Source organism: Mytilus galloprovincialis, chromosome 5, assembly GCF_965363235.1.
Source record: "Mytilus galloprovincialis chromosome 5, xbMytGall1.hap1.1, whole genome shotgun sequence".
NCBI lineage: Eukaryota > Metazoa > Mollusca > Bivalvia > Mytilida > Mytilidae > Mytilus > Mytilus galloprovincialis.
This window is the reverse complement of record NC_134842.1, coordinates 22,111,269-22,255,447: the sequence shown is the minus strand read 5'-3', so window position 1 is coordinate 22,255,447 and position 144,179 is coordinate 22,111,269. Positions and strand designations below refer to the sequence as shown.

General features: G+C 32.5%; 7 protein-coding genes across 10 annotated transcripts in view; 5 read left to right on the top strand and 2 right to left on the bottom strand.

Moving 5' to 3' along the window:
* The window catches only part of LOC143075407 (all-trans-retinol 13,14-reductase-like), a 22,893-nt gene extending 11,134 nt beyond the window's left edge, over positions 1-11,759 (top strand). Inside the window, exons 6-12 of one of the 2 annotated variants that reach the window (XM_076250800.1) lie at positions 967-1,164; positions 5,617-5,736; positions 6,118-6,238; positions 7,337-7,467; positions 9,380-9,546; positions 10,275-10,434; positions 11,394-11,759. In XM_076250800.1, the coding sequence (XP_076106915.1) occupies positions 967-1,164; positions 5,617-5,736; positions 6,118-6,238; positions 7,337-7,467; positions 9,380-9,546; positions 10,275-10,434; positions 11,394-11,539 (1,043 nt within the window). In that variant the 3' untranslated portion in view covers positions 11,540-11,759. Of the gene's footprint in view, positions 1-723; positions 922-966; positions 1,165-5,616; positions 5,737-6,117; positions 6,239-7,336; positions 7,468-9,379; positions 9,547-10,274; positions 10,435-11,393 lie in introns of both variants that reach the window. The other variant, XM_076250802.1, reaches the window with a different exon arrangement.
* A 7,859-nt stretch (positions 11,760-19,618) lies between these two features.
* Positions 19,619-26,260, bottom strand: LOC143075406 (BTB/POZ domain-containing protein KCTD7-like). The gene is made up of 2 exons (XM_076250799.1): positions 25,953-26,260; positions 19,619-25,052 (listed from the first exon to the last, which is right to left on the bottom strand). Exons 1-2 carry the CDS (start codon positions 26,160-26,162, stop codon positions 24,342-24,344), a joined length of 921 nt encoding a protein of 306 aa, XP_076106914.1. The 5' UTR covers positions 26,163-26,260; the 3' UTR covers positions 19,619-24,341.
* A 97-nt stretch (positions 26,261-26,357) lies between these two features.
* On the top strand, positions 26,358-31,910 carry LOC143075405 (triple specificity protein phosphatase PtpB-like). 2 transcript variants are annotated; one of them, XM_076250798.1, is made up of 4 exons: positions 26,358-26,551; positions 28,483-28,631; positions 29,482-29,606; positions 30,169-31,910. In XM_076250798.1, exons 1-4 carry the CDS (start codon positions 26,395-26,397, stop codon positions 30,257-30,259), a joined length of 522 nt encoding a protein of 173 aa, XP_076106913.1. In that variant the 5' UTR covers positions 26,358-26,394; the 3' UTR covers positions 30,260-31,910. The 2 variants fall into 2 exon arrangements, with proteins under 2 accessions (XP_076106913.1, XP_076106912.1); XM_076250797.1 differs by having other exon boundaries at positions 26,365-26,986.
* Positions 31,911-37,164: 5,254 nt separating this feature from the next.
* On the bottom strand, positions 37,165-59,896 carry LOC143075403 (uncharacterized). The gene is made up of 17 exons (XM_076250796.1): positions 59,768-59,896; positions 57,201-57,384; positions 55,871-56,376; positions 54,908-55,019; positions 54,035-54,209; positions 52,335-52,395; positions 51,277-51,412; positions 50,334-50,522; positions 49,621-49,749; positions 49,065-49,138; positions 48,212-48,305; positions 44,050-44,111; positions 41,637-41,763; positions 39,964-40,097; positions 38,814-38,984; positions 38,117-38,239; positions 37,165-37,536 (listed from the first exon to the last, which is right to left on the bottom strand). The coding sequence occupies exons 2-17, from the start codon at positions 57,370-57,372 to the stop codon at positions 37,384-37,386; spliced, it is 2,418 nt and encodes an 805-aa protein (XP_076106911.1). The 5' UTR covers positions 57,373-57,384; positions 59,768-59,896; the 3' UTR covers positions 37,165-37,383.
* A 5,113-nt stretch (positions 59,897-65,009) lies between these two features.
* Positions 65,010-97,888, top strand: LOC143075399 (uncharacterized). 2 transcript variants are annotated; one of them, XM_076250792.1, is made up of 16 exons: positions 65,010-65,174; positions 67,919-68,106; positions 69,446-69,526; positions 70,283-70,405; positions 71,649-71,815; positions 72,639-73,382; positions 73,766-73,897; positions 74,292-75,737; positions 77,231-78,345; positions 78,912-79,233; positions 80,225-80,378; positions 80,849-82,170; positions 92,961-94,409; positions 95,138-96,191; positions 97,070-97,188; positions 97,486-97,888. In XM_076250792.1, the coding sequence occupies exons 1-15, from the start codon at positions 65,170-65,172 to the stop codon at positions 97,162-97,164; spliced, it is 8,397 nt and encodes a 2,798-aa protein (XP_076106907.1). In that variant the 5' UTR covers positions 65,010-65,169; the 3' UTR covers positions 97,165-97,188; positions 97,486-97,888. The 2 variants fall into 2 exon arrangements, with proteins under 2 accessions (XP_076106907.1, XP_076106906.1); XM_076250791.1 differs by lacking the exons at positions 92,961-94,409; positions 95,138-96,191; positions 97,070-97,188; positions 97,486-97,888 and adding exons at positions 83,171-84,625; positions 86,705-87,755; positions 88,846-88,950; positions 89,455-89,556 and having other exon boundaries at positions 65,016-65,174.
* Positions 97,889-102,481: 4,593 nt separating this feature from the next.
* Positions 102,482-111,656, top strand: LOC143075401 (G-protein coupled receptor family C group 5 member C-like). Its single transcript, XM_076250794.1, has 2 exons — positions 102,482-103,190; positions 111,542-111,656. The coding sequence occupies exons 1-2, from the start codon at positions 102,494-102,496 to the stop codon at positions 111,634-111,636; spliced, it is 792 nt and encodes a 263-aa protein (XP_076106909.1). The 5' UTR covers positions 102,482-102,493; the 3' UTR covers positions 111,637-111,656.
* Positions 111,657-120,920: 9,264 nt separating this feature from the next.
* Positions 120,921-131,684, top strand: LOC143075402 (uncharacterized). The gene is made up of 2 exons (XM_076250795.1): positions 120,921-121,057; positions 130,325-131,684. The coding sequence occupies exons 1-2, from the start codon at positions 121,024-121,026 to the stop codon at positions 131,602-131,604; spliced, it is 1,314 nt and encodes a 437-aa protein (XP_076106910.1). The 5' UTR covers positions 120,921-121,023; the 3' UTR covers positions 131,605-131,684.
* The last annotated feature ends 12,495 nt before the right edge of the window (positions 131,685-144,179 follow it).

Here is a 144,179-nt window from a genome sequence, read left to right as displayed (position 1 = left end):
TTAAAAACCTGCATTCCTGGCATAAAACTATAGTTCTGAAAATGTCATTTCTACCCCTCAAAGATTTAAAAAAAAAATTAGACACAAAATCCTGAATTCTGGCCATGGCATAAAATTATTATTGTTCTTAAAATGTCACTTTTACAGTACTACTGTTAATGTAGGCAACCTAAAGTTTTTCTAAGTCAATGAATGAATTATTATCTAACATCACCAAGTCAGAAAGTATAATATTGAAATATTTTCATTTTTATCACTTTAATAAGAGATTAATTATTATAATGATTGATGGATACAATTCAATGACACTTATCATTACACCTGATCAACTAACAATAGAGTTATGTACAAGTACATATTTTTCAACTGCAAAAGAAGAAAATATATTAATAGTCTAGTGCATTATGTAAGGTTCTCAGATGTTTATTCAGGATAGAGAAAGTACATGTTATATAAACATCTAGAGAATTGCTATAAACACTTACCCTAGCTAACATTATTTATAATTAATCTTACTGAATAATTATCAAAGACCAACTTTTACCCTAGCTTTATTATAATCAATATATTCATGAAAAAACATTAACATATCATTGTACCATATAATCAGGTCTTATACATTTTATGAAAAACTAACCAATTTGCACTTGCTGTAACATTCAATCCTTAACCTGATTAATAACCTTTTAACAGGAAATCATGCATGCTGTTTATATATTCCAGGTACTTATCCTTCCAACACATCCTCAATTATGCATTCTGCACTCCTCAACCTTTTCATATCAGGAGGTTATTACATCAGAGGAGGACCAAGTGAAGTGGTCTTCCAGACAATTTTAACCTTAGAAAAATTTGGAGGTCGAATCTTTATGCAAGCACCGATCCAGAAAATTTTGATTGCTGATTCAGGTCGTGCTCATGGTGAGTTTTATATATAGATTTTACAAATGTAGACTTTGTTTCCAGGAGTGGTTCCATCTGAGTCGTCTCTGCTCTTACATGCAGCATTATTTAACCACTATGAGGAGGGTGCTTACTATATCCGTGGGGGATCAAGTGAAATACCTTACCAAATTGTACAAAGATTAGAAGCATTAGGAGGCAAAGTTCTGGTTAAAGCCCCTGTACAGAAAATTCTGACTAATGACCAAGGGCAGGCTGTAGGTAAGTAATGTTTGTCAGTATGCATGTGCCTATCAAGAGCTTATCTAGTAAAATGTGCTAGTGAAAAATGTATTCTCTCTCCTTATAATCAGTGATGTTTGTGTAATAGTCATTCTAATTTAAAAAAAAAAAGATGATTTGTTATATGTTATTGTACAATAATGTCTACTGTGGATTCTGTTATATAAGTGGGTACCAATTTTCATGGATTAAGGAAAGTTGTAATTAAGTTATGGGATTTCATTGTTTTACAAAAGTCTGCAAAAACACCTTTAGAAAATTTGTATTTCTTTAACATTTTTAAAATGAACCTATGAAATCAACGAAAATTGGAATCCCAATAATAAAAATGAATCGACAGTATTCATATAAATGTACATGTATCCTTATCCCTTGGTTTGGGTCTTCTGCTTTACTTATATCAGTAGCATTTTATAAGGGATACTGTTAACCAATTTAGAATTTTCACAACTGTTCAGTTAAAATTTACTAAGAATATAATGATAAAAATTTAGCGAATAAGTTAGACTTGGATTATTTCATTTATGAATACATAAACAAATTTAGAAAATCACAATACATAAAAGTTAGCTTACAAGAGCTTAAGATATATGCTGGTATAAATCATTTTTTTTATACGACCGCAAAATTTGAAAATTTTTTCGTCGTATATTGCTATCACGTTGGCGTCGTCGTCTGCGTCGTCGTCTGCGTCGTCGTCTGCGTCCGAAAATACTTTTAGTTTTCGCACTCTAACTTTAGTAAAAGTGAATGGAAATCTATGAAATTTTAACACAAGGTTTATGACCACAAAAGGAAGGTTGGTATTGATTTTGGGAGTTTTGGTCCCAACATTTTAGGAATTAGGGGCCAAAAAGGGCCCAAATAAGCATTTTCTTGGTTTTCGCACTATAACTTTAGTTTAAGTTAATAGAAATCTATGAAATTTTGACACAAGGTTTATGACCACAAAAGAACGGTTGGGATTGATTTTGGGAGTTTTGGTTTCAACTGTTTAGGAATTAGGGGCCAAAAAAGGGCCCAAATAAGCATTATTCTTGGTTTTCGCACAATAACTTTAGTTTAAGTAAACAGAAATCAATGAAATTTAAACACAATGTTAATGACTACAAAAGGAAGGTTGGTATTGATTTTGGGAGTTTAGGTCCCAACAGTTTAGGAATTAGGGGCCAAAAAGGGACCCAAATTAGCATTTTTCTTGGTTTTCGCACCATAACGTTAGTATAAGTAAATAGAAATCTATGAAATTTAAACACAAGGTTTATGACCATAAAAGGAAGGTTGGTATTGATTTTGGGAGTTTTGGTCCCAACAGAATAAGGGGCCCAAAGGGTCCAAAATTAAACTTTGTTTGATTTCATCAATATTGAATAATTGGGGTTCTTTGATATGCCGAATCTAACTGTCATGACTGTGTATGTAGATTCTTAACTTTTGGTCCCGTTTTCAAATTGGTCTACATTAAGGTCCAAAGGGTCCAAAATTAAACTTAGTTTGATTTTGACAAAAAATGAAAGTTTGATTTTGACAAAAAATGAATCAGTTAGGTTCTTTGATATGCTGAATCTAAAAATGTACTTAGATTCTTGATTATTGGCCCAGTTTTCAAGTTGGTCCAAATCGGGGTCCACAATTAAACTTTGTTTGATTTCATCAAAAATTGAATAAATGGGGTTCTTTGATATACCAAATCTAACTGTGTATGTAGATTCTTCATTTTTGGTCCTGTTTTCAAATTGGTCTACACTAAAGTCCAAATGGTCCAAAATTAAACTTAGTCTGATTTTAACAAGAATTGAAATCTTGGGGTTCTTTGATATGCTGAATCCAAAAATGTACTTAGATTTTTTATTATGGGCCCAGTTTTCAAGTTGGTCCAAATCAGGATCTAAAATTATTATATTAAGTATTGTGCAATAGCAAGTCTTTTCAATTGCACAGTATTGCGCAATGGCAAGAAATATCTAATTGCACAATATTGTGAAATAGCAAATTTTTTTTTGATTAGAGTTATCTTTCTTTGTCCAGAATAGTAAGCAAGAAATATCTAATTGCAAAATATTGTGCAATAGCAAGATTTTTTTTTAATTGGAGTTATCTTTCTTTGTCCAGAATCAACTTAAATCTTTGTTATATACAATATACAATGTATATTCACTTTTTACTACCAACTGATAAATTAAAATAATCTTTACCATTCAGTGATAACAAGCAGTTTTTTACATCTTAATATTTTATGATGTATTTAAATGAGTAGTTATTGTTGCAAACTCAATTAGAAATTTTAATTGAGATTAGTTTTGGAATAAGGGAAAGGGGGATGTGATTAAAAAAATTGGGTTCAATTTTTCTCATTTGAAATTTCATAAATAAAAAAGAAAATTTCTTCAAACATTTTTTTGAGAGGATTAATATTCAACAGCATAGTGAATTGCTCTAAGAGAAAACAAAAATTTTAAGTTCATTAGAACACATTCATTCTGTGTCCGAAAACTATGCTGTGTCAACTATTTAATCACAATCCAAATTTAGAGCTGAATCCAGCTTGAATGTTGTGTCCATACTTGCCCCAACCGTTCAGGGTTCAACCTCTGCGGTCGTATAAAGCTACGCCCTGCGGAGCATCTGGTTTTATATAGGATTTCGCTATAATTTTCTATAAATGAACTTTATCATATGCTTAATAGAAAAATAAAACCTTTGTTTATAAAATTCAAATAGGGAACATACTTTATATAATTGTATCAATTATTCATACAATAATAGAAAAATAAAATTAAAAAAATGGGGTTTCCGTTCATATAAGCTCACAATCTGCATTGGAAAGAAGCATACATTTTTGTAAAGGTACTTTTTTTTCTGTTGAACTAATAGGAGAAAAAGGTAATATGGAAATTAAAAAAGAACTAAATTACAGAAATCGTTCAAATTTCACAATAGTTTAGTTTAAGTACCGCTTATTTGAAAATATTAAATAATAAAAAATATAGGTCACCGATGAGTTTAAATATTTCAATTTTAATGGCAAATAATGTCATTTTTTCACCAAAGGGAGATAACTTGGAGCTTTTTCAATGATATATACATTTTAAAAGTCATCTGGGGCAAAACAAATTGATTATTCTGAATGATTTTTGTACCATATGATAAAGTAACAACTAATAAAGTAATAAATTAAATTTGTAAAGAAAAAAAAAATGTTTAATTTTTTTCTGACATTTTTATACCCTTGAGCCTCCTTAAAACCAAAAAGGATCCACATTAATAAGTTGGTTTACAGTAACCTTTAGAATGTATGTACAACTACTGTGAAAGTTTATTAAACTCTTGGGTAGGTATCAATATTCAGAGATGCTGAGAGATTATTTATATACTTATACTATGTACTATGAGCTGAAATAATGATTTGAAAAGTTCCATTGACTTTACATCAATTCAGGTCATCTGAATAATAATGAATTAATAGTAATTTATGTTACACAAAATATTACACTGACTTTTCAACAAAGGAAGACTAACTATAAAAATCTGATGAAGGTTAAAGCATGATTAAATTCAAATTCAAACAGTCGTCTGCTAGATTAAATTCAAATTTAACCAGTCAGATGGAAGGGTGAAGGCAAAAGGATTACACATTTATGTCTTGTTCTTTTAATCCTTTAATATGTTAAAGAGCTAGAGTGGGGTGCTCATTTTCGCCACATCTTTCCATGTTTTCTACAGTTTATGTTCAGGTCTAAATGTTTTTGAAGTATACTGATATTTCTATATGAAGATAACTTCAAATGCAAAATATACTTAAGCTTGAAAACCGGTTTGTTTTAAGAAAATCATCTGAAAAGTTAGATTAAAGGGTGTTTGAAATTTCCGGATGTTTTGTCAATGGGGGACACATATTCGCCGTTTTTACACATCTATTTAAAACCAAATAACCGCAGCTTTTAACAATTTTTATTAAATCAATTGCATTATAGATGAATAGCAGACATTTCAAAGGTATAAAGAATTCAAAATTAGGGCATTCAGTCAAATATTTACTTAGAAATACTTCTTTGAAATCGTGTTATTTTTCAGGAAATTGTCCGAAATCGTTGTCCGTTTTTCGGTCATTTTTGGTAGGAGCCGCAATTTTGTCTCAGTTTAAAAAAATATTAAATTTGTTATAAAAATATAATTTATGGGTACATTTCTTCCATTTCAGCCATCCTTTGAAGTTTTTACACCTCAAAATCCTTAAACGGCGAAATTGTGTCCCCAGCGAAAATGAGCACCCCACTCTAGTGATTATATTTGACTAAAACTAAGTGTTTTAAGGAAGTAGTTTATTAAGTGAATGCTTTGTGTTTTAAATGTTTTCTTTTGTTTTGTTCTGTATCTTTCTTGTTTCATGTTTTTTTCTGCATACTTTAATATTCAAAGATATAATTTTAGGTGTGTTAGTTGGTAAGGGAACTAACTCCTGTGAATTGTTTGCTAAGAACATTATATCGGACGCAGGAGTATCCAATACATTCCTAAGACTTCTACCCAAGGAGGTTGCTGTTAAATCAAGTAAGTGCTATTAAATAGTCAGTTTTCTCTGGAGATAATACATCAAAGATTAGTGAATAAAAATATAAAGATTCAAGGATAAAAGTCAAACTACTGGGTAGTATATTGTTAGTGTACCATTTGTAAGCACAGGACTTATTTGAAGAAATAATTCCAAATCTTCTTTTGGTCCAATCTTAAGTATAAAAGACATTTACTAATATTTATTTCATCTGCATAAGACTTATCAATGGCGCTAGTTAATTCAGGAACAAAATAATTGTAAATAGATTACTTTTCATTAATTATTCTTTAAAACTTCTGAACTGAAAATACCGGTATGATGGCAAAAAGTAGTAAAAGTGCAAATTCCAAATGACATCGTTTTTATTTAACTTGTAGGTATTTATCCAATGATAAAGAAAGTAGGAGAAAGTTTTTCATTTATCTCAATGTTTGTTGGTTTAGAAGGAACTACAAAGGAATTAGGACTTAAAGCTCAAAACATCTGGGCATTTACCAGGTAAAGTATCCTCTCAAAACATCTGGGCATTTACCGGCAATATATGCTCTCAAAACAATTGAGCCTTTACCAGGTAAATTATCCTCCCAAAACATCTGGCCATTTACCAGGTAAAATATCCCCTCTAAACATCTGGGCATTTACTATACTCTCAAAACAGCTGGGCATTTACCAGGTAAAATACCCTCTCTAAACATCTGGGCATTTACCAGGTAAAATATACTCTCAAAACAGCTGGGCCTTTACCAGGTAAAATACCCTCTCAATACATCTGGGCATTTATCAGGTAAAATACTCTCTCAAAACATCTGGGCATTTACCAGGTAAAATATACTCTCAAAACATCTGAGCTTTTACCTGGTAGCGGGTAAAATATTGTCAAATCATCATGACATTTAGCTGGTAAAATATCTTCTCAAAACATCTGGGCCAGCAGGCCATTCATTAGGAGGTGGTACCCGGTACTTTTACCCTCCTATGCTATTGACAAGTACCGCCTATATGTAGGAATTTTTATATAAGATATTTATGGAATATATTGAAAAGTACCACCTAGAAACGTGGAAAGTACCAGTCAACATGAAAGATAATGAAACCCCTGACTGGGCATTGACTAAGTAAAATATCCTGACTTATTCATTTAGTAAATGTCACCTCAGTGTTTAACCTTTGTAATAAAATTAAAAAAGACTTGCAAATTAGAAAAATTTCCATTTTGATCTGTCATTAGCCATGTTAACATTTGGGGGAAAATTCAAATGTTTACAAATACTTGTATGTAAAAAACTTAATTTCAGTAAACCAATTATATATCACTTTTCCCATTTATTTATGCTTACAATTGTTTCTAAGTTACGCTGCATTATGATGGTTTGATTAACAGGAAAGTAATTTTACAGTTAGATCTACTACACCTTCAATTACAGATTGACTTGCCCTAATTCTTGATACTTTTCAATGTGATCTTTAATACTTCTTCTATTTCCCACTTAATTTATAAATGTAATTTTAATTTGACCTTATGTTGTTGTCAATATTTAATTGTCTGGTATTGTTATCATGTGATTTGTCTGTATATATTAAGCATCTTTCTTGCAGACCTGATGTTGAAGAACTCACTAAAGAATATATAAACTTATCAGTGGAAGATGCTGCTGAAGCAGAAGTCCCTCTCTTGTTTGTGTCCTTCCCTTCAGCCAAAGACCCCTCATGGTCTGAGAGATTTCCAGGTAAGTTTTTATGCCTCTCCCCTTATGATAGTAGAGGGGCTTTATGTTTTCTGGTCTGTGCGTCAGTTCGTTCGTCCATCTGTCTGCTCATTCGTCAGTCCGTCCATCTGCTGTCCCCCTTCAAGTTAAAGTTTTGGTTCAAGTTTATGGTCAAGGTAGTTGTTGATGAAGTTGAAGTTCAATCAACCTGAAACTTAGTACACATGTTCCCAATGATATGACCTTTCTAATTTTAATGTCAAATTAGACTTTTTACCTCAATTTTAGGGTCCACTGAACATAGAAAATGATAGTGCCAGTGGGGCATCCATGTACTGGGGACAAAAACTTGTTCATGTTTGTGTTCATTTTATGACATTGTGAGCTTGAAAAAACTTACTAAATTTCAAATATAAAAAGAACTTATATCAAGTAGATGTTTTATAGTACATGATTCATAAATCTAGAAAATACCAGAAGAGAGCTGATATCTGTAAGTTATATTTCAATGCTGTTCTATGGGCCTCTGTGGCTGAGTTTTCTTAGTGGTTTATTGTCGAGCCTGCAACTTTTGTTGCAGAAAGCTCGACATACGGATAGTAATCCGGCGGCGGCGTTAGCTAACTTCTTAAAAGGTTTATATTTTAGAAGGTGAAAGACCTGGATGCTTCATACTTTGTATATAGATGCCTCATGTTACGAAGTTTCCGTCAATCACATGTCCAATGTCCTTGACCTCATTTTCATGGTTCAGTGACCACTTGAAAAAAAAGTTCAGAATTTTTGTAATGTTGAATTCTCTATTATTATAAGTAATAGGATAACTATATTTGGTATGTGCGTACCTTGCACGGTCCTCATGCCCATCCAGCATTTTTCACTTGACCTTGACCTCATTTCATGGATCAGTGAACAAGGTTAAGTTTTGGTGGTCAAGTCCATATCTCAGATACTATAAGCAATAGGGCTAGTATATTTGGTGTATGGAAGGACTGGAAGGTGTACATGTCCAACTGGCAGATGTCATCTGACCTTGATCTCATTTTCATGGTTCAGTGGTTATAGTTAAGTTTTTGTGTTTTGGTCTGTTTTTCTCATACTTTATGCAATAGGTCTACTATATTTGTTGTATGGAATAATTGTAAGGTGTACATGTCTAGTGGGCAGATGTCATCTGACCTTGACCTCATTTTCATGGTTCAGTGGTCAAAGTTAAGTATTTAAGTTTTGGTCTTTTTATCTAATATTATATGCCAAAGGTCAACTATATTTGGTGTATGGAAATATATTATGATCTATATGTCAGTCCCGCAGGTTTATTTGACCATGACCTCAATTGCACGGTTCATTGCACAGTGTTAAGTTTTTGTGTTTTGGTCTATTTTTCTTAAACTATAAGTAATAGGTCAACTATATTTGTTGTATGGAAGCTTTGTTAGCTGTACATGTCTGCCTGGCATGGTTCATCTGACCTTGACCTCATTTTCATGGTTCATTGGTCTTTGTTTAGCTATCTTGGTTAATGTTAAGTTTATGTGACAGTTGTAATCAAGCTTTATACTTAGGACTTTCAACATAATATCAATGATTAGTAAAGAAGGCGAGACATTTCAGTGTGTGCACTCTTGTTTATTGAAATCACAAGCTTGTAAACTCTTAGGTTGTAAATTGAAACCTTACATTTTTTTAGGAACATTTGCATTGCTATCTGAATTGACAAAGATTTTCAATTTTTTTTACTGAAGGTTGGGGCTCTCTCGGGGTAATCTAGCTTTTACAAACAATAAAAAAACTAGTGATTGCCAACCAAGTATTATGATAAAATGGTATTGGAACTGAATGTGGCATAAAAAAAATACCTAACAAATAAGTTAAGGTACAAACATTGCTGTTTTTCATGTCAACTTCACTATGTGTTTTTCTTTGATTATAGGAAAGTCTAATCTGCTGATCATCACCATATGTCCCTATAAATGGTTTGATAGATGGGAAGATGAGAAGGTAAAGAAAAGAGGAGGTGAATATGATGGACTGAAGAATGCTATCGGCAGACAAATGTTAAATCAAGTTATACAGATGTTTCCTCAGATAGAAGATAAGGTTTGTTATTTTAAAAAAGGTTTTACACTATTGTTTCAGGTAAGGGTGAAGGTTGGTACCTATTAAAATGTTGAATCCTGCTGCATTTGTTTATTGAAAGAAGATAAGATTTCTTATTTAATAAAGGTTTGAAGTATTTTTAGATTTTACCTCATTGTTATTAAAATAACATACTGCTTATAAATAATACACCTTATCCATTTGTTATCAGTTTGGAAATAAGAAATTAGTTGCTTTGATATAGTTGTCAATTTGAAGATTAACAGGAAATACATTTGACAAATCATACTGATCTACTACCAAATAATCACCAAATACTGAAATTGATTGATGGTGATTGCTATGCAGCATCAGCACAAAATGGCTATAACATGGCGAGGTCAAATACTGAAATGGTCCATTTATAGCACAAATGAAACTTTATCCATAATGTTAATTATAAAATATTGCCATGAAACAAACTATTTATTTATCATATAAACCAAAGGAAATATATGTTGAAAATCATAAGACAATTTTCAATAAACCAAACTCAAGTTGAGTTACACTGGTTGACCTGAGGTCAATTGGTATAAACAATGTCATCATACAATTGGTCCTTTCTGTGACTTAAAAACATAAGCAATGTGAATACCAATTTGACACAAATATACAGGAAAGTGCACTTATTTGAAAGATGTCTTATTAATAGTGGCATTCACATATAAGATTTGATGTATATTTAATAGATTGCCTATACAGATGTGGGTTCACCTTTGAGTAACAAGTATTACCTGGGTTTTGACAAAGGTGAGATGTATGGACTTGACCACACGATGCAGAGGTTTTCACCTGAAGTATCTTCAGAACTACGAGCACAGACTGACATTCCAGGCTTGTTTCTTACGGGTAAGTACAATTATGTTATTATTAACTATTTTTCCTAATTATATCAATTTTAATTGAGTCCATATGTACATAACACACAAGTTCCAGGAAGTTTTACACTCCTTCCTAGGAGTCTACTCCGGTATTTGGAAGAAGGGGAAGAATTTGTGTATTGATTTTATTTTTTTCACAGTAGGTATTTAAAAGCCAGAATGTAAATGGATTGTCCTTTCCTAAGAGTCTTTTGACAGTCATTGAATTCACCACAAATTATTAAAATCCTGTGAACAATGTTCATTCAATTTGTCCTTGATGTATAAAAAGCTGATAATTATTTATACAAGTTAATTTTTAAAACATTTAAAAAATTTCTGGGATATGGGATTTAATTTTTTTCTTAAAATCGGTAAACCGCAAAAGTAAAGATTTTTTTCAAATGGACAAATTTTCTACAGGTCCTACGATAAGATTAGTACAACTATTGAATATCTTAACTTATGTGGTTTTATGCAGCTCAGGTTCATAAAATAAAATTACTTAATCTAAGATTAAAGTCAGTTGTGGAAGATTCACCTAACTAAAAAGCACACTGAATAACATTGTCTTAAATATTTTTATTTATCCGAGTGTAAAAAGTACAATTAAATCCAGTTGACTTGTATTTAGATGAGTCACTCTATCAATATTAACTTTTTTCCAATTTGTAGAAATGATAACAGTTTTCATTTTAGCCTATCAAATCATGTGTCATTTATCAAAACCATAGCAATTGTCATTTTAGCCAACCAAATCATACAACATATATTAAAAGCAGTTTAACTAGTATGTTTCTTTATTTACAATAGCAACTGAGGAGATCAAAGTTCTATAATCTAAATAATGGAAATTCAGAAACTATTGCACAGGCTACTTCTATATTCAAATTACATATTCAAATCATTCAACTGTGAATGTTTTCTTTAAACCTTATTTTTCTACAGGTCAGGATATATCGACCTGTGGTTTTACTGGTGCTATGTTTGGTGGAATGTTCTGTGCTGGTGCTGTATTGAATAGAAAACTCCACAATGACCTGGAAACTCTTGTTAAAGAGATCAGAAAGAGCAATGACACCAAGAAAGAGTAACTTTGTAAACCAACACAAAAATCAAATCTGTGATTTAACTTATATATAGGGTATTTTATATTTTGTTTACTTAGTTAATGTAATAGTTTTTTTTATACAATATGACTATGTAGAAAAATTATGAATTTTAATTTAGTTTAAACATAGTCAAACCTGCTTAAGAGACCACCTGTATTACACAAAACCTGTGTTAAAAGACCACCAATTTAAGATCCCTCTGAAGTACATTTCATATAAATTGAACCTGTATTAAAAGACCACCTCTCTTAAGAGACCACTTTTTTGTTCTCCCTTAAGGAGATAGACCTAGGTTAAGGGAAATAACTCTTAAAATCATCAGTACGTTTGTGTCAACCATTTTCAAAAATATATTCTAAGCTTCTAGGTTACATAGATTATTTTCAATCTGTTTCAGGTAAATGCTTAAAATACATTGATGAAACTTGACTTTTACAAACGCATTACTAATTTATTGAGTTATCTCCCTGAACCAAGGTCTACCCCTTAAGTGGTCTCTTATTAAAACAGGTTTGACTGTATTTGTTAATAGTGGATTGGGAAACAAGTTATTGCAATTTGTATTATTCCCTTTCCACTTTGCTGGTGTGAGTTGGTAGAGATTCATTTTATAAAATATGACTATGTAGAAAAATATGAATGTAAATTTAAATACTGCTATTTATAATGATTAAGTTTATGTATGTTTTTAATATATTGATTATTGCCAGTGTGATTTTAACATATCTTTCTATGTTGTTCTATGTAATCTGTTATTTGAATATGATTTCAGATATTCAGTTATAAATCAATAATAAGTTAAGTTTCATTTACCAACTTTTTGTTCCCTTTTCAAAGAAATTTGAAAGAAGATTTTGTTTTAAAAGAAGTCAATTGTTTTTGTTTTAAATTATTATGAAGAAGTATTGAAATAATTACTTAAAGTGGTTATTTTAAATTTTTGGGAATTTTAATTTGTTGAGATTACCATGAATGGTTTTAGTATAACAATTTTAATAGACTGGTGTTAATTTTGTTTTTGGTTAGTATTTTGTCAAATTAAAGGGAGGTAACTTACTAACACATTCTTATGAACAAAACAATGTTATATTCTCTGTATCAGATTGTGTAATCAAATTACTATATATAAAGTACTTTTAATATACTACACCAACCAAGAATCTGCATTATGTACTGTATATTTAATCCTTATGTAAGGTTGTACTTATTCTTAAACTGATTTAGTAATGTCAAGTTGCAAAGTCTAAATTTAACCAAGGATTTACGACTTAAGTCAGTCTATTCTTGCCATAAATATGAAATATTTCTAAACATTGTATTACACATTGAATATTGTCTCCATGATTTAAGAATACATAATTTTTGCTGAGGTTAATTATTCCTTAGTTGGATAGTGATTCTTTTTGTCATGTTTTAATATCCTTAGAAGAAAAATTGTTAAAGTTGACATACTCATATCTGGTATTTGATCAGTGGTTCTTGTCACAATAAAACGTCTGAGAAAAATACATGTCATAAACATGTTGGTACAATTTTAACAATCAATTCTAGTCTTAAAATTTTTCATGCATAGTGTCTGTGGTCGAACCTTGGATTTTCTCGAGACCAGCTTTTGACCATAAAATAAACAGATGTAGACATTTTAATTTCATGTTTAAACTAAATTTCTTTTATTTATTTACTACCTTTTTTCATGATTTGAAATTAAACATCCTTGATTTTTAATATTCCTAAAAAAATTATTATTATGATTTTATAGTTCTCTAATTGTTTCTTATATATACATCAACTGAAACGTTGAGCAAGGTTCATCACTTAATGGAGAATTGAAGTTCAAGTTATTTCTCCTTTCATTTCATTACAAAAAAACATTTGTTTTTCGGATTTTCATATGGTGCAAATACTTAGATTTTTAACATGATAAGTATATATATTATTTGAGTCAGTTTTATTGTGAAAGTCCTTCTTATCCATGGAATTTATTGATCAATACATTGTTATACACTTTTCCACAATAAGAGGGTTTTTCCAAAATATTTAATAATTGTTTATATCTCATTTACAAAAACTATGTAAATTAAGTGCAATTGTATCAAATGTGCTATTTTGTGTGCGAAAGTGAAGTTTTAACTTCCGTGATTTTTATTTTACAGCAAGTTTTCTGTTAAACCTTCTCTTAAGTGACATGCTAGAATATAGGAAATATGAAAAATGAACAAAGCATAAATCATTTCTTCGATCCATAGAAATTAAAATCCTCCTATAAATATTCTTTAAGTGGATCCCTACAGATGGAGCAATTTCTTTTACCCATTGATTTTTTTTTTATTTTATAGATGTGCTTTGCATTGTGTTAACTTACTGTTAATTTTGAAAACCTCAGAGTAAATGACAAGAATAAGTGCATCAATACAAGTGCCCTTTTGACATATTAATTTTTCCAAAGTATTTTATTTAGATTTTTGTCTTGTAGAAACCCACCTCTAACCAATCCAGGAAAAATTCTCATTGTATTAAATTCTCTTCAATTTTAATACTGAAAAAAAGAACTACATTTAAATAGGAAACATATTATTAGTATTATATCTTAATTAATAATGATAGGCCAGGAATTCCAAAAGCTGTAATTTATTGCTGTGTAAAATGCAACTGCACATGCTCTCTATGAAAACATTAAAACAATACAAAGAAAAACAAACACAAGGCTTGTTTAAAGTTAGAATTGTATGATTGTGACATTTTTTAAGGAAATTGAAAATTTGCAATTGTAATTTGAGATGTCAGAGCTTTTATTATTATGTTTTGCTATCATCATGTTACTATTTACCTCAATGGAAATTTTTGTACTGTAAATTTGGAAATTATTGCAAGATTATTATTAATGCGACTGAGTGAGTATTGCAACAATAAGAAGTCATGTTTTTATATCTGATACATATATCTGTATGCAGATTTTCCTGACATCGCAATAATTAATCTTGCATTTATGTTTATTTTTAAACAATCACAATAATAAATGTACGCAATAATTTCGTAATTTACAGTATTAAGTCCTTTAGATAGTTACCAAAGAAGACCATGACATGTGAATACAAATATTGATTTATTTGAATTGCGTTTTCAGGTAAAAAACCATTTTTGTTTAGCCAAGTGATTTCATGTGTTCCTACTATTATTTGCTCAGTTATATAAAGTTTCAGTGGGCATTAAATTAAAATGTGATTCAAAACTTACAAATAAATATGATTTGCACAAATGTTTTTTTATTTCTTTTTAATGTGTTATAATTACTTAGAACCATATCTGTCCTTCTTTTGCTTCTTTCATAGACATGAAAGAGGAGCCTCTTATTAATTCAAGTGGTCTGACATTGTAAGTTAAAACCCTGCTTGTGGTAAGGTTAGATAACTCTGATCTAAATTACTAGGATTGCCAATGATTAAGCAATAGTGGTGTTGAAACAAACATCCACAACCAGCAAAATTAAAAGGCAATCCGAAAATCCACAGAACAAACCATACAGAACAATAGTTAATGGGATAGGTACTGCCACTGAAAAAATTGCAGAAATAGCAGAAAAGGAACTAGACAACTATGTTATCAACTCACCAAGTTATATAAGAGATACTACCGATTTTTTAGATAAACTATCAAAAGTAAAACAGCCAATACCAAAAAACAGCATATTGTTTTGTTTCGATGTAGTAAAATTATACCCATCTTTTCCTAGAGAAGAAGGAATAAAAGCATGTAAAAAAGCTCTTGACACCAGAAAAAGTAAAGAAATACCAACCAATGATACATGTATCCTAGAAATGATAAAATTAGTTTTAGAGGGGAATAACTTCCGATTGATTGACAGAGATTTTCTGCAAAATGAAGGTGTGGCTATAGGGTCAAAACTAGGAAAAATTTTTGCATGTACTTATATGCGACAATGGGACAAAGCACTGGAAAAATTCAAAGAGAAACCATTGTTTTATAAACGCTTCATTGATGATGGTTTTGGAATTTGGACTCATGGCGAACAAAAACTCGAAAGAATTTATGGACTTTGCAAACTCAATAAATGACAAAATAAAGGTGGAACTTAGGTACAACAGCAATCAGATTGAATTCTTAGATACACTTGTGAAAATAAAAAATGGTAAATTAACGACAGACCTTTATACAAAGCCAACTGATAAACATATACATGTTCACAGCAAATCATGCCATCCAAAAAATGTAAAAAGGGCAATTCCGTATGGTTTAGCATTACGATTGAGAAGAATTTGTGAAAATGAAGATGACTATCAAAAACATAGACAAGAACTAAAATTAAAACTGCGAAAAAGAGGCTACAATGGAAAATTTATTGAAAACCAACTGAAAAGAGCAGACAACTTAAATAGAAAAGAGTTATTACAGAGAAAAAATAAAATTAAGAAAACATCAGAACGCATACCTCTTGTTGTAACCTTTACCGATTTACTACCTGATATTCATAACATTGTGAAAAAAAGAATTAATATTTTACATAACTGTAACTTGATGAAAGAAATATTTCCAGAACCACCACTGGTAGCTTATCGAAGAGATAGAAACTTAGCAGACATAATTGTACATGGAAAACTAAATAAAATCACCAAAAAATGTACCAACTACAGCAGCAACAAAACATGTAAAGAAGAATGTGAAGTTTGCGATATTGAAAGAAATGAAGAAAAAATTATACTCGGAGATAAAACATTCAACCTCAAAAAGAACATTCATGGATGTCAACTAGTGAACCTTATTTATGGACTTCAATGATTGAAAACAAAATGTCAGCCATGTAGTTGAGAGGAAAAATAAAGAACTGAAGAAGGCCAATGGCTGAAACGTCTTGAAAAATTGGTTTATTTATATGCCCTTGAATTTTTACTAGATAACATTTTTGTTCGCTTTGGGGATTCCGTATATCGTCAGATTATCGGAATTCCAATGGGGACTAACTGTGCACCACTTATTGCGGACCTGTTTTTGTATTGTTATGAGTTACAATTTATGACAAAAATAAGCAAAGACCCATCGAAACAACATCTGATAAACAAATTTAATACTTTTAGATATTTGGAGGATATTTTGGCTCTCAATAATGACGACTTCAGTATGTATATTAATGAAATTTATCCTGTTGAACTTACTTTAAATAAAGCTAATACTAACAATGACCACTGTCCTTTTCTCGATCTTGATATCTATATCACTAATGGAAAGCTGAATACTAAAATTTATGATAAAAGGGATGATTTTTCATTTTCTATCGTTAATTATCCGTTTTTAGATGGTAACGTTCCCTTGTCACCATATCTTACGGTGTTTATATATCTCAACTTGTACGATTCGCTCGTGTATGTAATAATGTTTTAGATTTTAACGAGAGAAATTTATGTATTACTGAAAAATTATTACACCAGGGTTTTCGATATCACAAACTAGTCAAAACATTTACTAAATTTTATCATCGGTATAAAGACATCATTCGTAAATATAGCTCAACATGCAGACTTCTAATACGTTCAGGTATTTCACATCCAATTTTTAATGGAAATATTCTTTATAAAGCACAAAGGTGTCAGTATTCACCTCAGAAACTTACAAAACCTTTGAATAGACTTATTAAGAAGGGATATAATTACGATACTGTTGTCAAGTCATTAAAGATTGCATATTTTGGCGTTAATATTGAGTCACTGATAAGGTCTTTGCATCAGAACTAAACACATTTATTCTAAAAACAGTTGTTGGCATGACACGAGTTATGTTCTTCTCATATATGTTATGATGGTATGATACTAAACCCCTAACGGGAAGGATTGTGCCTGATGTTCATATGATGAAATCATAATCTTTCAGTCAGTTTAATTGAAGTCTGGAGCTGGCATGTCAGTTAACTGCTAGTAGTCTGTTGTTATTTATGTATTATTGTTATTTTGTTTATTTTCTTTGGTTACATCTTCTGACATCAGACTCGGACTTCTCTTGAACTGAATTTTAATGTGCGTATTGTTATGCGTTTACTTTTCTACATTGGTTAGAGGTATAGGGGGAGGGTTGAGATCTCACAAACATGTTTAACCGCGCCGCATTTTTGCGCCTGTCCCAAGTCAGGAGCCTCTGGCCTTTGTTAGTCTTGTATTATTTTAATTTTAGTTTCTTGTGTACAATTTGGAAATTAGTATGGCGTTCATTATCACTGGACTAGTATATATTTGTTTAGGGGCCAGCTGAAGGACGCCTCCGGGTGCGGGAATTTCTCGCTACATTGAAGACCTGTTGGTGACCCTCTGCTGTTGTTTTTTATTTGGTCAGGTTGTTGTCTCTTTGACACATTCCCCATTTCCATTCTCAATTTTATTATTTATACAATTACAATACTAACAATCAATCAATTTCACTGAACTAGTACACATTTTTGTTTAGGGGTCAGATGAAACCAGCCTCAGGGTGCAGGATTTTCTTGCTGTGTCATCATTGGTCATCTTGGTTTGTTTACTGCTTCTTGGTTGGATTGTTATCTTGTTTACACATTTCCCATTTCCATTCTCAATTTTACTCCATTTGAAATTTTTATATTTTAGTATTCTCCTCTGAAATCACTGGTCCAGTCAAAACTGGACTTGTCAATGAGATCAAATGATCCCGATATTCAATTGATCAGTCATCCTCAATATTCATCTAAATTGCTTCTAATCAATTTGTTTTGAAAAGTTATTCTTTCAAAATTTGACTGTAATCCAAGTTGACCATCCAACCGTATATATGTAATGAATTGCAACAATTTCATTTCTTCTTCAAAATATTCTCTAGTAAATGATCCTAAAATAGGAACAAATAATTCTACTATGATGTCCTCCTTGGTTCATATCTGTATAGTATAGATTTGTTTTATATAGATTAGACCGTTGGCTTCCATGTTTGAATGGGTTTACACTAGTAATTTTTTAGAGCCCTTTATAGCTTGCTGTTCGGTGTGAGCCAAGGCTCTGTTTGAAGGCGGTACCTTGACCTATAATGGTTTACTTATAATAAATTGTTACTTCGATGGAGAGTTGTCTCATTGGCACTCATACCACATGTTCTTTTATCTAATTAAAGCCAGGATGTCATTAAGACAGGTTATATGATGTCAAAAGGCTGACTTGAAATGGTCAAACTTCAATCTGAATCTAAATCTTAAGTAAGTTTTGTTTTCAGGGGACTGGTTGTTCAAACCATGGATTTGACAATCAAAAATCATGACAAGGTGGTTAATCCAAGCCACCAATTTCTCCTCTTTCATAAGTTTTCTGAAAAAATTAGTTCTTTACATTTACCAAGTTTTGAAAAATAAATGTTCCATAATAACAGGTGCCGTCTTCAACATATGTGCAGTCTTCCTTTCAGTTGAAATTTGTAAAAGGTGTTTTCACAAATAGATAACCACCTTTTCCCAACTGCCTACCCACCCGACATTGTCATACTATAAGATGGTGTTGCAAAAACTCAAAATCTTAATGAAGCTTTCTTGCACCAAATTCAATATTCCATACAAATATCATTAAATAAAACAATCCCATAATACATGTAGCAGGTGCCATCTTCCTCATATGACATTCTATAGTCCTGTGAAGTTTCAGTGATCTGGATTGAAAATTGTAAAGCTGTGAACACAAATAAGTACCCTCCCTATCCCTAACTGCCCACTAATCCAAACACTATTACCTTTCTATGATGTTTGGACAGATGAACACAGGTATACCATACATAGTACATCTGGTGTTTGAAAGGCATACAAAAATGTCTATGTCCCAAGTACAAATGAAGAAGGAAGCTTCTAGGAAATGGTCTTATTAAGTTTCAGACAGATGAAGGGATAGACAAGACATAATGATTGATTGATTGTTGTTTGCTTTACGCTACATTAGCACAGAAAGCTATATTGCGACAAGAGCTCATTTAAATATATATTTAAACAAAACAGAAATCACAACTAGAAAGTTGGGAACAAAACATAACTTTACATTATATTTGCAAAAACAAAAAAATCAAAAAATCTTTTAAGTTTTTCTTTTTAATTCAACATGAATGGTATTGTTATTAACAATAACCTGATATGAAATTCAAAACAAACAAACAAAAACAAGAAACATACAAAGTTTTCACAAAATTTAAAAATAAGACAATATTAAATCATAACATCACAGATAAGTCTTATATTATTGAACAGGAATAAAATAAAAGCCACAGCAACTTAATCCAGCATAACATGCATAAGCTTTATAATCAAAATGATTGAATGATTGTTAAAAAAAAAGATTGTTCATTAATAGTTTAACATGTAACATTCCTAAAAATTCAGCATTAATTTTGTCAAGTCAGTACTTAATAAACTTGGGATGTTTCCTTAAAATTAATTTCTCAGAAGTCAATTATTTACAATGATTTCTGAAAATATAAATTAAGTATTCTTTGAATACTGTAACCTTATATCGGAATAATATACCTAAAAATTATCACTGATATTTGTTTTGTTATTTTTATATCGTAAGAACCTTTGTGCAACTCGGGTAAAACAGAGGCGGATCTAGCCATTTTGGAAAGGTAGGACCAACTTCGGAGAAAGGAGGGATTCCAAATATATGTCCTTATTCAAATGCACCGATCTTCAAAAATAAAAGGGGGTTCCAACCCCTGGATAATCCCCCCTTTGGATCCACCACTGTAAAATGTTTAATTTTTTGTATTTTTAAAAAGAAAGGTAAACTTCATTAATGTTTGACATGCACTTTATCAAGATTTATCAAGAAATAACCAACATGAATTTTAAGATGATTATATAATAGAAACGTTATTTTAGCTATTAGTGCTGTGCTACCAATTATCCCTAATGTCACACTGGTCATGCTGGTCAGCTGTCTGACCACTATTGAATACAGCTAGTATTAAAACCAAATGACCATAATCACATGATAATTGAGATTCTTACATAATGAGTAGAGAACTTTGGCTATATAAGTATGGATTTCCTAACATTAGCTAACTAATTTAAATGGATTTCTACATTATCATACACAAAATGTACCCTGACCAACAATATACAAAGGAATGACCAACAATCAATAACAAATTATAGGACAATTAATAAATAAAAATTGCCATAAGTAGTTCTATAATATAAATCAACGATAAAATAAACAATGGGTAAAATAATTGTCTTTAGAACATACATGTACATGAACATGTAACATATTTATGCAGAGTAAAGAACTGTTGGTTCAATAACTTTTGTTGGTACTAAATTTATTTGTGGATTGAGGAAAATTGTATTTTCGTATAATTCCTGGTTTTGCAAATTTAAACAGTTAAATCTACCTCAGGCATAGATTACCTTAGCTGTATTTGGAAAAACTTTTAGGAATTTTGGTCCTCTATGCTCTTCAACTTCATACTTTATTTGGCCTTTTTAACTTTTTTGGATTTGAGCGTCACTGATGAGTCTATTGTAGACGAAACGTGCGTCTGGCATTTATACTAAATTTAGTCCTGGTATCTATGATGAGTTTATTTACATATTATAATCCAATAGGAAAATATTTTGTTGTACATTTGATTTTCTAGTTAACCTTGATCCACAAAATCCAAGAAATTTAGTACCCCACTATAAATAATGAATACACAGTATTCAATACGAAACATACCAAAAGTAAACGTGAAAGACATATATTAAAAAAACTAGCCTATAACAATAATGCATGTTTAACAAATTTAACAGTTTTATCAACATGATTTAGGTAATGCCCAAATAACATCAAAAGTTCATCAGCATATTTTTTACCATGACATTTTTTATTCAGCAGTGTAATTCAGACAGTTTGCCTAAATACAATACTAGTACCTTTTAATACATGTGTTAAAAGATTGAGAATTATTCAATTGTGAAATTGTTTAACCTCTGGAGTTCACATGTTTAAACTTTCTACAGCTTTCCAAAATTCACAAAGATAAAACAAACATAACAAAATTTAAAAGGCTATAACAATTATATTATAACACCTCGTGGGAAAACCCAATTAAAAAATGTATCTGTGTCTTTTTAAAGTTTCTATTGTACATTGTACTTCAGTATGCTAGAGAGTATTGTGACACAAAAACTAATTATTGAATTACTCTATATTTTATTTATGCAATCTTAAAAACAAATCCGTGAAATGCATGTACCTTAGGCATGTTAGGAGCCAAAAGTAATTTTAATCCTTAATATTGTAAATTTAACATCAAAAACATGTATACCAGTACATGTAGTTATGTATAACATGCATGCAAAACTCTTCCATGTGAAGAATACAAGTACAATCAATCATAATAAAACAAGCACTTAGGAATTAAAGTTATCAAACTATATCAAATACATTAATGCATACATTTGTAACTTTGCTGTTTATATACTTTTTAGGTGTCCATATAGCATAATTTGTGTTTTGCAAACCATGCAAATAACATATCAAATGCTTTTTTCAAAGTAAGGGTCTGGATTAGGCCAACAGAATAGACCAGAAGGGTAAACATATAGAGTATAAAAAAATTAACATAACTTCTGCTTTTAAAGAATAGAGAATACTGACATGACGTGAATGTGGTGCATAAAATTAAGATAAGAGAATAATTTGGTGTTTAAATCTTTAGAAAGATCTAGAGAATATTGGGCAACAAGTAAAGAATAGACATAAATTACCAACCAAATATATGTAATTACAGAAATGAAAACCTTCCAATCAATACCCTCATGCATGTGTGTATACTTAATTGTTATGCTATTTATCTGATTCCCATTATAGTATTTAAACATAAAACATGTCATGCATGTAAAATGTCACGAATTTTATCAAAAAAAAAAATATTGAAAAAAATGAAAATGTGAGTTTTTAACAATGATTTGGCAGTAGTTTTTTTTTTATACATTTCTTTTAATTTATTAGCATCATAATCAAAAGTTAACTGAAAATTCATCATTTTCACATTTCACAGCTTCAAATACCCAATATATTCTGAATTTAGTATTAAAAGGAACAAGACAACAAAGACCATAGTCTACTTAACCTCCAGTGGCAAATACATATAATACATGTATATTCTGAACACTGAGAACTTTACACAATCTTTTACATTTATTTGTTTACAATTGCTGCCAAGTAAACAAATTTAAATACTTTAAGGGGAATTTTAAACTGTATGTTAATTTCAACCAAGGTCATACTAAAACAGCTTACATGTATTTCATTTACTTAATTATTTAAGATCAATCCAAGGTCAATGAATCAATAAACAAGTAAATATACAGCTGTATCTGATATAATATTACCAGTAAGTGACCTTTAAACTTGAATGACCAGGTCATTATATGAAATAAAGGAGATTTCAGGTTAAATTAACAGATGTATAACAATAAGGTTCTTGAGACATGGGAGACGAATAAAATTGGGCTAATAAAAATAAAAAAAAAGTCATAAAATGGAGTTGATGTGGATCATGAATTAAGCAAGAAATCTTTAAAATGGATTGATTTAAAAAAACTATATATTAAGACCTATTGTCAAATTCTACTTGGCATTATACTGAATTTACAACCTACTAGCTATAGCCTACAACATTTTGTAGAAAGTTTATTATTATGATTATCTAAACTTTAAACACTGTCAAATATATACATGTATATAAATTGTCAACTGACACTGGAAAATATTTCTATGAGAAAATTTCAACTGAACTTCAAAAGGTTGAAGAAATTAGTTCTGTTAGCATTTCATTGTGAAAGAAAACTTAACAATATGTTGTAATATATGTACAATACTTTTGAGGGGGAATTTTAACTTTTGGTTGTGAAAAATATTTCTGCAAGCATATTCAAAATTTGACAGGTTATAAGCTTGTATTTCCTTTTAAATTAAATCCCTGACTTGCACTGACTTGGGACTCATTAACCATGTTAACCTTGTTAGGTCTAACATCATTGGAGAGACAAGATCATCTTGAGAAGAAAGCAAAGCAATTGTATTAAAAAAGCCCTTGCCATAAAATTATGTTGAGGATTGAACACAAGAAAGATTGCCTTAAGGATGTACTTAGGTGAAAATTAAGAAATTAACTTAATTTAAGAAACTCAAATAGATACTTTAAGTCGGTAGAGCATCCTTTAAGGATAAAAATAAGCTAGAATTATTGATAGGTCATGGACCTCCTTTCCGAGATATTGGAGATTTAAAATATGGCGGGAAAAGGCTGACTCAGACTTTTACCTTATATTTGCATTGGTATTATTTGGGTCTCAAAACAAAACAAAGAAAATCAAGAATCTTCTAAAATTTTGGTAAATGACATTTCATGAGCTATAAAGTCTGATATGAAAAAAAAAATGGGTGTTATGGGGCAAAATATTTTACCTGGTATTGTATGGAAAAACACTAAGGAGTCCGAATATTTGACACAAATTCCAAAACCTCACCTAAGTACTAAGTACATCCTTAAGTTTAGATATGGCATAATTGCCAATGAAACAACTCTCTACCATGCAGATACCAAATAACATAGAAATTAACAACTATAGGTAAATGAATGACCTTCAACAATGAGCAAAACCCCATATCTATGTCTATGGTACATCCATAACATTCCATACATGTATCTATTTAGTAAAATAACTACATTATATCTAATCCAATTAATTTCTTTAAGAATCATCAAAATACAAATGTGTATATAAATAAAAGAACTAACTATTAAATCAAAATATAAAAGACAGTTTGTATGTAAATTTTGGACATGTTTGTCCATGATAATAACGACATTTTCTTTTTGTTTCATGTGGTTTTAAGTTAAATCCTTCTTCTAAATAATCATTCTCTAGACATCTTATGAACATTTCTTCATCTGTATCACCCTCCCAAGGTCCAACTTTAATATGAGCTAGTTCCGCAACACATCCATGTTTTGGATTAAAGTTTGGAGCTTTTGCCACAAATTCAGTTTTGAACATATTAATTATTATCTCCCCTGTTCTAGAAGTAATAGCATGATCCATTGCTATTTTCACAATATTTTGTTTTACAGCAAAATAATTTGGAAAGAGTTGTCTGTGAGCTTCTTTAACATGCATGGAGGCAATGTCAGGCTTAAATTGTAACTGCTCTACTAGTTCGTGTAAGCCAAAGTAGTTGGCATCTTTGAAAACACTTACAGCAACTTCATTAGGTGGGATTGTTCCATTTCTTAAGAAATCTAAAATATTAGCAAATATATGTCCATTGCTATCTAGAAAATAATTCCCATATTCATCTTTGTCAACAATATGTCTTCCACTAAACATAGCTGCCAGCATTGAATCTTCATATTTTCGCAATGTTGACAATCTAGTTATGTATTTAATGCCACCAACATTTAATGGAATCACGGGGGGAAACGTCCTATCTCCATGGTCATGGTTCATTTGAACATTCTGAAAAAAAGTGTATGAAAATCAATGTTCAGCTGTATTGAGTATAAAAATCCAGGACAATATGATAAAGCTCAGGTGCATACCCAGGTGGTTGGTATGGCAGTGGCGGATCCAGGACTTTTCATAAGGGGGTGCCCGCTCCAGTTATGCTTCAGTGATTCCCTATATAATCAACCAAATTTTTCCAACGAAAGGGGGGCCCGGGTCCCCTGGATCCGCCTATGGATGGTTGGCAAAATGGTTGGAACCTACATGTATCCTTTTTATGACGATCAATGAATGGGGACATATGATTTGAACCCCATTTGTAAAATTACTGGATCCTCTCATGAAGATAGGGTTTGAAAAAAATGAATACATTTTTTTTACTTGAGACAATAATTAAAATTTCATCTTTCACTTATTTTAACTCAATGTTCAATCACATTGTCTACATTTACAAATGATTTACAAAATACATTTGTTTTTACATTTTATAATCTTAATATTCAAGGTACATGTTTTTTGTATACATGTACATGTATTTAGATGCAATAAATTCATGAAAATATATCATTTCAACATGTAAGAATACCCATATTAGATTTCAATTACTATTGAAATTCTTTTTATAAAGCACAATGTAACAACGCTGTCTGTTACTAAAAAAGTGATGAAAAGTATCATAAAAATGAAATTCATTAAAAAAAAAATGACATTATACTGAGTATGAGGGATAAATTATCAGATTTCTATATTACCTGAAATTCTTAAACATTTACCTAGTCCAAATAATTTTGATGTCTTGAAAGGCTAATAATTTGGACTAACATTTACCATGAATGTACTTTATAAAAATAATTCACAAATACGAGACGAGCATTCACAGCTGTAGTTTTATATTCAACTGTATTAACATACCACATTATTTTCATTCATATAATTATTCCTGGTTAAGCTTAATTCAGAAATTTGTCTTGGAATTTCATGTCCCTGTGTGACAGATACATTTCTTCGAACATCTGTGTTGACGATTCTAGAGGGATGAGGCTTAGGTTGAATAGGTTTAAGTTGTATGTCTTCCATCGAGTCAGAAGACTCACAATCACTAATGTTCGCCACACTACTCATTGTAAGACATGACACCCACTTCACGTTCAAGAAAGTGAATGTTTGTTATTCCGGAATTCAATAAACAAGCACCTGTTATTTACTGGTTTCTTATAAAATCACTCGGTAACTCCAAATCGTACCAGTTTATTGACGTTCGAAGATCTCGTAGTTTTTCATTAAAATATATATGCCCAAGGAAATAAGTTATCATTTTATAGGAGTTCTCTAGCTTTTACATAAGGATTTGATTATGGCGTCTGCAAACTCAGATAGGGTGTGTATTCATAATTGGAGAGTTCTATGTCACGGTAAATCAAAACAGGGAAATGGAAGACACGGCTCAATTTACAGGTCATCTAGGCCTGATCTTATGGACCCTCTCGACTTGGAAGAATTCAAGAAACATGGTATTAAATGCATTATTGATTTGAGATCGGATAAAGATTATGAAATAGCGTCTGGATCCAAAGTCCTCGACAACTATTATAAGCTATACAAAGTGGTTCTACCGAAATCCGACTGTTACAAGCAACAGGAACCTGTAATTTGCCAAGCCATTGAAGGAAAACAGAAGAAAAAGGCAACGGTACCAGCAACCAAAATTTTGGAAAAGAAACATTTTCTTATAAATTTCTTTACTAGTGCATACACATCAACATTATTCAAAAGAGCGCCGTGGTATATTCAACTTATATCTCTTTTTATTGCAATATTTGACTTCATATTTAGAACGGGCTTTAAAAATTTCGTGCGTTTATTTGCAGTAACTGTTATAAATCGTGCAGGGATAGCAGCTTCTTATTTAGATATTGCTGAAATGAGCAAAGGAGGAATATGTGCTGGTAAGTAATGTGTATATCGTTATCGTCCTCCTCATCCTCCTCATCATCATCCTCATAGTCCTCATCATTGTCATCATCTTCATCATTATCGTCATCATCGTTGTCGTCATCATCATCATCATCTTTGTCGTAATCGTCATCATTATCGTCATCAATCATCGTGTTTATCACCATTATCATTGTAGTCGTTGTCATCATTATCGCCATCTTCACCTTCATGGTCACCGTCATAATTTTCAGCATCATCGCTGACATCGTCGTCATCATATCAGTATTAACTTATACGACCAGTTTCTAATGTTTTTTTTCTTTTTCTATTTTACTTGTATTTGGAATCAGTGTACACTAAACCATAGAGATATTATACATCTTGTCTGAGGGAGATATGAAGATTTGTTTACCCAAGAAAAATTATATTTCACTATTGGTACCAAAGTTGTCACACGAGAATAAGTACCATACATGACTTGGGGACATTTCTTTGTTTAATGTAGTTTTAGATGGTTTAGAGGTTCTCCAGTTCGCTTCAATGTTGAAATACTCCCATTTTGCAGCATAGTGAGTATTCTGCAAATTGTGGTCCAGTTGGTATACTAAGTCAACAACTCTGGATACAGGTACATGTATCTCACAATAAACGTTTCTGACATAACAAATAAAATTTGATTTTAATTGGTCCATTTTTGAGTTTGCTGCAGTGGATAAATAAGCCCCTGCCTAGGGAACGTTCATACTAACTTTGTGTTTGTATCAGATCTAATATGACTTTTTGTATAAGCACTTTTCCTGTGGATGCAATTCATTAAGCTGTTAATCTTAGAATTTTGTGCCAAGGAACACTGCCAATGCACTATTTTCGAGTCACTAAGAAGCTAATTTTGCTTCAGTTGTTGTGGAGAAGTTCAAAATGTTATAGCAAATGGGACAAAGATTGCATGCAGAAGTTCAATATAGCTATAAGAATATGTGGTATGCCTATGGTATGATTATCAATGATCAACTCTCCAACAGAAACCAAATACGTTTGTTATTAAACTAATCGGGCCGGATTAACAGGGGAGGGCTGTTTTGGGAACAAAAACATAGTCACTGCCACATGTTCATTCAAATGCTTGACTGAACTTGTGAACCACGTTGGTCGTTGTCTTTTGCTGATATATTGTAGCCTGATTGTAATTTAAATTAAATATTCTGCTTTGAACACGACAAGTCAAATTTTACCGTGCCGTCTCTCTCAAGATAACAGTCTGCATGAAGACATGACACCCTCTGATATACCAGCTGACCTAACACATTATTTTGACTCCGTGATTTTGCTCTAAGAGTTTCATGTTCAGTGGGGAAGCTTAGGCCCGGCAAGGGATCGAACTCGCATGGTTTACTAGGTTGCTGTTTGTTGCAGTACTATTGATGCATGCACACCTCACATATATTTTTTTAATCTCAGTCGTGTCATTCAAACTGAAAATGAGGTGTTGTTTTTTTCAATATTTCAGGACTTAAACTTTTAACGGATAAAAACAACATGCCTGCGATGATCAACTGTGCGCATGGCAAAGACAGAACGGGTATTTTGTCAGCAATGGTTTTATCTGTGTTAGGAGAAACAGAAGAAAATATCATAACAGATTATGCTCTATCACAGGTACATCCTTATGACTATATATTAGTAATTAAACGTGCATGGTTCATTAACAAGCAGACTCGACATGAAGATGTAAAAATTGGCATTTTTGCAATAGAAACTTGTGCAATTTGTAAGTAAGTAATTCATACCTTGAATCGAGGTTTAAGTTCATTCCAGGCAAAATTATTGTGTAAACTATCATTGTTTGATTGCATGTTGGTTGCTTAACATCTGCGGCAAATATTTCAAGCAATGATACATGTTTACTTAGGAAGATTAAAATTATGAATTTCAGTCGATCTTGGCCAACACAGAGACAACTACTTCTTGAGGAACGATGATAGTTCATCAGAAGGGGGGGACGATAAATGGCTGACCCGTGTAAAGAGAGAGCCATCCATATCTCTTGCACGTAAAAGACTACCTTGTAGATTTCGAAAAAGTGCAGGCTAAGGTAGCACTCGCACCTGCAAAATGGAACTTTAGGGATTGATATAAGTTGCAATAACTTGTTTCCCAATCCACTATAAATAAATGTTTAAACTAACTTAGTAACTACTGTACAATAAATCTTTCATATATTTCTCAAATAGTATTTATAAAAGTCCAACATCAATGAATGCAAAATTCCATTATAGTATTTTGCATTTTGACGTGTACCCAATATTTAAATTATCTGACCACACCTTAAATTATTAAGGCATCATTTATCATCCAAAGAAGTATATGCAGCGAAGAACTATTTATCCCAAATTGTTGGTAACGAAATAAGGGTATACATATCGTGCATAAAACGTTGTCCCCTCATCATTTCAATTGATTGATATATTTTATGATTACTTTCTAATTTTGCATTCTGAATCTTTAGGAAGGACTTCTACCAATCAGAGATCGAGTATTTAAAGAGGTTGTAGAAAGATATTACTGGGATAAATCGTTCTGTGATGCAAACCCAGAGAACATGAGAATGTTGTTAAATTACTTAAATAAAACGTAAGTTTGAATATATATGTCTCTGTTTTTTGTAATTTTAAATTGGTTTCTTCTCATCAAATTGATGATGCAGTAGAATAAGATGACACAATGACATTAGTTTCTTGACTTGTGTAGCAATGTTATTACATCAATTACAATGTAAAAATGTAATAACAGCAATAACAATGTAAAAATATAATAACATCAATGACAATGTAGACAATTTGATTGAAATTCATCATATGACATTAAATATTACATTGAAATTTAAAATATATAACATTGTCTTAATAAATTTACTTTAGAGAAAGAAATATTATCATAGAGAATTGCTGTTTTTACAAGGGAATTTTGTACCCTAGGAATCAAAACTTTTGGTTAAAAATATGTTAATGCGCTTGGATCTTTCCAAATATCTAAGCATGACCATATCCCGTTTGAAATTTCAGAGGTATTTGTGTACTCAAAGTTGTTTGAAGATATTGAATATTATAAAATAGTATATATGTAAATATTTTAATGATACTGAATATTAGATACCTCCTTCAAGTTTTGTTATTGTTGAGTTGAACAATTTCAGGTATGGTTCAGTAAAAGATTATTTAGTATCCATCGGATTTAGTGAAGAAGAACAAGAAATACTAAGAAAAAACTTACTAGAACATGAATAGTAATGTATACTGTATGTTTGCTGGAATATTTCTAGTCATTGTATATATTAGTAATATTGTAATTTGACAAAACATGTTATTACCTCCATACATGTAGTATGTAAATTTTTCACTTTTTGTCACATGATCTCAGAGGAGGGGCAACCCAGGACAGGGAAATACATGCCTGCTTTTATTCTTTTGTCATATTCATACTCTGACAATATTCAAGTTTAATTGTATTATATCAGAGGCAGATTTAAAGGGAGCATTAGGTATTAAATTTGTTTGAGAGAAATAAAGCTGAACTCTGTACTTAAAAAGAGAATGTGAAATTTTATTTTTATTAAACATTACGACAATAGGTGAAAACATCTTGATCAGCAGACAAATTACTTTATCCTTTCTGCAACTTTCTTTAGATTGCTCAATTCATACTTTTCTGAGCAGCATATTATCATTTAAAAAAAAAAAAAATTGGATTAACCTATTTAAATTTAAAATTTTCTTTTATTTTATCCAAATATAAAAGTGTAATCAAGAAGACAACGAAGTGAGACAGACAAACAGATGGGTCAAAACATTTATACCTGCCATCAGTGGCGGATCCAGCCATTTTAAAAAGGGGGGGTTCCCAACCCAGAGTAAAGGGGGGGTTCCAACTATATGCTCCCATTCAAATGCATTGATCGTCCAAAAAAAGGGGGGTTCCAACCCCCGGAACCCCCCTGGATCCGCCACTGTGCCATGACGATGCTTTGTTACAATAATAACATACTTATTAAAACTTACTTGTTTATGGTTAATAAACTTAATATAAATCCTGGTGCATGATCATGATTTTGTACTTGTATCTACTCTTAGCTAGTAGATTGTATGATGATACCTGGTACATAAAAAGGTTGGAAAATAAAATTCTACAAAATCGACTAGAACGAGCTACTGATTCTAAGGCTATTGAAATATATCTTATATTTTTTATTGAAATATTTGTACATTTCATTATTAGATCATATATCAGAATAGAGTCTTAAACTTTTTTCACTGTTCATGGTGTTTTGTTATACATGTATATACCAAATTAATATGCTGTGATATTTTTTATGTTTATTGTTATTTGTTTTGGGATTTTTATTGAACATAACAAGACAAAGATTAAAACTACTTATGGTCAATAAGGTTTATTTCCCCCACTTTTATATTATGCCTTTATTCAAGAGAAGTTAATCTCTATAATACACGTAGTAGCTTTGTTATCTACCCTTAATTTGGCCTTTATTACATTGCATTATATTTATTATAATTTATACAAATTACATGTATTCTTTGTTGGCAACTATCCACCAAGTCCATATCATGTACATGTAAGCAACTATATGTCTCTGTATTACCTTTAACAATGAGCAAAACCATGACTCTATAGTCAGCTATATGAAGGTCCCGACATGACAAAATGATTGGACTATCAATTAGTGTGTGTGTGTATAATCTATCTGTGTTATTTTGTATTGATGTTGTTTTATACTATATATTTAGAGCTATTTAATTGTTATGAAATAATATACTTTAATAATGAACCAAATTTATCCTAGATTTTAATATATTTCTATTTACAATATGTTGTTGTTTTGTTTTGATTATAATTGTTATATGATTAAAAAGTATCAAGAAACTTGTCTTCTTTTTCTGAATGTTAGCAAAAAGTAAGATCACAAAAATACTGAACTTAGAGGAAAATCAATTCGGAAAGTTAAATGACATGGCAAAATCAAATAACAAAACGCATCAAAAACGAATGGACAAGAACTGTCATATTCCTGACTTGGTACAGGCATTTTCAAATGTAGAAAATGGTGGATTAAACCTGGTTTTATAGCGTTAATGATTAAAATCAAGTATACCAGTTTTTTGTATCCAACTAAGAAGTATCAAATTATTAAATGTCAAATATAGGAAAGTTGAGTATGATCATCTGTAAGAAATTCAAAACAAATACCTTAGTGTCAATGACTTGTATCAACTACATGACAAAGAAAAATATTACATGAAAAGAGAGGCGAAAAATACCTAAGGGACCATCAACTTCATAAGTCGACAACAAACTGACAATACTTGGTCAAAAAACAAAAAAATACCAAAAGAGATACAGTAGTTTACAAAACATGTTGTTAAAGATGAGCAACACAGACCTCACCAAAAACTATTTCCTTGCAGTGAGAAATTAAAGAGCAGACTGATGAACTTGGAGTCGGATTTATATATAAATGTACAGTGGACAATTATCATAACTTCTGAGATATTATTGTATTATACTTTCTTATAACCGAGCACTTCGACTGGGCATGGAAGTTCAATACAAAGAATGTCATTTTAATTTCGACGTTTACATGATAGCAACAGCTAAATGTGTGTTATACTTGACACCTGATATAATATTTTTAAACTTCAAACTATCTTACTGTGAAAGTACTTTTATTCATGGGGAACTAATTTTCATGGTTTTCGTTGATGACTTCATCCACAATTTTAAGTGTCCAACCAAATTAAACAACCGTCGTCCAAATCAAGACATGAAAAGATCCCAAAGTTGGTCTAACTACTGATATGATCTAGAGAATATATTGAATATCGCCAAATCTGAAAATACTATAATTGTAGTCATAGAACAAACGCATTAAGAATTACAACAGACAGGATATGTAATCTTTAAAAACCTAAACTGTACAACTTTTGATCTTTTATTTCTCATAAAAAAATATTTTTATCGATAAAAGTCAGATTTCCTCTATTGATCAGCTATAATAAAGTGTTCATTTTATATCCTTATATTTCTTGTGCTTATGGGAAATAATAATTTCATGCTGGGCTTGCTTTTGATAAGAATTATTTTACAATGCCAGATACGTTTATAGCATTTGTTTATGTAACTGTTTTTTTTTAGGTAACATGTTTATGACCTAATTAATACCTTTGATGGTCTTTAATCTGTAACAGTTGCTCACTCTATCTTGCGTTAATTAGTGTGATCACTACGATTTACACGGGTCAATGTTTACTTTGCAATTTCCTTCAATCCAGACAATTTGTAACCTTCGTTTCAAATGGCTTCAACTTTTTTAATTTTTTTTTTAAAACAAAAATTCACTAATTTAAAACCCCATAAACATGTAAATGTTTCTCAACCCACGAAAATTGATACCCAAGAATTAAAGTACTTTCACAGTAATTAATAATTTGGAATTATCTTTAAATTTAAATTTTTTTTTAAATTGAAATACACACTCAAGAAAAAGTGTTAAATTCTTTTATATTTGACAGTCTTTGAAATTTGTTTATTATGACTCAAGTTGTTCTGGTTTATTGCTTCTCTTGATGCATCCAAGGACACGACAAAAGTTGCTTTAAAGAAGATATTTTTGAAATTAAAAAAGCTCTCCACACAACTCTGATAGCATAAAGCAATACAAAGTCTTGTGATGTATCCATTTTAATATTTTACAATAAAACTTAAAACAAAACATATTATCACAGAATTTAGATACTGAAGTAGTACATGTAAGAATCATGCAAAATGGAAATTTTGTGAAACACAACTAAATGATTATTTTGGCCACACTTGCAAGACGGATGCTGATTAAAGGAATTAGGTATTATATTCCATTTACTGCCTTAGATGGACTGATAGTTAATACCATAGATCATATAGGATATAATTGGGAGTTCTCTCCCTTAGCATGAGTTTTATAAGGCATTCTATAGAAATTTCACCAGGTAAAAGAGCCTTTAAAAACCATATACATAAAATAAATTGTGGTACAAATGCAAACAAGGCATTAATCACATGAGAGTTCAATGACATGGATTTAATAAATTATATGTCACCTTATAGCCTTCAACTATGACCAAAACCCATACATGAATTTCAACATACTTTCATATATCCTAAATAAAATACATGCACAAAAAAATCCTATGTAGGCTTTTCAACCATTAATTACCTTTTGCATGATTCTTATATAGAATATAAATTTATAAACAATGCCCGTGTAAAAAAACTAGATTGTCTAATGTAAACAACATTCCTTCACAACATTAAAAGGAGGATATGTGCACATAAGAGATCACAAAATATAATCTTTCCTGAAACAATGAACAAAAATTAATTTGATCTTTTTTACAGAACAAAATGAATGTGTTGCACAAAACACCTTGAATACACAACAAATTGGACAGCAGTATGTTAAAGTAAGAGTCAACAATTTACATTGGATGCAAGTTAACCTTTGCAACCATTGATGCACTTGGGAAATTCAAATAATTATCTGTACTACAATCAATTATGTCTAATATAATGCCTTCTTCTTAAGAGGGTATTCCTATAATTTGTTAAACTTTAAAAGTGTTCAAAATAGCAGGGTTTCCTAAAATCCAAACAAACGACTAGAAATTCTCCTGCTTCAAAGCGAAAGGTCAAGGACAATTTTCTTCACTAGAACTTTTCTCTAGTGAAGTGGTGACCTTATAAAAGGGAGTTTGTTATAACAGTGTATAAGCAAAATCAAAAGGAAAGAAACATGCTCTTTTAGATACCTTCACCTTTAAAAGTGTGTATACTATATATGTGTTTTGGGGCGTATTGCATTTCCGCTAATTATTCAAAGTCCTAATACTACGTTTCCGCAAATTTAAAGTATACGTTTCCGCAATTTGCATTTATTACTTTTCCGCAAATTTACCTGGTAAATTATAAAGATTTGAATGTACATATGTGATAATTTTTTATTTTTTTTTATTTTTAATAAAACAAATGTTCTGATCTCAGTATAGCTACAATTTTCTAGATATAACTAGTTGACTCGGGTAAGGATGAGTTAAACTTCATTGAGAAATCTTTGGTTTGGCTTACTTGCCAACTGAAATGATTAAAGAATGCTTTGTTGAATTAATTGTCGATGCTCCATCTGGTGATAAATGCATGAGGTCTACCGATTATATATTGGAATTTCATATGGGTGGCAATTGAGATTTCCACCAAGCATTTGGGCATCACCCCTGACCCCGAGGAAAAGAGAACAACGAATGCCAGAACTGACTTATGAACTAATATCAAGATATGTTTGAACATATGTTTTCATACATTTTAATGATGTTTTTACTTACTTGTTATGATGACCTTTAACTTAATGCATATTTATTTTTTATTATAGCTTTGGTTTCGATCAATAGGTATTCCTTAATTATTTGCAGAAAAGTAATAATTTATTATTTCCGGAATAGTTACTTTTTTTCCGGAAAAGTAAGATATTTATTTGCGGAAACGTAAACTTTTTTTTCCGGAAACGTCATCTTTTTTTCGCGGAAAAGTAATGCCAATTTGCGGAAACGTAAAACGCCGGTGTTTTGAATATCTAGAACAATGTGTAGCTTATTATGTCATTACAAGAAATATTGTGCATAATTTTACACTCAAAATAAATATAATTCACTACTTAACACACAGTTATTAATAAATATATTAAAATGCATTCTAGTTTAAAAGTTCATAAATTAAATGAGTTATGATTTTTAAAACCTGTGATGAATGCTTTGTTCATTTTAAAACAATCGACAGCACAATTACTGATAACACATAATCGTAAATAAAGATATTTTCAAATAAATAATAAATTATAAAAATCTATATTTAAAAAATATCACTTTCAACCTCAAAATTATGCTACATGCAGGGCTCACACTACTTCAGAATTATAGGGAGAAGTGACTTCTCTTTTTGAAACTGATAGGGAGAAGTGGTGAGATTTGAAAGAGAAGTGCTCATTCGAGCGGTGCGCTACAATATTTGGATTTTACAATAGTATAAAGGGCTATATGTAAATAATGTTCTTTTTATATTGTTCAATTCATATCTGATTCAAAAAAATACAATTTAAGTAACATTTGAAATTAAAAGTTGTTTAAGTTTTACTAAGGTTCTTGTGAGAAACTTATTCCAACTAAATATCTAGCACTAAAAAAAAAATTTATTTTAAAAAATGTAAAGAAATTATAATATATCATTATTACAATTTCATTAAAAATTATCTTGTGTATGAAATTCAGTGTTTCTCTTAAAAAAATATAAAAGTTATTAAGCTGGGCCATAATATATTGAAATTATTATAATAGTCTCAGAGTTAAGCAACTTTAATCAATAGTTTGAAACAATCCATAAAAAATATAGGGAATTATATACACCAATCAATTAGATGTAACCAAAAGTTTCTTAATGTGTGTGGAATGCATAATTTTTCCCTTTGGGATCAATATTCTTCTGTCAGCTGTTCTGTCCGTGCGTCTGTAGTAATTATTGTAAAAGTACGGATTTCGTTCATAGCTGGTCCGGTTCAGATCCGTAGTTTAGAAATCGGTCAATGGCGGATGAATGCAAGAAAATTTACAAAAATAAACGATGTTTGACAAGTTATTTGAAAAGGAACATGACGTTTTTAATGCAATAAATGGATTAGACATTTACTGGAGGCAACTTTTATCACGTTTAAATGAAGTAACAAACTTTTTTTGCCGCCGAAATTTAGGTTGATGTACGTTTTCGAGTAACAAGCACCGGAACTTGCGAAAATGCATGAAGTGATAAAAAGTTGTATTTTTATCAAATAACCTGCTACACACTGGGAAGACAATGCTTCAACCTCTTTTCTAAAGATAATGAATCGTTTATGTCTGAACTTCTTTAATTATCAATAAAAAATTGATGTTTCATCAACTTGGTAAAAATTGAAAATGTCCGATGACGGAAGCGACTGAAAGCGAGTATCGTCAAGAACAGGGCGACTTGATTTCGCTTTTGGGGGTCGGGGAAAGCGAAGTGACGGTCGGGAAGGCGACTTCTTCGCCCAAGTCGCCTGGTAGCGTGAGCCCTGTACATGTATTAGTTAACTCAAATCATATTCAAATAAAGATAGCATGGCTGCATAGTGCACACAATATTTGTTCTAAGCATAATAAGGTGATGTAAATTAAATTTTCTTATGGTCATGATATGATTTAAAACTGTTATTCGCTCAATTAAGTCTTTCCTGGCACACTACAACTTCAAAAACACATGTTAATTAAAAACAAATGACAATCCTAGGACTATTTGTTCATCAACTGCTGTCTTCATTTGTGTCATTGATTGGCTCTGACCTATTACCAGCTGTCAACTGTCGTAAGACAAGCTTCTTATAGACACCACCTTTAGCGATCAGTTCATCGTGTGTACCATTCTCTGCTATACTGCCTTTGTCTATAACTATTACCTAAAAAGTATATAAAGAAATATAATGTGAACTAATGTTGTGTGAAACTAAGTATATATTTAATAAAGGTAAATTAAGCATGTCCTAAAATTAAAAATAAAATTGTGTCAAATTTCTTCTTATCAAATATTCATGATATCAGTGTGTTTAAAAAGGGGCTGATAAATAAGAGAATTGCATGTAGCAAACAGGAGTAAATGAAAAGACCAAGAAGGTTTTGATTCAGAATAATATACACATATATGAGGAGTGATTTCTTCATTACAACCCTTGTATGTTAACATATAAAAAAATATAATTGCAATGCATAGCTCATAGTCATATTGCATTTTTCAAATATGTTTTTTTTTATGCTGACTAAACTAAGAAGATTGCCACCTGAACATTAAACATCCATTAATTTTTCCAATTCTCTGTATGATTTAGAAATAAAATTAGTCACATTGGAAACTTAAAAAACTGAAATCAAAATAGCAGTGACATTGCAAATTGTTCTAAAGACCAAAAATGATCTTCGATAAAAAAGTAGGGGCTGGAAACCCCCCCCCCCCCTTTTTAAAACTGTTTATAGTTGCTTTACCTTAGAAGCATTCCTGACGGTAGATAATCTATGTGCTATAACAATAACAGTTCTACTCTTCATAGCTCTGTCTATAGCTTCTTGTACTAAATGTTCACTTTCAGCATCTAATGCACTGGTAGCCTAAGATATAAACAGAATCATGTATGCTATAAGAATGGTATACATATCTCCAAATTTGAGTAAAATATTTCCTAATCATTTTAATAAATGTAATGAAATTAGAAAAAAAATAAATTCAAATGCTCCCATGAGTAAGGCCCTTATGATGAAAACTGTATGTATGTGTCTGTCCCAAGTCAGAAGTCTGTAATTCAGCTGTTGTCATTTGTTGCTGTGTTACATATTAGCCTTTCCTTCCATTTTTTGGTACATTAATTAGGCCCTTGGTTTTCTTGTATGAAATGTTTTACATTTGTCATTTCGGGGCATTTATAACTGACTATCCAGTATTGGCTTTGTCCATTGTTGGAGGCTGTACAGTAACCTATAGTTGTTAATTTCTATGTCATATTTTTCTCTTGTGAAGAGTTATCTCACTGGCAATCATACCACATCTTCTTATTTATATATTACTTGTTAAATAAATAAACAACATTTCTAATAACACTTTTAATTTTTTACTGTTATAGGGTTTAAACTATATACTATTAATGTCCTTAGTCCTTAGTCAACTGTTATATTTCCTATTCCATACCTCATCTAACAGAAGAAGTTTAGGATTCATTATAAGTGCTCTAGCTATGGCAATTCTTTGTTTCTGTCCTCCTGACAACCTCACACCTCTCTCTCCTACCAAGGTGTCATAGCCTTTCTCAAATGTCTGTATAAACTCATGGGCATTAGCCTGCTTGGCAGCTGCCTCTACCTAAATAATAAATATCTCTCTATATATAATATACATGTACAAATATTCATATTGAATTCATACATAAATACAGACAACTACTATAAATGAGATATTTATCTCCATTATTTTTATACATTTTCGACTGTTAGAATATATATTTGTCTAGCATTAAAGCAATAAATGTGAAAAAATAATAATAATCTTAATAATCTTTATTGCAAAATTACACCCATGAGGGTCAAGCAATACAATCAAACAATAATTTTATACTATACAATGCAATACAATGCAATACAATGAAATACAATGTAATACAATGAAATACAAAATAATACAATACAATATATAGAATAATAGAACATTAGAGTTCAATTATAAATGTATGTAAAAAACACAATCATAACCTTGCCTGACACGGGTCTGACTCCCTCAGTTCTACAGACTGTTTTATGAAGACTCCAATATGACAAACAAGTTCAGGGATGGGGTTTATAATGTGTTTAAGTTTATTGAATGCATCAAGATGTCTAAATAATAGTACATAGTATTTTAGATAAGCAAAAAGATTAGAACGCAAAGATAATCATATACTAACAATTTTCAAAGATAATAATGGCAACAAAACAAATGGGGTTGTAGGCACCATCTTATATTGTGTGAGTTCAAATTTCAACTTTTTGCATACCAATTAAGAATGAACTTTAAAATAGAGAAAAGGATTTAAAAGTGGCAGATTCAGGAGGTGTACTGAGGGCTTATGACATGCCCCCATCTCCTTTTTTTTAATCAGAAAGACTTAATTTTATTGCATAAAATCATCAAATGTTTTTTTTTCCCATTAATGACAATTACACTACCCTTTCTTTAAACCTTGGATTTCCCCTGATCGATCCTATATGCTGAGCAAAATGGTCTATACATATTACTATATAGAAGTATCATAGCACTCTGTCAGTGAGATTTCCCCTGGCAAATTATCAAAATGTATTCCACATACCTCACTGATATCTGCGTTGACACCAAAGGCAATGTTTTCTTTAATAGAACAGGCAAACAATGTTGGTTCCTGGCTGACCATAGATATCTTCTTTCTAAACCACTGAGGATCTAATTCTTTCAGGTCATAGTCATCTAAAATAATAGTATTGCATATTTTTATGCCCCATTTATTTTGGCATTATTTTGCTTTCTGCTCTGTTTGTCTGTCTGTCCATTTGTTTGTCCATCCGTTTGTCCGTTGTCTGTCTGTCTGTCCCACTTCAGATTAAAGTTTTTGGTTAAGGTAGGTTAAAGTTTTTGGTCGAGGTAGTTTTTAATGATATGATCTTTCTAATTTTATTGCCAAATTAGATTTAACCCCATTTTCATGCTCCACTGAACAAAGAAAATGATAGTGCCGATGGGGCATCCGTGTACTTAGGACACATTCTTGTTGATTATGTTTTACTAATCTCAAAGGATCAGATCAATACCCTTATCACAAGTATCAATAAAATAAAATATATACATAAGTTGTGATCTTATAAACTTTTGTTATTCATTGTCCTTGGATGTGAACAAAATAAAATAAATGGAGAATGTGTCCATGGGACACAGATGATCCCCCCGCTTGTATATAACGATATGAAGAAACATAAATCCAGAATGGTAAAAATTCTCCACCAAATTCAAACTTGATCTGTGTTTTGTGGTTATAAGCATTGTGTATAAGATTCGTAACATTTGATGGAGGCAAACTAAAGTTAGAGAATGAAAACTAATTTAGGGTTAGAAACAATGTACAGATAGCCAAAACAGTTGAACAAGGGTAAAACTTAAGGCCTCCTCTGCTACGCTGGGGGCATAAAAATATATTTTGCATATAAAGAAGAAGTAAAATGGTTTGGTTATTCAGGATCTTCACAAAAGATAAAGCTTATATTCCCTATCAGTTTTCTATATTTCTCAAGTCGTCATTTAATTTTTTTTTAATTTGTACTTGATCTGAGTTTTGTGTCATAAGTATTGTGTATAAGTTTCATAAAATTTTGTTGATGCAAACCTAATTTAAAGAACAGAACTGATAAATTCAGCAATTTTCCATTTGTAAAGGGGTACAACGCTAGAAAATTTTGTGACAACCCCAAAATTCAAACTTGATCTTTATTTTGTGGTAATAAGCATTTGGTTGAGGCAATCAAAAGTTGAAGAAGGGAAACGATAAATTCAGAAATTTTTCCATATGTGAAGGGGCATAACTCTAGAACAGTAAGTGACGCCCCAAAAAATCAAACTTGATCTGTATTTTATGGTAATATGCATTGTGTATAAGTTTCATTGCAATTTGTTGAGGCAAACTAAAGTTAGAGAATGGAAACAAGAAATTCAGCAATTTTTTCGTTCATAAAGGGGAATAACTCTAGAACGATTATAGTGACGCCACCAAAATTCAAACTTGGTCTTAGTTTTGTGGTAATGAATATTGTGTATAAGTTTCATAATATTTGGTGTAGGCAAACTGAAGTTTGAGATGGAAACCAACTTTGGGATGTACGTATTGACGGACATACAGACGGACAAGGGTAAAACTTAATACCCCATCCACTTCAGCAGGGACAAACAAATGTGAATATGTTGGAAAACTTCATTGATATTTTCACTGTATGTAAAGTTAATGTCGTTTCTACATACCTAAGTATATTGTTCCTTCACTGGGATCATAGAATCTCTCTATCATGTTGACGATGGTAGATTTACCTCCCCCTGATGGGCCGACTAAAGCTACCATTTCTCCTGGTTCTACTGTGAAGCATATACTCTATGAAAAGATAGTAAAATGTAAGGGGTAATAGAAATACAGAATCTACTAAACCAGACAGTTGATTACAAAATGTAACCAAACAAATAGTTTGGATGTTTTTTAGAGAGGATAAATATTGTGATCAAATTTGGTAATAACTGTTGAACCCGTTTCTCTATTGATTTAAAGCATGTCACGTACAATGTTTTCAATAAATATGGTAGGAAAGTAAACACAACAAATTTAATCAAAGTGTAGTGAATCAAAATTTATCGAAGCTGGTCAGAACTAGTTTAAATGCATACAGAATAAGGGCTATTCCATTAAAATGTATCTGGGAGGGTAGGAAGGGAAGTTTAATTGTTAAATGTGGGTCATGGTTTTTTTTCTTCAGTATGCGTCTATTACTATTATGCAAAATTATCTAAACAAGAATGTGTCCAAAGTACATGGATGCCCAACTCGCACTATCCTTTTCCATGTTCCATGGACCGTGAAATTGGGTAATAATCTAATTTGGTATTAAAATTAGGAAGATTATACTATAGGGAACATATGTACTAAGTTTCAAGTTGATTGGACTTCAATTTTATCAAAAACTACCTTGACCATAAACTTTAACCTAAAACTCCCACTTTCATTTTCTATGTTTAGTGGACCGCGAAATTGGGGTCAAAAGTCTAATTTGGCTTCAAAAGTCTAATTTGGCTTCAAAATTAAAAAGATTATATCATAAGCAACAAGTTTACTAAGTTTCAAGTTGATTGGACTTCAGCTTCACCAAAAACTACCTTGACTAAAAACTTTAACCTGAAACTCCCACTTTCATTTTCTATGTTCAGTGGACCGTGAAATTGGGGTCAAAAGTCTAATTTGGCTTTAAAATCAGAAAGATCATATCATAAGCAACCAGTCTCCTAAGTTTCAAGTTGATTGGACTTCAGCTTCATCAAAAACTACCTTGACCAAAAACTTTAACCTGAACGGACGGTCGCACAGACGGACACACAGACGAACGGAGCCACAGACCAGAAAACATAATGCCCCTCTACTATCGTAGGTAGGGCATAAAAATGGTTCTTGGTTTTAGGGATATTTTCAAAGTCCCTTCCAAACCTCACACATATATTTTAATGGAATAGCCCTTATAGAAAGTAGTGTAAAATTTAATCTTAAAAACTTTTGGAATTCCTATGTTATGTGGAAGTTACATTCAATTCTAATATGACGTGCTTCTTTGGCTTTGTAAACAACACTGTGATAAAATTCTCGATAAAATATACTTAGCGCAGACTCAGATATATACAGATACATAATAATGGCTGTTACAATATACTTCCCGCGTAAATCTACATATATTGGAACCTATTTGCAGACCCATTGCCGATTGTATTGTTTTAAAAAGTGCAATTAAAAAAAGACAAAATAACTTTTATTCTTATTCGTATTCATAATAAAAAGAAGAAATGCACAAGAGCTTGGAGAAATCAACAAAATAAAAATAAAATAAAATTCCGCGAAAGTCTATTAATCTTTTTGGCGCATTTAAGTCATTCCAAAACATGACGTCATACAAATGAAACCACTAAAGTTGAAAGTTTTCTGTTACGTGAACCATCAGAATTGGTATGATATTGTATTAAAACTGATTTTTGAGGTAGGTTTTGTTTTATTTTCTATTCTATTGCATTATTCGCATATTTACTCATTTCAGCAAGTCAACATGGCGGCTCCTTAGTTACAAAATGTCAGCTGTGGATTTGACGGAAGCTTATGAGAAAAACATGTAAATTAAAAATGGCAAATGTTGGGTTTGAGAATTTAAAGAATTAAAAAGTTTATTTCTAGCGGTTATTCACGAAATAACCTACGCAAGCTACATATTTATAAAGATATTTGAGATTTATCTAACAGGGAGTAAAAAAGAACAGCCACACACACAGCATACCTACCCTCGCTTCAGTTTTTTAATGACCGTATTTATCCTATTAGAATCGTAATAATTCATGGAAGCCATAGATTGCTAACGCTCAGGATAAAATTCGAATATCACGGCCCAGGTCATGTGTAAATTTCCAACAATCTATGGCTTTCATGAATTATTTCTTAAATATAAATCAGTCAAAATTTTAAATCTGTAAACATTTATAATCCAATTATTTGATCATGGTTGAGTAGACAACTCAATGCTTTACTCTGTAAATTTATTACAACAATGTTCACATGATTTATCTGAATTTGAGAGAACATGAAACTGGGATGATCCATGTACATGTCTTCTGCTGAATATTAAAAAATGTTTACCTTTAGAACCTCTGATTCTGGTCTGGAAGGATATGTAAAACAAACATTCTTGAACTGGACTCCTAAAAAACATATACATATATATTTTTATGAACTGAATGTCTAAATGCCGGGATTCGAACCCATGCTACTGTGATATCGTGACACCAAACCGCTAGACCACACGACCACCTGGGCTCTAAAACTAGAGGCTCTCAAGAGCCTGTATCGCTCACCTGATTCTACTTGGGTTTTTGAAATCATATAAAAAAATATAAAATTTGGCTAAAAGTGACAACACAACCTCATTTATAAGGAAAGGAACATGTTTAATTTCATTCAAAAGTCCCCCACTGGCGGCCATCTTGGATGACGGATCGGCTACAAAGTAACAACACTTGGTCAGCACCTCATAAGGAACATTCATGCCATGTTTGGTTTTATTCCATTCAGTGGTTCTCTAAAAGAAGTCATTTGTATGCATTTCCCATAGGGTCCTATGTTAAACTAAGTCCCCTGCTGGCGGCCATCTTGGATGATGGATCGGCTACAAAGTAACAACACTTGGTCAGCACCTCATAAGGAACATTCATGCAATGTTTGGTTTTATTCCATTCAGTGGTTCTCTAAAAGAAGTCATTTGTATGCATTTCCAATAGGGTCCTATGTTAAACTAAGTCCCCCGCTGGCGGCAATCTTGGATAATGGATCGGCTACAAAGTAACAACACTTGGTCAGCACCACATTAGGAACATTCATGCCATGTTTGATTTCATTCCATTCAGTGGTTCTCTAAAAGAAGTCATTTGTATGCATTTCCCATAGGGTCCTATGTTAAACTGAGTCCCACGCTGGCGGCCATCTTGGATGATGGATCAGCTACAAAGTAACAACACTTGGTCAGCACCACATAAGGAACATTCATGCCATGTTTGGTTTCATTCCATTCAGTGGTTCACTAGAAGAAGTGATTTGTATGCATTTCCAATAGGGTCCTATGTTAAACTAAGTCCCCCGCTGGCAGCCTTCTTGGATAATGGATCAGCTTCAAAGTAACAACACTTGGTCAGCACTCCATAAGGAACATTCATGCTATGTTTGGTTTCATTCCATTTAGTGGTTCTCTAGAAGAAGTCATTTGTATGCATTTCCCATAGGGTCCTATGTTAAACTAAGTCCCCCACTGGCGGCCATCTTGGATGACGGATCGGCTACAAAGTAACAACACTTGGTCAGCACCTCATAAGGAACATTCATGCCATGTTTGGTTTTATTCCATTCAGTGGTTCTCTAAAAGAAGTCATTTGTATGCATTTCCCATAGGGTCCTATGTTAAACTAAGTCCCCTGCTGGCGGCCATCTTGGATGATGGATCGGCTACAAAGTAACAACACTTGGTCAGCACCTCATAAGGAACATTCATGCAATGTTTGGTTTTATTCCATTCAGTGGTTCTCTAAAAGAAGTCATTTGTATGCATTTCCAATAGGGTCCTATGTTAAACTAAGTCCCCCGCTGGCGGCAATCTTGGATAATGGATCGGCTACAAAGTAACAACACTTGGTCAGCACCACATTAGGAACATTCATGCCATGTTTGATTTCATTCCATTCAGTGGTTCTCTAAAAGAAGTCATTTGTATGCATTTCCCATAGGGTCCTATGTTAAACTGAGTCCCACGCTGGCGGCCATCTTGGATGATGGATCAGCTACAAAGTAACAACACTTGGTCAGCACCACATAAGGAACATTCATGCCATGTTTGGTTTCATTCCATTCAGTGGTTCACTAGAAGAAGTGATTTGTATGCATTTCCAATAGGGTCCTATGTTAAACTAAGTCCCCCGCTGGCAGCCTTCTTGGATAATGGATCAGCTTCAAAGTAACAACACTTGGTCAGCACTCCATAAGGAACATTCATGCTATGTTTGGTTTCATTCCATTTAGTGTATCTCTAGAAGAAGTCATTTGTATGCATTTCCCATAGGGTCCTATGTTAAACTAAGTCCCCCGCTGGCGGCCATCTTGGATGATGGATCGGCTACAAAGTAACAACACTTGGTCAGCATCCCATAAGGAACATTCATGCTATGTTTGGTTTTATTCCATTCAGTGGTTCTCTAAGAGAAGTCATTTGTATGCATTTCCCATAGGGTCCTATGTTAAACTAAGTCCCCGGCTGGCGGCCATCTTGGATGATGGATCAGCAACAAAGTAACAACACTTGGTCAGCACCTCATAAGGAACATTCATGCCATGTTTGGTTTCATTCCATTCAGTGGTTCTCTAAAAGAAGTCATTTGTATGCATTTCCCATAGGGTCCTATGTTAAACTAAGTCCCCCGCTGGCGGCCATCTTGGATGATGGATCAGCTACAAAGTAACAACACTTGGTCAGCACCCCATAAGGAACATTCATGCTATGTTTGGTTTTATTCCATTCAGTGGTTCTCTAAAAGAAGTCATTTGTATGCATTTCCATTAGGGTCCTATGTTAAACTAAGTCCCCTGCTGGCGGCCATCTTTGATGATGGATCAGCTACAAAGTAACAACACTTGGTCAGCACCACATAAGGAACATTCATGCCATGTTTGGTTTCATTCTATTCAGTGGTTCACTAGAAGAAGTCATTTGTATGCATTTCCAATAGGGTCCTATGTTAAACTAAGTCCCCGTTGGTGGCCATCTTGGATAATGGATCGGCTACAAAGTAACAACACTTGGTCAGCACTCCATAAGGAACATTCATGCTATGTTTGGTTTCATTCCATTTAATGGTTTTCTAGAAGAAGTCATTTGTATGCATTTCCCATAGGGTCCTATGTTAAACTAAGTCCCCCGCTGGCGGCCATCTTGGATGATGGATCGGCTACAAAGTAACAACACTTGGTCAGCACCCCATAAGGATAATTCATGCTATGTTTGGTTTTATTCCATTCAGTGGTTCTCTAAAAGAAGTCATTTGTATGCATTTCCCATAGGGTCCTATGTTAAACTAAGTCCCCGGCTGGCGGCCATCTTGGATGATGGATCGGCAACAAAGTAACAACACTTGGTCAGCACCTCATAAGGAACATTCATGCCATGTTTGGTTTCATTCCATTCAATGGTTCTCTAAAAGAAGTCATTTGTATGCATTTCCCATAGCGTCCTATGTTAAACTAAGTCCCCCGCTGGCGGCCATCTTGGATGATGGATCGGCTACAAAGTAACAACACTTGGTCAGCACCTCATAAGGAACATTCATGCCATGTTTGGTTCCATTCCATTCAGTGGTTCTCTAGAAGAAGTTCAAAATGTAAATTGTTAACGACGACGACGACGGACGACGCCGGACGACGACGACGACGGACGACGGACGCCAAGTGGTGAGAAAAGCTCACTTGGCCCTTCGGGCCAGGTGAGCTAAAAAAGAGCTTTAGCTGGCCGTGTGTTACTGACTCAGACGTACTTATAAATTATATATATATATATAGACGTTTTAAAAGCCATAAGGCTCTATGACTATTTTAACCGTTAAGAAAAAGAGAATGGAAACCAACTTTGGAATGTACAGATGTAAGTATGTATGTACAGACAGACAAGGGTAAAACTTATACTGCCTCTTCTGCTACAACTGGGGCATAAAAACTTGAGTTTTGGACTGGCTATGCTCACTTAAAAACATTTCTAAAAGCAATTTATCTACCATTACCTGACAGAGCTAGTTTAACTGATATTATGTGAAGAAAATAGTAGAAATTGATCCATATCTTACACCTGTAAATGGTCAAATCAGAATAACTGTATAATATGGTCAACTTAACATGATAGGGACCTATTATTTTTAATTTCTAATTCATTTGGTCTCTTGTAAAGAGTTGACTCATTGGCGATCATATCACATATTCTTATCTTTATAAATACTGTGAGTACATTGCACTAAGTTAATCATAAATAATTACTGATGATTCATTTATTTTTGTTGGTACCAATTTTTGTGGATTATGGAAAACTTGCATGTTGGTGGAAATTTAATTTTGTGGTTTTGAAGAAGTCTGCATACAAGCCTTAAGAAAATTTGTCAGTCCTTGAACATTTAATTTACATTGTTCATTTGTACAATACCCACAAAATCCATGAAAATTGGAATCCAACGATTAATAATAAATCCACAGTAAGTCAGAATATCAAATGACTTACGTCCAGTAAGTTGTGCTGGTACCATTCCATTTTCATTTAGAATACCAGGTGTCCTTTCTAACAAACCAAATATTCTTGTTGATGCTCCTAAAGCCTGCAAGACAATAGAAAGTCCTATGAACCAACCATAGCACTTTATGGAATACATTTTGCCAACTTTTTTGGAAACATAAACATTTTATTTTGTCTCCAATTCTCTTGTGGTTTTTATTAATTGGTCCTTTTCCCTTATACAGAGAATGCAATATTTTAGCAAGGGCAAGCAATTTAAAAATTCCAAACCAGATCAGTAATTTGATTGAATGATCTATTTTTAGAACTAAAGCAGATTTCCTAAAATTGCAAAAATGGATAAATCAAGTGGCAACAATTTATGATTAGGGTAAATAACACACTCAATAGTGATTAGAAGGTTTGCAAATGCACAGTTTTGACATATAATTGTATTAATTAATGAATTTGGTTTTTAAATGCTGAAATTGTCCAATGGGTTGAGTTTTTGATTGTTTTTTTTAGTAATCATGCAGATGCAGCTATTCTGGAAATCTGTATTAGATTTCAGGCCTTTTATGGTTCACTATACTGTATTGGCTTTGCTCATTATTGAAGGTTGTATGGTGACATGCAGTTGGATAAATCCTTGTTGTCTCACTGGCAATAATAACACAACTCTTCATTTTAGTATCTTATATGAATGAAGTGTGTTGTAAATTTTTGAATACTGCACACATAATTTTGATAATAACCTTAACGCTTTGTATTCCTTAAAATCATTTCCATAATTTTATATATGTCTTTTTTCATTTATTGTCCCTAAATGTCTTAAAATATCTGTCTATACAACAATACTTACTGACATGAAATCACCATACAATGAGGACATCAGAGCAAAGGCCATGGCTACTTGTAATGTGTACAAAAGAAATGCTGAAAAGTTAAAAAGAGCATCTAGTCAAAGGTTGAATGATATTGGATGCTACTGGTGTAAAAAAGAGTTGTTAGACTAATATGAACTTTATCTTTTTATCCATAAATGTTTGAATACATAAAACTGGAACTTGGTGTTCAATCTTTAAAAATTAAGTAAATGAAATGATCTTTTCCAACTACTTTACTTATCAGTACATCAGTAGTCATTTATTCATGTTTATGAATTGATGAAAAATGTGTAAACAATACCCTTTCCATATAATTGACAGGTTAGTTCAGCAGAAGTCAATTGTGTATGTAATATTAAGTAAGAATTATTTTTTTCATCTAACTTACACATAAGTAATCTAAGAGTTTTTTAAAGTATTTTTGAGTAGAGTAACACCTTCCTACCTGATATACATGTTGACACACAAGGAGTTGGAGTAAGAAATACCTATTGAACATACAAGTACTAAGGAGTAATTGTAAGAACTTACATGTTAGTACACCAGGAGTTAGTCCTGTATGTTTACCATGTGCCTCATCATAGACCAGTTTACCCCCATACCACAAACATAAAGCTATAGCACCCTGGGCCAATAATCCAATCAGACCTTGGAAACCACCTGTAAAAATATAACATAAAAAATATTCTGATAAATTAATATTAGATCATATGAATTTGTGTCTACAAGAATGTATTTTTTTTTATCCCATAATAATATACTTTGTAGCTATTTGGGATTCTGTAAAACTTGAACTATTGATGTTATACAACAATCACTTTTTGTTTGTGGCATCAGATATTTTCTATTATTACACCAACATTATAAGGTAACATTTGTGATGTTCAGTAATGGCAGCCAATTTGTGATAAGGTTAATAGTACTAAAAACATATAAAGGGAAAATTTATAATGAGATGTGTGTAAACCATAAAGATCAATTTATAAACATGAATATGTATGATTAAGATTCATTTAGAACAAAAGATTGGTAAATAAACAAAAACCATCATAAGACATTTCCCCCTCCGAACAGAAGACCATTGTGACCTTCAGTTTTAGACATCAACTGATCAATTACAGACAGAAATAAATCCTTATCTCCTACTATAAAATATATTTCATTTTTATAGATCTGTTTCTCTTCAGTATGAAGTCATGAAAAAAAAATCCTTGAGTAGATTTCAGAAAACATATCAATCCTACCTGAAGCTAATGCAAGTTTTTTGCCAATATCGTAACTTTCATTAATTTCTTTTCCATAGTTGTTTACAGTTTTTGCTTCTCCAGAGAATGACCTTACTGTCCTAACACTTGACAATGTCTCCTCAGCAACGGTTCCTGCATCTCCTAACTTATCCTGAAATTTCTTCTGCATTTTCTGTACAAATTTTCCTGAAAGAAACATACATTCATATTGTTTCTCTAATTGTTGTGCTATTTTCACATTTCCTGACCGGTGTGAGAAAAATATTTCTCCTCATTAGTGAAAAATCTGTTCTCGGCAAATGATTGGTTGAAATTTAATTGTGACGTTAAATTTTCTTGTTTTCTTCTGAATTTTCTTATTGTAACGTCATGAAATAAGGGGACCATGTCTGATGACATCACATCAAAAGTACACAACTTTCCTCAAATCTTTGAAAAGGAAGGATAAAAATCATAAGAGAAACATATTCCACAACTGTAACTCGTGTATTACAATATTTCTCCACCCTCAACAGTGAAATTTTCATTATTTAAAAAGCTCGGCAAGCCTCACGCTTTAAATATTAAAATTTAACTGTCTCTTGAGTGGAGAAATATCGTAATACACTTGTTGCAGTTGTTGAATATATATTTCTACAACTGCATCAAACGTGATATGATATTTCTCCACTTAAGTTTAAAAGGTGAGGCTTGCCAAGCTTTTTAAATATTGAAAATTTAACCATCCATAGTGGAGAAAGTGTATTGCACAAACTATGTAGGTGTATTATGTTGCTCTTATAATTATTAAGGCTTGTTTGCAGAATATGCTTATTAGCCATGCAATCAAATATCCACTAAAAATACTATTTTTTCATGATGCACAAAAAATAAATCCATTTCCATTAAAGAGGGATAAATACATTTTTTATACACAACAACTTTAAAATATAGATCTTACCATATCTCACTGCTGATATGGAAACAAACGGGACAACAGCTAACAATACACCAGTCAAGGCAGCATTCAGGTAAAACATAAAACCTAAAGAACCAACCAGCTGGAAAATATATCTCACCAACATTGATATGTTAACCTGAAAGAAAGTAAAATGCAAATCTGACTTCACTTTGTGTATGACTATTTGATCTGACTATAAGCTTAAATACTGTAAATTCAGAAATTATTGCATGCATTTATTATTGCTTTTTTGAAAAATTGGCAAAATTTGATATTCGTTATTGTGATTTCTGGAAAATATGTATACAAGTATAAGAATGCAGGTTCTTATTATTGCAAAACTTGTCCAGTGGCATTATTCGCATTAATAAAAACCTGTTAATATTAAATTTCAGTACATATTTTAAGCACTTATTTTGGAACTTGTTGTAAAATGAGTTTGATTATCTCTTTTGCTAATCAGCTTAAGCTTATTTGATTGGTTTTTACCATGAAACATTTTTTAAGTAACATTTATCATATTGTCTATTAAATAACAGGTATTATTGGTCTGACATCCTACTGTCTATATCAAAATTGGATTTTAAAACCAACAAGAAATCTACCAATGGAAGAATTGGAAGCATATTATAGTAAATAAAATTGTTGATGTGATGTATTTATGTTTTCCTTCTAAGTAGTAAAATTCCACTTGACAGTATGTCTGCTAGATATCAAATATTTTGCACACATTTAGCAGACCAGTCTCAACTCTTTACACCACAAGCTGCATGTTCAGCAAATAGGCAGAAAATACCAGATTTAAAATCAGGTTACCAGCAATCAAGAATAGAATGTTATCAATAGACAAACATGGTGCTTTATGAAGCTGTTTAAACGTTTTAAAGAAATTGATATTATACATGATCAACGCCATGTATACTTCACTGTATAAAAATATATTGTATGCCAATACACACAATTTACAGTGCCTGGTGATGTTTAATAGCCTTTCGTATATCGCCTATCTGATTTTTCACATACAACTTTCCTATATTGCCATACTTCATTGTACTTACAGTTGCTGCATTCTGTAAAACTTGTGTGTCAGAGGCCAATCTGTTACACAATTCTCCTGTTCTACAATCAAATAATGATAAATATATAATAAGGCTTTCATTTTAAATGTCCACTAAATCAATATGAAATCTATTACATTGTATAATACCTAATTTCAATTTGGGATTAAGACAATATGCCAGCAAATAAGAACTAGAGGCTCTCAAGAGCCTGTGTCGCTCATCTGTATTTACTGATGCTTTGGAAATCATGTAAAATAAGGTTAAAATCATAATTAACAGTATAGATATTATAATGATATCTAAGATAACAAAAAAACTGCAAAATTTCTGTAAAATTACTAACTCAGGGGCAGTAACCACGGGTTGTCGGATTCATCTGAAAATTTCAGGGCAGATAAATCTAAATCTGATGAACATTTTTGCAATCTGTCAGGCTTGCTCTAAATGCTTTAGTTTCAGAGATATAAACCAAAAACTGCATTTTACCCCTATGTTCTATTTTTTACCATGTCGGCCATGATGGTTGGAAGGCGGGGTCATCAGACAATTTTTTTAAACAAGATACCCTTATATTGATTATGGTCCAGTATGGTTAAATTTGTCTCTGCAGTTTCAGAGAAGAAGATTTTTGTAAAAGATCACAAAAATTTACAAAAAATTGTTAAAAATAACTCCTAAAGGGGTCGACTGACAATTTTGATCATGACGACTTATTTGTCGATCTTACTTTATTGAACATTATTGCTGTTTACAGTTTATCTCTATCTATAATAATATTCAAGATAATAATCAAAAACTGCAAAATTTCCTTTACATTACCAATTCAGGGGCAGCAACCCAACAACGGGTTGTCAGATTTGTATGAACATTTCAGAGCAGATAGATCTATTCCTGATGAGCAATTTTTTGTCAGATTTGCTCTCAATGCTTTGGTTTCAGAGATATAAGCCAAAATCTGCATTTTACCCCTATGTTCTATTTTTAGCCATGACAGCCATCTTGGATGGTGGGCAGGGTCATCAGACTCATTTTTTAACTAGATACTCTAATGATGATTGTGGCCAAGTATGGTTAAATTTGGCCCAGGAGTTTCAGAGGAGAAGATTTTTGTAAAAGTTAACAGACAATGATGGACGACGGATGACGGAAGCCAAGTGATGAGAAAAGCTCAATTGGCCCATCAGGCCAGTTGAGCTAATAAAAGGAGATTTTGGATATAGACTAAAGTGTACTATCCCCATCAATATCTTTTTACACTACCGTAGATTCATATATTTTTGTGGGTACCAATTTTCGTGGATAAGGGACAACTTGAGAATTCCTGGATATTTAATTTCATGGTTTTGCAGAAGTTTGCATACAAGCCTTTAGAAAATTTGTTATTCTTTGAACATTTAATTTTGTGGTTCACCTGTACCCACGAAATCCACAAAAATTGGTATTCAACGAATAATAATAAATTCACAGTATCCTTGATAGACATTCAAATATTTTGTATAAGACATTTGTCAATTGTTGCCCTCTGGATATCTTTTAGTTATTTTTGCCTTTGGATGTCTGCTTGCCATCCTAAATCCTTTTAGTTTTCAAACCTTTGTTCTTCAATTTCAATAATTTGGTACATTTTTTTATCATTGATTAAACATTTTTTAAATTTAATATATATATATAAAGCTATACAAATGAGTTTTACTAACCTATTCTCATCAAAGAAAGCTACTTCTTGCTCTATGATCTGTGCAAACAATTTCTTTCTCAACCTGGACACAAAACTTTGTCCCGCCAATGTAAACAACCATGATCTAAAGAAGGCAAAGATCGAGCCAACTACATATATAATCACAAGAATAATCACAAGTCGGGTCAGCTCCGCTGCAAAAAAGAAAGTAAAATAAAAACAAACAGTTGACTATGGGGTATGGGCTTTGCTCATTGTTGAAGGCCATACCGTGATTAATTTCTGTGTCATTTTGATCTCTTGTGGAGAGATGTCTCATTGGCAAACATACCACATCTTCTTTTTTATAGTAAATACTGTAAAAGCAGAAATTTTCGTGGAGGATTTAATTTCGTTTATTTCGTGGAAAGAATATATCTAATTCCTGGTAAACATACAAAATCCAATTAATGCAATTGTAAACATTTTGTGAAGGAAAGTCACTACTGAAATTATGAATGCAAGTTTTTTTTATATTTAGAAAATGGTCATGTCACATTTTTCGAATTAACAAATAAAGTTGCAATAATTTCTGAATTGTTGTGACAACTTTCATGTAAAAACACTTTTTTCTCTATATAAATGTACACAATTTAAAAAAAAAAGAGAGTAAACATTCCCGTTTGAATGGTTTTACACTAGTAATTTTTGGGACTCGTTATAGCTTGCTATTCGGTGTGAGCCAAGGCGCTGTGTAGAAGGCCCTACCTTGACCTTTAATGATTTACTTTTATAAATTTTTACTTGGATGGAGAGTTGTCTCATTGGCACTTATACCACATTTTCCTATATCTATATATTTTTTGTCTGGTAGTGGTATTGAAGTAAAATCCTATGACCGTTTAATACTTACCCATATCTGTCTGTGCAGCATCTACGACCTTACCAAAGAACAACGGTGCTGCCATCTGGCTGCCACTTGATCCTACTAATGCTATAGTGCCACCTGCTATAAATCCCCATTCCTAGAGAAAAAAACTTTGACATATAATTCTATAACAAAGCCTTACTTTTTACACAAAGATGTTTAGACAAAATTTAACATAAGCAGTGAAAGATGCCAATTATAATTTCATGTAAGTATTAAATGGAGTGTGTACATGTACATATTGTAGGTAAATTTTTATTGTCTAATTGTCTTTAGATTAATAATTATAAATGTACATCAGTATATATATAATAATAACAAGAATGTGTCCAAAGTACACGGATGCCCCACTCGCACTATCCTTTTCCATGTTCCATGGACCGTGAAATTGGGTAATAATCTAATTTGGCATTAAAATTAGAAAGATTATACTATAGCGAACATATGTACTAACTTTCAAGTTGATTGGACTTCAATTTCATCAAAAACTACCTTGACCAAAAACTTTAACCTGAAACTCCCATTTTCATTTTCTATGTTTAGTGGACCGTGAAATTGGGGTCAAAAGTCTAATTTGGCTTTAAAATTAGAAAGATCATACCATAAGCAACAAGTGTACTAAGTTTCAAGTTGATTGGACTTCAGCTTCATCAAAAACTACCTTGACCAAAAACGGACTGACGAACAGAGGCACAGACCAGAAAACATAATGCCCCTCTACTATCGTAGGTGGGGCATAAAAATAACTTAAATTGTGATACAGAGACTACTTTACATAAATATGATATATTAAGTTGAAAATTATTCAGATGATAGAGATTTGATGTATTTTAGACTAAATTGTTTCCCTTTGTACAGTTATTGAAATTAAGTTTGGAAATTATTTTAACTCTTATAAATTACTATCTAGTGATTTAAGTTATGCCATTACAAATTACAATGACTTACTGGTTTAGCTAACAAGAAGAGTCTTTGAAGGCTAACTTTCTTCAGAATGGTTTTCCCTTCTTCATCAATCTCGACACCCTGATCATTAAATCGGCGGGTAATCCGAATCACCTTCAGCGTTCTCATTGCTCCAAAACTAAGCACTGACGCAATGAATTCTATCAAACTAAAACACACAGCTGATATAACCAATGCATTGTACTCAGCATGCATTTTCCTATAAGAGGAGTCATTTATAAATTTGTAAAGTACAAATCCACCTTTAGTCACCGTGAATCCAAAAACTAATAGACTGAAGACGATCAGTGTCACATGTAAAACTTTTATTTTCTGAATTAAGGCAAAGTCATATGGTTTATCTATCTGTCTGAATGAAAAAGTTTCCAGAAATGCCAGCACTGTTACGTAAAATATCATTTTACTCGCTGCAACTAATGCTAAGTCAAAAACTGATTCTGTTAGATGGAAATCTGTTATGTTGTCGACGAAATACTTGGTATTGCCTCCTGGAAAATGAAAGTTCTCAATGTTATTCATGATAATCAATTATTTTAAAATTATGTCATTCAAGGTAATCCTTTTCATCTGTTAGTTCGTTGCGATGGTCTATGTTTAACAAACCAAATCATTAATTTAGACACAGTATATATGGAGACTAAATTGTAAGAAACATAAACTAGTTTAATCCAACCACATTAAGTGCCTATACCTTGACTAGGTGTTTTTTGTTGTTTATATTTGTCTTTATTAACATGTGTGTTTTGCTTAAGATTTAGAAGTTATTGGTTTGCTAGGTTTGTTCTGCTACTATTTATTGTTGGTTATTCCTGTTAATTTTTCTATTGCTTATTTAATGATCGATCAAAACACAAAAACAATCGCTTACAGAAAATGTATGCTACATGTACTTTAATTTTTTTGTTGGTTGATCACTGCAGATACCAATTACCTTCATATAGTTCACTATTAATACCTAATAAACTGATGGTCCATTTCCTAACACAGTAGACGAGGCTACACTTAGAAATATTTTGATTTGCCCGAACCCTTACCAAGTCAGAGACAGTGGATAGTTAGGTAAATGTAGGTAGGCATTATTCTTTTTTCGGTAAAGAGAAATTATAGTGCCAGATGTTTTATATAAATTAAAGTCTTTGTGCATATACATGTACATGTGTATCTGATGAAAAAAACTTTTTCACAGGACAATTTAACAAAAGATTTTTAGTAGGCAGCTATTTTCTGGGTAATAAAGGTTAGGGCACACAAACATTATTTTTTCTGGACTGAGGATAAATAACTAGTGTCATACTTAACAATTAATGTTTACCTGTTACCCATAATGCAATAGAAACAATGGTGTCAACAGTAACTATTAGGATTACAATATTGCTGTACCGCATGGTTGGCAGTTCATACAATTTCTTATATTCTGTATCGTCCTCATTGATTGGCATGGCCTCCTCTCCAGGGACGACTCCATTGGATTTTTTTGACGACATGACACTTTTATTCTAAAATAAAATAAAATATTTGCAAAAAAGATAAATCTAGATTCTCTAATTTTTGTGCTATTTTCACATTTCCTGACCACTCCAGTGTGAGAAAAATATTTCTCCTCACTAGTGAAAAATCTGTTCTCAGCAAATGATTGGTTAAAATTTAATTATGACGTTAAATTTTCTTGTTTTCTTCTGAATTTTCTTATTGTGACGTCATGAAAAAAGGAGACCATGTCTGATGACGTCACATCAAAAGTACACAACTTTCATCAAATCTTTGAAAAGGAAGGATAAAAATCATAAGAGAAACGGATTTCACCACTGTAACTCGTTTATTACGATATTTCACCACTCTCAACAGTTAAATTTTAATTATTTAAAAAGCTCAGCAAGCCTCAAATATTAAAATTTAACTGTCTCAAGTGGAGAAATATCGTAATACACTTGTTACAGTTGTGGAATCTATATTTCTAGCAACATGGATAGCTGTCATCTGGGGTTAACAATGTTATTATATCCTCTTCTTTTCTGATGAGAGTCTGTTATAATTGGTTAGGCAAGGGACCATTCATGCAAATGAAACAAAATACCACTTTTCACAAAAGTCTTTTAGTAATCTAGCATCCTGTCCATTGTAGATTCAATGACTTTGCAAAATAAATTAAGAGTAAATAAGGTTTAAAGTTAACCATTTTTTAAAAGGCAAACTATAGATCACAAATTGGTTTCTAAAGTTCTCCACTGAACGAATTTTATTTCTCATTAACTACAAATTACATAGTTACAGAGAATATATATGTAGAGTGGGGCGCTCATATTCGCCGTGGACACAATTTCGCCGTTTTATGATTTTGAGGTGTAAAAACTTCAAAGGATGGCTGAAATGGCAGAAATATGCCGATAAATTATACTTTTATAACAATTTTATGATTATTTTGGAAATTGAGACCAAATTTCTGCACTTACCTGCAAAGGACCGAAAAACGGACTACGATTTTCAGCCAATTTCCTGAATGAAAAAAAAAGATTTCAAAGAAGTATTTCTTATGAATTCTTTGACTGAGTGCCCTAAATTTCAGTTTTTTACACCTTTCAAATGTCTGCTATTCATCTATTTTATTTGATAAATATTGTTTAAAGCTGCAGTTATTTTGTTTTAAATAGATGTGTAAAAACGGCGAATATGTGTCCCCCGTTGACAAAAAATCATGAAATTTCAAACACCCTTTAATCCAACTTTTCACATGATTTTTCTCAAAACAAACACGTTTTCAAGCTAAGAATATTTTGCATTTGAAGTTATCTTCATACAGAAATATCAGTATACTTCAAAAACATAATGACCTGCGATGCAAGACGTAACGGCCATACTACCATGACGGCCATAGGATGAAACGGCCATACCCCGAAAAGATGAAACGGCCATAGTACAAAAACGGCCATACTTTGTAAAGACGTATCGTCCATGGTTTTTTTTTTTTTTTTAAATGTTACAGATGAATTATTTTGATACTTATAGATGGTTATTATAACTTTTAAATAAATTATACCGTTTTTACATTATTTTTCATCTTAATTTTTGTTATATCATTTGTTTACTCATTATATATTTACGTAAATGAATGTGTTTAATCTAATAAAATATTAAAATATCATATTGTTGTCTAAATGATTGTTTGATATATAAATTTTAGTAACGTTTTTCCGATATGCTATTTCTGTAACTCGGAAAATGAAACCCTAAATCATTTACTGCTACATTGTAAAAAATTGAGGACAAGCAATGATGTAGAAGGTATTAATTCTTAGTAATATATTTTATAGTTAATAATAAAATCAAAATAAGAAGATAATAAAAAATAAGAAAATGAGACAACAATTCCCGTAACTTTCAACCAGCACCAATGAGAAATCAAAACCATATTTCGCTTTTATTTAAATTTTTGTTATTATTATGAACAAATACTTATTTTTTGTATTAAATTTATGTAATAAACTCAATAAAAAAAAAATTAAAAGTGTGGACGATACGTCTCATAATGTGTGGCCGATATGTCCCATGGACGATATGACGGTATGGCCGACACATCCTAGGGCCGTCATGGAAGTATGGCCGTCGCGTCTCGAAAGCATGACCTGAACATAAACTGAAGAAAACATGGAAAGATATGGCGAAAATGAGCACCCCACTCTATAAACAATTACATAAAATATTAAAGCACATGTAAACAATATAAACATAGACATTAAATTGCAAACTAACCAGGAGGACATTTATAGAAATGCCAACTACTTGAACTAGTACAATTTGTTTGACGACCTAAAAAATGACCCGAGACAAAAAAAAGGATTAGACTCTCAATCAATCGGTAAATGCTTCTGATCTCGTACTTACTTTTTATTACGTATTAGTCGTTATTGACTGTGGTTCTTTTGAATAAACAAAATAGTTACACACACTCAGTTTCAGATATAGTCTGAGTAAAAAGCATACCGGTGTTTGGTAATGACAAAAAATAGAATATCAATAATATAATCACCATTCCAACTTCCGATCAAGGTTAATTTTCCGGAAATTCATGCAACTTACATACTTTTTGTGCTTTCAGATTATCTCTATTAAAGTCATATGAAACCTCAAATTAAAAAAAAATATACATCTGTTTTTTATAACTAAATGGATAGTTTTCATTATAAAACTTTTGTAAAATTGAGAATGGAAATGGGGAATGTGTCAAAGAGACAACAACCCGCCCAAATAAAAAACAACAGCAGAGGGTCACCAACAGGTCTTCAATGTAGCGAGAAATACCCGCACCCGGAGGCGTCCTTCAGCTGGCCCCTAAACAAATATATACTAGTCCAGTGATAATGAACACCATACTAATTTCCAAATTGTACACAAGAAACTAAAATTAAAATAATACAAGACTAACAAAGGCCAGAGGCTCCTGACTTGGGACAGGCGCAAAAATGCGGCGGGGTTAAACATGTTTGTGAGATCTCAACCCTCCCCCTATACCTCTAGCCAATGTAGTAAGGTAAACGCATAACAATACGCACATTAAAATTCAGTTCAAGAGAAATCCGAGTCTGATGTCAAAAGATGTAACCAAAGAAAATAAACAAAATGACAATAATACATAAATAACAACAGACTACTAGCAGTTATGACATGCCAGCTCCAGACTTCAACTAAACTGACTGAAAGATTATGATTTCATCATATGAACATCAGGCACAATCCTTCCCGTTAGGGGTTTAGTATCATACCATCATAACATATATGAGAAGAACATAACCCGTGTCATGCCAACAACTGTTTTTAGAATAAATGTGTTTAGTTCCGATGCAAAGACCTTATCAGTGACTCAATATTAACGCCAAAATATGCAATCTTTAATGACTTGACAACAGTATCGTAATTATATCCCTTCTTAATAAGTCTATTCAAAGGTTTTGTAAGTTTCTGAGGTGAATACTGTACATATACTTTTTTCTGAGGAAAATTCTTTAATTTGTCCACATTTAGAAGAAGTTTACTTATTTTTAATTGCTTGCTTCCAGGAAGCAATTCGCCGACATATTTTCCGTATGCATAGTGACCTGAGCGTAACCCTCCTCGTAAAAATCCGGTGATCGCAATACGCATGAATATGTCATTAAAATAAACAATTATCTGATTTTATCCTGCAATTGGGTGTCCTACTATACAGATACAGCCCTACAGATATCGCTATGCTGTATCTGTATACTATACAGATATCGCTTTAAAGCTCCGCCCACTGCCGGACTGAGTATTGTTTGAACCTGTGTGACCTCAGAATGTGTATTCCAGTTGCATTCCAATGACGATGACAATTGTCGATTTCAAAACTTGAATGTGTATGATTGTGTTACAAAATCAACCATGTCAATTTCAGCATGCGTGTTTAGTGAATGTCAAGTCTGAAGCGTAGGACAACTCGTACACTTCTGTTTCAAATTTGACAATGTTTTGTTATTTGTTTTTACTGTTGAAATTAGTTTTTATGTTAAAATAGATAATTATTCACCTTGAGCGATGTATTATTGTTGACCATTCGAGATTCTTTTTTGCGAATCCATCTTCAGCGTAATGTGTGATTTTGATATTACTACGCGGGCCTCAAGGGATTACAAATCGAAAATAAATGCTAAATATGTTAGTTTTTGTGTCTTTCAAAACACAAACAATTTACAGAATTAATTGCAGGATAAAGACAATAACTGTTTAGTGTCTTTAAATATCAGCTGTATTTGTACTCGGCTCGAAACAAGTGTAGTAGCTCGCTAAAAGCTCGCATACACCTTGTTTCCTAGCCTCGTACAAATACAGCTGATATTTAAAGACACTAAACAGTTATTGTCTATGTACATGTTAAGCACGTGCTCAATACCCATGCTTTTTGTTATTTATTTACTATAAGGTGACAATCGGTAAACTTCGGCTTCAAAACACGGCATTTAATGAGCAGCCATATTTGTTAAATCTTAAACAGACAGAGAGAAAAAAAATTGACGATTATACGATATATTTGCGTAAATAATGATAAAATCGTGCACAGAGGACTTAGTTTGTGATATATACATGCATTGGTTCAAGAATTGGAAAAACATTATTTTTCACCACTCACTCGTTTCATATGACTTTAATTATGTTTTAAAATTCATCATGTGGACAATTATTTGCATTCTACCCTAAACTATGACTAATTTAAGATGCTATGGTGGATATTTGAAAAGGATCCACGAAACAACTAATTAACAAGACTTTCTATACTAAGATCCTCGAGCTGATCGAGGTCATGAGGTTTCTGAATAAGTATAAATTACTTGTCCGTTTTAAAATGATTATTTGACTGATGTTGAAAGTCGTACGGTGACCAATAATTTCTGTGCCATTGTGTCACTTGTGGAGAGTAGGCAATCGTACTAACGTGGTTACGCTTTCTTATTTTTATATTAATACAGGAAGAAAATAGGAAAATTATCACTCTTAGTATAATAAATCTCAAAACTCATGCAAGAAAAACGTCAGTGAACTGAAGGTTTTCTAAATTTTAAGATTAAACCATCGTTTCGTCGAAAAGCCAGCAAGACATGTCGATATATTATCATATATATATATGAACAGGGACTTTCTATACTAAGTTAATATAGAAAGTCCATGATATGAATGACAATTAAATAGATATGGGAAATTACATACGGCGCCTCGGTGTGAGACAGTACCAATTTTGCCAATTGGGCTGGTTGAAGATGACATCCATGTATTTACCACGGTGACTGCGGCCTTAAAACTAGGGAAAATTTCCAATCTTACTCAAGAACACTTAACAGATGAATTTTTTAAGCAGGATAATGACAACATTGCATATGGTTGATAATGATACAATGAGTGAAACCCAAGGCATACCGCCATAGTCAGCTATAAAAGATGCCCGACATTGCAATACTCATTCAGTCGCATTATTCGCATACATAAAAACCTTGAAAAATATTTTTTTTAATTTACACTGATTGATTTGTTGGAATAAATGAAACGATAGAAGATTCTTCTAAACGTACCTTTCTAATCCAACATTATCAAAGGTAATACGGGTCATTTAAAAAAAATGTCGAATTTTCAGTACACCCATGGTATTTTTTTTAAATTTCTCATGGAAGTTGCAGCTGCAAGGGTTTAAATGAAAGTTTGTAGGATTTACGAGTCAGGACATTAATAATAAACACGATTTAGATTTATTTTGATAAGATTAAAATATATTTAAGTCCGATTTTTGCGTAATTCATGTGCGTACAGTGTCAGAGTAATACATTTCAAATGATTTTTTCTTGCTACTTTATGATCGCCTTGATATCGACAAAGGGACTTTCTGACTTAGAACGATAATAATAACTCTAACGAAAAATCGTACCTTCTTTATTATTATATGTAACATTTTTTCTACAAACTACATTCAATCAGCGTACATGAAGTTCATGTCCATCCTGTTACCGCTACTACATCAGCCTTAAACCAAAATCGCAACAGAAAAACATTATCACTTCATCAAAGGGAGTAGTTATTTCATAAAAGAATTAAAAAATGAAGAAATTTGTCTATCCTGTTATGTCTATCCTGTTTGCTATGTTTACAGTAACATGGTAGACAATATAGACAGAAACGTCTTACAAAGGTTTATAATAACATATAGTTGCACACATAACTGAAATATTTCGTTGTTTGAACTCGTCTCAAGGTTTTAAAGTCTTAATCTTCACAATTTAGCATTTACAGGTGCAATACTGCTAACGGTAACAGGATAGACAAAAGGGGTACCAGGAAAGCACTTAAAATAGTTATATATATATAATTAACGTACGTTCCTGTTACCAACAAAACAAAAACAAAAGTAAACCAACATGCGAGGAATTTACTTGATGATGGGTTTATTTGAAAGAAAGAGAAAATGCGGAACATTATATATTGCTATCTTAGACTTAATCTCAATAACCCAAGATTTCGTTTGAACATGGTAACAGGAGAGACAAAATATTGAACCCCTATCAAAAAAATGTTCAAAATATTCTTGTATGACATTATCAAGATTGCATCTTTTTATATGTTGTTCAATAAGTATTGTTTGTTTTTCAACGTATTTGCTAGTGATGAGGGTTGTATGAATAAGTAACCTTAAATCAATTTTGCAATTTCAAAATTCGACTTTTTTTTTAAATGACACATATCCTTTTGAAGACTAGTCTCAGTAAAAGAGTAGCTGTGACATTTCTGTAAAGACTAGCACCATGTTTTTAAAACTCACTCGGATTATACCGACAATGAATCTGAGACTACTATAACCATGATAACAGGACTACATTGATCTGACGAGTTAAGCCCTTTTCAACCTCAAATTTTAGTTTGTTCTTTTGTTGTAAAAACACTATTCCTGGTTAGGTAGGGTTAAGCGCTCACAACCATGTTTAACCCCGCCAAATTGTTCAAGTACCTGTCCTAAGTCAGGAGCCTGTAGTATGGTGGTTGTCGTTGGTTCATGTCTGTCATAATTATTTGTTTTTCGTAAATCGTTTAAGTTGTTTTGTTGTAATTTATGCCGTTTGTTTTCTCAATTGAATTGTTTCAAATTATTTATGTCGGGGCCTCTTATAACGGTATGAGATTTCCTCATTGTAGAATGCCGTACGGTTGCCTCTAATTGCTTACATTTACTTCTTTTAAACATTATTAGATAGTTGTCTCATTTGCAAGAATATCACATTTCCTTTCTTTCATATGTCACTTACATTTATGTTAGCCGAAGTGACAATTGACTTAGGTATGAAAAAATATCAAAGAACAATGTACAGGTGGTTATGGTGGCATTCACGTTTAACTTTATCATACAGAAATAATTTTAGTGAGAAATTAAAAATCTAAATCAAATCGATACCAAATTTGAAAATAAAGATTTTTACTTTAAATGCAAATAGAGTTATCGCTCGTTGTACATATCATTTAACAATTATGTTAGCCACGCCTTCTGCAGGTAAATCTCAGGTAAAACTAGCAGAACCAGTTTTTTAATATTTGAAAGACTTCCCATTTAAGCTATTGATTGAATTCTAAAAATAAAATGTGAATTTAGCATACGGTTGACTTGGAATAAACTGAATAATTTCAATACACAGGGTAGGGCAACCCCTTAACTGTATTATCATATAGGGGTCGGGATCTTCAGCTGAGGGATTATTACTTCGTATGAAGAAGGGCCATTAGAAGGCACCTTAATCAAAATGAGGTAAGTTATAAGATCTGATTATATCATTCGATTTATACATGAATACGCTTTTACTTGTCCCACGATGTCAATGTTTACACCGGGTGTAGTCATTCATTTTTGATTATTTTTCACTTTTTTACAAGTTTTGTGTGAAATTTTAAAAATACGAATTATCTATTACTGATCCGATTGATGCATATCGTTATATCCACAGCTTTATAAATGTTGTGACCACACTGTCGAATGGGAAATAAATATACATTTAAAAACTATATGGGATTATGGGGGAACGATTACAAAGTACACATAATTAGAATTATAAATGAAATGCTAAATAACAATTTGGTATGCAACTTTTCTATGTACACGTTTTTTAATCGGAGAATCGAGATAGAGGGGTCAATATAGGACCTTTAAGGCTTATTCGTTTTATGATCAATCATAAGACAACGTTTAAACACATAAAAAATAACAAAGAATACCCCTTTTAAAATTCTAAATTGAAAAAATACATAATTGGCAGATAAAAGTGCAAACCAAAGATATTCATCATTAACAAATAATTAAAGGCATATAGTATTTTAGGCACTTTTTTTCAAACATCTGACTACAGAGTGTATAATGTACTTATCTTCACAGCTGACAAAAAAAAAACCCAAAATAAACAGATAAACTGAAAAAAGTTGATCAATTTGTCCCAAAGCCATTTTGACAATAACTGAAATGATATGTATATAATGAAAGTAACTAGATTTTGTGACCCTTAAACCATTTTGACACTTTAAGTTGAAGCACAATAGTTGTTCTGATATTTTCTATGCTATATAGTTAAGTCCTGCATCGATGCAACAATTGCAACTACTCGTATATAAAGGTCTGGCCAGCGGGTCCTTGCAATGTATTTTTTTTTATATTTGAAGGAAATTTGTCTCTATGTTTAAATAAAACTTTTATTGTTTATCTTTTCTGTAATTAGACGATTTCTTTATTCTGTACACCGTATTTCTGTAATCAGTATTGCATTACTCGATTCTTTTTTCTCTCTAGTTATACTTTGTACTTTTGGATCACACTATTCTCTATTCTTTATGTATTTTTCTAACTTTTCTCTATTCAGTTTTCTTTTGGCCATAACATTATGGTTAAGAGATCCAAAGTATCCCAGTAGTGACATTTTCTAAAAAAAATCCTCTGACCATAATATTTAACAAAACTGTTGTAGCGGTTTAAAATATCTTATAAATATTCTTTCCCTTCAATTTCCAATCTGCCTTTAGCAATAATGCTTATCTTATTCATGATTTCATATTATATTCATAAGGATCAAATATTACAATGAATCAATAAAATTGAGAAAGGAAATGGGGAATGTGTCAAAGCGACAACAACCCGACCAGAGCAGACAACAGCCGAAGGCCACCAATGGGTCTTCAATGTATAGCGAGAAACTCCCGCACCCGCACAATACATATATTAAAAGTAAAAAACACTTTTTTTTCGGGGAAATAACGAAACAGGGGATACCAAACCAACTTACGTTTTACACAATGCCCGACCAAGAATTTCAAGGCAAGAGCAAGAAAGCTTTACTATCAGTGGACACAAAAAAAGTCAAAGTTTTGGCTCCAATAGTTAGACCTTGCTGACCATATTTGGTTTTGGATTTACTGTTGGTGTTTAATGCCACTTTCAACAAAATTGGCTATGTTTAGGCGGTCAGTCTTTTTTTTTATACGTGAGGGAAGTCGGAATGCCCAGGTAGAACCGCCGATCTTCGCAGGAAAACTGGCAATCCTAGTGAAATAAGATCGAAGTCAAACCCGATACAAGCAGGGTTCGAACTTTCAACCATTGGTTTAAATAATATTTGGTCAACATCTTAATTGTTTAAGGCAATCAATCAGGCGCTGTTATATTATCAAAACACCACTCGACAACTGAGGTTCTTAGATGGCTTTGGCTATTGATTTGATAGGCCCATTTCGTCACATAGCTCTTCAAGTATTTGTATATCTCTGGTTTCCGTTTTTTTAAATTGAGATTTATTCCTGTTTATATTTAATACAGAAAAGGGCTTAAAAAATTGAGTTATTCTCATTTTGGACAATATATGCTATTAATCCATACAAGATTAAAGTCACATTTATTGGTTGTCCACTTGATCATGAATTTCACTGATCTTCTCTATTTCTTCTTCTTCTTATACATTTCAAAACCATCTTGAAATAACCTATGTGCATGATGCTGTTATATTATCAATGTCGACACTTTTGGTGGCAGCAGTCTGTCTGCCCAGAGACAAACTTGTTCCGACACACGTTATTCTGTTGATGTACACATCGTATTACCTATGGATACCTATGGATCTTCAGAACGCTGGCACTGTTGCACCAATATATTCTGCTCTACTTCATCGTTATATTTAATTGTTCGTTTCTCACTTCCGGATGGAATTTCGTATTCTGCTTCGAAAGCATACATTAATGGTTGGTTGGCCCAAAATTTATCTAATCTGTTTTTGAAAGTGTTTAAAGTTTTTGCTGAAATAACTTCTTCAGGGAGGCTGTTCCATATATCTACTACTCTGTTGGTGAAAAAGTACTTCCTGAGATCCAGACGACTTCGTTGTTTCATAAGTTTCATTGAGTGGCCTCTTGTTGTGTTTGTTGTGTTGTGCATCTCTCGTATTCCCCTACAAACAAATGAAAGTCATCCTTAATTTTTGTACATCCTTTATATCGATGATAATAATTGAACTTCAGGGTATATATATTGTCGACACTGTTGGTGGCAGCAATCTGTTCTGCTCAGACACTGGTGAGACAGACTTGTTCCGACACACGATCTTCTGTGGATGTTCAAATGACCGGGGCGAATGCTGTGATTGGTGGATTATTTGAGATGAGAACGTCAATTCTTGGTGGATATGCATGTGGAGAACCCCACAAAGGTATTTATGTAGAAAACAATTATTAATTTACAATAACATGCGCACTTTAATATTTCTTTTAAATGTTTTTGAATCTCTTGTTATAGAAGATAAAATTACAATAAGTTTACTGTTTTTCTACATCTTGTTGTGACTTTGTTTTATTAAACATATTTCATTTGAAAGAATAACAAATGATTTGACACAAATTGTAAAATCCAAGGGGCATCATATTAGAAAATTCCTCCACAAAAACATTACATGATAATGACTATTACATGCTAGGAATGTATGTTATATAAAACTATATAAGGAAATAAAATATAATATATAAAAGAAGACTGAATTTGAGTGAGAGTGAACTAAGGTTTTAGTTGTATGGTCTGAATCTTTGTGTACTACTGATAAACTATTACGGTACACATAGAATAAAAAAAAACTTCTTTATTTCGCTCAAATGTAAGGTCTTCGTCACCAAACAAAAACGCTCAATTGATATAACATATATTTCCAAAATTTCTCTTACTTCTTTTTGTGTGAAAAGTAGTTTGATATACTGAACACGGCGCAGATCTGCATTTAAACAGGAAATATTTCTAAACTATATATGAATAATATTTATTAATTTTCGATCACCACAACTACACTACGAGGGTGGCTGTATTAAATCAATTTGGATTGCTTCTTCCATTTGAAAATATTTATTTTATAAGAAGTCCGTTTGTTGGGTGTCATGCGATTCCACTCCACTCAGTCTAACACTCGTACAAGGGAAAACGTTTCTTTGGCTATGCCCAATCTATATAAGGGTTCTTCATTATTATTACTGATTTGCAAACTATAATCCTATTTATTTCATATTGATAGAAATTTAGTAAGGGTTTACCAACGAGTGTGGACTTTAAATCACAAAGGTAACTAGGGGCAATCCAATTTTACTAGGAATATAAAACATTGCATTCCACATTACTGGAGCATACCACTTATATCCAGCAATGCAGCTGCATATCAATCATAATGATAAAATATAACACTGGTAATCTCCTAGCTTACAATTTGTTGAAATAAAATGTTTTCACTTCTATAAAATAACCACTTGATGAGGTCGATGAGATTAAATAATTTGAAGAAAAATTTATTCATTATCACACATATTTTACTGTTATAACGAATACGTTTTCAAATATTTCTTTTTCTTTTAAATTTGTTTTTACTTAAACAAATAAATTAGATCTAACATCTGTAACAAAAGTTACCAATCAAAGTTGGTATGATTTAAAAAAAAAAAGTGCATAGGCATCAAATAAACTAATATAGATACTGTTTACAACAAAATATTACATTTTGATAATATTTACAGAGCTGATTCAAGTTTACGAAGCAGCTAGATGGGCGTTACAGAAAGTAAACACCAACGCTATGGTACCTGGTGTCAAATTAGGTAAGTCAAAAATATAATCATAGGCTGTTTGCGATGCTTTAAGATGTTGATGCAGTTTTATGATCTTTGAAAAAGAAATTTGATATGGAAAATAAAATTATAAATTCGCGATTTCTTTGTTTCACGAATTTTTGTATACTTCACCATTGTACAGATATTGAATTGGCGCACCGTTGTTGTTTTGTTTGCCCGAATGTTTACCAGAAGCCAAATACTTAGTCTGAGTGTAAATATAAACAGATTCTTTTCAACAAAAACCCATTCCAGTAACGAACCATTGCACACTTGTCTTTAATTAAGAACGTGAGCGTGTAACCGCTATAAATTACAAACAACATCAGATATTGGCATGAACAGCAACTGATCACTTTATATGTTGCTCTAGAAAATGTCATGTTGAAACTATATTAAACATAGGAAAAATGTATAAGGAAAACACAAATATATACAATGTATATTAAATGTGTGGAAACATCTTGCATGGTACGTCCGATTAAAGCAATGCAATTGATAATGGACACTACTATTAACTTAAAATGGTTTAACTGTGAAGAAACTCAGTACCTTCCAATATTTTGTACTTCCTTCAATCTTTATATGTAGATAACATGTTTAAGTTGTAATTAATCATACATTTGTATAACACGTTTTACATTAATAGCAGGTAGGTTAGAACTATGGAAATGTTAATTTTCTAATATAGAAATATACTTCTGCGTAACGTGATTTCAATAAAATATTTTTTTTTGTTCACAGGGATGAAAGCCTATGACACATGTTCATCAGAAGTATTAGCTTTGAAGTATGCCCAAGATTTCTACTCTCGTCTGACTACTGGTCAGAACTCATGTACTACACAGACTAACCAACTGTACCTTGGTAAGTTTAACTCATTATCATTAGACGGAACGTTAACATTATCGTTAGAAGGGACGTTAACATTATCAGTTAACATTATCGTTAGAAGGAACGTTAACATTATCATTAGACGGAACGTTAACATTATCATTAGAAGGAACGTTAACATTATCATTAGAAGGAGCGTTAACATTATCGTTAGAAGGAACGTTAACATTATCATTAGAAGGAACGTTAACATTATCATTAGAAGGAGCGTTAACATTATCATTAGAAGAGTGACGGGATTGCTTCCCTAAGAAAACTTAGTAGATACTTAGTCAGCCGTAAGCGGTTGAGCTAAGGAAATACTTCTTTAGCTCAGTCGGTTAACGCGCTGCCTGGCAACACAGAGGTCCCGGTGGAGAAAAAGATGATTTTGTTAGATGAATCATGCTCTCCGGTTACAGTAGAAACGTTAACATTATCATTTGCAGGAGTGTTAACATTGTCATTAGAATGAACGTTAAATTTACCATAAGTAGAAATGTTAACATTATCATGAGTAGAAATGTTAACAGTTGTAGTATAAGATAAGATAAGATAAGAAAAGATATTTTTTTTTATTTTCCAAATTAGGTCCCTAGGGGGGAATATACACATATCATATATAATTGATACAACATATATATACAGTATTTTACATAACATTCATAAAATAAACATTTGAAATAAAGTCATACAGGTATTATTTGTTAAATAAAAAAGTGTTTAAGAGTTGCTACTCCAGAGATGTGGCAAACTTATTTTTTATTGATTATATATTCACTCCTTTATATTAAATATACCATTTCATAATCAATTAACTGTCTTTCATCTAATCTGTGTAGTTAATTTAAAGTGACTACTTGCAGTACAAAGTCGTGAGTTTCCCAGCTCGGTCGACTCCTATCGTTATTGACAAGGCCGTATCGTAATTTCTCCTGCTAATTTTCAACGGTTCTCTCCGTGTAATCCTGCTCCCTCCACAAATTATCACTTAGATATATATAAAAATTTTGCTGAAAGTTCCATTAAATCAACAAACAAACTTTAACACTTATTTAATTTGTTAAAACAACATGTCATATAATTTCTTGTTTCTCTTTTGAATTCGAATCTTTTGATGGTAGTACTGGATTCTTTATATGTATAAAAAAATATGTCGTGCTTTAGCTATTGTATATTCACACTTAATGCATTAAAAAAAAACAAAATTACACTTTAATAATTCTTCATTTTCAAGGTTTCCTCGGACCACTGTCAAGCTGGACAACAACTGCAGTTGCTGAAATGGCGGGAAAATTACCAGCATCTGTTTTATCACCAAGAGCAATGTCCACTGCGCTCAGTGACAATGCTAAGTATCCTTATTTTCTGAGGACTTCACCTTCATCAAGAGCCCAAGCAAAGGTAATTTATTTATGCAACAGAAAAAGGCAGACTATTTCTAGTAAAACAATTTACTAAGTAAACCGTAGTTTTTTAATACAAATAATACGAGAGGTTTAGCTAGCTATAAACCAGCTTCAATCCTATTCTGCACAGGAAAATGCCTATACCAATGCAAATCTGTTGTCAATTCCTTTGATGTGTTATAGACGTTTTGATTGAGTCCTTGGATTAGGGACTTTCCGTTTTGAATTTTCCTCGGAGTTCGTTTTTTGTGTTTTTTTTTTTACTTATTATAAAAATTCCTTTATGATATAAATACCGAATCTTACTTCTAGAGTTTAATTTTCATGAAACCGGTAGATGCATTCTCTGATAAATAGTTGTATTTGTTGATTAATTCTCGTATAAAAAATTGTCTGAAATTTGGAAATCATTGTTTCCAACAGACAACAATTAACATTTGAAAAAAAACAACATATTGAGTGCCACATTTTCATGTCCGCTACCAGTAACATTGCTCCATCGCTGATACTTTTAAGTATTAACACACTAAATTTGGTGCAAAGATGTGCATTTGGGAATTAAGTTTCGAAAGTAATGCCTAGAGCCTCGAGTATAGACAAATACGTGGGCAAAAGCTATCCTGACCGGACAGATTCTTTCTTTGGCCAGTTTTGCCATGAAAGATCAATTTTCATGGTGGTCAAAGTTATAAAACGTATCGAAATAATTGTAAAATTTCTATTGAATGTATCTGATCATTTTTAAAAGACCAGCATGTTTCTTGTTCGTAGCATCTACCACAGTAACGGAATTGATTATTATATCTTTATATTTGCAGGCAATGATCGAAGTTTTGAAACAAATGAACTGGAAAAGAGTTATTGCAGTTTATACATCCAGTATATATGGCAACAGTGGATACGAAACTATGGTGAAACAAGCTATGGAAAATGATATCTGTATTACCAAAGCATTGTCCGTTCCAAGTAGCGGTACTGTTTCTCAGTATGCAGCGCAATTGACAAGTCTGCCAAAATATGACACAGATGTTGCTCTCTTTTTTGGATCATATAACGAGGCAAAGACACTATTCCAAGCTTTAGAAACTATTGGTAGCACACCAGGTATTCGAAGCATTCAGTGGATGGTCACCGACATGAATTTAATGCAGGAGACATATTCAAACATTGCACGAGGTGCAATAGCCGTCATGCCACGTGCAACTTTAGTAACACAGTTTAGAGATTATTTTATAAATCTGAACGAAGTTTCAGCTCCTACAGAAAACCCATGGCTAGCAAACTGGTATATGACACAATATCAATGTAAGTTACCAGGTGTAACCTACTTACCTTATTCCAATTATACAAATTGTGTTACCAAGACAACAAACCAGAGGCGTAATGACTTCAGACAGAACGCTTTTGTAGACAGAACTATCATGGCGGTGTTCGCTTATGCCAAGGCCCTTCGGAAAGCACAAGAAGATCGATGCGGATCATCGGTCCCAGGAATATGCACATCACTACAGTCTTTGACAACATCGGACTTTCACAAGTATCTGAAAGATGTAGATTTTACGGTAATTTTTATTTATTTATAGTTCTATTTGTTATTTAATGAATGAACTATCAAAAGAGCAAAGTTAAAATCAAAATCCATCACAGATTAACTGTATATATACGAAGAAAAAACAGAGTCAGGATTATTCCATTTAATTTATAAATAAAGTTATTTTACAAGTTAGTCAGGCATTTACTTGTTTAAAGTTTGAAAAAAAAAACAAATTAAGTTTATAACAGAATCATCGTTATAAACCCTTGGTAATAGCAGTTAATGTTAATTTTAGTATCATGATTCCTACCAAAAGATCTTCATTCGAACAATAACTATTTTTTCTTCCTACTTATTTAGAATGTTCATACTTTATCAAATATGTGTAAAGTTATCCTTGTATCATTACAGTTTTCAACATCAGATAATGTGCCAAGTCTGAGTGGTAAACGTGTTGCCTTTGACGAGAATGGCGATTTCATATCTGAAGATTTTACAATTTGGAATTATAATGACAAATCAACAGCATTCGACTTCCACGAGGTAAGTATTATCACAAGACACAGGAAACCCATAATACATTTTGAATTATAGTGCACACCCTTTGTTAGAAAAAAGGAGGAAATGAATTTTCAAAGGCTGCCACCTAGTAAAAACATAAAGACACACATCATAAAAAAAACCCACAAAAAGCAAAAGACAACAGTCTTGAAAACCCAACACAGTCAAAAAGAGCATACAAATCCGCACCGAAACCGAGCCTGAGCTCAGGGGTTCAGAAATATCACTTTGAAATGTTTAGTTTAGAAGTGTAGTATAAGATTGTGCTCAGAAATCATACCAAGTCATATATATGCCTTATTAAAATAATATGTTTTTAAAAACTAACTTTCACGTTCTTTATTATAAAGTATCGGTTTTTTTTCATATTTCATAGGTAGGACGATACGAAAATGGTCAACTAGCTCTATCACTGACTGAAATAAAAATGTACGACAACAACAGAAACTCTATTCTGACATCACTACCCACCTCACCTTGTCCTGCTGAAGGATGTGGACGTTGTGTAATACCACGAAATGCCGTAGAATTTATGTACATGCCAGGAGATTTGGTTATTGCAGGGGTTGTTAGAGGTCATGGTGCCGGAAGTGAACCATTATCATGTGGAGACGTGAACGAGCTACACATGGCTTTCTCTGTTGCTTTTTATTATGCCGTACAAACAGTCAAAACTAAATTTCCCGCACTATTGAAAGGTGTGAATTTAGGAGGATTAATTGTCGATGTTTGTAATAGCCAACAAACTGGTTCAATGTTTTTCAACAATATACTAGCTGAACTTCAAGTGGTGAGAGATAAAAGAGGTCGCATTGTAGATCCTAATGCCATAAAGATAATTACTTCTGCTCTCACAAGTACACAGACCATGCTCTTTACAGACGCAATGAAGGCGTTTGATGTTCAAGAACTTGGTATATCTGCCACAGCATCAACGTTAAGTGACAAAATGAAATATCCAAATTTTGCTCGGGTTATTCCGTCTGATGCCAAGCAGGCAGTTGCTATGACGCAATTTTTCATTAAAAATGGTTGGTCCTTTATTCAGACTATCAACTCCCCTGGTGACTACGGTCGAAGGGCTATTAAAGATCTAAGACAGGCCGCAGTAGAAGGACACATTTGTATCGGAGCATCTTATGAAATGGGAACAGATGGCACATTAGCTGAAATATTAAATAGTATAAGACAACAATCACAAGCTCGTGTAGTTGTTCTATTTATAGGTGGCGATGACAAGAAAGAACTATTAAAAGCGTTAAAAGATGTTTCGTGGTCTAAAGACTATGTGTTCGTCGGTACAGATGGCTGGTACAGTCAGATGTTTGTGGGGTATGAGGAATATGCTCCTGGATTTGTGTCATTTCAACCACAGCTATATTCTCTCAGTTCCTTTGAGAGTTGGCTCAATAGTATTAATCCACGGCAGGCAAATGACATTCCAGGTTTTTCCGAATGGTACGAGGAACTCAATAATTGTTATATCGTTGCAGAAAAAAGAGGAAAATATACAAACCCGTGTGGATCTTCTAGTATCACCACAGCTTCTGAATATATTCCGAATGCCTTCATTGGCAATATGATAAATTCGGTCTACCTGTCAGCACACGCTTTGGACAAATCCTTAACATCGATATGTGGTAACAATTATAATGGTGTATGTTCAGCTTTCCGTTCTGGGGAATCTGTTTCCAACAGTTTGAAAACAATATTTAATAACATTTCATTCGTTGCCGAGATCAATAGTCCCTTCAAGGTAGAAGGAATGGAAGGGATGCAGGACTTTGATATCTTCAACTATCAAGGATCACGCTTCATTCAGGTTAGTAATGTATTCAGGGCTATGGGTGTATGCCAGGCATGTTGCATTAATTTTGTGATCAGCATTAATAGTAGAATAATCTTGTATAACATTACTGGGCTCTCAATATTTTATGTATCATGCAAACACGAACTACAATATTCAACTTACTGTGAACCGAGTAAGTAGCATTTACTTTGTCTGAACCAAATTTTAAATGCAAGCAAGTACAGTACTTAACAGTTAGCAATTAACCGAATATCGTTGGTTCTTTTGTGATTCAAATTTCTTGCAAATCATTGTAATGCTAACTTGACATGAATATAGAATGAATACGATATTAAAGGCAACATTTGATGTCTACTTCGAAATCTTTGATACCATCTTATAAGACAATACAAATTAAGCTTACTTTCCAACTAATACGCCAATAGAAGTTAAGCTTACTTTCCAACTAACAAGAATGTGTCCATAGTACACGGATGCCCCACTCGCATTATCATTTTCTATGTTCAGTGGACCGTGAAATTGGGGTCAAAACTCTAATTTGGCAATTAAATTAGAAAGATCATATCATAGGGAACATGTGTACTAAGTTTGAAGTTGATTGGACTTCAACTTCATCAAAAACTACCTTGACCAAAACTTTAACCTGAACGAACGGACGGACGCACAGACCAGAAAACATAATGCCCCTGTACTATCGTAGGTGGGGCATAATAAGACAATAGAAGTTAAGCTTACTTTCCAACTAATAAGACAATAGAAGTTAAGCTTACTTTCCAACTAATAAGACAATAGAAGTTAAGCTTACTTTCCAACTAATAAGACAATAGAAGTTAAGCTTACTTTCCAACTAATAAGACAATATAAGTTAAGCTTATCTTTGTTTAAGAAGAAACGATATTCGGATATGCATTTATCTGTTCCCATGTTTATTGAAAGATAATTATCGTTTTAAAAGTGTTTTTTTTTTACTGTACCTCTATTATTCTTATAATGTCGATTTGGATAGGTTAACCATCGAAGTAGGTGCTTATAATTTTGGATCTTGAAGATGCAATCGCAACAGTTTTCTCAATATTTCAGGAAGGATAATAGTTCTGATAAACATATTCTTTTTATCATTGCAGTTTTCAATTAAATAAGAATTTGCAACATCTACTTCTTTCAGATTCATTTCATCATTGTCAATATTTAAACGAGCATAAAATTCCAACGAGTCGTTCTTTTAAGGCTGCTTGGTGACTTATTTTATTATACATTGTGTTCTATGTAATGTAATTCTATGCGACTGTCATACATGTAAGATGTAAAGCTAGCTATAAAGCCAGGTTTAGTACACCATTGTCTACATAATGAAATACTTGCACTAAGTCTGGAATATGACAGTTGTTCTCCAATCGTTTGTTGTAGTGGAGCTTATGAAAAAGGACATTCCGTTTAGGTTTTCTTCGATTTCCGTATTTTTGCTATTTCCTTTTTCTAACGATATTTATAATTTTTTTAAACAGATAGGTAAATTCAACACAGAACAAGGACGGCTCTCAGACCAGTTCAATCTACCAGTACAGCTACCACCTGGTCTTACCAGTGGCACATTCAAATCCGTATGTGAGGGGCGCTGTGCTCAGTGTTCATATGTATATAACCCAGGAGAATATGCTTACATTCCCGGAGATATAGAAGTAGGTGGTATATTTGGAATTCACGATGCTAGCACTTCTAATCCTTATGTTTGTGGAGACTTGAGAACTGTTAATGGATTTCAGTTTGCAGCCGCCATGATGTATGCTGTCGATCGAGTAAACTCTAAAATGTCACCAGTTGATTTGAAAAATGTCAAACTTGGAGCACTCATTTTGGACCACTGTAACGTTGAAAGCAGACGATTCGATGTATTATCGTCTTTATATTCTGGACTTCTGCCTGTCAACGAACATGACAATATTAAAGTGTCCAAAGTTCGCGCATGGGTAACAGACAACACTAGATCAGCCATAGAAGTAAATGAAGTTGTTAAGCCATTAAATATTCCGTTAATCAGTCCTCTTGCTACAAGCAATAGTTTGAAAAATAAAGATGACTATCCAACATTTTTTAGAACTATTCAAGGTGACTTAACCTTGTCGGTTGCAATGGCAAAACTAGCAAAAGCTTTGAACTTCCGGTATGTAACTGTTCTTTACAGTGATGAGGAATATGGTAGAGGTGGATTGGAAACTTTTACCGCTGTTTCAAACCAAGAAGGTGTTTGTATCCTATCATCTCATAAAATAGATTCAAACACCAACATGACACAAGTTGTTCAAACTGTTGTTGCATCTACTACTCATGTTGTTGTTCTGTGGACTAATGGACCTCATACCACTAAATTCTATCAAGAGAAAGCGAAACATTCAGCTGCTTCAAGCATAGTTGTCATTTCACCCATGCCTTTTATGTCTGTTGCGCAAGGACTTGGTACAAGTGGCGGAAAATCGTTCTTTTTAAATATCAAAACATCAGTTATTAACAAGTATATGGATTTTATTAGAAATCTTCCACAGACCTCCAGTATTACGACCAACCCTTTCCTGATGGAATATTACATGACAATACTTGGATGTGATTTGCCCAATTTCTACATGTGAGTATCGTTCAATGGTGAGCTTCATACTAGTAACCAAAAAGTTTATACATGTATAAACTTGTTGTTTGACTTTTTCTACGCAGGTAAATTAGTTTCCAAAAAAGTATACTCGGCCTTTCAGTTATACATTGTACAGTCCTGCAGATTCAATATCTCTACGTTAATCGAACTAGTTAACACATCAATAAACTCCTTTAAAATAATATTTGTTTCTACTTGATAACTTTGTTGTTTGTTACTTTGTGCTCATAGTTCAATTAACGATTACCATAAAATCTTATAAAACAAAAATTGAAGCAGCCAAAGAAAGATTTAACATCATGCACTTTAACAAAGAATATCATCTTTTGTTCATGTGTAATTTGCAACAGTAGATCATGTCATTCAAGATATGTGCGATACATTTTTCTAATATCGGAACTTTCTCGGAGATGTTCTATGTCAATTAAAATGGTCACCTGTCTAAAATAATACATAATATTTTTGTGAATTGATATTTAAATCGCAGAATTTGATCACTAACTTTTTTACGACTTTGAACTATCTTTTCTGTTGCACTACAGGCATGGTGTACAATGTAGCAATATTCAGACTGTAGCAGCATGGTCGGCAGCCATTATACAAGATAACTATGTGATTCCAACCATCAATGCTGTTTACTCATTCGCTGCTGCACTGGATGCTACATTGAAAGAAAAATGTGGACCTGCTTACACAGTTGTTTGCAATGACTTCCTGTCGATGGACAACGTCAATAATGTCATTATGGAAAAAATGGAAACGACAACATTTAAAGATCCGTCTGATTTCACTTTCCGATTTATGGATAGAGAGGGTAACACCGGAATGGACCTTATTTATTATGATGGATCCACATTAAAAACGGTAAATATCCTAAATAATTAATTGAACTTAATAATTGTATGTGTGCATAAAAGGATCGTAATAGCCTGTATCTTGAATGCAGTGCATCGGTTGCACCACTGTTAAATTGTTTCATAAAACCAACTGTACCATTGGCATTGATTTAAAAATTCCAATAAAGTACTGTTACAGTAGAATTCTAAATTCTGAAGAATAAACCAAATGTGTCGCTCGAAAGAAATAGAATGTAATGGGAATGACATATATCAACTTAATTTTTATTGTTCGTTTCTGTGTGTGTTGCATTTTAACGTTGAGTCGTTTGTGTTTTCTCTTATTTTTGAGAAATTGAGATAAGACGTGGCACGGTACTTGTCTATCCCAAATTCATGTATTTGGTTTTCATGTTATATTTGTTATTCTCGTGGTGTTTTGTCTGATGTTTGGTCCGTTTCTGTGTGTGTTACGTTTCGGTGTTATGTCGTTGTTCTCCTCTTATATTTAATGCGTTTCCCTCGGTTTTAGTTTGTTACCCCGATTTTGTTTTTTGTCCATGGATTTATGAGTTTCAAACAGCGGTATACTACTGTTGCCTTTATTTAAATCATTATATTTTTACCTAAGTCCATGTGTTTGTACTTATCGTGCAAATCACATAATAAGATTTCATTGTAAAGTATGAGCTGTCTATGGAAGGGAATGGCATTGTTGTCAAATGCAGTAACACGATTATTTATAATTCCTCAAGCTTTCGATCTTTTCATTAGCTTTCATTGTCTTGGTGTTTTTAGCGTTTCTGATGATGGTAAATCAAGAAAAGCGCTTTGCTTTAGACGCATATAAAGTGTTAACTTTATTATGCAATGTATGTGCACTTTGCATCTTAATCTTAAATGATGACCGAAAAAGGATGTACATTTTAAATAATAATTGCATGACTGTAAATGTGTGCCCGTTTTGTAAAATATATATCTTTGTTCTTTGTTCTGTATTATCAGATATCTTTTTACAGGTAGGCGAGTTCGCTGGTGCATCTCTGCAGATTTCAGATAACACGTTAGTTAACTTGTTTCCCGGCACTCGGTCGAGTTGCATTGCTCCCTGTACTGAATGTTTAATCACACAGATGGAGTTCTCATATATACCGGGTGATATTTTGATTGGAGGTATGATATATAATTTACTTGATACTTTGTTATTGTTAATGTTTCGTTTGAAGTTATACGATTGTATAAAAACCGAATGCTACAACTCCCTCAGAACGAATTGACTTCAGAAAATTAAACTCTCATCTTTCTGGTATCTTATTTAAGAAAGGATTTGTTTATACAGAATCATAGCATATTGTCATTTGTAAACATATTAGGTACAAGAAAAAGGGATACGACAAGTGTTTTACCTACAATACAGAAAGAACTTAAACCAACTCAAGTATTATTTATTTTCCTGTGCGGTAGAAAACCCCGTGCTGAGAGGTATATTTATTGTTCTCATGCTGTTTATTAAGGAATTATTTGCCACTTGATGTATTAATTTTAATAAAAATGTATCAATAATTTAATTAATCTAGTTTCTTTAATGTGTATAATTATATTTAATGAAAATTTATCACATTTGGTACATTTTGTATTTGTAGGGGTATTTGACGTACACAATAACGATATAAATACATTCTCATGTGGAAATATCAAAACCCTTCATGGATTTCAACTTCTTGAAGCATTCCATTATGCCATTAGTAAAGTTAATGATAAAGAAGGACCATTTGCTAATATTCTGAAGAACATTAAACTTGGTGGAGTTGGATTGGACGCATGTGAGAGCGCTATAAAAATGGGATATACAGTATCCGATATACACAATGGTATAATCTCCCTAACAAAGAACGGAGAGACAATAAATCCGGATGATATTAGTGCATATATTGCTGGATATTCAAGTGACAGTTCATTGTATTTAGCTAGAATTGCAAAATCTCTTAAAATACCACAGATAAGTTACGCGTCGACTAGCATGGCTTTATCGAACAAAGATAAGTATCCGTACTTCATGCGTTCTGTTCCTGCAGATGACAATCAAGCCGAATCTATGATAAGATTTTTGGACAATTTTGATATTCGTTACGTTCAAGTTGTATACTCCCAAAATAATTATGGTCGACTTGGGTCGATGGCTTTCTCAAATCTCGCGAGAGAAAATAAAATCTGTATTGGTCAGATGATTCAGTTTCCTGATAATGGCACAGCTACACGTGAAAGTGCAAATGAAGTGGTGTCTGCTATACTCAAGAAACCAACTGCTAATACCGTGGTAATATTTGCAGACACTGGGTACATAAACACATTATTTCAGGCAATCAGACGAAATCCTTCTGCCATTGGTAAATTTAAGTTCCTAGGTACAGAGACATGGGGAAATAATTTAGATATTCTTTCTGGCGTAGAAGACCTCGCTGTTGACGCTGTTACTTGGTCATTAGAATCGGCTGATATTGGTGATTTTGATACATATTTAAGTACGAAATCTCCTGGAAACTACCCTCAGAACCCTTGGTTTCCTAAGTTTTATGAAGAAATGGTGGACTGTTATCTAACGGTTCCAGATGGTCGACATCCTGTTCAGTGCGCTTCTTTGTCAGAAGTAGTCATCTCACAGCGAAATTACATCCAAGATCCGGGCATTCTTCATGTCATCAATGCTGTATATGCTGCTGCCATTGGCATTGACACTGCATTGAAACGGGTCTGTGGAGAAGATTATTCAACAGTTTGCGAGAAGTTCCGAAATGAAGCAAACCGAAGGGATATTCTAATGGAAAATATTTTAAAGGCTAACTTCAGTGATCCGACTGGATCCCAGTTTACATTCACAGATAAACGGGATGGCAATAAAGGATACCAAATGTATTCATTATCAACAAGGATGGAGGGTGACAAATTAGCATATTACTACAAAAAGGTAAGATAACACCCTTTCCTTTCCCCTAAGGTAGAAGGTTATATCATGGCTTAAAATCAGAGCTTAAAATAGAGGTCTTGCATTCTTGTATTTAAAAAGTAACGAATATTATATACACGATAGTTTCCGATGATTATTTTAGCTAATTTCTGCTTTTGTAGTTCTTACTGTTAAGAATTTGATTCATGAAAGGTACTTCAAAAGTGTGGTCTCTTTTTATCGAAAGATACGAGATGTCTTGTCACAAGTCTGCTTTATTCTTTTTCTTATGTAATCGCCTCGATTGAAATATCACCATTGAACAAGTCAAATAAAACATAAAAAATTAATATTTGTTTGTCATTTAACATTTGAAAGATTATTGTATACCATTACTTCCCAAAAATATAGTTTAATTGCTTAATGTAATTTGATTTAAGGTCAATTTATACATTGAGCGCACCTTGATAACGTTACCATATCAGCATAAGTATTTTGGAAAAAAAAATGCGATGATGGGTAGACATTGAATGTATAATTATTAAAACATACAAATATGCTCATTTCGAAATGAAGATGTATCTTTTACATTTTAATAAATAGACAGGTGTTCCTATAAACTGATTTCCAAAAGCAAGATGCATATACATATCATTCCATCTATGAGTATAATATTTTTTGTATAATTCTTAGGCTTTATGTCAGCAAATTGAAAAAAAAGAGTTTTATTAAAAGTCTTTGCCTTTAACTGAAAATTTTCAGAAGTTTTGAGTAGGTTCGTCAAAAAGGATGATTTAAGAAGATATGTCAGAACTATACAAATCCTTGGTCAGATTAAAAAAATGTTAAAATATTTGTTACAATAACACTGTTTTTGCATGATGTTTGCATGATGTTTGATTTTTTAATTTTGTTGTGAAAACTAAACAAATCAACAGTACAAAGCGCAATTCTAGTAGTAAGCAAAATATATAGCTGCTTTTTCTTTAGCTTAGCATTCTTGTACTTTATTTTTATACAGATTGGTACCTATTCTAGTGACAACAAATTGGAAGTTGATAGCTATTCGCCTCTATGGGACGGAAGCTGCAATCGCGCCGACGCATGTTCTGAATGTCCAACTCTTCGGTACACCACAAATCGTTATATGTTTGACAAATCAACAGATCCGGCCAATCCTAACGCGGCAACACTTGTCGCAGTATTACCCATCCATGCTCAAGGAACAGATCCTTATCGCTGCGGACGTTTAAATATGGAAGATTTCTACCGAGGTCTGTCATTTTTCTTCTCGATTCAGCGGTTATCGAATTCGCCGTTTGATTTGCATGGTATCCTTCTGGATACTTGCACCAATAGTCTTCGCATCGATCAAGATTTGTACAATTTACTTTCCTCCGGGTCTTTATGCAATACCGTATCAAATTTTGGGGACTATGTTATAAATAATTCAACGATTGGGGTTGTTATCACTTCTATATCAACTAACGTAATGGCGGCAAACAGAGTACTTGCACCATTTAAGATTCCGATAATTGGCTCTATGGCTTCGTCCGTTTCTTTAAGTGACCAATCAGAATATCCATACTTTGCAAGAACTGTTCCTCCAGACAACAGACAAATGAAAGTTATTTCCGAAGTTCTTAATCAAAGAAACTGGACATATGTTTCTGTAGTTTACTCTCGAGAAACGTATGGTGTTTCCGGTGCTAACGAACTTGAAAAACAAGCAAATCAAAATGGTGTTTGTATCGGGTTCTCGGTTGGAATTTCCTATCCAACTGATGGAAATGAGGCTAAGTCAGTCGTTGAACAACTTATCGCTCAACAAGGTGCTAATGCAATAGTTCTAATTACTTTAGAACCCAGAACAATTTTGCAAGCGGCCAAGGATCTTGGTGTTCTAGATCGATTCATTTGGATAGGCACAGACATTTGGGGAACATCACTAAATGTTGTAGAAGGCTTTGAAAACGAGGTGATTGGATCGATCACTATTGGGCTGCGTCAAACTGCTGTGACTGGTTTCGATAATTACTTAACTGATTTGTCTTATTATAACCGTAAAAATATTCCTGATGATTGGTTTGAAGAATTCTATCAGACAATTCACAAATGTCAGCTTTCGGATGCACAAGTTGTGATGAATCAGTACCCACTTTGTTCAAAATCCGAAACAATTACAAAAGCTATGTTAAAAATTGAGGAACAATTTGTTTATACAACAATTGCAGCAACATATGCGGCCGCTTCTGCAATTGAAAAAACTAGAAACGAGCGCTGCTCTGCACTATCAACATTCCGAGAATGCTTTGAAACACAGAATAACTGGGATTTACTTTTCCAAAAATTGTTGGACACCGAATATGGCATAGCTGACGGTTTCAATTTAAACTTCAATTCAGAGCGTTATTGGGATGTTGGATATACAATAAACAACTATGTAAAGGAGTCTGGATCGTTTATGTATAAACAGGTGAGTTGTCGAATGCTTCAATTGTTTGCTATATTGATTACAAAGATATTAAAGTACTATAAGCCGACCTTTTTTCGCTGGTATCATTTTTTTCGCGTTTATGCCTTCCAAACAGTTACATAGTTACAAATATTTTGGAGTTTTGCTACTTTAATTGGGATTTTTAAGCACGTCAGATTTTAGTTTGCCATGTTTGCGATGTTTTATCTCCGCATTATTTCCGCTATCGAATGTAATAAAAATAAAAACTCGCAAAAACTAAACGAATATAATTAAGGAGATGTGATATGATTGCCAATAAGACAACTATCCACCAATGTTCAATCAAAGTTGGTTTACAGTATATCTGATAAAGTAAAGGTTCAATATGTTAATATGTCAGACTTATCTTCGATCAATCTTACAGAAAAATGGAACTCTGGTTTCGGATGATCACATCTCGTATGAAGTATACTAGTAACGCAATCAGGGGTTTATATTTTGATTAGATTGATTCTCAACTTCTCTAAATATTTACTCTATAATAGTTCTTTAACTTCCCATGTATTATCGTTAACCACTTATTCAGAAATTAATTTATGAGATACTTTCAAGTTGACTTGAATGTTCCCCTTGTGTAAAAAAACCTGACTCTTTTAGGTCACCCCATGTGGAAATCGTGATGGTCAGTTTTGTTGTTTATGCTGTGTTTTGCCCGTCTGTCCATCTATCGTCATCATGACAGATAGGAACACAAAATAACTTTAACCAATTTTCATGAAACTTTGGTGAATTAGTAATACCCCTCGACATGAGCTCCCTTTCGATTTAAAAAAAAATGATTTTGCGTATTTGAGATATGGGGTTGTATTCATTGAAAACGGAAATTTTCAAGTTTCGGACAATAACTTAAAATTTCTTCTAGCAGTTTTCATGAAACTTTGGTGACTGGTTTATATCTATTGAAATAACCCCCTTTACATTTTAATAAATTTCTGATATGACAGTAGAAGTAATGAAACTTTATTCTTTGAAATGCGACGGTTGTATCATGCGCTCATGGCGCAGCTCTTTATTTGCCATTGTTGTCGACTGTGTGTTTCTACTTGTGGGTTTGACTGTCGTTTTGGTATCTTTCGCCTCTCTTTTACTTAGTTGTCAATACTGATGAATAAATATATTTACGAGGTACTGATATGATTTATGAATTTGACCTACCGAATTAGACTATTTACCGGATTTGTAATCACATAAGCAACACGACGGGTGCCGCATGTGGAGCAGGATCTGCTTACCCTTCCGGAGCACCTGAGATCACCCCTAGTTTTTGGTGGGGTTCGTGTTGTTTATTCTTTAGTTTTCTATGTTGTGTCATGTGTACTATTGTTTTTCTGTTTGTCTTTTTCATTTTTAGCCATGGCGTTGTCAGTTTGTTTTAGATTTATGAGTTTGACTGTCTCTTTGGTATCTTTCGTCCCTCTTTTATAACATACCTTTCTTAAATTATCACAAAGCACTAACACAGTCGAAGTTGATCTTTGAAAGCTACTCAAGTTTTCAAGTATTTTTCAGTCTCAATTTTCATTTAAAAAAATGGGAGGTAAAATGAACGTTCGTCGTGAAGGTAAATAAATGTTAACGCAACAAATATAAAACCATGTTTTATACTCATTCACCAATTTCTACATAAGAAAATGCTTGTACCAAGTTAGGAGAATGACAGTTGTCCATTCGTTCGATGTCTATCTTTTGATTTTGCCATTTGATTAGGAACTTTCCGTTTTGAAATTTCCTCGGAGTTCAGTATTTTTGTGATTTTACTTAATTCATGCTTAATCCATTCACACAACCCTCATACCGGTACTTCCAGGTTTCAGAATGGATTTAAAACAAAATTATTAGCATTTGCGCTTTCACTTAAGTGTACTTTAGACGAGACTAGACGGTTACGCATTCAGTTGTGTCTTATGTTGATTAGTTTGAAAAGAGTCTTACCTGTTTCACATGTCACGCTGGACTTATTATTTTTTTTTAAGTTGCTTGGAAGTTTAGTACAAATAAATAGAATGTAAGTAATCTTACTATATTATTTTGTTTTAGGTTGGAACTGTTTTAGGAGACAATACAGTTTCGATGTCCTCTTACGATAGCTTTAAATCAGAAAGCTTTACCTCTCAGTGTCCTGTGGGAGGATTTTGTAATTGCGATTCTTCTATTTTTAATATCCAGCCACAAGCACAGACTTCGTCGAATCGGACAAAGGCAATGGAACCGCGTAATTATCTGTATTATGATAAAACTGAAACTGAATATGGTACCATTGAGTATACTCTGCATTATACATGGCCAATTTGGGCAATCGCCACAGCTGTGCCTACCTGTGTTGGCTTACTTATAGGCATTTTCGTATTTGCATATTTCTTGGTTGCATATCCAGTAAGGGGAGGTACAACTGTCCTTGGGTTTATGATGCTGATTGGAATTTTAGGAATTTATGGAATAAACTTTGCATTCTTTTTGCCAGCATCAACTGCCACGTGTGGAGCGAGACGTTTTATGATGGGCGTCGTATATTCAATTGTCTTTGCTGCACTTTTGGTTAAAGCAGTTGACAATTGGCGTTTTAATGATGTCGGGTACAGCACTGGAAAATATAAAGGACTTACTAGTACATGCTCCTTCTTTATGATGGCTCTTGGAATCGTTTGCATCCAACTAATTATTCCAATAGAATGGCTGATATTAGAACATCCGTCTGCAAGTAGCCAGTCGGACAGTATAATTAACGATTGGATGTGGTGTGATCCAGTAGATAGATACGATACTGCCCTGATAATGTCTATGATATTAGTAATATTTCTCGTCATTCTAACTGCCATATTTGCTGCTCTTGCATGGGACAGTGAAAGTAACTATTTTGAATCCAGATGGATCTTTGTGTCGTGTATATGCACGGCCGGTTGTTTCCTTGTTTGGATGGTTGTCTCGACGAATGCTGGACCGCCATACAGAGATGCAACTGTTGCAATGGCCAATTTCTTCAATGCCACGGCACTTTTAATATGCTTGCCAATAAGAAAGTTAGTGCTTCTGTTTCAATTTCAAAGAGAAGAAGAAAAAGATAGCATGAAGGAGGAAACGGATGATAGAGGTAGGAAATCAATTCAATTATAATGTAAACAATCTGTTATGATATAAAAAAAAAGCAACTATCTATTTCATGTAAGCAGCTCAACAGAACATGCAATTGATTTTCAGGGAGAAGTTAAAAAGGGGGGATATTCCACGGGGGGATTCAAGATATCATAAGTCGAAGCAAGACAAGCCAACTTAAGAAAAAAGGACGAACAAATAAACAATATTGAATACTCATTGGTGGCCTTCAGCTGGTGTCTGCTCTATGATCGGGTTGTTGTCTCTTTGACACATTCACAATTTCCATTCTCAATTTTAATAGCTAACAAAACAACACTGAATAGAAAACGAAAAGACTAAGCAATACACAAACAATTGGGAATAAATCTGTTCTATTTGTGTTGCTCATTGCAGTAAAACACCGATGTAATGTCAATTTTTGTGTTCTTCATAAAATATTTCAAATTCTATAAAATAAAACTGAAAAATATACTTTGTAATCTGCTTGACACATGCGTTGTTTCGTGTGCGCCTTACTTCAGATCAGTTAGACACACATGTTAGACGATCCTTAAAAGACATCTATATGTTAGATGAACACAAACTCTTCCGCCACACATTTATCTAGCGTACAGAACATAATGACTCCCCTATTTTACCATCAACCTGACAGTTATGAGCTATAACATGTTAGCGGATTTCGTATCACTATTACACCCGCTTCCTGATTGCCAATACTTTGAATCTATCGGAATGTGAACTGTTCTGAATTGATGATATACTTGACTAAAAATATAAATAAAAAAGGATATATAGTATGATCGCCAATGACACAACTTTTCAGTACAGACCAAAATAACGTTAATTCTAGAAACTATTGACAACCTTACGAGTAATTATTACTAAATTTATAATATTTTTGAGTGAAAAAAATAATTACTTACTCATCTTATGATCTTTTTTAGTGTATCTTCATTATTAAAACACACATGATAGGTAGTATCGGTTGTTAGAAATGATTAATTTGTCAAAAGCGTAAATTCCAAATAGTTTTAAATGTTCACGAAATTGTTAATTCAATTTGAGATGTTTACGTTAAATTTCAGTAATTGATACCTACTCACAGCTATACTCCAACGCTGGATATGAAAATGAAATGTTTCAACCAGACGAACGAAAACCAGGATCAGATATTGGTTTCTAAATAACAGGTAAATATTACATATGAAAAGATTTTTAATTATAAAGTCGTCTTCCCGTTACTTTCAATTTATTTTTACCTTCGTCCTCTATCCCTACTGACAATTTTAGGCGAATTTCATAACCTAATCATGGTGCCTCAGCGATTATTATTTCATCATTTCACTTAAATTAATGATTCAACCAAACAAAGTCATAATTCAATTTTTGTTTTACATCATGGAAATATGTCAACGTTTCTGATGTCTTATGCAGTGTTTATATTCTTAGCAAAAAAACTCACCAACAACAAACAAACAAAAAACCAACAAAACCAACAAAACAAAAAAGAACAACCAGAAAAAAAAACCCATTAAAAAAACGTACAAAAAAAAGAATCTAAGGCTAACATCCTTCCTAATTTTATTTCAATAAAATGTTGAGAAATGTTTAGATCGATGTCACTCTCCTCGTCTATTTCATAAATTTTAATAGTTGATGTGAATCATGAACTTATGTTGCTTACTTTTTTTCAGTTGATGTGATACTATTTATTTGCTGCTGACAGAAGTGTCCATCTCTTAAACAAAGATCTTACCACCAATGTTATGTCTGCATTCAGATTATGAAAAAAAGAGTTCTTTGATACATAAGCTCGATTTTACATTCTTAAAATATCAGTTTTATGGATGATTTTGGACGTTAACGTGTAACGCTTCTGAACATTTCGAGAATGACTTGTTTGTTTATGATAATCAAGGTATACATTGTTGTTTCGTAGTTTGGTTTAAGTTTTATTCTCACAATTACAAATTTTGATTGACATTTTTCGATGTGTAATAAAAACATGAATCTGAATCAAAAAATGGTTTATAAAACACTTGAATCTCATATCTGCTTAGATGTTGAAAAACTTCCACAGAGCTTTATAAATCTGATTTGTATTGTTAATGTTTAAGAATTTTAATTAGCTTTCCGGTTTAAATCTGTATTCTTCTTTTAGTGTTCAACGAAGTTTCTTGAATCTATATTGTTGAGTTTGTCCTTATATTTTTATGTGTTTGTTTGGTATAGCGGTCCTGTCTCACTGAGTGTGTGATACGTGCAAACATTGTATATACTTGCCATGTTCCCGAATTGTATGAGGAAACACAAAAATGCAATCAAAATATGAAATCCATTCAATCCTCAAAACCAATCATTCTTTTTATAAGACACATCATATTTTATATTTTATATTCTTGTTTTACTTTAATGATATTAAATTCGGCTTTCAGAATCTAAAGGACTATGTATAATTTCATGATTCAAACATGAAAATAAAAAATAATGATTCATCATTAGGTAAAGTGCAATGGTTATTTTTTTTATCAATCACAAGGTTTTTGTGTATTACCCTTAACGCATTAGATTCTGAACTAGCGAATTTTTCGAAATCCATATTGAGATTCTAGTGCTATGATATTATACTAGATTGAAACGTAGTTTTTTTTATACTATTGTATTTTATATGAGTTAAATATTATTAGTGTATGTTTGTTTGATGTAAGATAATCAATTGTGATATATTTTATACAATAAAATTGATTTTTTTGCAATTTTTTAATGAATATTGATGTAACTTAAGTATATATTACAAATTGCGGTGTTAACAATACAAAGTTGTCTGTTAGTTTGCGGTGCCTTATGTATTCGTTTGATCCTTGTTCTGTAAAAGATACCTAAAAGATCACCTCTTTTTCATGAAGTTCGTTTTGCCAAGCCTTTGGTTTTCTATGTTATGGTTTTTAGTATTTAAATTTCTTGGTCTTTTTCGGTATTTGCATGCCGTTGTCAGTTTGTCTTCGGCTTATGAGATTTAACATTTCTTAACTTACATGAGTTCGTCATGGACATTTTAATTTGTCGTCATGGACATTTTAATTTGAATACTATTTTTAAGTCTTACTATTAAGTAATGATTCTGATTCTACATTATGATCAGATTCTGAAAGATTTTAATTGACATCACAAAAAAAGTTTTATTTCTCGAAATTATTTAACTTCAATATTTCATTAAGAATGCTGATAAAAGCCTATAAAACGTTTCATTGTTTAACGAGTGATTATTGATACACGTTGTTATACCCTATCTGTAGGATTGAACATGCGGGTCCATTTGTCAATATCCCTTCTATATTTAAACGTAGCATGATTTTTTTCTTAATTTGAAAGATGCTTATCTATTAAAAAAAAAGACGGGACAAATTTAACTCTAAAATAATAAGATAAAAGTATCAGATGATACAAGGATGTGCAACAGCATGATAAAACATTAAACGAGGAAAAAGCACTTAAATCATTATATAAAAGCTGAAAATTGAGATCGGGGCAAGACAAATCAACACAAAAAAATAGATAAAATAAAAAGATAAGTATCAAAGCAGTTTTACATTTAATGATAAAATTGGGAATGTCCTATGCATAAACAAATTATTTGTTTTTATTGTTGCAGTAATATTATTTGCATTGTTAGCCAATACAAAGTTATAAAAAGGGAAATAGCACAAGAATAACAGAAGAATACAAAAGTAGTTATCTTATCCAGATGATTAATCAGCGATACGTTTTACCATTCTTGTATACTAATGTCCTTTGAATTATATTTTCAGAGTAGTACCCTTAAGGTGGTACCCAACACGTTCACTAAAATTTATTTGTCTCGTTTAATTTTCATAAAATCTTGTCAAAGTAAATCCTTTAACAAAAATATAAAAAAATCAAAAAGTTTTAACCAATCGTTTTGTCAGAAAAAATACACTGATATAGCAGTTTGACAGACACCAATTTTGATCATTGAGAAGCTTAATATTCCTTTTACAACACAACATAATTAAAACGTTTCGCTGACTTTACAGAGTTATCTCCCTGCAGTGTTAGGTACCGCCTTAAGAGCACCAGTTTTGGTTAAGTTCTTGTTGCTCAGTCTTTATTTTTTTTATTTTGTGTTTTGTTTACTGTTGGTTGTCTTTTGGACTTTCTTCGTAAAAGCGTTGTCAGTTTATTTTCGAATTGTGAGTTTGAATGTCTCTTTAGTATCTTTGCCATTCTTTTTAAAACAAATTGATTATATTTGATTCGTAAAAACGCTTGATCGTCGATGGTTATCGAATAAATTTGACAAAGCTACAGAGAACATAGATAAGTATTAAACAACTAAGTAGTAGTGTAAAGCATATGAAATACCAAAACTGTAAGTACAAGATTATTTTCTTTAGATGTGCATGTATAAGTATTGTGTGCATGTGTTATAGTAGTGTGCATGATTTTGCATGATCGGATTTATGTAACAAGCATTTTGTTTGCATTTTTAATTCATTCGTTTTAGTTGCACTTAGTGTAGAAGATTTAGTCGTTCTTTTTGTCTTTTTGCATGACCATATACAGGCTTTTTATTGTTTATACTTCACTTCACCATGAGTACAATCTGTAGCTTAAATTTCAAAGACATCATTTCAACTTTGTATACAAGGATTTTGCTTTGCCATTTTGCGTAATAGGCAGAATAAAAAAAAACGTACGCATTGGTAGATGTTATTTTCACTAACGTTTATTCTTAAATACCTGTTTCAATAGTCACCTAAGGTACCAGACTTTAAATGGGATACGCCAGACGCGTGGTTCTTCTACATAAGTCTCATCAGTTGACGCTCAGATCAGAAGCCAAACAAGTATAAACTTGAAAGGCATTGAGAACCCAATATTCTAAAATGTTGTGCCAAACAACTTTTGAATATTCATGTGTTACCTTCATAGACAAATTGAGAGATAAAGTGTATGAATTCGCATAAAAATCAAATCATGCATTTGTGTATGAATTCGCATAAAAATCAAATCATGCATTTGAAAGAATTCAGGACAATGCCATAACTTTTCAGTGATATGATTTAGAAAATTTCATCTTTAATGTTCAGCAACGGTAGTTTTCAGATCTATAATTATAGCAAGTATGACTACTGGTTATTATTGTTGTTTGTGATTGCACTTAATATTTGTATTTCAGGTGGGCACATTTTCTAACTCAAAAAAGTTTACCATGAACAATTACAAGCCTTCATGGGATGGAAGCTGTGGTCGGCCAGAATCTTGCACCGAATGTCCCGGATTTATAACAACAAAATCACGCTTTATGCTCCAACGATCTAGTCAAACTAATCCAGCTACAATCGTCGCATTTTATCCTGTATCATCAAAAGGATTTGATGCCTACAAGTGTGGAAATTTGAATCTAGGTAGTTTTTATCGGGCATTGGCAACGTCATACACTTTGAAAATTTTAGCTCCAAGACCATTCAATGTACGCAGTCTCATATTGGATACTTGTTCGAATTCACTTAGAATTGATCGAGATTTGTATAGTATTTTATCATCGGGTGGTCTATGTCATTCTCAAACAGCCTTTGATGGTGTTATAAATAACTCTACAATAGGTGGCGTAGTAACGACTTCAACAGCAAACGTTATTGCTGCCAATCGAATTCTTGCACCTTTAAAAATCCCTCTTGTTGGCGTATTTTCCACTTCCAGTGTTTTAAATGACAAGTATAAATACCCGTATGTAGCACGCACCATATCATCTGATTTCCAAGAGACCCAGGCTATTGCAGACGTTTTAAAGCACAATAATTGGACTTATGTAACGGTGATTTATTCTAAAGAAGTATACGGAAAGTCAGGCTATGAAAACTTTAAATCTCAAGCTGGTAAAAACGGCATTTGTATTGCAGTATCTCTCCCTGTCCAAGTTCTAGGTTCAAGTGATGATATTAAGAATGCACTTAGTCAGCTATCAACCGAAACTGGTGCAAATGTTGTTATTTTGATCACTATGAATCCAGAACAAATTATCAAAGGAGCTAAGGATCTTGGAATCATAAACCAGTATTTATGGATAGGAACAGAAACGTGGGGAACAAATACTTTAGATTCCAACTTGGCTGATGATGTTAAAGGGTCGATAACCGTAGCTATGCGAAATACAATGGTGACAGGTTTTAACAATTATCTAAAATCTCTTAGATACAATAACAGAGATAATATACCAGATGATTGGTTTGAGGAATTCTACCAACAAGTGCATAAATGTCAACTTCCAATGGCGTCTGTTGTCTATTCCCAATACAAGGTGTGTAATTTATCTGAACAGTTAACTGACGAAAAATTACAAATGAACAATTATATAATTTTTACAACAATAGCAGCAACATATTCTATCGCAAATGCAATTCAGAGTACCAAAAATGCTAGATGTGCAACTAAAACAAACTTCAAAGATTGTTTCTACGATGACAGTAATAAAGAAGACTTATTCAAGAGGCTCTTGGAAACAAAGTGGTCCGGATGGACGGATGAACCTGGATTTGATCTCAACTTTAATGAGGACAGATATTGGGATGTTGGCTACGATATATATAATTATGTCGTCGAAAATGGATTGTATGTGTACAAAAAGGTATGATAAATGTTTTATGATAAATCCTTAAAAGAATAAGGGAGAACTTTCCATTTGGAAACAGGGTCGGACGGATCAAAATGTCACAACTGCTTCTCCTTTTTAAATGCATCATTTACCAAAATACACTCAATGCAGATATAAATATAAGTTGTATGGGTTGCAATGGGCAATATTTCTAATTCTATACATATTTGATACTAGCCTCACCTTCAATGCAAGCCGTATATTCTAAAATTCTCGACAGATTTATTGTAATGCCCAACATGGTTATGTTCCAAAAAGTGAAGCCAAACAGCCAAGTTATATAACAAGTATCTTGATGTATCTTGTGTTTTACTAAATGCTTGTTATGATTGCTTAATTCATATCAAGATTTGTTATTTTTTTTGTTAATATTTTCCCACATATGTGCTCTTTAAAGTTATTGACTGTAAGCAGAAAACGTCTTTTAATCCGTTGCTTTAGACCGTCGTGTTCATGCAATGATGTTTAAAGTGTTGCTTCTCATCGTAACAGTTGAATAGTAAAAGCTTAAAGACGCTGGCGTGTGTAGTTATTTTGTATTCTCCTAATTAAGTAGTCAATGGAAACAATTTTTTTCAAACTAAAATGTTGTTTCTTGTATTCAGATGAAATAATTGAAATTTGTTCATCTTTGGTTAATAAAAGAAATCATAGCTGTATGTTGTTTTAAATCATTTTTCGTTCTTTTTTTCATCTTGTAGGTTGGGTCGACCATTGGGGAAAATGCCGGTCCCTTGTCACCCATACTGACATACAAACCGGATTCATTCATGTCACAATGTCCTGTGGGAAACGATTGCACGTGCACGGATATTGTTACCAAACAACCGTCAGCTGTACAGCAAACAAATAAAGAAGAGAAAAAGGTCGAAGGGCCGCGGAATTATTACTGGTATAAATATATTCAATTAGAAAACACGGCAAAACACTATACCTGGCCTATCTGGGCCATTGCTGTGTGTGTCCCGACGTGTGTAGGGTTATTCATCGGACTGTTTTTATTTTGTTTTTTCCTGTGTGCGTATCCAGTTCGCGGAGGAACAACCGTTTTAGGGTTTATGATGATTTTCGGAATCCTCTGCATATATGCTGTTAACTTTGCTTTCTTCCTAAAAGCATCGAACTTAACATGTGGTATTAGACGATTCCTGATGGGCGTGGTATATGCCATTGTCTTTGCAGCATTGTTGGTTAAGTCAGTCGACAATTGGCGTTTTATCGATATTGAATACAGCGTTCGGAAATACTCTGGACTAACGAGTGCATCATCATTGTTTGCTATTGCAATAGGTCTCGTATGTGTTCAAGTAATAATTCCAGTAGAATGGTTGATATTAGTTCATCCGACTGCAAGCCTCCTGAGTGAAACTGAACTTCACGATTGGTGGTGGTGTGATCCAGTCGATAGATACGATTATTCACTAGCTTTATCGATGCTATTTGTTATGTTCTTGGTACTGTTGACTACTATTTTTTCTGGAATGGCCTGGGACAGCGAGAGTAACTATTACGAATCTCGATGGATTTGTGTTGGATGTATCAGTACTGCTGGATGTTTCTTAGTATGGATGATAGTATCCACCAATGCGGGACCAGAGTACAGGGACCCAGCTGTAGCATTAGGCAACTTTTTTAATGCTACAGCTTTGTTGATTTGCCTGCCTATCAGGAAATTGCTCCTTTTGTGTAAATTCAAAAGAAATGACGAAAAAGAAAATGAGATTGACGAAGATATATATGCTCATATGGATCACGGTACTATTATTATTATATAAGTTGAAATTAATTAACTCTTAAAATTAAAAGAGAAAAGATTTTTAAAGCCAGAATTGCACATATATAAACATAATATATAATATAAGTTGAAAAGGTTATTTATAAACACTTCATCTTAATGGGACAGAACAATCTGTGTGAAAAAAAGTCACAAAACCTAAGTTTAAACTAATTGAACAAACATGTACTGGGATTTAATGCATTGTTCAACAATTTCATCATGATCACACTTGTTAAGCAGTAAAAAGTAAAGGAAAGCTAATAATAACAGCAAACCGAATCAGGAAATATCTTTGACTACAAAACACATTCGCAAAACAATATATTAAACAAAACATCTGACCATCTTCACAAATTGCCACGTAAATTTTCTGTCCCACAATGAGTGTAAATACATATTCAAAACTCGAAACTCTATATAAATAGCTAAAAGACAAAGCTAAACGTACAAATATAATATTCCTTACGCAAAGCGCTTTCTGATGTTAACTCAACACGTATGAAAGGTAAACATTTCATGGTTACTAAAATATATACAGCTATTAATGATTTTCATAAAGCATTTGATATACTTGGCAATTATTGTCATTCCTTTAAATACATCAACTTAATAAGATAATGTTTAACCAATCACTTTGCCTGGAAAGGAAAAAGCACAAGCCTTAGGTTAAGACTATCACAGTAATGTTTTGTATTCGCGTCGTTCTTAATTGGATTAATAGTGGTACCTCGGAGTTTCGTCCTTATAATTATATATCCATGCAAATTCTCACTTTTAATAAATGATTTACCTTTCAATTTCGCACTTCTAATAAAGATTATACCTTTCAATTTCGCACTGTTATACTATTTTACAGGCACTGAATTATACTCCACTGTATATCACAACAATGGATTTCAAGATATGTTTGAACCAATGGAAGGAAAACCTCACGCAGAAAATGGGTTTTGAATGACTAGACAAACCAAATTATATGTAAGCTTTTTATTTACATAAAAGGCAATCTTTGAGGGAGCAATATCATAAGGAAAAACTTTAAATGTTTGAATTTTAGCTTTTTATGTTCCCTTCTTGTCATCATTTGATATTGTGGTTACTAGTAGTAGTTGACCACTATAAGCAATTGAAAGCTTTTCTTGAATATTGTTTAAAGTCGATCTTAGCTTTTGAACATATTGTGAAATTACGGTATTAATAAAATTATAGTCAATCTTTTAATGTCATATCACAACGCTATGAATGTAAAGTAACAGTTTGAAAATTTTCTTTCAGATTGGACACTTAACTGAGCTTTAACGAAACTGGTGCTGCTATGATGGTGTAGTCTTAGTATGTGGTGACAAAGGCAGATGTCAGATATGTCGCCATGTATTTTCTTGTATTATGTGTACCAATACATGTATAGTGCTTATATTTTTTTTTTTTTTTATTAAAATCACAGATGTCAGCATTGTCGCCATGAAGAATGTAATCGAAATTCAAGTAGATGAACAAAACTATTGACAGTGCCATTATAAATTTTTGTTATGTATTATTATTTGTAATCTGATGTTTCCATATCATTGATACTGTGAATATTTATAATGTGGTACATGTATTGTCTACTCTAGTGCTATTGTTTTACATAACAATAAAATAAAATGATACCTGATTAAAATGTAAAATATAAAATCAATATACTAGTAGCTTGTTTCTTTCTTAACGCATTGCACAAAGGGGATAACACCATTTAAAATGAGTAATCCTTAATTGTTTTAGTTGTGTGCTGTACCTGTGATTATCTTAAAGGACTCCACCTCATATTGACATGCATCAGACTTCGTATAGAGGTTCTTGTGCATATCAGTTAGTCTGATAATTTACACACATGCATTTTATTTTACATCCACGCAAGGTAAGAGCTCGGTTATTCTGGTATCATAAAGCTCAAGATTCTTTTAAAAAACTGAAATTTATGTAAATAAAGGCAACAGAAGAATACCGCTGTTCAAAAGTCAAATCGATTGGGAGAAGACAAATCCTGGTTTCAAACTAAAACCGATGGAAACACAACAACTATAAAGAGGAAAAAAACGGAATTAAGATCAGAAACATTGAAGTGCATAAAATAATTCACCAATGCAACATACATAGAAACGCACTAGTTGATACCAATGGCCATATTTCTGACTTGGTACATGACATTTATTGGAAATGGTATCAGTTCATGTCTGTAACAATTGTTCAAATTATGATTTATTTTAAAGCCTTTGTTGATGGTTTAGAGGTTAATTTATCGGCATATACAGGAACGGATTATTATCATCGGTATTTTCAATGTTCAGTTTTAAAAGTTTATTCATCATTTAGTTCGGTTTTCATTATTTTTGGCTGGTCATATACCATACTAAATGTTTACAATTTGTATCAGAAGATAACTTAAAATATCGGTCATCATAGAAGACCCCATAGAAGAGAATGGAGTAATATTTTCATTGTGGACTATAAATAAAGTATTGACAAACTATGAAAAAAGGGTATGAGCCGATGACCATTTTCGATCTTAAATTTGCATATCAAAATCGTATCATTTTTTCCTGTAAATTACCAATAAACGTGTCATTCACAAAAAAAAGTTAAAGTTATCATGAATTAACATTCGGAGTCTAAAGCGCTATTGTCGCATGTTAATGGGCAGTCACTAATCGAAGGCACACAAATGAAGCGGTTTTTTTTTTAATTGAAAGCACCGAACGTAATACAACTCTTGTTGTTGCAAATATATTAACTCCAGCATCATCTTAATGAAACTAACACTAAGATGACAACTTACAAATTGCATTTATAATTCCCTTTTCGATCATGCTACGTTTGGTCAACGTTTTAGTGCATTGCACTATTGTTATAGTCCGATACAAAATTATCTACGAGAGGATTTGTATTGCTTGACAGACATGTGAACTTATCCTAAGACACCATTATGGTTTTTGATACTGGCAAATCTAAATGCTGGCTAACCAGAAGGATTTCTAATAGAATTCACCTGATTTATATAGGTTTAAATTAGCCGGATCAGTATCTGTATTCGTCTTATCAGGTACGCATTGCATTACCACTTTCGCAATATGACTTCTATATAAGTGAATGAAAAAGGAAAAGAACATCGAACATTTTCAACATATCAAGCAACTAAGATCTGTAAAGTTATAAACTAAAATTGTTCTAGATGCCAGGCTTATCTTTTAATTGTTGACTTGTGTTAATTCTGTCCTGTCTTTTATTTTGTGTTTTTGCTTAACCCATACAGGTGCTATTTGCAAATAAAGTAATTATAATTATTATTATTATTTCGCACTTTAGAGGAGCGGTATGCCTTAACAAGACTCGTTAATGATACTCGGATCAAAATAGGTGTAAGGCCAAATCAAATAAAAAGTTGAAGGGCATTGAGTACCAAAAATTACGAAAAGCTTTGCCAAATTCTAAGGTAACCCAGGGTAATTGTTTTCTCGTTTGAATTGTTTTACATTGTCATATCGGGGCCTTTTATAGCTGACTATGCGGTATGGGCCTTGCTCATTGTTGAAGGCCGTACGGTGACCTATAGTTGTTTTAAAATGTCTGTGTCATTTTGGTCTCTTGTGGACAGTTGTCTCATTGGCAATCATACCACATCTTCTTTTTTATATATATATTGGTAATCGGACAATTGCGATTTATTTTTGACGAGAGGATGAATGTTGAAGATAAATTCGTTATTCATAAAATGGGATCCAAGGTGGGCACATTTTCTAACTCAAAAAAGTTTACCATGAACAATTACAAGCCTTCATGGGATGGAAGCTGTGGTCGGCCAGAATCTTGCACCGAATGTCCCGGATTTATAACAACAAAATCACGCTTTATGGTCCAACGATCTAGTCAAACTAATCCAGCTACAATCGTCGCATTTTATCCTGTATCATCAAAAGGATTTGATGCCTACAAGTGTGGAAATTTGAATCTAGGTAGTTTTTATCGGGCATTGACAACGTCATACACTTTGAAAATTTTAGCTCCAAGACCATTCAATGTACGCAGTCTCATATTGGATACTTGTTCGAATTCACTTAGAATTGATCGAGATTTGTATAGTATTTTATCATCGGGTGGTCTATGTCATTCTCAAACAGCCTTTGATGGTGTTATAAATAACTCTACAATAGGTGGCGTAGTAACGACTTCAACAGCAAACGTTATTGCTGCCAATCGAATTCTTGCACCTTTAAAAATCCCTCTTGTTGGCGTATTTTCCACTTCTAGTGTTTTAAATGACAAGTATAAATACCCGTATGTAGCACGCACCATATCATCTGATTTCCAAGAGACCCAGGCTATTGCAGACGTTTTAAAGCACAATAATTGGACTTATGTAACGGTGATTTATTCTAAAGAAGTATACGGAAAGTCAGGCTATGAAAACTTTAAATCTCAAGCTGGTAAAAACGGCATTTGTATTGCAGTATCTCTCCCTGTCCAAGTTCTAGGTTCAAGTGATGATATTAAGAATGCACTTAGTCAACTATCAACCGAAACTGGTGCAAATGTTGTTATTTTGATCACTATGAATCCAGAACAAATTATCAAAGGAGCTAAGGATCTTGGAATCATAAACCAGTATTTATGGATAGGAACAGAAACGTGGGGAACAAATACTTTAGATTCCAACTTGGCTGATGATGTTAAAGGGTCGATAACCGTAGCTATGCGAAATACAATGGTGACAGGTTTTAACAATTATCTAAAATCTCTTAGATACAATAACAGAGATAATATACCAGATGATTGGTTTGAGGAATTCTACCAACAAGTGCATAAATGTCAACTTCCAATGGCGTCTGTTGTCTATTCCCAATACAAGGTGTGTAATTTGTCTGAACAGTTAACTGACGAAAAATTACAAATGAACAATTATATAATTTTTACAACAATAGCAGCAACATATTCTATCACAAATGCAATTCAGAGTACCAAAAATGCTAGATGTGCAACTAAAACAAACTTCAAAGATTGTTTCTACGATGACAGTAATAAAGAAGACTTATTCAAGAGGCTCTTGGAAACAAAGTGGTCCGGATGGACGGATGAACCTGGATTTGATCTCAACTTTAATGAGGACAGATATTGGGATGTTGGCTACGATATATATAATTATGTCGTCGAAAATGGATTGCATGTGTACAAAAGGGTATGATAAATGTTTTATGATAAATCCTTAAAAGAATAAGGGAGAACTTTCCATTTGGAAACAGGGTCGGACGGATCAAAATGTCACAACTGCTTCTCCTTTTTAAATGCATCATTTACCAAAATACACTCAATGCAGATATAAATATAAGTTGTATGGGTTGCAATGGGCAATATTTCTAATTCTATACATATTTGATACTAGCCTCACCTTCAATGCAAGCCGTATATTCTAAAATTCTCGACAGATTTATTGTAATGCCCAACATGGTTATGTTTCAAAAAGTGAAGCCAAACAGCCAAGTTATATAACAAGTATCTTGATGTATCTAAATGCTTGTTATGATTGCTTAATTCATATCAAGATTTGTTATTTTTTTTGTTAATATTTTCCCACATATGTGCTCTTTAAAGTTATTGACTGTAAGCAGAAAACGTCTTTTAATCCGTTGCTTTAGACCGTCGTGTTCATGCAATGATGTTTAAAGTGTTGCTTCTCATCGTAACAGTTGAATAGTAAAAGCTTAAAGACGCTGGCGTGTGTAGTTATTTTGTATTCTCCTAATTAAGTAGTCAATGGAAACAATTTTTTTCACACTAAAATGTTGTTTCTTGTATTCAGATGAAATAATTGAAATTTGTTCATCTTTGGTTAATAAAAGAAATCATAGCTGTATGTTGTTTTAAATCATTTTTCGTTCTTTTTTTCATCTTGTAGGTTGGGTCGACCATTGGGGAAAATGCCGGTTCCTTGTCACCCATACTGACATACAAACCGGATTCATTCATGTCACAATGTCCTGTGGGAAACGATTGCACGTGCACGGATATTGTTACCAAACAACCGTCAGCTGTACAGCAAACAAATAAAGAAGAGAAAAAGGTCGAAGGGCCGCGGAATTATTACTGGTATAAATATATTCAATTAGAAAACACGGCAAAACACTATACCTTGCCTATCTGGGCCATTGCTGTGTGTGTCCCGACGTGTGTAGGGTTATTCATCGGACTGTTTTTATTTTGTTTTTTCCTGTGTGCGTATACAGTTCGCGGAGGAACAACCGTTTTAGGGTTTATGATGATTTTCGGAATCCTCTGCATATATGCTGTTAACTTTGCTTTCTTTCTAAAAGCATCGAACTTAACATGTGGTATTAGACGATTCCTGATGGGCGTGGTATATGCCATTGTCTTTGCAGCATTGTTGGTTAAGTCAGTCGACATTTGGCGTTTTATCGATATTGAATACAGCGTTCGGAAATACTCTGGACTAACGAGTGCATCATCATTGTTTGCTATTGCAATAGATCTTGTATGTGTTCAAGTAATAATTCCAGTAGAATGGTTGATATTAGTTCATCCGACTGCAAGCCTCCTGAGTGAAACTGAACTTCACGATTGGTGGTGGTGTGATCCAGTCGATAGATACGATTATTCACTAGCTTTATCGATGCTATATGTTATGTTCTTGGTACTGTTGACTACTATTTTTTCTGGAATGGCCTGGGACAGCAAGAGTAACTATTACGAATCTCGATGGATTTGTGTTGGATGTATCAGTACAGCTGGATGTTTCTTAGTATGGATGATAGTATCCACCAATGCGGGACCAGAGTACAGGGACCCAGCTGTAGCATTAGGCAACTTTTTTAATGCTACAGCTTTGTTGATTTGCCTGCCTATCAGAAAATTGTTACTTTTGTGTAAATTCAAAAGAGATGACGAAAAAGAAAATGAGATTGAGAAGGACACATATGCTCATATGGATCACGGTATTATAATTATATACGTTAAAATAAATTATATAAACACTTCATCGTAAAGAGGTAGAAGAAATTATTAAAGCTAAACGTGCAAACATATCTATAACAATATGAGTTAAAATGATTTTAATTTACACTTCATTATCAAGGGAAAGAACAATGTGTGTAAATATATTTAAAGATACACACATAAAGCAAAGCTTGACGTGTAAATATAATACTCTTTATGGTCCGCTAAAGTCAAAATAACAACTAACACATATTATGATGATGCAGGCCACAGATGTGACAGTTTATGTTTCAAAATCAATCATATCAAAAGATACATGTATAAAATTTGCATACACTACAATTATAAGTACCAATTATGAATTTAACATGTTTAAATATACAATACTATCATTACAGTCTGAACCAATGAGCATATTATGTAATAAATGAAAAGACAAATGTCATCAATTATTGAAATTGAATTTTTTGAAAAGTCAATCAATTTAGAGTTATCTCCCCTTGGCTATAAATTTGTTAATAATAGTGTAACATTTCAACTTTTGGGAGCAAATACCGCCATGACGTATGAAGCTCTTATGGAGCTGAAAACGCTGCCCCAAAGTAAACCTGCATCATCTATCATCCTACTTGTGCAAATGATAAAACTTACGATTCTATATACAGACATTGAGTCCCACAAATGTCCTTATCCTAAAAAATCTACTTGATACAAATCAAAAATACTAAAAAGGAACAATTTACAGACATTGTGTCCTATCGATGTATCTACTTGATACAAATCAAAATATACCAAAAAGACACAATTTACAGACACTGTGTCCTATCAACATATCTACTTGATACAAACTAAATTATCCTAAAAAGACACAACTTACAGACACTGTGTCCTATCAATGTATCTACTTGTTACAAACTAAATATACTAAAAAGACACAATTTACAGACACTGTGTCCTATCAACGTATACCAAAAAGACATAATTTACAGACACTGTGTCCTATCGATTTATCTACCTGATACGACTAAATATACTAAAAAGACACAATTTACAGACACTGTGTCCTATCAACGTATACTAAAAAGACACAATTTACAGACACTGTGTCCTATCAACATGTACTAAAAAGACACAATTTACAGACACTGTGTCATAACAACGTAAACAAAAGACACAATTTACAGACACTATGTCCTATCAACGTATACTAAAAAGACACAATTTACAGACACTGTGTCCTATCAATGTATACTAAAAGACACAATTTACAGTAACTGTGTCCTATCAACGTATACTAAAAAGACACAATTTACAGACACTGTGTCCTAACAACGTATACTAAAAAGACACAATTTACAGACACTGTGTCCTATCAATGTATCTACTTGTTACAAACTAAATATACTAAAAAGACACAATTTACAGACACTGTGTCCTATCAACGTATACCAAAAAGACATAATTTACAGACACTGTGTCCTATCGATTTATCTACCTGATACGACTAAATATACTAAAAAGACACAATTTACAGACACTGTGTCCTATCAACGTATACTAAAAAGACACAATTTACAGACACTGTGTCCTATCAACATGTACTAAAAAGACACAATTTACAGACACTGTGTCATAACAACGTAAACAAAAGACACAATTTACAGACACTATGTCCTATCAACGTATACTAAAAAGACACAATTTACAGACACTGTGTCCTATCAATGTATACTAAAAGACACAATTTACAGACACTGTGTCCTATCAACGTATACTAAAAAGACACAATTTACAGACACTGTGTCCTAACAACGTATACTAAAAAGACACAATTTACAGACACTGTGTCCTATCAACATGTACTAAAAAGACACAATTTACAGACACTGTGTCATAACAACGTAAACAAAAGACACAATTTACAGACACTATGTCCTATCAACGTATACTAAAAAGACACAATTTACAGACACTGTGTCCTATCAATGTATACTAAAAGACACAATTTACAGACACTGTGTCCTATCAACGTATACTAAAAAGACACAATTTACAGACACTGTGTCCTAACAACGTATACTAAAAAGACACAATTTACAGACACTGTGTCCTATCAACATGTACTAAAAAGACACAATTTACAGACACTGTGTCATAACAACGTAAACAAAAGACACAATTTACAGACACTATGTCCTATCAACGTATACTAAAAAGACACAATTTACAGACACTGTGTCCTATCAATGTATACTAAAAGACACAATTTACAGACACTGTGTCCTATCAACGTATACTAAAAAGACACAATTTACAGACACTGTGTCATATCAACGTATACTAAAAGACACAATTTACAGACACTGTGTCATATCAACGTAAACTAAAAAGACACAATTTACAGACACTGTGTCCTATCAACATATCTACTTGATACAAACTGAATTATCCTAAAAAGACACAATTTACAGACATTGTGTCCTAACAATGTATCTACTTGATATAAAACAAAATATACTAAAAAGACACAATTTACAGACACTGTGTCATATCAACATGTATTAAAAAGACACAATTTACAGACATTGTGTCCTAACAACTTATACTAAAAAGACACAATTTACAGACACTGTGTCCTATTAACGTATTTACTTGATACAAACTAAATTATCCTAGAAAGACACAATTTACAGACATTGTGTCCTATCAACGTATCTACCTTATACAAAACGAAAATATACTAAAAATACACAATTAACATACACTGTGTCCTATCAATGCATCTTCTTGACACAAGTCACAAAATAATAAAAAGACATAATTTACAGACAGTGTGTCCTAACAGCATGAACAGTGTATCTCCTTAATACAAAACAACATATGATAAAGAAAACAATTTACAGAAATTGTTTCACAAATAACTGTATTACCTAATATATTCTTATAATTTTACTGTCTCATATAACTAAATGCAAATGGTAAATTTTAAGATAACAGTCCTGGCAAGCTGGCTTCTGTCAACTTCCTCTGAGAAATATTTGGTCATATCAATGGTAAACGCATGAATTCCTGGTTTTAGGTCGTCCTTGTATCAGCTAAAATGAGCGTCTTATTCACCTTTCCCATTTGTCCACTGTTTCCATATAATATGAACTGTTATTCTTTATGCGATATGTAATGAGCTGTGACCCACAAGCCCTGTACAAAATATAAAATAATAAACGGCAGTAATTTATTCTCAAAATATGTCATTACATGATCAGTTGTGAGACAAATAACATGACTGAAGGTTAGAAAATTGTAGTTTTTGTTGTTGACTGTCATCTCACCCGTTCTTAAAAGAGCATGTTATGCTAGGGTGAACATTGCTTTGAATAGATGTTGATCATTCCTATTAAATATTGTCTGTTTCGATGCATCTATTAATTAGGGCCCCGCCAAAGGCGGGTCGCCCTATAGTGATCAGTCTGTCCGTCCGTCCGTCCGTCCGTCCGTAACACTTTGTGTCCGCTCCATATCTAGAGAACCATTATGATTTCATACTTTATACTTTACATGTTTATTAACCACCACCAGAGGGCGTGTCATGATGTATGTACAACTTCCTAGGTCAAAGGTCAAGGTAAAAAAACTTTGGTTTCAGTTGACAACCCTGTGTCCTGTGGTGAAGATCGTGTCCGCTCTATATCTTGAGATCCGTTATGATTTTAAAGTTTATACTTGACATGTATATGAACCAACACCAGAGGGTGTGTCATAATTTATGAACGACTGCCTAGGGCAAAGTTCAAGGTCAAAAACTTTGGTTTCAGTTGACAGCCCCATGTCCTATGGTAAAGATTGTGTCCGCTCTATATCTTGAGAACCGTTATCATTTTAAAGTTTATACCTGAAATGTATATAAACCAATATCAGAGGGTATGTCATAATTTATGTACAACTTCCTAGGTCAAAGGTCAAGGTTAAAAACTTTGGTTTCAGTTGACAACCCCATGTCCTATGGTAAAGATCGTGTCCGCTCTATATCTTGAGAACCGTTATCATTTCAAAGTTTATACTTGACATGTATATAAACCAATACCGAAGGGTGTGTCATAATTTATGTGCATCTTCTTAGGTCAAAGGTCAAGATAAAAAAACTTTGGTTTCAGTTGACAACCCCATGTCCTATGGTAAAGATCGTGTCCGCTCTATATCTTGAGAACCGTTATCATTTCAAAGTTTATACTTGACATGTTTATAAACCAACACCAAAGGGTGTGTCATAATTTATTTACAACTTCCTAGGTCAAACGTCAAGGTCAAAAACTTTGATTTCAGTTGACAAACCCATGTCCTATGGTAAAGATACAATTTTTTAATGCACATTATTCACAGAGGGGCCCACAGAGATGGCTCCCATCTCAATGATATCTAGTTGATTCAAAATCGTACTAGTAATTGAAAGTCTCATATCTTGATTTCTTCCCTAGTGCACTGATTTCAGTACCTTATTGATAATGAATGAATCAGTTGGATCAGGCCAATTATTAATTACTGTCTTGTGTGAACTTATAAGGGAGCTGAACTGGTTTTTGTCGAGCCTTCGACTTTAGTCGAAAAAGCGAGACTAAGCGATCCTACATTCCGTCGTCGTCGGCGTCGTCGTCGTCGTCGTCGGCGGCGTCCACAAATATTTACTCTGTGGTTGAAGTTTTTGAAATTTTAATAACTTTCTTAAACTATACTGAATTTTTACCAAACTTGGACAGAAGCTTGTTTATGATCATAAGAAAGTATCCAGAAGTAAATTTTGTAAAAATAAAATTCCTTTTTTCCCGTATTTTACTTATAAATGGAATTAGTTTTTCTGCGAGGAAACATTACATTCACTCTGTGGTTAAAGTTTTTAAAATTTTAATAACTTTCATAAACTATCCTTGATGTGTACCAAACTTGGACAGAAGCTTGTTTATGATCAAAAGATAGTATCAAGAAGAAAATTTTGTAAAAATAAATTTCCACTTTTCCGTATTTTACTTATAAACGGACTTAGTTTTTCTGCGAGGAAACATTACATTCACTCTGTGGTTAAAGTTTTTAAAATTTTAATTACTTTCATAAACTATCCTTGATTTGTACCAAACTTGGACAGAAGCTTGTTTATGATCCTAAGATAGTATCAAGCAGAAAATTTTGTAAAAATAAATTTCCACTTTTCCGTATTTTACTTATAAATGGACTTAGTTTTTTTGCCAGAAACAAAACATTCACTCTGTGGTTTAAGTTTTAAACATTTTTATAATGTTCTTAAACTATCCTGGATTGCTACCAAACTTAGACAAAAGCTTGTTTCTAATCATTAGATATTATTCAGAAGTAAATTTTGCAAAAAAAAATCACTTTTTCTGTATTTTACTTATAAATGGACCTAGTTTTTCTTCCAGTTAACATTACATACAGTCTGCAGTTAAAGTTTATAAAACATTTATTAGATTCATAAACTATCCTGGTTTTTTACCAAACTTAGAAGCTTCTTTCAATCAAAAGACAGTATCGAGAGGGAAATTTTTATTGATGTTTTTCCTCATTTTTTTTGAGTCTGCGATTAACAGCAAAAGTAGGCGAGACCCTGGGTTCCGTGGAACCCTTACGCATTTTTTGCATGTTGAAAATGAGTGGTTGAAACCGCAGTTGAAACATCTGTGTTGAAACTTGCATTTATCACCAAACTTACATTCTAAACCCTTATGAAAAGAAAAACAAACTCCACTTGGCCAGCGAGTATTTCCACTTTTGTTATTGTCATTCCCAGTTATAACCTTTCCTTGTAATTTTGCTCTTAAATATAGTTCTAGGTGTGTACTCCCCATTGCGCTTCTCCTCTTTCTATTAATTTCCTAAATTCAATATCATAAAATTGACAGTTCTCCCCTTCTCGTGACATTTCCATGATTATTTCTATATGGTGGAGAATTACAGACCCTAATTCAGGGGTTTTCGTGCAAATTATTGATGTAAATTTATTCCAGGCTGATAGCCATTGGTTTAGAGCTAATGTTTTCTTGTTTCGGTCTTCTGTAATGGACAATTCGGGGTTGTCCGCCCCATGAACCAGTTGTAATCTGTATTTTGTCTCATCATTTTCCAATAGGGAGTTGAAGTTAATATACTGTCCGGCCCAGATCTGTTGTTTTATTTTATCTGTTATGTTTCCCCCTTGTTTGAGTGAGCAACTAACAAAGGCTGATTGTCCCCCAACAACATTTGGTTGTACAGCCAGAACCTCTGGGCTGCCAACTAAATTGTTACTGTCATTGTTTTGCTCTCCATTACCTTGGATGTTTTTGTTCAGATTGTCCACATGACTTTGAACCTCAGCCGCCTGAAGATCTGAATTGCCATTATTTTTTTAACCTATCTTGTCGAAAATTTCCTCCATCCTCCTTTCCATACGGCTAGCTACCCTTTCTGTTATCCTATTTGTCAACTCCTCCATGACATCTGGTGATATAACTGTTGCATTATTTGGGGGGATTGAAGGCCCACTTGGTATAGCGGTTGAAGTTTTCTTCCTCTGGGCAGCAGTCTTCATTTTCTTTATGGCACCTGCCGCTCCATACGAGGATTGTCTTTTTGGAGGCATTGTCTGTAATATACTAATGTTAACTTAATACAATACTTTCAATCATAAAAAATATTATAATAGGACTATTTTGTGTTATTGAATTTGTCTATTTTTCTTTGTATTTCAGCTCGATTATTCATGTTATTGTTAACCTGTTTGAATAATTAAATCTGGACGAAACTTAACCGTTAGAATTGTTTGTTTGTATTCAATAATGCAAGTTTCTGCTTTGTGTTGTTATCTTGTATTAATTTATGGTTAGTGTCACTTGAACAATGATTATGCATTATGGTCATTTTGGCCCCAGACCACAATTAATGACCCCGCTTTTCGTTGTCCACGAATATAGTTCCTTTTAATTAGAGTGTATTTTTCCTTATTTTTTTTTCTTTCCCTTCCTCACTCATTTCTTAGATTTTTTGGGGGTGGAAATGAAAGAAGAGAGGTGAAATAAACTTTTGGATGTTGTATTTAAACTGATTTTGATATGGAATGAGTGATTAGGCCAAGTGCAAAAAGGTAATATTTACAGTTTTCGGAACATCTCTTGACTTGTCAATAGGGGTATGGATGTGTATTGGCTAAATTTGTAAAAGTGATTGGGTCAATCTTTCTGAATTTTGGATATATATTTGGACTAGTACTATACATTACACACACAAAAAAAATGACAAAAGTGCATGGTGCAATTTTCTTAATGATACAAAATGTTATAAAGAAATGATTAATTGTGATCTGTGGCCTTTTGTTGCGATTATCCACCGGAAGTTTACAAAATATTACAAAACTTTCGAGTGCGGTTCAGATACGTGTAAATTTCCGTTCTCTAATTTAATCTCTTTGCAGGCATTGGTAACTGCTCTTCTTATTGACTTGTATAAATGGTATTGACCTTTCGTATTCAGATGTACTCTATCGGAAATAAATTTATCTTTGCATGAATATTTATGTGTCGTGTCATGATCCCGAAAGATAAATTTCGATGATTTTTCAACCTCGTTTTTTATCATTTTATTTATTTATTGTGCTTTTCCGAAATACATATTCTTGTATGCTCCATCTCTGACACTTGTATTTTCTCGGTTGTATCCATCTTTCTTAAATCTGAAATTAAAATATTTTATGAAAATTGAATGTCACCAAATTTCTGTGTGTTCTTCCTTTGGCAGCTATTTGGAAAAGAGGCTGGTTATTAAAACATGTGCTTGAAGTAGCGCCCCTTATCAATTGCAAAATTTCAAAGAGATTCAAGTTAGATAAACACATATTTTTTACATATTTCTAAAATTTACAAAACATGATAACACAAGACTGAAAACAATTAAAATTTAGTCTTTCATTGTACCATAAAGTCACCTATGCTGCACATAAGTGTATTTACTTGAAGCGATTTCTACTTTTTAGAATTTTCTGTGTATCGATGAAGAATTGAATTCAATGTAACTTATACATATGAACAGTGACAATAATCTGTTACAACTATGAATGATTTTGACAAAGAACGAACGTAGCATGATAGTTATTGTCATATCTTTGAAAAAACAAACTTAATAAGATAAGGGTCTACCAACCAATTTGCCTGGAAAGACTAGGACGGTTATCAGTCGTTTATTGCAGTTGTTTTTGCTTTCATTAGTTTACTAAACCGATTAATAATACTGCCTCGTTGTGGTATATCTTCTACTTTAAATTTAACAGTTTACATTTTAAGTTCGTTTCTTCATTCTTTTTTGTATTTTGCAGGTACTGAATTGTATTCCACTGTTTATCACAACGATGGATTTCAAGATATGTTTGAACCAATGGAAGGAAAACCTCACGCAGAAAATGGGTTTTGAATGACCTCACAAAAAAACATTTATATGTAAGGTTTTTTTAATTTTCAAAATGCAAAAAGCAAAAAATAAAGTATAATGAAAAACAACCTTTGAAATAAAGCGTTTCAGTTTTCCTTTTTTTAATTGCTAGTTAGTTTAGTTATTTGGTACCTTTAGAGGAGATGTGGTATGATTGCCATTGAAACAACTTGATATTAAAGTACAAATAAAGCAACTATAGGTAACCGTACGGCCTTCAACAAAGAGATAAATACATACCGGACCGACATGAAAAAATGTGAATCAATTAAAGTAAGACAGAGCAACGATACACGCAATATTAAGCTTTCTTTTGTTATTTCAACTGTTTCGGCTCTTATCAATCTTTGGTTTTCAAATGTTTGGCTTTGAGTGTTCTAGATTAACATAAATCCCGAAAAATCCTCGGACTCATGAAATAAAAAAAAAAAAAAATTGGAACGTATGTCTAAATTATATCAGTTATTTTCAATCGTGATAACCAATCAAAATCCAAGAAAAATAAGTTTGAACTCTTTCTTTCAGATTGACCACTGAGCTGAGCTTTAACAATATTGGTGCTGTTATTGTGTAATAACTGTATTATATGGTGACAATGACAGATAAACGATATATTGTCCTACTTTTTCTTGTATTATGTGTAGTGGTATAGTACTTACAGTTTTATCTGTATATTATCAGAATTAAAGAATTTTCCCATATGATGAACTTAGTCGCAAATTATGTCTTACCGAATTTCAACTCCCTGTGTATAAACAAAACTATTGAAATTTGCAACAGTGTTTTGTATTATTATTTGTAATCTTATATTTCCATTCCACCGATACCGAACATCTTTAAAAAAGCAGCACAATCTGTTTAAATTACAGATCATGTGTTCAAGATTTGCTCACATGAATCTGACAACATTCCGTTTTACTTTCTGTTCTTGTGATTATTACAAAAGACAATGAAAATTCAACCTTCATGAGTTTAAATATGTTTTTATACGCCCGTCAAAATTTTGACGGGACGTATTATGGTATACAAATGTCCGGTGTCCGTCCGTCTGTCTTTCTGTCCGGCGTAAACATGTCGCACCGTAACTTGAGAACGACTTATCTAAATTTCATGAAACTTAATATAGTTGTTTCTTATGATGGTCAAATGATCTGTATACTTTTTGGTGAAAATAAGATTTATACTTTTTGAGTTACGGCACTTTGTAACTAAAACAGGGGTGTGTTTTTTTCCACATGTCGCACCGTATCTGAAAAACAATTCTTGATTATTGCTTAAAACTTTACACACTTCTTAGTTATATTAATCTTAATATCTGTCTACTTTTTGGTGATGATTCAAAATTTCATTTTTGAGTTATTGAGTATTTTGTAAAAAAGGGGGGAGGGGTTTTTTACATGTCGCGCCGTATCTCAAAAACGATTTATGATTATTGCTTAAAACTTTACACACTACTTTGTTATATTAATCTTAAGATCTGTATACTTTTTGGTGATGATTCAAAATTTCATTTTTGAGTTATTGGGTATTTTGTAAAAAAGGGGGAGGGGGTTTTTACATGTCGTGTCGTATCTCAAAAACGATTTATGACTATTGCTTAAAACTTTACACACTTTTTTGTTATATTAATCTAAAGATCTGTATACTTTTTGGTGAGGACTCAAAATTTTATTTTGAGTTATGAGTATTTTGTAAAAGAGGGGAGGATTTTTTTTTACATGTCGCGCCATATCTCAAAAACAATTTATGATTATTGCTTGAAACTGTACACACTTTTTTGTTATATTAATCTAAAGATCTGTATACTTTTTGGTTTGATTCAAAATTTTATTTTAGTGATATTTAGTTTTTTGTAAAAAAAACCCGCCATGTCTCAAAACAATAAATGGTTATTGCTTAACACTTTCTCAGAAACTATTTATGATTATTGCATAAAACTTCCACACAAGACGTCGGGCGTATCATGCGCTCATGGCGCAGCTGTTAATTTCATCTGAAAAAATCAAGAGGATCCTGAAAATACAAAATGATGATAAAACATTATGGTTTCTTTCTTTCTTATTTCATTGCAGACAGGAGGTATTATCTTAACGCATTTATATAAACATTGTCTGCTTTATTAAACTTGCGATATTATGAAGAAAGAGCAATCAGTTTTCAATATTTGGTCTCAAGCATTACTAGAGAGACATTGATTTTCGAAATGTGCAACAGGTGCAGCAAAATTTGTACCGTTTATGTTATTTCAGCGGAGTACCAGAATAAGTTCATAGTAAATAAACTTGTCATAGATACCAGGATTAATATTGAATGTTAGACGCGCATTTCGCATATAAAGGACTCACTAGTGACGCTCAAATAAAACAAAATGTAAAAAGGACCGAAATCCCGAAATATTTTGCCAAATAAAGCTACAGTATCTATTCCTGATGTAGAAAATGATTAGTATTTAAAAACAATTGAAGATATAAACAAATAACAGATTCTTAAAGAACAAATTTAATACATTAATAGTTATCAAAGGTACCAGGGTTATAATTTTATACACCAGACGCGCGTTCCGTCTACATAAGACTCATTAGTAACGCTCATATCAAAATAGTTAGAAGGCCGAACAAGTACAAAGTTGAAGAGCATTGATGGCCCAAAATTTCAAAAAAGTTGTGCCAAATACGGTTAATGTTATCTATGCCTGGGATAAATAAATCCTAAGTATAATTCATACTTTAGCAAACAGTAAATTTAAGAAAATGACCATATAATTGATAGTCATGCCAACACCGAAGTGCTGACTACTGATCTGGTGATACCATTACGGACGAAACATCCACCAGCAGTGGCATCGACCCAGTGTTGTAAATAGTTATCAAAAGTACCAGGCTTATAATTTAATACGCCAGACGCGCGTTTCGTCTATATGTCGTGTACATGTTGTTATTTTGTACAGGTTATTACTTGTACAAAAATTTTATACAAGTAATAACTTGTATGAAGCCTTCATACAGGTTATTACTTGTACAAATACAATTGTACAAGTAATTACTAGTACATTTTTTTCTCAGAAAAAGATAACTTGTACAAATCATTATTCTACTATGACTTATTTGATATTAACATGAAATCGTTTCCCTTTAAACACATGATTTATTACTCAGCCTAAAGGCTGTTGAACTGTTACACCACTCTCACAAGTTAGCAAAGTAAAATCTACAAATAAGTCAACATGACCAAAATGGTCAATTGACCCCTTGAGGAGTTATTGTCCTTTATAATAAAAGTTGTAATCTTAAAAAAATCTTCTCCTCTGAAACTACAGAGACAAATTTAGCCAAACTTGTTCACAATCATTCTTAGGTTATCTTGTTTTAAAAATATGTCCGATGAAAGCACCTGCTAACCAACATGGCCGACATAGCTAAAAATAGAACATAGTCGTAAAATGCAGTTTTTGACTAATATCTCTGAAACTAAAACATTTAGAGCAATTTTGACGTTGATAAAAATGTTTGTCAGGTTAAGATATATTTGTCGTGAAATTTTAAGAAAATCGGACAAACTGATGTAAGGTTGCTGTTCTTGAATCTTTAAGGAAATTTTGTTGCTTTTGGTTAATATTTTGAATATTATTATAGATAGAGATAATTTGTAAACAGCAAGAATGTTCAGCAAAGTAACATCTACAAATAAGTCAACATGACCAATAAAGGCAACAGTAAAGGCACTGCTGTCGGGGTGGCTGTAAAACAAGCAAATGTATATCTGTTTAGCTAAATTTACCCAAGGTGGCATGTTATTATAATACATTGCATTCGTCTGAAATCTTCTAACATTTCAAAATCAACACAAATAAACACTTGAAAGAAAAGAAAAACAAACACAATAAAAATTTCAAAATACATACACTGAGTGATATCTACTAAGAAAATATAAACAAACAAATACATAAAAAGGAGAAAATAGTAAATGAAAAAAAAACAACTGACAAATGACAAAAATATCTCAAACTAACAAAGCCAAAAAAAAGAGTGTTTGAATAAGACATTTGAAACAGAAGAAGTTACAAATACAACTCAAAGATAGTGAGTTGTACAAGTTATTATCTTTTTCTCCACAAATTGTACAAGTAATTACTTGTATAGTTACTTTTGTACATGTAATAACTTGTATGATGGCATCATACAAGTAATTACTTGTACAAAGTTTGTGTACAAGTTATAACCTGTACAAAATGATAAAATGTACACGACATATATAAGACTCATCTGTTACGCTCATATCAAAATATTTAAGGAAAATTTAAAGACAAATGGCATGGCTCTTTCAATTCACTTATATGTTGCGCTTTTTTTATTATTATTTATCAATATCGCGATCAGGTAAACTTCGGCAACAAACTCCAAACTTAAAATGCTGGCGTTCAACAACCTTTGAATGAAATATTATTTGTCGATAATTCGCTATAGATGTGAAATAAATATAAAACCTATAATGGTTTACTTTTATAAATTGTTTCTTGGATGGAGAGTTGTCTCGTTGTCAATCCTACCACATCTTCTTATATCTTTATGCAAGACTTAGTTTAGTATACATGCATGCATTGGTTCTATAATTTCTAACATTAAAATTTTAAGAAACTCGTTTCATATAAATTTAAGTAAATATTTAATCTGCAATGGTTAGCGACACAATGTTTTAGTTTACACATTTATATGACATAATTTTGACATTGATAAACATATAATTATGATCATATCGTACACTGTGTTATTCAACACAACGAAATGCTTTGTATACTAAATAACTTCATATTAATGTCAAAAGTTTTAAAATTATGTCCACGACAAGGTTTTGATTTATTTTTTGTTCTCTTTGGTTTTATCAATTCTCTAGTGTTTTATAAAGTATTGGACCTCTTAACAGTTCTCAATAGAGTAATGATCCTTGAAAAAAACACAAATTATATAGGAAAGTGCGTTTTACATTTGCGCCTACCCTTATATTGAACCAACTAGACATCCGTTTTCAGGCCTACATTTCTTGTACAAGTATATGAAGCGTCTGCGCTTCCTACAAAATTTATTTCTATCAACGCTTTCACATCCCAATGTATCTACACAAAAGAAGTATCCAATTCTTAAACAGGAAATCATTTGCACAAAGTTGGATTAAAACTGATAAGAGTAGATACGTTACTCCTTCACTCCAAATGTGGAATGTGGAAACTCTTTTGTTTTATTTCATCCTGCAATCAATCTAAAACAAGCTGCCTATTATAAAATATGCCTTTGTGGAAGTTTTAATACTTAAATAAGCCGGCGAAATGATGATAATGGATCGGAAGTATGTTTGACGCAAAAGGTTATGAATACTAACTAATAGTATTCAGTTGGGAAAATCTGGAATGATTACTGTAATGTCAGAATCTACATAGATTGGACGGACCTAACAACAATTGATTTACAAGGCAAAGGGACAATGATCGCATGGAGTATTTTAAGAGTGGTTTGAATGTGTTAGTAATTTTTTTTTTTTGAAGATTAAATTATTTAAGAAATGATTTTATCTTCAGAATAAATACATTTGCTCCGACTCTTCGTCAAATTATAAATATTGTTCATGTAATTATTAAAATCATAGAATTTCAAACTCATGTGTCTACAAGTACAAGGGTTACCATATATATATAAATAACAGATTTTTACATGGTTATGTCATTAATTTTTGTATCTTTATACCGAGCTTAAGCTCTATCAAATGTTAACTGTTATTGTCTACCGGATGTTTAAATGAGCATAGAGTATGGCATGATAGAATTATTTTGATTCTAAAAGGAAAAATTGAACTTATGTACTACGTAGTAGACATATAAGACATGTTAAAAAGGCAGCAATTTTCGTTTGATGATGAACAAACGTTCTAGCAAGCCAACCGTTTCATTAAGCAGCATGTATAATATAAACCATCATTTGCATTGGTCTTATAATTGAATCTCAAAATTATGTTTGTTATTACTTAATGTCAATTCGAAAATGACGAGCTTCTTTCGCTTTGTGAACAAACCCATGCTCTTAATCCAATAAAATTTGTTTGCACATGCGTATATTGACTTCTTCAGAATAATGAATTTTATCAAATTATCATGCACTTAATATATTTTCTAAACTTTAAAACACTTTCAAACTCTTAAATGGTGCACATGATGTTACTAATTCATTTATTATGACTGTAATGTGTTGCATTCCGAAATTGACATATTTGACCTAGATACGACAACCGTTCATGCTGGCTCTTCAAACTCCTCCCTCTGAAAAAAATCACAGTGCCAGCCGTTTGCTTCTTTACCAACTAAAAAGGGAGGTTCATAGAAGAGCTTACACAAACGCTTTTACACTTATACGTATCGGACATAGAAATTACCCTAAGGAGGCTTGAGGGTATAAAAATTTCAGAAAAAAAATAAACATTTGTTTTTCTTTACAAATTTTATTTATTACCTTTTGTAGTTGTTACTTTATCATATGGTACAAAAATCATTCAAAACAATCAATTCGTGTTGGCCCCAGATGACTTTTAAAATATATACATCATTGAAAAAGTTCCAAATTATCTCCCTTTGGTGAAAAAATGCCATTTTTTGGCTTTAAAATTGAAATATCTTTTTTAACTCATCGGTGACCTATATTTTTTAATATAATTTCCATATAAGCTGTACTTAAACTAAATTATTGTAAAATTTGAGCGAGTTCTGTAATAAATTTCCTTTTTTTTATTTCGATATTACCTTTATTTTTCCTATTACTTCAACAGAAAAAAAACCAACTTACAAAAATGTATACTTCTTTCGAAGGCAGATTGTGAGCGCAAAAGAACGGTGACCCCATTTTTTTATTTCATTTTTCTATTAACTATAAGATAAAGTTCATTTATAGAAAAATATAGAGAAATCCTATATAAATGATTTAGACCCGCGAACCCCCCTTAACTATTCAGAATCGAAATAATTGATGCAAGCTATACTTTATTGTAGTTTTAACATCAGTAGGCATTATATTCGTGTTATTTTAGCCCTCACAATCGCTCGGGCAAAAATAATCACGAATATATACCCATGTTAAAACTACAATAGCGGCAGCATTAGCTAACTTCTTAAAAGATTTATATTGTAGAAGGTGGAAGACCTGGATGCTTCATACTTTGTATATATGGATGCCTCGTGTTACGAAGTTTCCATCAGTCACATGTCCAATGTCCTTGACCTCATTTTCATGGTTCAGTGACTACTTGAAAAAAGAGTTAAGAATTTTTGTAATGTTAAATTCTCTCTTACAGTAAGTAATAGGATAACTATATTTGGTATGTGCGTACCTTGCAAGGTCCTCATGTCCGTCAGACAGTTTTCACTTGACCTCGATCTCATTTCATGGATCAGTAAACAAGGTTTAGTTTTGGTGGTCAAGTCCATATCTCAGATACTATAAGCAAAAGGTCTAGTATATTCGGTATATGGAAGGACTGTAAGGTGTACATGTCCAACTGGCAGGTGTCATCTGACCTTGACCTCATTTTCATGGTTCAGTGGTTATAGTTAAGTTTTTGTGTTTTAGTCTGTTTTTCTTATACTGTATGCAATATGTCTACTATATTTGGTGTATGGAATGCTTGTAAGGTGTACATGTCTAGCTGGCCGGTGTCATCTGACCTTGACCTCATTTTCACGGTTCATTGCTCAGTGTTAAGTTTTTGTGTTTTGGTCTGTTTTTCTTACACTATAAGCAATAGGTCAATTATATTTGTTGTATGGAAGAATTGTTAGCTGTACATGCCTGCCTGACATGGTTCAACTGACCATGACCTCATTTTTATGGTTCATTGGTCAATGATTAGTTTTCTTGGTTAATGTTAAGTTTAAGTGACAGTTGTAATAAAGCTTTATATTTAGGACTATCAACATCATATCAATGATTAATAAAGAAGGCGAGACATTTCAGTGTGTGCACTCTTGTTTTTCTAAACGCCTTCAGATATTAGGCTGATTTTTGGTATGTAAGTTAACAATGATGAGTTACAGGTCAAGTTTAAGTTTCGTTCCGCTCCGCTAAATGTTACCTAAATTACGCGCTTTGGACTTTGATAAATTGTTGAAAAGCACAGTTATACGAACTTTTTTTCTAAACGCTTTCAGATATTGGGATAATTTTTGGCATATGAGTTAACCAAGATGATTTACAGATCAAGTTTAAGTTTTGTTCTGCGTGGCTAATTTTTGCCGAAATTACGGGCTATTGACTTTGATAAATTGTTGAATATCACAGTTATACAGACTTTTTTTCTAAATGCTTTCAGATATTGGGCTGATTTTTTGGTATGTTAGCTACCCATAATGAGTTACAGATCAAGTTTAAGTTTTGTTTCACTCGGCTAATTTTTGCTGTTATTTTGGGCTTTGGACTTTGATAAATTTTTGAATATCGCATTAATACGGACTTTTTTTCTAAATGCTTTCAGATATTGGGCTGATTTTTTGTATGTGAGCTAACTATGATGAGTTGCAGATCAATTTTAAATTTCGTTTTGCTCCGCTAATTTCTGCCAAAATTGAGGGTTAACAACTTTTAAAATTGTTGAAAATCACAGTTAGACACACTTTTTTTCTTTACGCCTCCAGATTGTAAGCTGATTTTTGACATGTGAGACTACCATCATGTTTGTGTCCACATGTGTTATTGAAATTGCAGAATTTTCAACATTTTGAGACGGGGCCATTCGTGTCGCTTTGACACATCTAGTTTCAAAATGTTTTGCTAACAGTAAGACATTACCATAAGAGGCAACAATAGTTTACTGATATATGTTTTCCTCTCATCAATTCTTTCATAACAATACAAAACCAAAACATACTAGATTTGTTATTTCGAAGAAGTATTTTGGACCTAAAGTACTGACTACAGCTTTATGACCGAGAGCACAGGATGTTTTGGACCGGATATGCGTCTCCTTCATTTCATGAGTACATTTGAAATTAATCACTGTAAAGCGATATACGAATGCTTCAAATTGGAAGTTACTGACTCTGTGTCAACTAGAAGTACCCTAATCAGCATATGCTTTACTTTGAAATAAGGAACTGGGTTCGATTGTCACGTCAACGATTCATCGATGGTTTCTGAAGAAGAAAAAAATGTAGCCATTTGTCCTATCGCTGTATACTGAACATTGATTTATACTGACATTTCAAATGAAATGAATATAACAACTAACGTATTGATGTTGTGTTTTTGAAATTGCATCTCTCAGAAGGTGAAAACAGTCAAATGTACACACAAGAATAAGGAACAGCTGTCGTCATGACCATTTCATGAATGACGTGGAATGAGTTTAGGTAGAAGAAAAATGGTAAACATTGGTGAGTTTTGTTTTGAAATATTGTCTTCCAGAATATTAAATGTAGTTTATTATTTAGAAAAAAAAATAAAACCGCTACATTCGTAGTATTTTGTTTTACACATAAAGGGACTGACCGTCAAGAATATCTCGGGTAATTTCTTTTTTTAAAGACGACATTAACATAGAATTAGACCATGGTTTTGAATACGCCATCAATTGTTTTAAATTCACATTTGATAAAAGTTTAATATCATGATAACACATTATGCATTATGGCTGGCCTAGTTTTTTTTATTTTTTAATATCTACCTTTCACTTATTTTTGTAGTCGAAAGATGGGTATTTAAGGTAGCACAATACAAAGATTTTTTCACTCCCAATCAGACAACTTTAAACTGATGTAATTCATTTCATCCTTCTTTAGATTTTATAAATGAGGTACCAAAAGAAAGAAGAAAGATTAATCTTTCAAATTGTGATAATTTCATTATGACATAATTATTACATAATCAATTGTTATGTAATTAGTTGCAATATTGTGATGTCCACACTTGAATGAATTTAGCGTCTTTGTTCTTCATAGCATCTCAAAATATTTTATAGATTCTTGTACAACACAGCTTGACCTCCAAAACCGTGTCTCAGATTTCCAAAAACATCAATAGAACAAATTTTATACCCAATTGAATTTAGTGATCTCTTATGAATTGATGTTGCAAACTTCATTGAAGATTTATGAGAGAATGAAATACAATAGGAAAAATCTAAGACATAGTTTTGGAGGTCAAACTGTGTTGTGCAAGAATCTATAAAATATTTTGGGAGGCTATGAATAACAAAGAAGCTAAATTCATTCAAGTAAGGACATCACAATATAGCAACTAATTACATAACAATTAATTATGTAATAATTATGTCATAATGAAATTATCACAATTTGAAAGATTAATCATTCTTCTTTCTTTTGGTACCTCATTTATAAAATTTAAAGAAGGATAAGTGGAATTACATCAGTTTAAAGATGTCTGATTGGTGATGAAAAATCTTTGTATCGTGCTACCTTAATGTTGCTTAAATGTTAATTAATTTCCTTGAAATTTGAATCCCGATGATTGGTTAAATTTAAGTAATCGGATATAAATTCATATATATAACTGTTGCTCTTTGCAACATGTACTGTAATAAATATAAAAAAATCTTTTGAAAGTTTCATCCAATAAAGAGTTTATAAAAGGGGGAAAATGAAATAATCATACACATATTATGTGTGTTCAAAATGCAGCTTTTCCGCAGGCATGAAATAGAAAAGAGGATGCTGACTTGACAAATATCGGTTTGAAAATTTTAAGATTTTCAAAAAATAAAAAAAACCCCTAAAGAATGGTTGAATTGAAATAAAAAAAAAATCACAGTTTGTTATTAAACTGAAATAAGTCAACGATCAACAGGTTGTTTTGAAAACCAAAATATCGCAAAAAGTATTTGTTAGGATCTGCAATAAGAGCTTAAAGCTGATACCTCCATATTCTATTTAAAAAAAATATTTTCTTTAACAATCACTTATCACATTAGTTTATTCAACATATTTCTTTTTAAGACTGGCAGGCAGATACCATAAACATACATATAAATATATAACAGGCCATCGTCTGAGCTTGTTTTTGGTATATGTATAAAAGCAAGATTGACGAAAAAAGGTCATGTATTCAAAATCATTAAATTCCAAAAAATACATTTTGCAAATACAACATTTGACATGAAAGTACTTAAAATTAATATGCAATTATAAAAATAATAGATACGAAATTGAATCAACTTAAATCATATCAATTGAATATATGACAAAGTATAGCAAAGGTGGGGACAAATATCTGACCGACTAAAAACATATTTACAAAACTACTTGTAAAGTTAAAATAAAAAGGAAGTTCAGGGTGGGAAACTTAAATTTCACGCAATGTCTTAGAATCACAATTTTTCAAGACGTAAGCTAATGATAAAAGGAAGTCCAAACTCGTGCTGACCCCGCAAGATCCTTGACCAATTACAAGAATGGAATCCCCTCACATGTTGTTTTACACGTAAAAAAGTGTTATGTAATTTAGACGATTAATCAAATAAAAAGTAAGACAAATCTGAACCACTGTCCACTACAGAAACATCGTAATTTTTTTTATATCAGTTTAAGCTATAAAACTACATAAATTATTTTCTCTGCTGTCTTACATTACTTTATTTCCGCTTTTCAACTAACAAAAAAAAAATAATTGGTTTTAAGACTGACAAACAGACACTAAAAAAATATTAATATATAACATACAGTCTGACGCTTGTTTAGCTATATGTATAAAAACGAACAAATGTCAATTATCAATAATCATTAATCTAGTAAATGATAAACTATCAGATATAAAGGATAACAGGAAACTCACTATTTATAAACATGTAAAAATAAATAGTACAGAAGAAAAATATTTAACTTGCTCAAAACTTGAATTCAGAAAACTGATAACAAAATTTAGATTAAGTGACTAAATTTATTAATAGACAAGGGAAGATTATGCAAAAACTGTAATCAAATTGAAGATGAAATTCTTTTCTTTTTATATTGTAATAGAAACCATAATAATAGAAAAGTTTATTTGGATTTCTTGATAAATGAGAATATCCACTTTATAAATTTAAATGACATATATAAAATAACATATATACTCAACCCAATTTCAAACAGTCAGGTAAATAAGCTAGGATCCTTTTTAAAACAGTCTATTGAACTGAGGACAGGGGACTCTTAAAATATTTACTTTTATTGTGTATATTAATGATCTTGTTATTATTTTTTATTTTCATTTTGTTATGTTGTGTCACATACTATAAATATGTAGTTTTATGGCAATAAAGATTTGAATTGAATTGAAAGTTAAATGCTAAAAAATAAAATTTACGAATAATAAAAGGTGACATAAAAGTTCATAACGAATATGCAATTATTATACATAATTAAAACGAAATAACATCAACTTAAATCATGTCAATTGAATAAATGACAAAACAAATAGCAACGGTAGGGAGAAAAATCTGGCACAAATACACTCTTAAATTAAGGGTGGACCCCCTCACCGAGGACTCTGGCGACGTGAATACAATCTATAATTCAAGTTATAGAAATTAAAACATTTAAAAAAAATACAAATTGCAGTTAAAGACCAGACAATGCTGACATTAATAATATTTTCTCAAAACAAATCACAAAAGCAAATAGTATAACACACAACTGTAATTATACAAAAAATTTAATCAGAAAGCAAACAAAACAGACAAAAAACAATTGACAGATATTAAATAATCAAGTCATAAATATATAATTTTTGGCAGGCAACGCTGATGTAATGCAGGAAAAGGGGGAGTAACCTGTGCTCTGACCAGTAGTCTCCCCTTTCCCTCCAAAACTTTAATAACTAAATATCGGGGGACGAACATCTTTTGATGTTCTGGTGAGTCTTGTATTTCATAGATTCTAGCTTCTTTCAGGGACTCTATCTTCGAATTGGGGAATGTAGCTGGGACCTGGGGTCATATATTCTCTTGGAGATCTGGGGAATACTAGCTCACTCATTTCCTGTCTAGGTAGTACCTTATGTGGGTGGGTTCCTCGCCTCATACACTTGTTCTTTCGAGGCCCGGCGCTGATGAATAAGATACAATAATGTTCTAATTATCCATTTCACTTGAACAGCTATCTATAGCTAAGTTGAAGTGTAAAATGTGATCAATTTATCTAAAAAGGAAACTTTACTTCAACTTATTTATGTTAATGAAAATCTCTTTTTTAATTTTTAAGTTAAGTTTTAAATAATAAACTGAAGTTATCAAATCAGAAGATAGATTCTTACTTTAAAATTCAAGTGAAAATAGTTTACACTAGAACAATTTACATACTTGGTAAATAAAATACAATGACGTTTCAGTTATTTTTTCCAAACAGCTATCTGAGTTGAAGTGTGAAATGTTATGTTAGGAGGGTCATTCCCAGTGTGAATAACATAATAGTGTAAATCTGTCATGCCAATTTCAGACAATCAGTTCAAACACTTTCCTATTTTTATCAACAAATGTTCTTATTTTTTCCTTTTGCTCTTTTGTAAAGTCTGATTCAGAAAGATCAATGTTCAAGTTTCGTTTTTGCTTTTTATGACCTTTTCAAAATTATAAATATATTTTTTTTTCAGTTTTATCAGTTCAAATTTGAATAGAGTTCGGTTGTATTACGCTACAATTTCATTTCTGTTTAGCACCACTTTTATCATCATCTGGGTTTATAACTTGCATTACTGCTTGTTGGTTTGAAGGCGACACTAGACAAGCAACACCTACAATTCTTTTATTTTGTAAAGACTGGCTGGGCTCAAGTACTATTTGCTTTTCTACATATTGTGTATGCATTTGAACAGGAATAATGCTTATTTCCCTAGCTGGAAGCTCTATGTACATTTGAGTTTTAGCTTCGTTTTGTTTTGTACTTATCATAACGGAGTGCGATCTGTGCAATTCTATCATACACGTTTATAGTTTTAGCAGGGTAGTCAATGTTACAATGCAGCTTTATTATATTCTAAAAAGTCATTTCCAATTGTTAAAAAGTATTGAATTTTATTAATGTTACAATATAGCTTTATTTTATTCCAAAAAGTCATTTCCAATTGTTTAAAAAAAAAGTATTGAATTTTATCAATTATGTAAAAATGTTAGTAAACAACTGGCTCTTTATCAAAGTTTAGTGGAAGTTTAACCTGTCCTTTGACAGAAATTCCTTTACCGCCTTCACCACAAACATTGTGTATCTTTGGCAAGTTTAATTTTATTTTTGTCTTAACTTATTTATCAAATAAGGAACAAGAAAAAAAAAAAGGATATAGTAGCTCTTGTATCACTCAATTCTTAGTCGTTAGACTTATATAAATATTTTCTCTCTTCTGCTTGTGTGGTTTCTGTCTATTTTCAAAACTTTGTTTGTACCACTTTTCTAGATGACTCAGTAAAGCAGACTCTTGCTAAATGTCCTACCTTTTTACAATTGACACGTTTAGTAGTTCCTCACTATTTGACGTGAATAGAAAATCCTAGTTTGTCGTTATCAGAATTGTCGATTATACATGTGGTTGGTTTTTTTTTTGGTGTGTTTCGTTTTTGTTAACTCTGTAGACCGTCGGAAAAGAATAACAGTATTTTACAATCCAAACAATTTAGGGCCCGGTTTAGATGACAGAAGGTCCATACTGGAAAGTTGTTATAAATCAATATACGAGACTGGATACATGAACGTTCACATACTTTATTTTTCCATCCAACATATATACATTCACAGTTCATAAACAATATTTACAAAACAGTAAATTGAGTAATGATGGCAAAATACATTTACCCGCCGCTGCTCGTAGATCGAGAGCGGGGCGATCCGGTGCGTCACAAGCTTTTGATTTACATCGAATTCTTTATCGTTTTTGTCTCTTGAAAAAGTTCAACTAAACCTATTTCTAAATGTTCTTTACTATTCTGCATATTTTCAAACCATACTTAAAATTTTTGCATTCTTATATATTTCATAAAAGCATTCGATTTCCATCTCCCCATTCCTTGAATCACGGAGAGGGGAATTCCCCTAGCTGCAACAGAAGTCGCAGCCCTATTCTGAAACTGTGTGGTTATAAACCTATGAACGAAAGAGCTGATTTTAAAGAGAAGGTTAAATAAGACCGATTAACTTGTACTCCAGACTTAAATTGGAACAAAGATCCACTTGTACGGACAAAATGTAACAGATATTGATGGACATATGTAACTGGACACGCATTATCCTTTGCACAAATCGGGATATAAATGGTTTTTGGATGCGTATCACTGTGTTTAAATCACGGTTAAAGACATACTTTTCAACGTATTATTCTCATGAACAAAATAATGTGCTGCAAGCTTGAAGCATTTGCTTTGTATCGGAGCCGCTTTTACCCGATATCCCATCTGCCCATGAAAAAGCATAAACATAGCCTTAAGGGTTTACTGGTTGTCTACATTTACAATCAAACACGGAACAGGATTATTTAATTTGATAAAAATGTGATTAGTAATAGGTATTCTAGGGTCATTCTTGCCTTTCAAATTATGCACTCCTTTCAAAATTTTATGAATTACAAACATGTCTGTTGGATCAGGTCAATTATTTGATTTGTGTACATAAATATGGTTGGCGATATTTGATGGACTATAATTTCGTAAAAATAAATTAGCAAAAAATTATATATGAGTATGTGGAAAGATGGAAATGGTCTGCATTCACCATAAAACGTATCACAAAATTGTAAATAACAATTTATCATTCTAAAGTAGAATTTATGTGTAGCATCTGATAAAGATGCTGTGAACAACTTAGCAACTACAGAGTTAAAAATTTCACTGGAACTATTGTCTGTTTTGGAGACAACCATGGGGCAATCAGGCGCATTTTATGAAAAGAAAATCGAGAGAAGAGATCACAAACGACATTATGATTTCATGGGATATGCTTTGTCGAAAGTATATATTATAGAAAAAGAAAAAAAGAAATTGCAACAAACCGATATGAATGCATACAAAAAGAGAAATTTTAATTGAGTTTATCAATGCTTTAAGATTGATATGAAAATGACAATTAAAGTTAAATTCATTTGCAACCCCAAAACTGCATGTATCAACGTACTAGCAAATATAATAAATTGAAAACATGAAGTAAATACTAGCAAATATATAAAAAAGCTACATGTTTTAATAAATACTTGGCAATTATAACCAATAGGTTACAATTAATGTTAAAATTATAATTTTCAAAACAAATATCACCGTGACAATATTAACTGAATTATAAAAATTTGCTGTTTGAAAAAGTAAGAATTATTCTAAATGATAAGGATGTTCTTATCTCAGGCAGACAACCGTAGCCGTATTTGGCACAACTTTTTGGAAGTTTTGGTCCTCAATGCTCTTCAATTTTTTTTGGCTTTCGAATTTTTTTCATCAGAGCGTCACTGGTTAGTCTTATGTGGACGAAACGCGCGTCTGGTGTATTAAATTTTAAACCTGGCATCTTTTGTTAGCTATTATTCGTGTGTTTCTCTGTCCTATATGTTCTCTCATTTATTTGTATTTTAGTCCTATCATGTAATGTTGTCATTTTAATGTTATATTTAATATTGCCGTAAAAGCGGGAGGTCTGGCATGCCACAAAACCAGGTTCAACCCACCATATTTTTTTTTTATTAAAATGTCCTGTACCAAGTCAGGAAAATGGCCATTGATTATTTATAGTTCATTTCTGTGTGTGTTACATTTTTATGTTGTGTTTCTGTTGTGTCGTATTTCTCTTATATTTGATGTGTTTCCCTCAGTTTTAGTTTGTTACCCGGATTTGTTTTTTTCTCAATCGATTTATGAATATCGAACAGTGGTATACTACTGTTGCCTTTATTTAGCAAAAGTTTAATGACGAAGCATAAAACATTAAGAAAACTTTATGAACACACTTTATATCAGTTTAAGCTATAAAACTGCATAATTGATTTTCCCCGCTGTCTTAAATAATTTATTCCGCTTTTCAATTAGCAAATGAAATTGGTTATACACAGGGCACGTTGCAGCGTCATGTGAATACGTCTTAAAATATCAATGTAATTGAACTATTACACCTTGTACTGAAATCCTGAACCCTTGTGTTTTAAAGACATTTGTCGTAAAGCTCTTTATTCCATTGATATGCCTTTGTATATGCAGCATCCGCAACTGTACATCTGTACATTCGCACATCAAACAAATATTAAAAGTGTTACCGTTCCCTCCCATGTTTTATACTGGACAATTTATTTAATAAATTAAGTCTTTAGAAGAAATGTCTGCTATGATAGAAATATAAATTACAAAACCAGAACAGCATGTCTGAAATTATTTTACAGAAGAAATGTATACCATTATTTATACCGCAGTGGAAGATTAATAACATTAACGGCACCGAAATGTCTACGCCAGATGCGCATATTGGCAATAAATGTCTCTTCAGTGACGTTCGAGGCCAAACTTTTTGAAAGTTCTAAGCTTACCTAAAATGAATAGCTGATAAATCAGAAAGGACAAAAAAGTGAAGCCAAATTAGGGCAGGAAATCATTGTGTGTTATTAAACTAATATAAAAAAAAACTCAAGTATAGTATCGTGTTATAATAATCATCTGGAATTTCCTTTGATCTAACTAGAAGGGGCGTTAAAAAAACTATGTAGCCCATGTCTTATTTATTTTAAAAAAGGATGTTTTGTTCCATCAAACGGAAACAAGTAGTCTTAATTTATAATAAAATTTGTGTTCCTTTAAACCTCAAAGAAAATTAATACTTTATCTGTTGTAACAATTCATCACAAAGGCATTTTACTTAGTAACAATCTTCGTCTTTTCAAAAAGATTATTGTCTATTCTAAGTACTATTTCCTAAAAAAAAATTGAGGGGTAGGGATGCAAAATAAGACCAATCTTCTATCTTTCGTTGGAATGTATGCGTATGCATTTTAAAGATGAATATTTATTCTGCACGTACCGTAATTTACTGTTTTTTGAAAGTTTAGTTTGCATGGTAGATATAATTCAATAACAAGGTACATGTTCAACTCAAAGTACAATTTAAATCAATCTTAACAGGTGGATTCAAAATGGGTACAGCCAATTTACTGTTAAACTACACAGACGGACAGACTGTCTAACCGACACAAGTGATTTATTATACCAACCACTAAACGATTATTGATTGTTATAATCATCTGAAGTAACTAAATCTGTTTCAGCTGCCACATTCCAATAAAGTATTTTGCATTTATTTACCGTGGAATGTCCAAAAGTAGCCACGTATTCCTAATTACACATACAAGTTCCGGAAATAGAAACATTATTTCATTCAAACACGTGTACAGTTATCTATCGTGTGACAACATAAAGACTTCGTATACTACGGAGTTATTCATCGTCCCTTACCCCATAAAAATACCAATAAAATAATTATCTTTTAAGACCAAAATCCACTTTGATTAAACCAGAGGTTATTTTTGGAAGTGTAAAAGCCAAATATTTTATAATCACTGCAATCTCCACTCTTATTTCTTCTTTATCACGTCATTTGAAACTAAATATGATACTGAAAAACATTCTCTTTTCAAAATGTGTTTTACTTTATTACAATACCTTATTTAATTACATGTTTTTTCATATTTTTTTCCAGCGTTTCCATCAATATGGTTATTTATGATGACTGTTTTGTTAATTCGTTGTACATCTGTCCACAGTATATCTTCGGATGAAATTGAAACGATAAATAATGGACTAGAAATTGGAAAAAGTATAGCTGAACTGCTTGAAAAGATGGAATTTGAACAAGTTTTAACAAAGATCGGAAAAGGTGTCGGTCCTTTTCTTGGTGCAATAGGTCCCTTCATAGGTATCATATCGACATTCTTTCAATCCGAATCTGCGGAGTTGGCTTACATGAAAAAGATGATGAAGTATATTGATTCACGTTTTGATCAAATGGATAAGCGATTTGACAATATAGAACAAATGATTAAGTGGAACGTCGTGCAAGTCAATTTCGGTCAGATTGAACAACGGATAAAGGCGATGGAGCATGAATTGAGAAACCTGTATAGTGTTCCCTCTGAAGCAGTCGAAAATAGAAAAAAGATTTATATTTTGCATTATGAAAGTGATTACCAGAATAGCGGCACGAAATTGTACCACGCCATTGTCAATAATCAAAGTATATTCCAAGAAGATCTATGTACTTCTGTCTTACGTTATACAGACAATGACCGCAAAATGACACAGGTATTTCTTCTCGGAGTTATGAAACTTCTCTTGCAGGCTGTAAAAATAGAATTAGCCTATCTTTATGTTAACAAATATATTCATAATGCAAATTTTACAAAGTCACTATGGATAAATCGAATAAAGGAGGTCCAAAAGAAGTTTAACGATACTGACGTTCATTGCATCAATGTATATTTGTCCGAATCCAAAGAGGATATTGACGAATATTTAAAAAAAAACAAGGGTACTAAGTTTAAGACAAAGAATGGATTTGTCACTGGCCTTTTCAATCTGCTTGCAGGAAAGTACTACTGGAGGGATTGGATTGTTTTCGCTTATAATCATGTTTACAATAAATACCAAATTGGACGTGTCAGTGGCGGATACATGATGAAAATAACCAAATATGGACGCCTATTAGTGACAAGTGTGGACAAGAACCATCCGGTCGCGAATTTTTCAAGAGCTGAACAGAAAATGAAAACAAGACCAATGACATATCGGTCTGGAAATTGGTTTAGAGGATATAAGAATTACCTTCGACCAGTTAGATATGTATATAACTCCTTAGACAAAACAGACGCATCATTAGTTAGTATCACAATGTGTTGGGATAAGATAATCATCAGTTGTGACACTAAAAGGCTCTTAACCGTTGACAGATGTCCAACCTATAAGCTCGCCATGTGGGGATGAAAGGTCTACAGAGTGGCTAGTTGATATTTGATTTTAAAGTCAATGTATCACTTTGATTACCATTAAAATAATAAATTGTGTTAATTGATTTACACTTCCTTTATTGCAATTGGTAAAAGGACAAGGTACGTTTTGGTGCTTCTGTGACCCTGTAAATTTTAGTATTACACCAGAAGCAGTATAAAACAATTTACGACAAAAAAGATGATTATTCTTTTCCGATTGTTAATCGTCCTTTTTTGGACGGCTATATTCATTTGGCACCATCTTACGGTGTTTATATCCCAACTAGATCGCTTTGCTTGTGATTGTAGTGACGTCTTTAATTTCAACGAGCGTAATCTATGTATAAGTAGTGAACTACTAAGTTAAGGATTTCGTAACCACAAATTACTTAAAACCATAACTTAATTCTATCATAGATATAAAGAATTGGTTTGCAAGATTGCCTGTTTTTAAAAACTTATTGTAAACAGAACAGCACATCCTAAATTTTACGATGTTGTTGTTAACCGAGCCGGGAAATTTAGATACTATCCGGGTTAACTTATCAATCCTTTATATATATTCCATCTCTGCAGCAAGTGTGTTACGATATTTCTCCACTAGAGACAGTTAAATTTTGATATTGAAAAGTGAGGCTTGCCGAGCTTAATTGATAATTTAACTGTTGAGAGTGGATAAATATACATTGTGTAGTTATATACGAGTTATAGTGATGGAATCTGTTTCTCCAATGATTTTTATTCTGCCTTTTAAAAGATTCGCAGAAAGTTGTATTCTTTATATGTGACGTCATCAGTCATTGTGACCTTTTTAGCTCACCTAGCCCAAATGGCCAAGTGAGCTTTACTTACCACTTTCCCTCCGTCGTCGTCGTCCGTCGTCGTTAACCTTTACAAACAGTTTCTTCTCTGAAACTACTGGGCCAAATTAAACCAATCTTGGCTACAATCATCATTGGGGTATCCTGTTTAAAAAATGTGTCCGGTAAACCGGCCAACCAACCAAGATGGCTATGGCTAAAAACAGAACATAGGGGTAAAATATTGATTTTGGCTTATATCTGTGAAACCAAAGCATTTAGAGCAAACCTGACAGGGAGTAAAATTGTTTATTAGGTCAAGATCTATCTGTTTTGAAATTTTCAGATGAATCGGAGAACCTGTTGTTTGGTTGCTGTCCCTAAATTGGTCATTTTAAGGAAATTTTGACGTTTTTGGTTATTATCTTGAATTTTATTATAGATAGACGTAAAATCTGAACAGCATTAAGGTTCAGCAAACAAAGTAAGATCTTCAAATAAGTCAACATGATCAAAATGGTCAATTTACCCCTTAAGGAATTTTTGCCCTTTATTCAATTTTTAACAATTTTTCGTAATTTTTCGTAATCTTTTACAAAAATCTTCTCTGAAACTACTAAGGGAAATTTAACCAAACTTGTCCACAATCAACATCAGGGCATGTAGTTTAAAAATGTGCCTGTTGACCCGGCCAGGCAGCCAAGATGGCCGCCATGGCTAAATTAGAATATAGGGGTAAACTATAGATTTTGGCTTATAACTCTGAAACCAAAGCATTTAGAGCAAATCTAACATGGAGAAAAATTGTTTATCAGGTCAAGATCTATCTGCTCTAAAATTTTCAGATGAATCGGAGAACCCGTTGTTTGGTGGCTGCCCTTAAATTAGTAATTCTACGGAAATTTTGCCGTTTTAGCTCACCTGGCCCGAAGGGCCAAGCATGACTTTCTTATAACTTTGCGTCCGTCGTCGCTAACTTTTACAAAAATCTTCTCCTCTGAAACTACTCGGCCAAATTTAACAATTCTTGGCCAAAATCATCATTAGAATATCTAGTTTTAAAAATATGTTCGGTGATGCGGCCATACAACCAAGATGGCCGCCATGGCAAAAAATAAAACATTAGTAGAATGTAGATTTTGGCTTATATCTCTGAAACCAAAGCATTTAGAGCAAATCTGACATGGGGTAAAATTGTTTATCAGGGTAAGATCTATCTGCCCTGAAATTTTCAGATGACTCGGAGAACCTGTTGTTTGGTTGCTGTCCCTAAATTGGTAATTTTAAGGAAATTTTGCCGTTTTTTGTTATTATCTTGAATATTATTATAGATAGAGGTAAACTGTCACGGCATTAATGTTCAGCAAAGTAAGATCTTCAAATAAGTCAACATGATCAAAATGGTCAATTGACCCCTTCAGGAATTTTTGCCCTTTATAGTCAATTTTTTACAACTTTTCGTAAACTTTCGTTATCTTTTTACAAAAATCTTATCCTCTGAAACTACTAAGAGAAATTTAACCAAACTTGTTCACAATCATCATCAGGGCATGTAGTTTAAAAAATGTGTCCGTTGACCCGGCCAGTCAACCAAGATGGCCGCCATGGCTAAAATAGAATATAGGGGTAAAATATAGATTTTGGATTATAACTCTGAAACCAAAGCATTTAGAGCAAATCTAACAGGGAGGAAAATTGTTTATCAGGACAAGATCTATCTGCTCTGAAATTTTCAGATGAATCGAAGAACCCTTTGTTTATTTGCTGCCCTTAAATTAGTAATTTTAAGGAAATTTTGCTGTTTTAGCTCACCTGGCCCGAAGGGCCAAGTATGACTTTCTTATCACTTTGCGTCCGTCGTCCGTCGTCGTCCGTCGTCGTTAACTTTTACAAAAATCTTCTCATCTGAAACTGCTAGGCCAAATATAACAAAACTTGGCCACAATCATCATTGGGGTATTTAGTTTGAAAATGTGTCCAGTGACCCGGCAAAACAACCAAGATGGCCGACATGGCAAAAAATAGAACATATGGGTAAACTGTAGACTTTGGCTTATATCTCTGAAACCAAAGTATTTAGAGCAATCTGAAATGGGTTAAAATTGTTTATAAAGTGATGATCAATCTGTTCTGAAATTTTCAGATGAATCAGAGAACCCGTTGTTGGGTTGCTGTCCCTAAATTGTTAATTTTAAGGAAATTATGCCGTTTTTGGTTATTATCTTGAATATTATTATAGATAGAGACAATAATGTTCAGCAAAGTCAGATCTTCAAAAATGTCACATGACCAAAATGGTCAGTTGACCCTTTAACCAGTTATTGCCCTTTATAGTCATTTTTTGTCAATTTTTGTAATCTTTTACAAAAATATTCTCCTCAGAAACTACTGGGCCAATTTTAACAATTCTTGGCCAAAATCAGCATTAGAGTATCTAGTTTTAAAAATACGTTCGGTGATGCGGCCAACCAACCAAAATGGCCGCCATGGCAAAAAATAAAACATAGTAAAATGTAGATTTTGGCTTATATCTCTGAAACCAAAGCATTTAGAGCAAATCTGACATGGGCTAAAATTGTTTATCAGGTCAAGATCTATCTGCCCTGAAATTTTCAGATGAATGGGACAACCCGTTGTTGGGTTGCTACCCCTGAATTGGTAATTTTAAGGAAAATTTGCCGTTTTTGGTTATAATCTTGACTACCATTATAGATAGAGATATATAAAACGTAAACAGCAATAATGTTCAGCAAAGTAATTTCTACAAAAAAGGCAATATGATCAAAATGGTCAGTTGATCCCTTAACAAGTTATTGCCCTTTATAGTCAATTTTTCGTAAATTTTTGTAATCTTTAAAAAAAATCTCCTATGAAACTACTGAGACAAATTTAACTAAACTTGTCCACAATCATCATTTGGGTATGTAGTTTAACAAATGTTTGATAGAGTTAATTGTAAGCAAGCAAGAATGTTCAGTAAGGTAAGATCTTCAAACACATCACCATAACCAAAACACAATTTTGTCATGAATCCATCTGTGTTCTTCGTTTTTGTTATGCGCATAGACCAAGATTAGCGACACAGGCTCTTCAGAGCCTCTAGTTTAAAGACGTCACAATAGCAAATTCAGAGGAAATCAAGAAAATCTTACGTCATACTAGTAATTAAATTTCGGCCAATAATTTGCTGCGAACAGATATTTCAATAGTGATGAAAATATTTTTCTAACATCGCTCAAGAAATGTGAAAAATTGCACAAAAAATAAGAGAAAAACTTATCCTAAAAGGTTACAAATTCAACAATATAATTAAATCTTTGAATATTGTTTTAATGGGTACGAATCTCGATTTTGTTATCAGTAAATTAAAACCATTCTAAATATTATTGTTATACACATATGCACTTCCCGGTACAACAATCTGTCGATACCTACTTTAGGATATTTTGGCATTGTACGAGTTAATGTTTTCTCTGACTGTTAATCAACGTCTTTACACTTAATCCATTGGATATTGGATATGTTATTATTGATATTTCAGTCTTAGATACAAAGTCATGATTTTATTTACTTATTTTGTTTACGTTTGGCTAGTCATAAAACCTGGTTGAACCAATCATTTTTCTTAAAATGTCCTGTTCATAGTCAGGAATATGGCATTTGCTATCAGATAGTCGGTTTCTATGTATTTTGGCGTTCGTATTTGTAGCAGTTTGGTGTTTCTGTTGTTCCGTTGTTTTCATCTTATAGTTGACGTCTTTCCCTCGGTTTTGGTTTCTGAACCGGATTTGTTTTCGCTTGATCGATTTGTGACTATTGAACAGCAGTGTTTTACTGTTGCCTTTTTTTATTGGCCTTGGACTAGCTGTCAGTAACTACGAGTTCTCTCAGATCTGTACTGAGTGTCTTTCATGTTGTTGTTAAAGATGGGGATGGATAAATACCCTGCAGCGTCCGATCTATGTTTTGGGTTGATTTGTTTCTGCTTTGTATCAATCGAATCTGATTTGATAGTTACCAGTGAAATATATAGTACGCTCATTGAAATCCAACAAATCACTACAGACACAGGCATAGAGATAGGATTGTAAACACTGCAAGACGATTCCAAAGAAACATCACCATCTTTTCTAGAGTCTCCCAAGAGCCTGTGTTGCTCACATAGTCTGACAATAATTACTCAAGGCCCCTAATCATCATTTAAATTAGTTTTCAAGTTTTGACCATTGAAATTATTTTTTTTAAATTTTACCAGACTTCTATAGTAAACTCTTATATTCTTTTTTTTAGCCATGATGGTCATGTTGGATGGATGGCACGTTCATCGGATTCATTTTTCCATCACGATACCCTATTGACAATTGTAGCTTAGTCTAGTGTCTATTTGGCTCAGTAGATTAAGTGGAGTAGATTTTTGTAAAAGTTAATAAAAACAATTAAAGAAAAAATATCAAAATTTGAATATAAAGGGCATATTGGCTTATTTGTAGATCGAACTTTGTACATTATTGTTGTTGACAATTTCTTTATGATCTGAATAATATCTAAGATAATAACCAAAAACTGCAATCTGTCCTTAAAATTACCACTTCAGTGGCAGCAACCTAACAACAGATTGTCTGATTTGTCTTCAAAATTTCAGAGCAGATAGAATTCAACCTGATGAACAGTTTTACTCTGTCAGTCACTGTATTCTATTTTTAGCCATGTTGGCCATGTTGGATTGCAGGCAGGGTCATTGAACATATTTTTCAAACAAGATACCCCAATAATGATTGTGGCCAAGCTTGGTTAAATCAAGTAGTTACAGGGGAGAAGATTTTTGTCGAGCCTTCGACTTTAGTCGAAAAAAGCGAGACATAGCTATCCTACATTCCGTCGGCGTCGGCGTCGTCGGCGTCCACTAATATTCACTCTGTGGTTAAAGTTTTTAAAATTTTGATAACTTTCTTAAACTGTACTGGATTTCTACCAAACCATGACAGAAGATCATAAGATAGTATCTAGAGGTAAATTTTGTAAAAATAAAATTCCTTTTTTTCCGTATTTCACTTATAAATGGACTTAGTTTTTCTGCCGGGGAAACATTACATTCACTCTGTGGTTAAAGTTTTTAAAATTTTGATAACTTTCTTAAACTGTACTGGATTTTTACCAAACTTAGACAGAAGCTTGTTTATGATCATTAGATAGTATCCAGAAGTAAATTTTGTAAAAATAAATTTTTTTTTTCCTTCCAGCATCTGTTTGGCACGCCCTCCTACCGCTTCTATTGGAATTATCAATACCAAATTTAAACCATCGATAGACCTCATCATGAACTTTTACCAGATGAACTTTTGTAGGATTGCATCATCCCCTTTAGAAGTTATCTCCCTTTTATTGATTTTTTTCAACATGGTCCCCTCTAAATGTTTTAAAAGATATCATGAGCTTATTTGGACAATAGTTATATCTCATCATGATGTATTACTATATGATGCTGCTAAGGATTTCATCATTCCCTATGAGAGTTATGTCCCCTTGAAGCAATTTCTTTCTTTTGCATTTTTCTTAAAAATCATTCCAGATAGAATCAAATTGAAAAAAGCAGCATGTACAAGAACAGATGGCAATGTTTATCAACATAAACAATTAATTTATTACTAAGCCTTATAAGGAGTTATTCCCCTTAAAACATTGTGTTTAATTTTAGAAAAATTGTATTTCAAGAACCGGAAGTCATAGAGACTTGGGACCTTCACCAATAATCTTTATTTCATGTGACCTTTAATATGCACACAAGGTCAAAGGTAACAGAGTGCAAAACAAAATTACGCCGCAATTTCAAGCTTACATATTAGGGAAACGAGAAGACTTTGCTGCATACATACAGCGTATAAAATGTTCCTCTCGACGAGCTCTATATTTTATATAATAAGCCCAAAAATGTCCGACCGTCTGTTCAAAAGTTACAACGGGATGATTCTTAAAAGTATAGTATTTTGTGAGTATCTTTTTTAAGGTAACATATATCAACCTACTATAAACTGCAAAGATGATCAGTAGTTCAAGACCTTCAATTTGAGGTCAATGTCAGGTCATGATGAAATTTCACCTTGACCTTCACATTATACTATGACCTTGACCTTGTGATATTTGAAAGTGGTCCTTAGTTGAATGGTGATAGTCTTATGTCTCTACGACTTCCGGTTCTTAAATTTGGTATTGCATCATATATTTGATGATTAATTATGACCTTGGTGAACTTTAAAATTGTCCCAATTCTTTTCTATAATGTTGTCCTTCAACTGTAGATCATTTATCATTTAACAGATTTGAGATATCTATTGTCGTTTTAGAGATAATACAGTTTGAAGTTTTGCGAGCGGAAGCATGTATTTCTGAATCAACAAGAGCTTACCACTTAAAATGTTTTAGAAATTGACGAGGTTAACATGGTTGTATGTTTGACCAAATACCAAAAACATTCCATGGAAAAAAATACCAAAAAATCAATTTGAAATTTTCAAGTTTTGCATTGACTTTTTAAGTTTCATAACCTCTATTTATATAGTTGATATTGCATCATTATTTGCACTTTGTCAAATGGGGTCATCTGATATATCAAATTGAAGGTCTTAATAAACTCTACTTACAAATGAAAATTTTAAACCCCCTTTTCATCCAAGGGGGACGGGTTGGGTCATTTAGTGCAAACATTCAAATTTCTCAGATGGTAAGGTTGTCGCATATCAAATGAAAGAACATAAAGCGTACATTTCAAATTTCAAATTGACGTCTCCCAAAAATGGGCTGGATGGGGTCATTGAGTGCAAAAAATAAATTTTCTTTTAAGATAGGGTTGTTGTATATCAAATGAAAGGTCATGATGTGTACATTTCAAATTCCCGACCTCCAAAAATAAGTTGGATGGGGTTATCAAGTGCAAAAACCAAACTTTCTAGAACATGGGGTTGTCGCATATCAAATGAAAGCTCATCTACCCTGTGTTACATACATCATTCTTCCGATCTCAAAAATGTAGGCAGATGAGGTCATTAAGTGTTGAAAGCGAAAAGTTTCAGAAGGTATGCTTGTCGTATATCAAACGAAATGTCGTACAAAGTACATTACGAAAACATCACTTTTACAGGAAAGACCTTTCAATTGTTTTACAAACAATTGAGATACTAGTAAATGGACTTAGTTTTTCTTCCAGTTAACATTACATACAGTCTGCAGTTAAAGTTTTTAAAACATTTATTAGATTCATAAATTATGTTGGATTTTTACCAAACTTGGACAGAAGCTTTTTATGATCAAAAGATAGTATCAACAGGAATAATTTTATTGATTTTTTTCCTCATTTTTGTTGAGCCTGTGATTAACAGCAAACATAGGCGAGATACTGTGTTCCGCGGAACCCTTACGAATTTTTGTAAAAGTTAACGGACGACGACGAACGACGTACGCCAAGTGTTGAGAAAAACTCACTTGGCTCATAAGACCAGGTGATCTAAAAAGGATAATTGTCCCATTTTCGTAAATATTGGTGTAGAGTTTCTCGTGTAAATTTATAGAGTTACAGGCTGTTTGTTGACACTGGTTTTCACCAGCACATATTTTGTTTTTATTTCCTAACGTAAAAAAATGATGAGAACTTTCTAACCTTTCGTCGTTAGAAAAGTAACTTATTCATTAGAACGGTTATTAGCATACAAACAATATTATTATAAACAATAACATATGTAATACACACACAATAGATATGTAACATGTGTAATAAAAAATAAAATAAAATGATATACTACAGAAAAAACACTAAACAAAATAGTAGCAATGTATCATTATTCAATGAATACTATGTTGACATTGACTCAAGTGAATCCGGTAAGTGTATTTTCACTTTGAAAAAGACAAACAAGAGGCATTTGTAGTTTGAGAAATCTCAATATCAAAAAAATTGAAAAAAAAAAAAAAACACAATTGAAGCACTCGCACATTTGACTATGAGGTATACTGCAAATAGCAAGTATATTTAATAAAGGATATTTAATATGACTTATCTGCAGAACGCACCAAGAGTCGGTGCTTAAAGGGGAGTCCCTACTTGTACTTAAGAATGCAGATGAGTCAAACTCCTAAATTATTTGAAATATATTTTAAAAAACATGTTTTTAAGATTATAGATTCTGTGTCAACCCAGCAAGGATAATCAAGGGAAGGTGTCAGAGAATTTGAAATTCTTCTTAAGATCTGTGCAGGCTTAACAGGGTATCCAAATTCATATTAATGTATAAAAACGATGTGGTATGATTGCCAATGAGCTAGACAACTGTCCACAAGAGACCAAAATGACACAGACATTAACAACTATAGGTCACCATACGGCATTCAACAACGAGCAAAGACCATATCGCATACTCAGCTTTAAAAGGCACCGAAATGACAATGTAAAACAATTCAAACGAGAAAACTAGCGGCCTTATTTCACTGTGTCTAAACCACACCGGCAAAATTTGTTCGGACTCGATGGTATCTAACATCCGGCACAATGACGGAACATTAACAGACAGCAGAAAGCTAGGTTTCTCCTTATTTTTTAAATTTTTTTATGATATCGAAGAATATATATACATATACAACTATTTTCTATTGTGATATGCAATATTTTCTACAACCGTTCTATATTAACGGAGAAATAAGTCAAAATACATGTCAAAATGACGAATTGAGTGAACCTTGCCTCGAAATTGTTTAAATTCTCGTTAAATTGTTCACATTGTACGGAAAGAAAGGTACGGGAAGATAGATATTGACACGGAGATTGCAAATTTAGTTATTATGAGCATCTCCATAATTGTATCTCTGTGTATGGAACGAAAGAAATGGGTCATGTCAAAATGGAACTGGCCGGTTTCGTCAATGTATACAACCCGGTTTCGTCATAGATTTCAAAATGCATAACCCGGTTTGGTCAAATAAAAAAAATCATAATCGCATTACATTATAATTGATTATTTAACTTCAGCGTTCAAAAGGAGTTTTGTGGGTCGTTGGAAAACAAGTTCGTTCACCGGACAACGGCTTATTATTTATATAAGTCTCAGATTCAAATAAATAATAAGCAAAAACTTGAATTCCTACTCTTATAGAACACAAATATTTTAATTTACTTTGCATTCCGAAATTTTTTAACAGCATATTGAGATTAAAGCTTTCTAAATATGCGTTTTCTATATGAGTTATGGGAAAATATGTTGAACATGTTTAAACTTGAAATTAAAGTTTACGGTCTTAAAAATCGAAACACACAATTGATATGTGATTTTCTCGCACAAAAGGATGGACACCTTTATAAGTGATCTAATCATTCTATGTATGTAATCTTTTCTACAATCGTTAAAAATAAATCTTCTTAAGGATAAACGTTGATAAAAAGACAACTGTATATGCATGCATAATCGACATAGAAAATGAATGTAGGATTACAACTACCATGCATTAAAATATTTTTTTTTATCCCTTATTGTAACTATACTGCTATGTCCAAATTAGTATAATAGTCTCAGGTCATCGACAAAATTCAATAATAATTATTTTGTTAACATTACTAAAAAACGAGTCTGTACTGTCGCCGTTGTGTTATGGTGATCGTACACTGACGTTGGTCAATATATTTTGACAATATATACGGACAGACGGATTCAGTTTATTTCAAAGTGGACGTAATTCGAACAACTTTTACATACCACCGAGCGTAGCGAGTCGAACAATATTTTGATTATTTTTTGCTTTACAAAATCGTTAAATACAGGAATCAATATAGTTTTGGCAACCAAAGGTGGGGTCGTGGCGTGCAACCTATACGTCATCTAGATTCGCCATTTATCTTATAAAGTGTATACCGAATTAAAATATTGTAAGAAATGAGAAAACAGGGACACCCGGGAAATCGGATTATGTGAGCTGGATTATGTTTATTATAATAAATGCCGAATATCAAGTTCTTTTTATCGATTTCTATACATTTTTTTCAAATATATATAAAAGTTATATAGCAAAAATGATAAGGCAGACAAATATACAAATAAATCGACTTGGCCGATATCCTAATAAAACTTATTGACCTTTAATAACGAGTTTTTTTTTTCATTTCTTTGCGTTTTTACACGCCCGTCCCAATTTTGACAGGACGTATTATTGTATACACCCGTCTGTCCGTCCGTCCGTCCTCCCATCCGTCCGTTCCTCCATCTATCAGTCATTCGGTCCGTCCGTCTGTCCGTCTATCTATCCGTCTTGTCCAGCATAAACATGTCGCACCGTAACTCCAGGACAGCTTATTTTAATAAAAAAAAACAGATTATTTAAAAATGTCTATCAACATGAAAAGTTCATACAAATTCCAAGCGACAACAACCCGACCATAGAGCAGAAAACAGCCGAAGGCCACAATGGGTCTTCAATGAAGCGATAAACTCCCGCATCCGGTGGCGTCCTTTAGCAGGCCCCTTAATAAATATTTATACTAGTTCAGTGATAGTGGACTTCATAGTAAACTGCGAATACATGTATATTTATTATATTTAAGGGATAATTTTAATTATGATACAAGTTTTGGCACACATCGCGCATTTACTATACAGGCTCTGTCATCGGACGAGTTAAGGTTTTTTTTATCATTTTTTATTATTTGTACTTTTATTGTACTGTTTGTGTCAGCGACAACACTTTGACGCAGTCCATTCCTGAATCACACGCTTGTAATTCCATGGTTGTCTTTGGTTGCTTTATACCATATGCGTTTTGAACATAAAATAGGCAGGTAGTTTTCTTGTTTGAATTGTTTTACATTTATAATTTAGGGCCCTGTTATAGCTTGCTTTCATGCAGTTTGTGTGTTTTTCTCATTGTTTAAGGCATACGCTGACCTAAACTTGATTAATTCAACATAATTGTTGTGTCTAAAAGAAAGTTGTCTCATTGTCAATGTTTATGGGATAAGTGGTTACCGTCACTTCTTCTTAATAAGACCTAGATATAAATGACGGTTATGTTTTGCAAACCAACTTTTATTCACATTGAAAATACAAAACTGTCAGATATTGTTTTCGAAAGTTATCTTGAAGTTTCAATTGAATTTGAACTGTACAAAAAATGAATTTGAAAATAATGTGAAAACATGCCTATGAAAATAAATGTGCCTACCAGAAACGGGGAGAAAGTTACAAATCTCACTGCTATGTTATGGATGCTTAAGTGTGAAAACTCTCTTTAGTGCGCAAGTAACACAGTATATATAGTACCAGAAAATCTGGCAGGACTGCATGCATGATTAATTTGTGCAGAACAGTATAGACTATAGTCGGTTTGGGACCGTTCGTCAATGATTGAATGCATAAATGTATTAATAATTGATAGTAAATATTGTAAACTAAGTGTATATAATATAGTATAGTAAATTAAAATTATGGCACAATCAAAACACATCCTTTTATTTTTCATCTTTACATACTAATATCAGGCGCGGATCCAGCCATTTTAAAAAGGGGGGGGGGGTCCCAACCCAGAGTAAAAGGGGGGGGGGTTCCAACTATATGCTCCCATTCAAATGCATTTATCGGCCCAAAAAAAGGGGGGTTCCAACCCCCGGAACCCCCCCCCCCCCTCCCCTGGATCCGCCACTGAATATTATAAACAAAAAAATATAATAATGTTACAAAATAATTAGATACCAGTGTTTGCTATTCAGTATTTATATTCCATTTAAAATTAGTTTGAAGTT

Coding starts and splice junctions, on each gene's coding strand:
- LOC143075406 (XM_076250799.1), bottom strand. CDS start 26,162: ATGAGTAGTGTGGCGAACATTAGTGATTGTGAGTCTTCTGACTCGATG. Junction 25,053..25,952: donor ATATGAATGAAAATAATGTG/GTATGTTAATAC, acceptor ACTTTTTTTCAG/AATGTTCAAATGAACCATGA.
- LOC143075405 (XM_076250797.1), top strand. CDS start 26,395: ATGGCGTCTGCAAACTCAGATAGGGTGTGTATTCATAATTGGAGAGTT. Junction 26,987..28,482: donor CAAAGGAGGAATATGTGCTG/GTAAGTAATGTG, acceptor TCAATATTTCAG/GACTTAAACTTTTAACGGAT. Junction 28,632..29,481: donor CAGATTATGCTCTATCACAG/GTACATCCTTAT, acceptor CTGAATCTTTAG/GAAGGACTTCTACCAATCAG.
- LOC143075403 (XM_076250796.1), bottom strand. CDS start 57,372: ATGTCGTCAAAAAAATCCAATGGAGTCGTCCCTGGAGAGGAGGCCATG. Junction 49,750..50,333: donor AAAACTTGCATTAGCTTCAG/GTAGGATTGATA, acceptor ATATTTTTACAG/GTGGTTTCCAAGGTCTGATT. Junction 37,537..38,116: donor CCGTCAGGAATGCTTCTAAG/GTAAAGCAACTA, acceptor TATACTTTTTAG/GTAATAGTTATAGACAAAGG.
- LOC143075399 (XM_076250791.1), top strand. Junction 69,527..70,282: donor GGTACCTGGTGTCAAATTAG/GTAAGTCAAAAA, acceptor TTTTGTTCACAG/GGATGAAAGCCTATGACACA. Junction 80,379..80,848: donor GGGTGATATTTTGATTGGAG/GTATGATATATA, acceptor TTGTATTTGTAG/GGGTATTTGACGTACACAAT.
- LOC143075401 (XM_076250794.1), top strand. CDS start 102,494: ATGATGATTTTCGGAATCCTCTGCATATATGCTGTTAACTTTGCTTTC. Junction 103,191..111,541: donor ATATGCTCATATGGATCACG/GTATTATAATTA, acceptor TGTATTTTGCAG/GTACTGAATTGTATTCCACT.
- LOC143075402 (XM_076250795.1), top strand. CDS start 121,024: ATGAGTTTAGGTAGAAGAAAAATGGTAAACATTG. Junction 121,058..130,324: donor AAGAAAAATGGTAAACATTG/GTGAGTTTTGTT, acceptor ATTTTTTTCCAG/CGTTTCCATCAATATGGTTA.